The sequence below is a fragment of the Nyctereutes procyonoides genome, unplaced genomic scaffold, assembly GCF_905146905.1.
Source record: "Nyctereutes procyonoides isolate TBG_1078 unplaced genomic scaffold, NYPRO_anot_genome, whole genome shotgun sequence".
In the NCBI taxonomy this organism is placed as follows: Eukaryota; Metazoa; Chordata; class Mammalia; order Carnivora; family Canidae; genus Nyctereutes; species Nyctereutes procyonoides.
Window position 1 is genome coordinate 77,932,838 of NW_026575126.1, and position 144,179 is coordinate 78,077,016.

At 43.7% G+C, this 144,179-nt stretch overlaps 2 protein-coding genes across 6 annotated transcripts; both read left to right on the plus strand.

Annotated features, from left to right (window-relative positions):
• The first annotated feature begins 3,868 nt into the window (after positions 1-3,868).
• ZNF713 (zinc finger protein 713) lies at positions 3,869-42,089 on the plus strand. The gene is made up of 5 exons (XM_055340719.1): positions 3,869-4,085; positions 12,938-13,026; positions 30,844-30,970; positions 31,307-31,399; positions 40,699-42,089. The coding sequence occupies exons 1-5, from the start codon at positions 3,869-3,871 to the stop codon at positions 41,754-41,756; spliced, it is 1,584 nt and encodes a 527-aa protein (XP_055196694.1). The 3' UTR covers positions 41,757-42,089.
• Positions 42,090-56,825: 14,736 nt separating this feature from the next.
• LOC129519503 (ral-GDS-related protein-like) lies at positions 56,826-72,594 on the plus strand. 5 transcript variants are annotated; one of them, XR_008666413.1, is made up of 4 exons: positions 56,826-56,842; positions 63,376-63,473; positions 68,249-68,444; positions 69,660-72,594. XR_008666413.1 is itself a non-coding variant. In XM_055340055.1 (4 exons), the coding sequence occupies exons 1-4, from the start codon at positions 69,690-69,692 to the stop codon at positions 71,373-71,375; spliced, it is 273 nt and encodes a 90-aa protein (XP_055196030.1). In that variant the 5' UTR covers positions 68,509-69,689; the 3' UTR covers positions 71,376-72,594. The 5 variants fall into 5 exon arrangements, 2 of the variants coding, with proteins under 2 accessions (XP_055196030.1, XP_055196029.1); XR_008666412.1 differs by lacking the exon at positions 56,826-56,842 and having other exon boundaries at positions 63,421-68,444; positions 69,660-69,728; positions 70,144-70,218; positions 70,844-72,594; XR_008666414.1 differs by lacking the exon at positions 56,826-56,842 and having other exon boundaries at positions 63,421-68,444; positions 69,660-69,728; positions 70,144-70,218; positions 71,250-72,594.
• The last annotated feature ends 71,585 nt before the right edge of the window (positions 72,595-144,179 follow it).

Below are 144,179 nucleotides of genomic sequence, written 5' to 3' on the forward strand. Positions count from 1 at the left end.
ACAAAGGATTTTAAGAGATTATGAAAAATTATATGTCAACAAATTGGACAATCTAGAAGAAATGGATAAATTCCTAGAAACATATAACCTACCAAAACTAATGAAGGAACGCAAAATTTGGGCAGATCAATTACTAGCAATGAAATTAAATCAGTAATCAAAAAACTCTCAACAAACAAAAGTCCAGGACCAGACAGTGACACAGGTGAATTCTGTCAAAGATTTAAAGATGACTTAATACCTTTTCTTCTCAAACTATTCTAAAAAATAAAGAGGATGGAAAACTTCCAAATTCATTCTATGAGACCAGCATTAGCCTGACACCAAAACAGAAAAGAACACTACATCTCTGATAAAAATAGATAAAAAATCCTTCACAAAACACTTGCAAATAAAACCCAACGATAAATTAAAAAAAATCACTAGCCACAATTAAGTGGGATTTACTCCCAGTGGGGGAAAAAAAAGAGTGGTTTAATGTTTGCAAATCAGTCAACATGCTACATCACATCAAGAGAAAGGATAGGGCAGCCTGGGTGGCTCAGTGATTTATTGCCGCCTTCAGCCCAGGGTGTGATCCTGGAGACCCAGGATCGAATCCCACGTCGGGCTCCTGCATGGAGCCTGCTTTTCCCTCTGCCTGTGTTTCTGCGCCTCTCTCTCTCTCTGTCTCTCATGAATAAATAAATAAAATCTTAAAAAAAGGAGAAAGGATAAAAACCATTAGATCATTTTAATAGACACAGAAAAAGCATTTGACAAATTACAACACCCATTGATGATAAAAGCCCTCAACAAAGTAGGTTTAGAACGAACATACCTCAATATAATAAAGGCCATGTGTGACAAACCTACAGTGAATATCATACTCAATGGTAAAAAACTGAGAGTTTTTCCCCTAAGGTCAGGAAGAAGACAAGGATATCCACTCTCACCAGTTTTATTCAACACAGTACGTAATGTCCTCACCACAGCAACTAGACAACAAAAAGAAATATATGGCACCCAAACTGGTAAGGAAGAAGTAAAACTTCCCTGTTTGCAGAAAGCCTGAAAGACTCCACCAAAAAACTACTAGAACTGACAAATGAATTCAGCAATGTCCCAGGATACAAAGCCAATATAAAGCATTCTATATGCTAATAATAAAGCTGCAGAAAGAGAAATTAAGAAAACTATCCATTCACAATTGCACCAAAAATAATAAAATATCTAGGAATAGACTTAACCAAAGAAGTAAAAGATCTGTTCTCTGAAAACTATAAAACACTGATGAAAGAAACTGAAGACATTCCATCCTTATGAATTGGAAGAACAAATATTTTTTAAAAAGATTTTGTTTATTTATTCATGAGAGACACAGACAGAGGCAGAGACATAGGCAGAGGGAGAAGCAGGCCCCCTGCAGGGAGTCTGATGCAGGACTCAATCCCAGGATCCTTGGATCACCACCTGAGCATTAGGCAGACGTTCAACCTTTGAGCCAAACCACATGTCCTGGAAGAACAAATGTTGTTTAAATGTCTATAAAACCTAAAGCAATCTACACATTTAATGCAATACCTATCAAAACACCAACAGCATTTTTCACAGAGCTAGAACAAACAATCCGACAATTTTAATGGAACCACAAAAGCCCCTGAATAGCCAAAGCAATTTTGAGAAAGAAAACCAAAGTTGGAGGTATCACAATTCCACATTTCTTTTTTTTTTTATTTTTTATTTATTTTTATTTTTTTCCACATTTCAAGTTATATTACAAAGCTATCATAATCAAAACAGTATAATACTGGCATAAACATAGATCAGTCTATGGAACAGATTAGAAAACCTAGGAATAGACCTACAATTGTATGGTCAACTTATTTATGAGAAAGCAGGAAAGAATATCCAATAGGAAAAAGTCTCTTCAACAAATGGTGTTGGGAAAACTGGAAAACATGCAAAAAAAAAAAAAACTGGACATCTTTCTTACATCAATGACAAAAATAAGTTCAACATTGATGAAAGACCTAAAACATAAAATACCTAGAAGAGAGCACAGGCAGTAATTTCTCTGACATTGGCTATAGCAACATTTTTCTAGGTATGTCTCTTGGGGTAAGGGAAGCAAAACCAAAAATAAGCTATTGGGACTACCTCAAAATAAAAAGCTTCAGCACAGTGAAAGTAACAATCAACAAAAACTAGAAAGTAACCTACTGAATAGAAGAAAATATTTGCAATAACATATCTGATTAAAGGTTGGCATCAAAAATATACAAAGAATTTATAAAACTCAAAACCCAAAAAACAAATAATCCAATTTCAAAATGGGCAAAAGACATGAATAGACATTTTTCCAAACAAGACATCCAGATAGCCAAGAGACACATGAAAAGTTGCTCAACATCACTCATCATCAGGGAAATGCAAATCAAAATTACAATAAGCTATCACCTTACACCTGGCAGAATGGCTAAAATAAAAAACACAATAAACAAGTGTTGGTGAGGATGAGGAGAAAAAGGAACCCTCATGCACTATTGGTGGGGATGCAAACTGGTGCAGCCACTCTGGTAAGTGTGGAGGTTCCTCAAATAGTTAAAAATAGAACTGCCCTACAATTCAGCAATGGCACCATCAGGTATTTACACAAATAATGAAAAACAAACACTAATTCAAATTGAGATATGCACTCCCATGTTTATAGCAGCTTTATCTATAATAGGCAAATCTGGAAACAGCCCACACGGCCATTAACTGATGAATGTACAAAGAAGTAGTATATATACACAACATATGACTCAGCCATCCAAAAGAATGAAGTCTTGCCATTTGCAACAACATGGAAAGACCTAGAGTGTATCATGCTAAGTGAAATAAGTCAGTCAGAGAAAGACAAATACCATGTGATTTCACTCATATGTGGAATTTAAGAAACAAAACAAGCAAAGGGGAGAAAAAAAGAGAGAAGCCAAGAAACTGACTCTTAAGTGTAGATAACAAACATGATTACCAGAGGGGAGATGAAAAGAGATGAAGAGGATAAGAATTCATTTATCATGATAAGCACCGAGTAATATATTGTACACCCGAATTACTATATTGCACACCTGAAACTAATATAACACTATTAGCTACACTGGATTAAACTAATTTAATTTTAAAAATCTCTATGTAAATACAAATATCCCTTCTGTATTTCCCAATCCCTTTAACTATGCAGTTGAAGAGCTGGCATCTAACCTTCATCTAGAAGTGATTTACCTTCCATTTGACATGATCAAAAACAAATAGAAGAAATGTCTTCCCAGCAATGAATGTGCTCCATTTAAATGATAGGCTTGTGGATGTCAGTATGTGACCGTTTCTATTTGAAAAGTCTCCAAAGATGAAATAAGATATTTTAGAGTAAACTTAAGGGATCAACCATTGTGATGGAATTTGGTGATGGAGAACATTTTGAATTCCAGCTCAACAAAATATTCCCCTACTTAAAGAATTTTATAAAAAAAAAAAAATGAAAAAGTAGGAGAATTTTATTCTCCTCAGTAGACCTGCAGCACAACAAAGCAAGCTATTCATTCATCACAGTTTGAGCATCTAACTACAAATGGGGAGGGGACTGGCACTCAGGGCCGCGGGGGCGCCTCGCCCAGCAGCTCCTCTGCCGGGGACCGGCCACGGAAGGGTCCTGGGCCGCGTCGCCGCCCCGAGCTCCCAAACCTCCTCTACCTGCCACCGCCTCCCAGCAGGGGCGCTCCGCTAAGCCCGGGCGGGGGGCCACGCCGCGCCCCCACCGCCCCTCCCCCGCCGCTGCGCTCTGCTCCGACCCCGCACGCTGGGGGCCGCACGCTGGAGGCCTGCCGCCGGAGCGCCCCAGCGCATGCGCAGTCGGAGCCCCAGCCGGCACGGCGCGGCCGCCACGGCGGGGGAGCACGTCAGAGCCCGCCGGCGTCGGGGGGGCCCGTCCGGCAGCAGGGGCCTCGCCTTGGGCGTCTCTGGCCGAGGCGGGAGGGTCCTCGTCACCCTGTTCCCCGGAGTTAGGACGGCGGCGGCGGCAGGGGGCGGAGTCGCCCCGCGCCCTTTGTCGGTGGAGGCCGGTGAGTGAGGCGCGGGCCCAGGGGGTGGGGGTGGGGAGTGGGGACGGCGGAGGTGCCGGGTGGCCCCCTGCGCTCCGCCCCGGGCAGCGCCCTCTGTCCGCTCGGAGGGCCTCCCCATCCGGAGACTGTACGCAGAGTTTCCTCTGGGCTCTTCCGCAGTGGGGGTTTCTGTAGAAGAAGGTGGGATCATTTGTTGGAAAGTTTATCGCCTTCTCAACATTATTAAAACATTCACCTTTACTTTTTCTCTAATGGTTTTAAAGGATTTTTAAAGTATCTTTGTTTACATTTCTACCTATATGTTGTTAGGTATTCATTTTGTGTTAGGAATCTACGTTTACCCCACTTGTCCTGCCGTTAGATATTGAATCATTTTCCCACCGAATTGAAGTGACACTTTTATTATATTCTGCAGGCGTGTCTACTTTGTGACCTTGAGTCTGTTTCCAGACGATTTCTCACAGCTCTGACAGTTTTGCCCATAAATGTTTTGCCTTTCATTACATGGGTCTTAGTCTTGGTGTAGATTAACCCAAGTGGTAACTGTTTCCAAAGCAGCAACCATATTGAATTCCTGTAACTTAGAGAATCTTCCTATAGTTGACATTTTTTTTTTATTTATTTACGATAGTCACACACACACACACACACACAGAGAGAGAGAGAGAGAGAGAGGCAGAGACACAGGCAGAGGGAGAAGCAGGCTCCATGCACCGGGAGCCCGACGTGGGATTCGATCCCGGGTCTCCAGGATCGCGCCCTGGGCCAAAGGCAGGCGCCAAACCGCTGCGCCACCCAGGGATCCCCATATAGTTGACATTAATTGCCATAAGTAACTATATACTACTTTGAGAAGAAAACATGTCAAAAACAAAGTTCTGATATGGGATGAAACTGAAAAATCCAGTGTTTGTAAACCTGAGTGAAGAGAGTTACAGACCAACTGAAAAATCAATTTATTTCAATAAACTGACTTTCTAGGGGTATTGATCATTGTTTTGTATTTCCAAAGTATTGAGTTTAGAAATCAGTTGGATAATAATGCTTTTATATGTTTGTCTTTTCCCTTGTATTTTTTAAACCAGTAATCTAGGGATCCCTGGGTGGCGCAGCGGTTTGGCGCCTGCCTTTGGCCCAGGGCGCGATCCTGGAGACCCGGGATCGAATCCCACGTCAGGCTCCCGGTGGATGGAGCCTGCTTCTCCCTCTGCCTGTGTCTCTGCCTCTCTCTCTCTCTCTGTGACTATCATAAATAAATAAATTGAAAAAAAAATTTAAAAAAAAAATAAACCAGTAATCTATACTTGAATAAAATTTTTCTTTCATGTAAAAAAAAAAACTACCGTTTTTAGTGTAAAATATATTTTAATATGTGGCAGAGCAAATCCTCCTTAAATATGTCCTTGGATATAATGGTCAGTTTCTTTTGATGGATTCGAAATAGTGGAAAATGTAAAGATACAAACATGATAATTCTCTAAGAGACAGATTTGATCATGGTAGCAGCTAGTTATTAAATGAGGGAATGTTTGTTGAAAGTCACCGTGTTGAGATCTTTTACATGTTTCCCTATTGCCATCAGGATAATGCTTGCTTTCTTAGAAGTGCCCTCAAAGCCCTTTATGATTTTACTATTGCAGACTGTTTTGTCTTCCTCCCTTGCACATCATGCTGTAGCCATACCAAACTACTTAAACATGATACACAACCCTCTGGGAAAAATTCATTAATTTGATTATGTCAAAATTTTAAATTTCTGTATTCAGAGCAAAGACCTAAAAGTCAACACATGAAAATATTTGCAGCATGTGTAAGAGACAAAGGGTTAATGTCCATTATATGTAAAGAGCCTCTGATAATAGCAAAAAAAAAAAAAAAAAAGGGAAATGGGCAAAGGATATGCATAGGCAATTTATAGTAGAAATATAAGTAACCAAAAAACAACAACAACAAAATTTTAATGCTTAACCTCATAAATAACCATTCGATGCAAATGAAGACAGATATTTTCACTCAGTACACTGGAAATATATAAAAATACTGATGATAAAAGGTGTTGAGGAAAGTGCTGCAGAAAAAAAGTGCTGGGGAAAAGGTTACCAGTTGTAAAATAGAATAAGGTAGTTTATTTTGAAGTTAACAAAGATTTCTTTTTTTTTCATTTTTTTTAATGAATTAATTTTTATTGGTGTTCAATTTACCAACATACAGAATAACACCCAGTGCTCATCCCGTCAAGTGTCCCCCTCAGTGCCCGTCACCCATTCACTCCCACCCCCCGCCCTCCTCCCCTTCTACCACCCCTAGTTCATTTCCCAGAGTTAGGAGTCTTTATGTTCTGTCTCCCATTCTGATATTTCCCACACATTTCTTCTCCCTTCCCTTATATTCCCTTTCACTATTATTCATATTCCCCAAATGAATGAGAACATACACTGAACAAAGATTTCTAATACTGAGTAAAGGATGCTGTAGAACCATGGCACATATTATGGTGTGCGTTAAGTAGGGATGTGGTAATATTATATATGTTCATAAATGCCCAAAAAAGGATGTACACCGAATGACAGTGAAGTACTTCCAGGGAGGGAAGTAGAAGAGTGATTGAACATCACTCAGTGTTACTCATAGACTCCCATGTTTTGTGTCCTTATGTTTTCATGTAACATGTATAAAAAAAACTTGTGTATATCTATAACTTGTGTAAGGAAAAAAAGATGCAGAAAAATTTAAAATTAACTTAAGGAAAGCAGTAAAGAATAAACGACAAATGATAACATGGAGACTACATTTGTTATTTATGTTATCACAAGAGAGTTGCTGTTTACTGTGTTTGTGTTTGGGGACCCCAAAACCATCTGTAGGTTCAGTTATTTGCTAAACAGACTCCTAGAACTCAGTAAAGTTGTTATACTTACAGTAGCATGAGTAGTACAGTGAAAAGATACAGATTAAAACCAGCAACAAAAAAAACAAGAGACCAGGTACAAGCTTCCAGTTGTCTCCTCTCAATAAGAGTAATGCAGATAGTGTTTAATTCTCCCAGAAGTGATATGTAATAACACATATGCAGTGTTACCAATCAGGATTCTCATCCAAACTTTGGCATCCAGAGTGTTGATTAGAAGTCGGTCATGTAGGCATAGCTGACCACCTGTGTAACTGACCTTCAGTCTCCAGTCCTTCCAGAAGTCAAGCTGATACCACATGGCCCAAGAATCCTACCATAAATCCTATTTTAGCATAGCATATCTGACCTCTGGAAGCCTGAGGTAAACAGACACTCATAACAGGCAGGATATTGCAAGGTATTACAGGTTCTCTCTCAGGAACTAGGCCAGGGCCAAACTTTTTCTTAAAATGTGCAGAGTTTGGACACCCAGACCCACTCAGTTAATCCCTTCCTGCACACTATACTCTGTAATAAAGATTTCTTACAAATCAATAAGTAAAAGGCAAAGTGGTAGAAAGGTGGACAAATGACACAAGGGTAAGAGTTCAAAACATGAAATAGGAAAGCTAAAAATAGAGAAGTTCTGCTTCCCATGTTATCTATGAGTTACATACTAAAGTAGCAATAATATACTATTTAAATACTATATGTAAAAAGAATGTTTACTATTCTTGGCTAATGTTCACTGTCATATATTGTTGATGAATTAGTTAATTCTTCAGTGCATTTTACCTTTGTTTTGATCCAGCAGTTCCAATTCTAGGAATTTATCCTAAAGAAATAATCAGACAAGATTATGTCAAAACTGTATGTTTGGTGTTGTCTATAACAGCAAAAGAAAGAAAGGCTCCCAGAAATGTTTATTAATAATGAAGTTGTTAAATAAATTTTGGGCATTGCATGCAATTGATTATATACTATGACACTAATATTTAAATTTTTTTATTATTTTTTATTTGTTTATATATCTTCATATAGATGTTTATTATCATTTTTAAATTGAGTATACTTAACATAATAGTGTTATATTAACTTCAGGTATACAATAAGTGATTAATCAATTCTACATATTGCTCCATAAGTATACTCTTTAATCCTCATCACCTATTTCATCTATTCCCCCCCCCTTCATCCCCCCTACCCACCTCCCCTCTGGTAACTATCAGTTCTTTATAGTTAAGAGTCTTTTTCTTGGCTTGTCTCTCTTCTTTTTTTTTTCCTTTTTTTTAATTTCTTTTGTTAAATACCACATATGAATAAAAATGTAGAATACTAAATAAGGCAGAACAAATTCCTGCCTTCATGGAGGTTAACATCACACAATGGTGAGGTATAAATAAAAATGGCGACTATACAAATAATGACAATGATAAAGGTGCTAGCAAAACCAGGAGGGTATAAATGAGGGACCTCCCTAGGTTTGTATATCAAAACCTTCATTGATTTAAGCTAAGACCTGAAGGGAGAGTAGGTATTGTCTGGGGAGGAGGTAGGGAGATAAAGCACACATGGCACACTTAAGGACGTAAAAGCACAACAGTGTAGATGAAGACTCTGAAGCAAATGGGAGTAGCTCGAGAGGTCAGGAAGCAGGTCATAGGATTTTTTATGGCTTTGTACTGCAGCCTAAGGACTGTAGAGAGCCACTAAAAAATTTCAAAGTGAGGTACTGTTTCAAAGTCAGGTTTGTATACTTTATAAGTAAAGATGCCTTTACCTCACCTGTGGAGGATGCAAAAATAGTTATTGGAAAATCCTAAGGAACAACAATATGTAGATGGTAAGCAGAGGAAAAGGGACTAGTGCATAGTCCACTGAGAAGGACTGTGGACATAAAGCAAAACACAGTTGTCAGCAGCGTCAGATACCCATCAGAGCTCAAGAAGTAATGAACTCCATTGCTTGAACAACATAAGGGTTTTGGATATTCCTAACCAGAGCAATTTCAGTAGTGTGCTGATGGCAGAACAGCAGAAAGATCATACATAGATAATTTAAAAATAAATGGGTAATGAAGTAGAGAAAAGTATTGACAATCCTTTGCAGAGTTGTAGCCTTGAAAAAAGAATGGATGCCAGTTACAAATGGGCACATAGCCAGGGAAAATTTTTAATGTTGAGAGAGATATTAAAAAATTTTAAGGGGCAGCCCCGGTGGCGCAGCGGTTTAGCGCCGCCTGCAGCCCAGGGCATGATCCTGGAGACCCTGGATGGAGTCCCACGTCAGGCTCTCTGTGTGGTGCCTGCTTCTCCCTCTGCCTGTGTCTCTGCCTCTCTCTCTCTCTCTCTCTCTCTCTCTGTCTCTATGAATAAATAAAATAAAAATCTTTAAAAAAAAATTTAAATTGGGCCACCTGGGTGGCTCCAGTCAGTTAAGTGTCTGCCTCCAGCTCAGGTCATGATCTTGGGGTCCTGGGATGAGCCCTGCATGGGACTCTTGACTCCGCAGGGGGCCTGCTCTCTCTCCCTTTGTCCCTCATGTGCGCGCTCTCTCTCTCAAGTAAATAAATAAATCTTTTAAAAAAAAGATTTTAAATTAGGAAGGAGTCAATAAATGTGACAGATAAAGTTGAAGATAGGAATGAGAAGGTACATGCTAGATTCAGGCTTATAGGGAACCTGGAGAAAATGGTCTGATTCCAGGGAAGGAATACTTTTAATGCAAATCTCTGGGCCAAGAATACCCACCTAGAGATGCCATTTCATTACATCTGGGACAGGACCAGTGGATCTGCTTCTCAGCAAATGGCATGATACCAAGGATCTTCAGACCACACTTTGAGGAGCACTGCTGCTTTTTCTATTTTTCCCTTACATGAAGCTACTCCTGTCTTTACTTCCTTTCCCATCCAGTCTAGAATCTAAGGTCTCCTGATTCACAGTTTAATGTTTTGTAAGGTAAGGAAGACTTCAGAAGTGCTGTGGTACTAGATGTGGTGACTGAAGTAGAATGACGATGAAAATCATTGGCATGGAGGAAGTGAAGGAAATGAGAGACTCCAATAGTTGTTCTGAATTTCTGCATCAGAATCACTTGTGAGACATTTAAAAAATGAGTAGATGCCAGACTTCACCTCAACAGATTCTGGTTTAGTAGCTCTTGGGTGGAGCCTGGACATGTATACATTTACATATGTATAGTTTAGAATCTGGGCTTTGTCTAATACACAGCCCAGATTGAGAAAACATGAGTTTTCTACATGATCCATGAAGTTCACTCAGATTTTTAGAAGAGCCTTGAGGGAAAAAGATGTTATCCCTAAAGTCATTCTTCATCTGAATTGATTATAATTCTTGTATTCCTTAGACAGTCAAGGAAATTTGTTACCTTCCAAGCTATCATGGCTACTTATTTGAAAAAGTCTGTGGGATTACTAGAAAAGTCTGGAAAAGTCTTTGTGTGTGTTGTATGAAAAAATTACAATTTGGGGGTGGGGAGTGGTTGGTTTAGAGGGGTTTTATGTGTGTATCTTTCCAATACAGGAATTGAAAGGGAAATTATGAGAAGAAAGATCAGATACCAACAATGAAAAGGTACAGAACAAGTACTAAGGAGAACTTCAGTGTATCCTAGAAGGAGCCTAGAGCTGTGAACCAGGGATCTTCAGTTTCAGATCCCTCATTAAACCAAAACACTGAGAACTAAATCAGCATTTCCAAGTGTGTGTTCTCTGGAGACTTAGTCTTATCAGATGCCATAAAAAATTCTCAACTAAATTTGCATAGACTATATCATATATTTGACACTCCCCATCCCCTTGGGGTCACACATATGACGAAGAAACATGTTCTGCCTCACTTGGTAAATGTTTTTATTGTTGTGAATAGTTGGTTTTGAAGTGATTGGGTTTGAAATGTCAAGCATTCTCAGAAGATTGCTGGTGGCTCTTCAGAGAGTAGGACCCTTGTAGAGCTTTTGCTTGGACCAATAGGACCTGCTTTTTAAAGTGCTTTTAAATTATGCCTGAAAGGTCTGCCTCTTAGTTGACTGGTTGTAAAACTGTGGATTTGTGCCATATCTTGAGTGGTGGGTGGCTACCTCATCTAATAGACCATTCCACTGGAACTGTGATTTTCTTTGTTTAAAAAACTTGCTTCTCAGGAAATGACTTCATTCTTCAGTTCCATCACTAACTTTTGAGAGAAATTTTCAGGCTAACCTTTGTGAACAGAAAAAGAATGTATCCTTCCACATTTCTAAGCCATTCAAAGTATTTTACCCTGTTGTTAATGTTGATGAAAGTCTTTCTGAAAATCTTTCACTAAGCAAGGACCACGTGTTTTCTAGTCTGAGAAGAGGGTGGGTAGGAACTGAGGCCAAAGTTTGTTGTAGCTGATGGATATGTATATCTCTGCTTTTTGTAATATGTGAATCTAAGAAATTTTAAAAATGCTTTTTGAATGTTTTTAAAGAATCCCACACTGTAGTATGTCCTATCTTTATGAATGGTAGTTTATATGTTTCTTTACAGACTCTCTAGGTCCCTAGTTGACTCAGACTGCTGGATTTTTGTTGACTGGTGCATCTCATTACAGGTGCTCAACCTGATATTGTGTCTTACAAGATCCCTGCCAGGAGAGAGATTTGAATGTCATAGTGAAGTCCATACATGAAGAATTGATGCCTTTAGTGGAAAAAAAAGTAATAGCCATCTTCAGGAATTCCCACATCTCAATTCTGCATGACAAAGCAAGATTCTAAGAGTGGCTGCCCCTGAGAAGCTGAAATCTTGTGGATAGCTTTTGGCTCCTGAGGCTCTCATCAGAGATGAGGCACCTTTAATACCTGGGAGTGACTATTCTCCATAAGGCACTGGAAAATCAACTTGCAGGGACTGACAAGGACACTGAGACTGTTAGTCCTAGTGTGTCTCCTGACGGTCCTTCTAGAAGAGAGCAGATCTTTGGTGACATTACAACTTACGAACTGTACAGAGGTGTAGGAATCGTGGTGGTGCACTGAATCCGGCACTCAGAAAAGAAGGTGAACACTCTTAAAACTGAGAAGAGTGAAATCTCCTTTGTATATGAGAAAGATCATGTTAAAAAGAGCAAAAGAGGGATGCCTGGGTAGCTCAGCGGTTGAGCGCCTGCCTTTGGCTCAGGGCATGATCCCAGTGTCCTGGGATCAAGTCCCACATTGGGCTCCCTGTGAGGAGCCTGCTTCTCCCTCTGCCTGTGTCTCTGCCTCTCTCTGTGTGTCTCCCATGAATAAATAAATAAAATCTTAAAAAAAAAATGAGTAAAGGAGAGAAGATCTTTGGAGTTTGAGTTTGGGAATGAATTTATCACCTTAAAGAATAAGATTAGGCCCTTAACATAGGTTTTTTTTGTATCAGCTCATCTCAGTGGATCTCATCTCCTACTTCCTACTTAAAATCACTGGGTGACTTTAGATTTAAGATGCTGTTTCCTAGGCCCACCCCAGACCATTTTGGATAATCCTGGATTTATCCAAATCTCTGGACTGGATGGGTGATGGGCATTAAGTGGGGGTATGTGTTATGATAAGCACTGGGTATTGTATGTAAGTGATGATTCACTGAATTCCACTCCTAAAACCAATATTGCACTGTATGTTAAACTAACTAGAATTTAAATAAAATTAAAAGAAACAAAAACGAAAAAACATCTCTGGGAATAGGGGCTGAACATTGGCATTTAAAAAAAATCCCTGAAATGTGTAGTCAGGACTAAAATCCACTGAGCTTTCTATATGCTACAATAAGAGAAAGAGAAGATCCTACACTGAATTCCTCAATAAGTTATTCAACTTTTAAGCTTTTGTCTTAGAGGGCTTCTCTCTAAACTGCCATCCTGACAGGAAGTAAACATTCCAAAGGTTAGTTTCAGCATTAACGTCATGTGTTTACCAAATGCTTCTTTTTTCTTTTTCCCAGTTATGCCCTCTTACAATGCTATACTTTCCCAAGGGGAGAACATGGAGGAAAAGGAATTGAATGATGGATCACAGATAGTCAGGTCTCAGGTAAGTTCAGTTTTACTCTTTTCTGAAATGCTGTTATAATTCTAAGAACATGGGCACTTTTATTTTTCAATTCTCAGAAGTGAATCCAGAGCCCTTTAGACTGTTAGGACAGATGATAATCTCTACAGGATGTTTCCCATTCACTTTATATACCCTTTATAGCTCTTCTCTCCTTCCCAGCATTTTTAGTAGATCATGGGCTCAGGTCTGTGCTGGATATTGTAAAAGAAAAAGAACCCATAGACTATCTTTTAATCACCCATCACTTAAGCATTTCAGCAGACTTTAAACAACACTTGCCATTCTCTGCAAACAATGACTGCCATTCACTCTGTAAAGGATGATGTCCAGGTCACAATGACTACTTGGGACTAATGACATTATTTAATATGCCTGAGGACATCTGCCAGGAGTTAATGTTTATCAAGAGTCTGTTGTACCTCTTGCAAAAGCTGTCTAAGCCTGTTGCTAACTATTTTAGAATTCGATTATGTATTATGTAAACTGATGAGGTGTAACTATGACAAGGATTTGTTTCAAATGCTTTGGAAAGACCTTATAAACGTCAGTCACTTTTTAAAAAATTGCTATCAAATTATGTGTGCGCAAACTGTAACACACTGAAGGAAAATCATAAAAATCTTAGAGGATTCTACACCTATATTATTTCCAAACTGTCACTTGCTTGTTGCATTTTAATGAAACAGAAACTGATGCGTTAGGAGTATGGACATTTCATTATTAAAATCACTCTCATAGAAAAGGCTTGGTTTCACATCAACAGATGAGCAAATGAATATGAAGTTATATATTTGAAATGAAAGTGTTAAGATATCTTCTGTGGATCTCAACTTTAACCAATTTTTACCTTAACACACCAGATACTAGTATCAAATGCTTTAGATTATATGAGATAAACATTGTCTATAGGTACCCAATAAACTCATCAGAGGAGATTTTACCCAGCGAAACCTACAATATTCATAAAAGTCTAATGTTGGATGCTGCTAAGCATGCAAAATACAACAAATACAAGAGGTAATCAGAGAAGGGAGAAATCTTTTTTTTTTAATAATAAATTTATTTTTTATTGGTATTCAGTTTGCCAACATACAGAATAACACCCAGTGCTCATCCCATCAAGTGCCCCCCTCAGTGCCCATCACCCATTCACCCCAACCCCCGCCCTCCTCCCCTTCCACCACCCCTAGTTCATTTCCCAGAGTTAGGAGTCTTTATGTTCTGTCACCCTTTCTGATATTTCCCACACATTTCTTCTCCCTTCCCTTCTATTCCCTTTCACTATTATTTATATTCGAGAAGGGAGAAATCTGATTTGAGACTAGAGGAATGAGAGTAGACTTCATAAAGAAGGTGGAGTTTGAATTTTTGCTAATATCGGTAATTTGAAGATTAAAGAAGACAGGACCATTGCAGACAGGAAATAAAATTTGTGCAAGAGCAGGGACAATAAGGAAGAGGGAGATTGTCCGCTGCAGCTGAGCATTATTTGGTACATTGCTGCTTTGGGATCTTTGGATTGCAGGGAATAGACTTATATTCAGTTCACTCTTAATTATAAGGTTCCTCACAGACAGTACTAGGAAGACATCAAAAACTCAAGTGATACAGTGAACTGCTTCTTGGCATTCCAGCCAAAGGGGTTTGTTTTAATTCTCCAGAACCCCTTGTTATGTTAAGAAACAAGGTAGTTCATTCAACAAGTATTTTTTGAGCAATACAATGTGCCAGAAATTGTGCTTGGTGTGAGAAATACATCAGTGGGCAAAAGAGATATTTTCTTTTTTTCTTAATAAATTTATTTTTTATTGGTGTTCAATTTGTCAACATACAGAATAACACCCAGTGCTCATCCCGTCAAGTGCCCCCCTCAGTGCCCGGCACCCATTCACCCCCAGCTCCGCCCTCCTCCCCTTCCACCACCCCTAGTTCATTTCCCAGAGTCAGGAGTCTTTATGTTCTGTCTCCCTTTCTGATATTTCCCACTTATTTATTCTCCTTTCCCCTTTATTCCCTTTCACTATTTTTTATATTCCCCAAATAAATGAGACAATATAATGTTTGTCCTTCTTTCACTCAGCATAATACCCTCCAGTTCCATCCACGTTGAAGCAAATGGTGGGTATTTGTCGTTTCTAATGGCTGAGTAATATTCCATTGTATACATAAACCACATCTTCTTTATCCATTCATCTTTCAATGGACACCGAGGCTCCTACCACAGTTTGACTATTGTGGACATTGCTGCTAGAAACATCGGGGTGCAGGTGTCCCGGCGTTTCATTGCATCTGTATCTTTGGGGTAAATCCCAGCAGTGCAATTGCTGGGTCGTAGGGCAGATCTATTTTTAACTCTTTGAGGAACCTCCACACAGTTTTCCAGAGTGGCTGCACCAGTTCACATTCCCACCAACAGTGCAGGAGGGTTCCCTTTTCTCCGCATCCTCTCCAACATTTGTGGTTTCCTGCCTTGTTAATGTTCCCCATCTCACTGGTGTGAGGTGGTATCTCATTGTGGTTTTGATTTGTATTTCCCTGATGGCAAGTGATGCAGAGCATTTTCTCATGTGCATGTTGGCCATGTCTATGTCTTCCTCTGTGAGATTTCTCTTCATGTGTTTTGCCCATTTCATGATTGGATTGTTTGTTTCTTTGGTGTTGAGTTTAAGAAGTCTTTATAGATCTTGGAAACTAGCCCTTTATCTGATATGTCATTTGCAAATATCTTCTCCCATTCTGTAGGTTGTCTTTGTCTTTTAGTTTTGTTGACTGTATCCTTTGCTGTGCAAAAGCTTCTTATCTTGACGAAGTCCCAGTAGTTCATTTTTGCTTTTCTTTCTTTTGCCTTCGTGGATGTATCTTGCAAGAAGTTACTGTGGCTGAGTTCATAAAGGGTGTTGCCTGTGTTCTCCTCTAGGATTTTGATGGAATCTTTTCTCACATTTAGATCTTTCATCCATTTTGAGTTTATCTTTGTGTATGGTGAAAGAGAGTGGTTTAGTTTCATTGTTTTGCATGTGGATGTCTAATTTTCCCAGCACCATTTATTGAAGAGACTGTCTTTTTCCAGTGGATAGTCTTTCCTCCTTTTCGAGTATTAGTTGACCATAAAGTTGAGGGTCCACTTCTGGTTTCTCTATTCTGTTCCATTGATCTATGTGTCTGTTTTTGTGCCAGTACCACACTGTCTTGATGACCACAGCTTTGTAGTACAACCTGAAATCTGGCATTGTGATGCCCCCAGCTCTGGTTTTCTTTTTTAAAATTCCCCTGGCTATTCGGGGTCTTTTCTGATTCCACACAAATCTTAAAATAATTTGTTCTAACTCTCTAAAGAAAGTCCATGGTATTTTGATAGGGATTGCATTAAACGTGTACATTGCCCTGGGTAACATTGACATTTTCACAATATTAATTCTGCCAATCCAGGAGCATGGAATATTTTTCCATCTCTTTGTGTCTTCCTCAATTTCTTTCAGATGTGTTCTATAGTTTTTAGGGAATAGATCCTTTAACTCTTTGGTTAGGTTTATTCCTAGGCATCTTATGCTTTTGGGTGCAATTGTAAATGGGATTGACTCCTTAATTTCTCTTTCTTCAGTCTCATTGTTAGTGTATAGAAATGCCACTGACTTCTGGGCATTGATTTTGTATCCTGCCACGCTACCAAATTGCTGTATGAGTTCTAGCAATCTTGGGGTGGACGCTTTTGGGTTTTCTATGTAGAGTATCATGTCATCAGGGAAGAGGGAGAGTTTGACTTCTTTTTTGCCAATTTGAATGCCTTTAATGTCTTTTTGATGTCTGATTGCTGAGGCTAGGACTTCCAGTACTATGTTGAATAGCAGTGGTGAGAGTGGACATCCCTGTCTTGTTCCTGATCTTAGGGGAAAGGCTCCCAGTGTTTCCCCATTGAGAATGATATTTGCTGTGGGCTTTTTGTAGATGGCTTTTAAGATGTCGAGGAAAGTTCCCTCTATCCCTACACTCTGAAGAGTTTTGATCAGGAATGGATGCTGTGTTTTGTCAAATGCTTTCTCTGCATCTAATGAGAGGATCATTTGGTTCTTGGTTTTTCTCTTGCTGATATGATGAATCACATTGATTAATTTACGAGTGTTGAACCAGCCTTGTGTCCCGGGGATAAATCCTACTTGGTCATGGTGAATAATTTTCTTAATGTGTTGTTGGATCCTATTGGCTAGTATCTTGTTGAGAATTTTTGCATCCATGTTCATCAGGGATAGTGGTCTGTAATTCTCCTTTTTGGTGGGGTCTTTGTCTGCTTTTGGAATTAAGGTGATGCTAGTCTTATAGAATGAATTTGGAAGTACTCCGTCTCTTTCTATCTTTCCAAACAGCTTTAGTACGATAGGTATGGTTTCTTCTTTTAAACGTTTGATAGAATTCCCCTGGGAAGCCATCTGGCCCTGGACTCTTGTGTCTTGGGAGGTTTGTGATGACTGCTTCAATTTCCTCCCTGGTTATTGGCCTGTTCAGGTTTTCTATTTCTTCCTGTTCCAGTTTTGGTAGTTTGTGGCTTTCCAGGAATGCGTCCATTTCTTCTAGGCGGCCTAATTTATTGGCGTAGAGCTGTTCATAATATGTTTTTAAAATCGTTTGTATTTCCTTGGTGTTGGTAGTGATCTCTCATTTCTCATTCACAATTTTATTAATTTGAGTCCTCTCTCTTCTTTTTACTAAGGCTGGCTAATGGTTTATGTATCTTATTAATTCTTTCAAAGAACCAACTCCTGGTTCTGTTGATCTGTTCCACAGTTCTTCTGGTCTCGATTTTGTTGAGTTCTGCTCGAATCTTAATTAACTCTCTTCTGCTGGGTGTAGGATCTATCTGCTGTTTTTTCTCTAGCTCCTTTATGTGTATGGTTAGCTTTTGTATTTGAGTTCTTTCCAGTTTTTGAATGGATGCTTGTATTGCGATGTATTTCCCCCTTATGACTGCTTTTGCTGCATCCCAAAGATTTTCTTTGAATGGTTGTATCTTCATTCTCATTAGTTTCCATGAATCTTTTTAATTCGTCCTTAATTTCCTGGTTGACCCTTTTATTTTTTAGCAGGATGGTCCTTAACCTCCACGTGTTTGAGGTCCTTCCAAACTTCTTGTTGTGGTTTAGTTCTAATTTCAAGGCGTTATGGTCTGAGAATATGCAGGGGACGATCCCAATCTTTTGGTATCGGTTCAGACCCGATTTGTGACCTAGTATGTGGTCTATTCTGGAGAAAGTTCCATGTGCACTTGAGAAGAATGTGTATTCAGTTGAGTTTGGATGCAAAGTTCTGTAGATATCTGTGAAATCCATCTGGTCCAGTGTATCATTTAAAGCTCTCGTTTCTTTGGAGATGTTGTGCTTAGAAGACCTATCGAGGATAGAAAGAGCTAGATTGAAGTCACCAAGTATAAGTGTATTATTATCTAAGTAATTCTTCACTTTGGTTATTAATTGGTTTAAATATTTGGCAGCTCCCACATTCGGGGCATATATATTGAGGATTGTTAAGTCCTCTTGTTGGATAGATCCTTTAAGTATGAGATAGTGTCCCTCTTCATCTCTCACTGCAGTCTTCGGGGTAAATTTTAGTTTATCTGATATAAGGATGGCTACCCCTGCTTTCTTTTGAGGACCATTTGAATGGTAAATGGTTCTCCAACCTTTTATTTTCAGGCTGTAGGTGTCCTTCTGTCTAAAATGAGTCTCTTGTAGACAATAAATAGATGGGTCCTGCTTTTTTTATCCAGCCTGAAACCCTGCGCCTTTTGATGGGGTCATTAAGCCCGTTCACATTCAGAGTTACTATTAACAGATATGAGTTTAGTGTCATCATGATATCTATTCAGTCCTTGTTTTTGTGGATTGTTCCACTGAATTTTTTTTTGTTTTAATTTTTATTTATTTATGATAGTCACATGGAGAGAGAGAGAGAGAGGCAGAGACATAGGCAGAGGGAGAAGCAGGCTCCATGCACCGGGAGCCCGACGTGGGATTCGATCCCGGGTCTCCAGGATCGCGCCCTGGGCCAAAGGCAGGCGCCAAACCGCTGTGCCACCCAGGGATCCCTGAACTTCTTCTTAAAGGGGAATTTTAAGAGTTCCCCTTAAAATTTCTTGCAGAGCTGGTTTGGTGGTCACATATTCTTTCAGTTCCTGCCTGTCTTGGAAGCTCTTTATCTCTCCTTCCATTTTGAATGAGAGCCTTGCTGGAGAAAGTATTCTTGGTTGCATGTTCTTCTCATTTAGGACCCTGAATATAACCTGCCAGCCCTTTCTGGCCTGCCAGGTCTCTGTGGAGAGGTCTGCTGTTACCCTAATACTCCTCCCCATAAAAGTCAGGGATTACTTGTCTCTTGCTGCTTTAAGGATCTTCTCGTTATCTTTGGAATTTGCAATCTTCACTATTAAATGTCGAGGTGTTGAACGGTTTTTATTGATTGTAGAGGGGGGATCTCTCTATTTCCTGGATCCGAATGCCTGTTTCCCCTGCCAGATTAGAAAGTTTTCAGCTATGATTTGTTCAAATACATATTCTGGATCTCTGTCCTTTTCGATGCCCTCGGGAACCCCAATTAAACGTAGGTTTTTCTTCCTCAGGCTGTCGTTTATTTCCCTTAATCTATCCTCATGGTCTTTTAATTGTTTGTCTCTTTTTTCCTCAGTTTCCCTCTTTGCCATCAACTTGTCTTCTGTGTGACTCAGTCGTTCTTCCACCTCGTTAACCCTTGTCCTTAGGACTTCTAGTTTGGATTGCATCTCATTCGATTGATTTTTAATTTCTGCCTGATTGGATCTAAATTATGCAGTCATGAAGTCTCTTGAATCCTTTATGCTTTTTCTAGAGCCACCAGTAGCTGTATAATGGTGCTTCTGAATTGGCTTTCTGACATTGAATTGTAATCCAGATTTCGTAACTCTGTGGGAGAGAGGTCTGTTTCTTTCTTTTGAGGTGAGGTTTTCCTTCTAGTCATTTTGCTCAGTGCAGAGTGTCCAAAAACAAGTTGTAATGGGAAAAGGAGAAAAAGAGAGAGAAAGAAGGAAAGAAAAGAGAAAAAAAAAAGGACGAAAAAAAGAAAAAAGAGAAGAAAAAGAAAGAAAAAGAAAGGAAAAAAAAGGATGGGTGAAACAAACAGAAATCGAAAAGAAAAGAAAAAAGAAAAGAAAGGAAAGGAAAAGAAAAAAGAAAAGAAAAGAAAAGAAAAGAAAAGACCACGGGGGAGTATCTTCAGATTCTGTATACTTTAAGTCCCTTGACTTCCCCTGGATCTGGTCTGTCTAGCTGGTCTTCTGGGGGAGTGGCCTGTTGTGCTGATTTTCAGGTGTTAGCACTTGGGGGAGCTGCTCTGCTCCCTGCCTGGTGCAGGGCTCAGTGGGGGTTGTTTAACCCGTGAGGCCCCAGGAGGAATAATCCCAGTGGCGGCGGCAGCTCTGGAGCCCTGGATTCAGCTCCCACAGTAATACTGAGCTCTCTGTCTGCAGGGCCTGGAGGCTCCGGGGTGGGGCCGCTGATCTGCTCAGCTTGGGGCAGGAGCGTCCTTGCTGTCCTGGGCCCTCCTGTCCTCTGCCTGTCCTGGGGGGAGGCCGGATCCTGGGCTGTGTCCTGGGGCCCTGTGCTGTGGGGCCTGCGCTGTTGGATTCGCGCTCCCGGCCGCGCAGCCCCCTCCGCAGAGCCGCTGCCCGAGCCCCTCCGATCTGCTCCTGGGTCATTGTGTGCGCGCTGCAGCCCGTAGGGAGCTTGGCGCATTCTCCTAGGGCGCAGGTGTCTGTTAGTGTTCCAGGGAGCCCGAGGGCATCCCCGCCCTCCTGGGGTCCTGCTATGACTCCCTGCGGGTGCCTTTCCACCAGGGGAGATTGGTGAAGCTCCTGCTTCTCCGGGACGGGGCTCTCCTGTCCTGGGGACACTCGCCCCAGCCTCAGCCCGGCTCCTCGCGGGGCCCATCCCCCTTGGATGCCTTTTGTTTCTTTATTTCTTTTTCCGCGTCTTCCTACCTTGATAGAAGCACGAACTCTTCTCACTGTAGCATCTCAGCTGGTCTCTCTTTAAATCTCAGGCCGAATTCGTAGATTTTCAGGATGTTTTGAAGGTTATCTAGTAATTTGGTGGGGACAGGTGATTTGGGGACTCTACTCTTCCACCATCTTGCCCCTCCCCCTCCTTCAATGCAATCCTGATGAAAATACCGCAAGCATTTTTTTCACAGAGCTAGAACAATCCTAAGATTTTTATGGAACCAGAAAAGACTCTAAATAGCCAAAGTAATGTTGAAAAAGAAACCAAAGCAGGAGGTATCAGAATCCTGGACTTTAAGCTGTATTACAAAGCTGTGATCATCAAGATAGTGTGGTACTGGCACGAAAACAAACACATAGATCAATGGAACAGAATAGAGAACGCAGAAATGGACCCAGAACTATATGGCCAGTTAATTTTTGACAAACCAGGAAAAAATATCCAGTGGAAAAAGGACAATCTCTTCAACAAATGGTACTGGGAAAACTGGACAGTCCCATGCAGAAGAATGAGACTAAACTACATCCTTACACAATGCACAAAAATGTATTCAAAATGGATGAAAGACTTAAATGTGAGACAGCAATCCATCAAAATCCTAGGGGAGAACACAGGCAGCAACCTCTGTGACATCAGCTGTAGCAACTTTTTTACTGGGCACATCACCACAGGAAAGGGAAACAAAAAATGAAGTAATGGAACTTCATCAAGATAAAAAGCCTTCTGCACAGCAAAGGAAACAATCATCAAACTAAAAGGCAGCCTATGGAATGGGAGAAGATATTTGCAAATGACATATCTGAAAAAGGGTTAGTATTCAAAATCTATAAAGAACTTATCAAACTCAACACTCAAACAAACAAACAAACAAACAAATAATCCAGTTAAGAAATGGGCAGAAGATTTTCCCAGCACCATTTGTTGAAGAGACTGTCCTTTTTCCAGTGGATAGTCTTTCCTGCTTTGTCAAATATTAATTGACCATAGAGTTGAGGGCCCATTTCTGGGTTCTCTATTGAGCCACGTGCAGAAGAATGAAACTGGACCATTCTCTTACAGCATACACAAAGGTAAACTCAAAATGCATGAGAGATCTAAATGTGAGACAATAATCCATCAAAATCTTAGAGGAGAACACAGGCAACACCATTTTTGAACTTGGCCACAATGACTTCTTGCAAGATACATACATGAAGGCAAGGGAAACAAAAGCAAAAATGAACTATTGGGACTTAAGATAAAAAGCTTCTGCACAGCAAAAGAAACAGTCAATGAAACTAAAAGACGACCTACAGAATGGGAGAAGATATTTGCAAATGACCTATCAGATAAAGGCTAGTTTCCAAGATCTATAAAGAACCTATTAAACTCAACAGTAAAGAAACAATCCAATCATGAAATGGACAAAAGACATGAACAGAAATTGAACAGACATGTTCAATTGTTCAAACATGAACAGACATGTTCATTGTTCAGACATGAACACCAAAGAAGGCATACACATGGCCAACAAGCACATGAGAAAATGCTCTGCATCACTTGCTATCAAGGAAACCACAATGAGATACCACCTCATACCAGTGAGAATGGTAAAAATAACAAGACAGGAAACAATAAATGTTGGAGAGGATGTGTAGAAAAGGGAACCCTCTTGCACTGTTGGTGGGAATGTGAACTGGTGCAGCCACTCTGGAAAACTGTGTGGAGGTTCCTCAAAGAGTTAAAAATAGAGCTACCTTACAACCTAGCAATTGCACTGCTGGGGATTTACCCCAAAGAATACAGATGCAGTGAAAATCCAAAACACCTGCACCCCAATGTTTATGGCAGCAATGTCCACAATATCCAAACTGTGGGAGGAGTCTTGGTGTCCATTGAAAGATGAATAGATAAAGAAGATGTCGTCTATATATGCAATGGAATATATAGACCCAGCCATTAGAAATGACGAATACCCACCATTTGCTTCTATGTGGATAAAAATGGAGGGTATTATGCCAAGTGAAGAAGTCCGTCAGTTAACTACCTAAAATTTAAATAAAAGAAACTGCAAAAATAAATTAATAAATAGAATTAAGACATGGGGATGTAATGTATAGCAGGGGGACTATTGTCAATAATATTGTATTGTAGATTAGGAAGTTGCTAAGAAAGTAAATCTTAAAAGTTTTGACCATCAGAAAAAAAATTTGGTAACTTCGTATGGTAAGAGATGATAAATAGACAATATGGTTATCATTTGGCAATGTATGTAAATGTGGAATCATTATGTTGTACACCTGAAACTAACACAATTTATCTCCATTATACTTCAATAAGAAATGGGAGAATTACTTTATAACCTTCACTGGGGAAAGACTTTATAATTACTGGGAATCTAGATGCCATAAAAGAAAAGACTGATGGGTTCCACTCCTTAAAAAAATGTCCAGAAATCTGCATGACAAAAGAAACTATTAGCAAAATAAAAAGACATTGGCAAATGAAGAAAAATATTTTGCCAGTCAGATAACTGTGGGCTAATCTTTTTTTTTAATAAGTTTATTTTTTATTGGTGTTCAGTTTGTCAACATACAGAATAACACCCAGTGCTCATCCTGTCAAGTGGTGGGCTAATCTTTGAAATATATAAAACACTCCTCTAAGTCAGTAAGAAATTAGGATCCAATTAAAATGTGGACAAATAGCATAAAAAGAGAATTTACAGGAAAAAAATTAGAACTTAAACGCAAGGAAAATGTTCCTCTATACTCATAACAAGAGGAAATTTAAAAGTAGAGAAAGCTTGATATTTTATCAAGCTTCATATATACCATGAGTTTGATATTTTCCATAAGCTTAATAACATAGTCTTTTGACTAAGCTTCTGGAGAAACTGGCATTCTCTTCACTCCTGGCATGAGTGTGTAACAAATTGAATTTTCAGAAAAATGACAAAAACGGGATGCCTGTGTGGCTCAGTGGTTGAGCGTCTGCCTTTGGCCCAGGGCATGATCCTGGAGTCCTGGGATTGAGTTCCGCATCGGGCTGTCTGCATGGAGCTTGCTTCTCCTGCCTCTTCCTGTGTCTCTGCGTCTCTCTCTCTCTGTCTCTCATGAATAAATAAATAAAATCTTTTAAAAAAAAAAGAACAAAACATCTCCCATTGGAAACACTTTTTTTTTTTTTTTTTTTTTTACAATATGACTTTGATACTCATTGTATCAAGAGACATTGAGTTCTATATTCCTTCCGTTGAATCTGGGCAAGCATGTGATCAGTGGAAGTGAAGCTATATGACTTCCAAGGCAAGTCAAAAAGCAGTAAGACTTTGACCTCATTCTCTTTGGATGCTTGCTCTAAGTCCAGCTACCTTGTCATGAAGAAAGCCAAACAGCCCATGGAGAAGCCCACCTGGAGAGGAACTAATGCTCACAGGTCTAGTGGCTCTCAGCTGAAAGCCAGCATCAACTTGCCAGTCATGTGAGTAAGCCATCTTGAAAGTGGTTTCCTCAATCCAAAGTCAAGCCCTCCTAGCTGATCCACATAGATCAGAGGCAAGCTGCCTCCACTGAGTCCTGCCCAGATTTCAGATTTGTAAATAAATGAGATGATAATTGCTGGGGATTTTTTTTTTTTAATTCATGAGAGACACACACACACACACACAGAGAGAGAGAGAGAGAGAGAGAGAGAGAGAGGGGCAGAGACAGGCAGAGGGAGAAGCAGGTTCCATACTGAGAGCCAGATGTGGGACTCGATCCCAGATCTCCAGGATCATGCCCTGGGCTGAAGGAAGTGCTAAACCACTGAGCCACCTGGGCTGCCCTTGCTGGGTATTTTTTAAAAATTTTATTTATTTGAGAGAGAGAGAGCGAGAGAGAGAAAGACTGAGCAAGCACCAGCAGGGGGAGTGGAAGAGGGAGAAGCAGGCTTCCCATTGAACCAGAACCCTGAGATCATGACCTGAACCAAAGGCAGATGCTAAATGGACTGAGGTACCTAGCCATCCTAATAATTGCTGTTTTAGTACCCTACATGTTGGAGTGTTTTTATTATATATCAATAGATAACTATTACCAATTTTGGACCTGTAAGTGGGATACTGCCAAAACAGAGATCTGGAACATATGGCATTGGCTTTGAAACAGAGCCAGTTGAGTAATAGAGGATAGAGAGGAAAAGACTGTTAGTGAAATCATAAAGAGCTTAAAGGAGAGCTAGAAGCTTAAAGGATCTTTGTCAGGGCTTAAAGGCTAGTTAAGAAAATGTTGCTGTAAGTTGGGGGAAAGGAGACCTTCAAAGAAAAAATACTGAGCAATGTTATCACCTTCATAATAAGGACAATAGAAAATATACTTACTGAACTCAGTGATCTATCTAAGATTTTCAGGTAGAAAATTGAAAGCCCCAACTGCTTTGGGCTTCTGACTACCTAAAGTAAAATGTAAAAGAAAAACATAGGCTGAAAAAAGAATGGTTAAATATAAGAAACCAAGAGTTACTAGGTTTGGAAATAAAACTTTCTCATTTACATCTCTCAACATGTGCACAGTGCAGCTGCATTTTAGAATTGCGATGAACTACTGTTCAGTTGATTGGCTGTGTCTCAAGTGACTATTTCTGTGCCTTTCCCACCATTGTATATTGGGGGCAGGGGTTGAGGATGGGCCAAATAACTACTTCTTTACTTCACAGGTCGTGGCATTCAAGGCCCGAAACCTGAGGAACTGCACTCTTAAGATTCTGATCTGTATGTGGACTTAATTTAGATGACAAGATCCTGGACTTCAAGCAGATGCCATAATGGAATGAAATTTGGGGGTCTTGGGGAAGAAGATGGGTGTTTTTTGCACTTGAGAGGGATGTGATTTTTGTTTTAAGTAAGCTCCATGCCCAGCATGGAACTCAACACAGAACTTGAATGCACAACCCTAAGATCAAGACGTGAGTTGAGGTCAAGAGTCAGATACTTAACCAACTGAGCCAACCAAGTGCCCCTGTGTTTTTATATTCTAGAAGGTAGACTATGGCAGATAGTAATTTCCAAAAAATGGCATACATAATTTCTGCCTCCCCACAGACTCCTCTTATAATGTGACTTAAAAACTTCATCAAGAGGTGAGGGACTGTCTCTTCCCTCTGGATCTGGGCAGGCCTGAGTATAGAAGTGAGTAATGTGATCACTGAGGTTGGATCATAAAAAGTGGTTCTCTTGTGAAGTTTGTACTCAAGATCCAACTATCATGCCATGAAGAAGCCAAAGCAGCCTGTCCAAAGGCCCATAGGGAGAGAGACTGAGGCCCCTGGCTGAGCACCCTTCTGACAACCAGTACAAACTTACAGCCATATGAGCAAGCCATCTTAAAAATGAATCTGACAGCCCAACGTTGAGCCACTCCAGCTGAAACCAAATGGGACAAAATTAAGCTTAGTCCCACTGAGTCCTGCCTGTGTTTCAGATTTTGTGAGCAAAATAAATAGTAGTGGTTTTGAGCTGCTAAATTTTGGGGTAGTTTGTTATGCAACAATAGACTGTTATAGGATGTAAATTGATTGAACCCTTAACCCTTATAAGAAATCAGTTTGACAGTATATATCAGAATTACAGATATTCTTTTACTAGATATCTTACTTTGGGAAATTGATTCTTCAGATAGACTTGTTCACAGTTGGAAAATAATATATATACACGATAGTTCACTGTAGCATTATTTATAATAGCAAGAGGCGAAAATGTTCTTTAATAGACTAGTTAAATAAATTGTGTAATGTTCACGCAATAGAGTATCATGCAGCTATAAAAAAAAGAATGACGAAGATATCCATGAACTGATTCCCAGGACAAACTGTTTAGTGAGGAAAGCAAAATGCAAAAGAGTATCTACAGTGCACTACTTTTTGTGTAAGAACGAAAGAAAGGGAAATAAAAGCATACATATATATGTTTTTGGTCATTTGAGCAAAAAGGAACACCAGAAGATTGAGAGTCTGAGATTGGTTGCCAACAGCTCTTGAATGAGAATGGATGAAAAAGATAGGTGGAATGGGGGTGGGGGAGGTTGTTGGTGAGGGGAGGAGAGGGAGGAAGTATGGGAGGAGGGCCTAAAATTGAGTGCAACCAAAATAAATGAACCAAACTGGATTTCCGCTTACTGAATAGCCAACTGAAGGAAACAGGAAAAGGGGTTAATCTTTAAACCTGAATTGTTGGACTTGACCCATTGGCTAAAAACAAAGCAACTGTGAACATTGAACTCTTATTTTAGACTTCTTTTGTGGAGAGATATGAATTAGCATGAAAAGAGAGGAGGATAAAATGAACTCTGCCACACTGGATTAGAATTAGAAGTATCAGTATGAACTCATGGGTCTTTATATAGAATTGGCTGTGGAGTTGTGTGTGTGTTCATGTAAACATACATCATTACATACATACTTCTGTTTCCCTTTTTTTTTTTCAACAACCACTGAAAGGTGCTAGAAGCGATAATCCGATTAGTGTTGAACACAACCAATGCCTGCATCTTAGTTTTTAAATGCCATTCTCCATTAAAAGGAACTAGACCGAACACTCAGTATTTGACCCACAGAACATAAGACACTGCAACTCTGCATATCCTCTAGTTAGAAGTAGAGCTACTCAGTATTTGACCATTAGAAGAAACTACGGATCCTTGGAGAAATGACTAGTTCCAGCCATGAGGCAGAAAAACACAAAATGTACCTTGAAAGAACATTTTTTCTGTCCCCAAAAGTAAAGTGCTCAAAGAATGATAGGGATGTGTCAAAAGGACACAGAAACCAGTTTGAAGGGCTCCTACTGGCTAAATCTAGGACAATCGGAGCATAAAAATAAGTAACAATAATAAATGATTGTAACTTACTGAATAAAATAAGTAAATAAATCCACCTGATATAAATTAATGAATGAATAAGAATGGAAACCTCATCATCACAGTAGAAAGCTAACTGATACAAAGAATGATGGATTTAGAAAAGCACCATTTAGCAACTATCATAATTAAAATTGAATCAGGCAAGAAGTATCAGTGCTAAAACTACTGGGTGAAAGTTTGAGGAAGAACAAGATATTTATACTGTTGCAAAATATGTCCCCCAGAAGATACTTATTATAGGATGAAATAGTAATTTACCAGCCGAAATTACTGGTAAATACCACCTTAACCAAATTATCAAAGTTAACATTGCCAGTAGTGGAACTAGTCAATAATGTGTGTTTCCTGATACAGTTCATTGAGAAGAATCCAGTATCCTTTCCATACTATCCCTACCAAAAGTATTGTGTGAATCTATTCATAAGGAAATATTAGAGAAGTCCAAACTGAGGTTTATTTTCAAAATAACTAGCCTATACTTTTCCAAATATCTGTTACAAAATGCAAAGAAAGACTTAGTAACTGTTGCAGATTAAAGGAGAGAAAAGATGGAAGATAAAGTACTTGGTCTTGAATTTTTTTCTTATAAAGGACATTATTAGGACACTTAGTGAAATCTGAATAAATATATAGTTTAGATAAGAGTACTGTATCTACCGTATCAATGTTAATTTCCTGATTTTGATCATTTTGCTGTTATGTAAGAGAATTCCTTGGTTTTAGAGAATAAACCTCTGAATTTTTTTACCTCTGAATTTTTTTTTTTTACTTCTGAATTTTTTTAGAGGTAAAGGGGCATCATACCTGCAACTTGCTTTTAAACAGTCTAGAAAAATTATAGAAAGAAAAAGGGAGAAGAGAGGAAGGAATTTTTTTATTCCTGCAACTTTTAAGTCAAATTACATCAAAAATTTTTTTAGTTTAAAAACAATAATAAGGAAGCCATATCCTAATATGTCTGAAATGGAAATATTTCCAGCATTAAGTTGTTAAGTTAGAAAACAATGTGTATAATATGTTATCTTTGAGGTTAAAAAAAAGTGGGTAGAAGTAAGAACCCACATTTATATTTGCATAAAGAATTCTGGGGAAATGCACTAAAAACTATAAATAGTGATTAGGAGTAAGAACTGGATAGAGAGGAAAGAAGTCTGGGAGAGATTTTTTTTTCTTTTTTACTAAATACTTTTTTGTGTGTCTTTATATTAACATATTAATATTCTAATTAAAATACAATTTAAAGATTTTTTTAAAGAAGTAAAAAAGAAAATATAAGAAGAAACCAGTAACCTAAGTGTAAGAGCATCATTAGAAGGTATAGAAAGAAAGAGAAAATACTAATTAAAACAGCCAAAAAGGAACTACAAATGCAGAGATTAAAGAATGTAGACTGTAAATTCATAGTTTTCCTCACCCTGGTGCTACCCTCAAGAAACATGGGGAGTGTGAAATGGAAATTATAAGTAAAAGTCACAAGAGGGAAAATATTCATAAAAGCAGAAAAGACATCTTTGTGGTATGATGGAAACCTAGGCTTTAGGATAAGATCGAAGATAAAATCCAGTTCCTGCTAATTAATTAGTTGTATGTCCTTGGATAAATAATTTCTTCCAGCCTTGGTGATTCATCTCTAAATTGCCTATGTCACTTAAGTGAAATATGTTTTCGAGAGATATGTTATCAAAGCATGAAAATTAATTTAAATAAAATGCCAGTCCTGGACTTAGATATTGACTGTTAACTTATGGGGGAAAGAACTTACTCGTAACACCATACTCATTCTGAAGAGTTGAATTATTATATCCAGAAATTGGTGGTATTTTGGAGGGATTAAGTAGTAAGGGAAGAGGGGGAGGTGTATATTTGTTGTATTATGTGCCTGTGTTTATATATCTGTGTCTCTTAAAGCAGAAGGATTTTTTTTTTTATTGATTTATGATAGTCACAGAGAGAGAGAGAGAGGCAGAGACATAGGCAGAGGGAGAAGCAGGCTCCATGCACCGGGAGCCCGACGTGGGATTCGATCCCGGGTCTCCAGGATCGCGCCCTGGGCTAAAGGCAGGCGCCAAACTGCTGTGCCACCCAGGGATCCCCAAAGCAGAAGGATTGTTAAAAATCATGGACAGTGGAGGAAATTTAAAGGTGACACTTTTTTATTTGAATTTCCTACCTGTAACAAGGTAGTCTATTTTTTTAGAAGATTTTATTTATTCATGAGAGACACCAAGGGGCAGAGACATAGGCAGAGGGAGAAGCAGGCTCCCTTTTGGGAACCCCTTATGGGACTTGATTCTGGGCCCTGAGGATCACATCCTGAGCCGAAGGCAAACCCTCAGCCACTGAACCAAACAGGTGCCCCACAAGGTAGACTATTTTACTGATCCCCACATGCATAATGTGTCCTCTAAACATGTTTGCCCTTGTTGCTTGCTTGCTTTTCTTTCTTTCTTTCATCCACTGGAATATCCTTTCTCTCCGGTTCTGTCCAGAGTTTAAAAATATGTTAAGGATCTGTTGAAGATACACAAAATCTACAAACTCTGACACCTCCTTACCATATTTCAACCAATCCTGCATTCCTTATTTTTTTTAAATCTTGTATTCTTTTATTTCTGAAATTTTATAGCATGAATTTCCCATGTTTTTTTTTAATTGTTTAGATGATGAGAGCCTTTCCTTTGCAACAAACTGTAAAAAGCTTAGAAGCAAGCATTGTTTCATGCATGTTTTTGTCTGTCTTGAAAGATGATAGATACTAATTGTTGTTTCAAAAATCTTGACCTAGATTACTCAGCTTACAAGGACTCAGACCTTTTCCACTCTACGCCTTTGTCCCTACCCCTAAGGGACAAAAAAAATGGTTTCTGGCTAAGCAGGGATGTACTTGATATTTTCAGGAATCCCTGACATTCCAGGATGTGGCTGTGAACTTCACCAGCGAGGAGTGGGACCAGCTGTATCCTGCTCAGAAGAACCTTTACCGAGACGTGATGCTAGAGAACTATAGGAATCTGGTAGCACTGGGTAAGGATGTTGTCCCTGTAAAACTAGAAACCATGCTAAATGGGCTTATTTCCTTAATTACTGAAGATTTCCAAATCTTTTGTGAATATGGTTCAGGCCAGGATAGAATGCTAAGCAGTGTTGGAGACAGAGGATCTCTGTTTCCTGCTGTGTCTTCTCAGGTAAAAGATCTTGATTTTATTGAGTGTGAGATGGGTAGCTTCATTTTGCTGCCTCTGAAATTTCCCCTTTCCAAATCCAGAGGCCCTAAAGACTAAAAAGGTTGGAAATGAGTTCTAAGAGAAATTTTTGTCCCAAGTACAAACTTCTGTGACATACATTTTTTTCCATGAATAGGGCATCAACTTTATAAGCCAGAGGTGATCTCTCAGTTGGAGCAAGAGGAGCAGTGGGTGATGGAAAGAGACAGCCCACTGGAGAGTCATGCAGGTGAGAAGCAAGCTTTTGGGTATTGGCTCAGTGAAGAGAAGCAGTCACTCTTGAAATATTCATTGGAATGTAGTCCAAGTCTCTGCCTCTGGGATTTAAAGAATATTGAGGCCTTTTTAAAAATTCAGTTTATGTTTGGCTTTGCCCCAAAATGGAAATGGCCCTCTCATTTTTCCCAATTATTAAATATACTTCTTATTAAAAAACTCACACAAACAAAAGTTAGTTTGAAGGCATTAATTTTAATGTTCATAAATACCTTGATGTTGTAAATCTCCACATGGCACTTTCTGTTTTTCTATTGATATATCCTCAGTATTCTTTAAATCTTTTCCATATCAAAGATCTTCTGCCATTTTGACCTACTTTTCATTCTTTTTCCTTTTAATATCACACTCTTTAAACTAGTCTAAAATCTATAGCCTTAATTTTAATTCTTTTGATTTACCTTTATGATATGACCCCATCCTATCTGCACTATTAAAATTATTTTCTTGGAGATTACCACTAACTTCCTTCAGTCAAATCTAGTGGCTAAAAAAAAGTGATTGTCCCCTCTGATCTTGCATTTGATTGTGTTGACTTGACTTTCTTGAAATTCTCTTCTGTTCTGGCTTGTAACATACACAATTCTTGCCTCTTACAGTCTGTGTCCTTTATCTCTATCTGCTCCTTCACTGCCTTGCCTCCCTTTTAATTCTCCTCCCTTGTATTTTCCTGTAGGAGTACAAGGCTTGATGTTTTGCTCTGTAGTACATTGCTTTAAAGTAGCTCTTTGATGACATTTTCCTATTTCTGTATTTCTAGCCTCAATATTTCCCCCACATTCATTCCCAGATTCTGGATATTTTTTTGTTTATGAATGTCATGCTATCATTTTAATTAAGTATTTCATAACCTGGATCTGTTGACTTTATACCCTCTCTTTAAAGCATTCATTAAATCTGAGAGTTTTTGACCAAAAATATCCAAACCTTAGCTCCCTGTTGTTGACATACCACTACAATGTTCTTTCTGGTTATATTCACAAGTAGTCAGATACTGAGTTAGGTATTTTCCACTTTGGTTTATTAATCCAGACTAACCTACCCCATCTCTATCTAGTTTCTACTCTGATTCTTGGCCCTGGCACCTGGTTTTCCCATTTGGACTTGGTTTTCTGTTATTCAAACTTTTGCATCTTTTTCAAGGTGGCTTTGACTTGGCTACCCTTCTGGCTTTTAGTGTTCTGGGTCATCTTGGGCAGGAAACCTGTTCCTCTTTCAGCCTCAATGAGCCTGAATTTTGGTCCAACCAGTTCTGGCATTCCATGGGTAAAAGCTGATAATTAAACTGTCTTTCCAGGAACCCATGACATTTTCCCCAACAACAGTAGGTAATGTTATTTGTATGAATCTCCACACCCTGAAACCTGGAAAGGAAGAAGCTAAAGGAAGAAAATTAAAAACTCCCTTCCCAGATGAATTGCAGCATAGGCACTTTCAGCAGAAGGCAAAGCTATTCTTTCCCTCAGGTATATATTTTTTCCCCATAGACATATCCATTTGTAGGACCCATGCTATCTCCATTATGTCCCTATCCACAGACCCTCAGCTAGAGAAAATAATTGCTAACTTAAGAAAATTTCCAGAACTTACTTTGTGGATGCCTAAGGCTCTTGGTTCACAGATGTGCTTGAACAAATCATTTCCTTGTACCCTCCTTGTCAGGCACAAGCAGTCTGGCAATCTCCTTCAAGGGGACAACTTGCATTTTTGCATTATCCTGTAAGCCATAGAGATGCAGTGACTGGTTCCGCTTATGAGGATGTGGTAAAACATTTCTGTTGATGGACTCATCTACGTCTGACTTGCCCTCTGGGGTATTGCTTGCCATACTGGCATCTATCTACTGATGCCTATTTACCTAGAAACGTCTTCCTCAGTAAGGTAAGACCTGGAAAATGTCCAATGTATTTAGCAACAAGAAGGTTAGTAATTATATTAATAAGAGAAACAACAGGGGAGTGACTAGAAGAACAATCAGTTATACATCTTTCAGTGAACAGGTGAAAAGGTAGAGCTGGTAAATATGCAGTGTTCTTACAAGAAGCTAGAATGACGGAGACAATAGAGGATATATGGGAGAGAATTGAAGGTAATGTCAAAAGATGTTTGTTCTAAGCAGGAATGGTTTTAGCTTGTTTGTAATACTGAAGGGGAGGGGTTAATAGAGGGGAATAAGTAAAAAATGCATACAAAATATGGAGCAAGGCTCTCAAGAGATGGAAATGGGATTGGAAAGAGATTAGGGTGATTTTGTATATAAATAAGTTTGTTGATGGAAGATTTGGGGGAGTTCACACATGGTTATTTCTATTTTCTTGGTAAAGTAGGAGGCAGGGTCTATTGAATGTAAAGTAATGGTGGGGAATAAGTACAGAACTTGAGGATCACTTGCTTTAGCTTATTTAAGGTCAATGGAAGCTGACTAAAGATGAATCAGGAGATTACCAAGCAGTTTTGAGGGTCCAAATGAGATTTTACCCTATGCATTTGTGGTTTCCATTGTCCATGCATATGCCATTTCTCCTCTTTTACTTGGTACCGGAAAGGCTTTTTAGAGTCCAGGCTGAGGGCCTGTTAGATGGCTAGAACTAAAGAAGGAAAACTGAGAGTTTGTTAATTCAGGTGATTTGACATAGATTCCAGGAAGTGACAAGAAGTGGGCTGGAAACTAGAAAACTACAGAAGAGTTAAAGTGGTGGAGGTCTAGATGAGATCAGAACGATCTCTAGATGAGATCTACATCCCCGTAGAATGTGAACAAGGGCAGGTCTACTCACTAAGCAAGAGAGTGTGACACTGAATGTGAGATTCTTTATATGGATCTAAGTTCAGAGTATAACTGTATAACCAGGTAAATAATTGTTGAAGTGGAGTAAAGATAAAAACACAAACAGCTATCAGAAAATAAGATGGAAGATAAGAACCCATTTAACAGTAACTAGAAAGATAAAACACAAAGAAGTAAACTTTTAACAAGAGATGTGCAACATTGCATGAGGAAAACTTTAAAACACTCTGACAAAAAAAAATAAAATAAAAAAAATAAAACACTCTGACAGACACAAAAATAAACTTGAATAAATGGACATACCAAGATATCAGTGTCCCTAGTATACATATAATGTAATCCCATAAAAAGTGCCTTCAAGATTTTAGAGGGATCTAGATAAGCTCATTCTAAAGTTCATGTTGAGAAACCAAAACCAAAATAATCTGGAAAATCTGAAAGGAAAAACAATAAAAAAGGATTATCTCAACTAGAAATATATAGTAAAAATTTAAGAACAAGGCAGACCAACTGCACAGAGTAGAAAATCCAGAAATAGACCCAGGACTTTAGTATATGATAAAGGCATTATTTCAAATCAGGAAGGAGAAAATAGACATCTTAATAAAATAGTATTGAGACAACTGGTATTTAAAAGTAGACTTTTAAAAAAATTTGTGTATAATTGGCATACTATGTTACATTAGTTTCAGGTGCACAACATAGTGATTCATCTTTATGCTGTGCTCATCACAAGTAGTATTATGAAAGGTAGACCTTTTAATGAATAGTGGGTAGCCATCTGAAAAGAGATAAAATTGGATGCATAACTTACCCCTTAAACCAAGGTACTCCAGGGGCACCTTGGTGGCTCAATGGTTGAGCGTCTGCCTTTGGCTCAGGTCATGATCCCAGAGTCTTGGGATTGAGCCTGCTTCTCCCTCTGCTTATGTCTCTGCCTCTCTCGCTCTGTGTCTCTCATGAATAAAGTCTTTATTTTATTTTTTCTAATAATAAATTTATTTTTTATTGGTGTTCAGTTTGCCAACATACAGAATAACACCCAGTGCTCATCCCGTCAAGTGCCCCCCTCAGTGCCCGTCACCCATTCACCCTCACCACCCACACTCCTCCCCTTCCACCAACCCTAGTTCATTTCCCAGAGTTAGGAGTCTTTATGTTCTGTCTCCCTTTCTGATATTTCCTACCCATTTCTTCTCCCTTCCCTTCTATTCCCTTCCACTATTATTTATATTCCCCAAATGAATGAGACCATATAATGTTTGTCCTTCTCCGATTGACTCATTTCACTCAGCATAATACCCTCCAGTTCCATCCACATTGAAGCAAATGGTGGGTATTTGTCATGGCTGAGTAATATTCCATTGTATACATAAAGCACATCTTCTTTATCCATTCATCTTTCGATGGACACCGAGGCTCCTTCCACAGTTTGGCTATTGTGGACATTGCTGCTAGAAACATCGGGGTGCAGGTGTCCCGGCGTTTCATTGCATCTGCATCTTTGGGGTAAATCCCCAACAGTGCAATTGCTGGGTCGTAGGGCAGGTCTATTTTTAACTCTTTGAGGAACCTCCACACAGTTTTCTAGAGTGGCTGCACCATAAAGTCTTTAGACCAAGATACTCCAAAGGAATCAGAGACTTTATTTCATTTTATTTTTTTTAAAGATTTTATTTATTTATTCATGAGACACACACACACACACACACACACACACACACACACACAGAGGCAGAGACACAGGCAGAGAAGCAGGCTCCATGCAGGGAGCCTGACATGGGACTCCATCCCAGGTCTCCAGGATCAGGCCGTGGCCTGAAGGTGGCACTAAACCACTGAGCCACCCAGAATCAGAGACTTTAAATTTAAAATATGAAACCATAAGAGACATAGGAGAAATCTTTTATAACCTTGAAATGGGGAAGTCATTTCGGACTATGATTCAAAATCTGAAAGTCATAAAACAGAAGATTTCTATATTCAACAGATACAAATCCCCAAACTCTGCATGGTATAGAATAGTAAGATTAAAAAGGCAAATGACATGGAAGGGAAATATTTGCAACTTATACCAAAGGGCTAAGCTCTTATTAATAAAAAGCTGCTGTAAATCAGTAAGAGTCCAACAGCCTAATAGAAGTGTACACATATACGAACAGTTCCTAGATAAAGGAATACAAATATGTTTAATGTAGGAAAAAATATTCAGTCTCACAGTAAGAGAAACACAAATCAAAACTACACCAGATTATCTTTTCTCATCTATCAGTTTAGCAAGTCCAAAAATTTGTCTGCACATTGTTGGTAAGTCTATAGGGGAAAAAGCACTCTCATACATTGCTAGTGTAAGATGAACATAAAGATGTCTTAGATTATCAAAGGGGGCTACCTTTTCAGATAACTCTGTTAGGTGTTGTAGACTCTTTGGATGAACAAAACATTGTCTAGAGTCACATGTTTTTGTAAGCAATTTTAAGGGAATCCAGCCACACTTACTCTGCCACTTGTATTGTGTGTGGCTGTTTTCACACTATAACAGTGGAGTTGAGTAAACAATAAGTCCATATCACCTGCAAAACCTTAAATATTTACTATATGACACTTTAGAGAAAAAACTTACCTCTGCTAAGACAATAGTTTTTACTTATTTATAACCACCACTTTCATTAAGAAATGCATTTTTATTTTTATTTTTTATTATTATTATTTTTAAGAAATGCATTTTTATTGCAACCCATAAGATATATATACAATCTATAAAAGTGAGACAAAGGATTATCTCAAATAGGGGCACCTGGGTGGCTCATTCAGTTGAGTGTCTGCCTTCAGCTCAGGTCCTGAGGTTGAGCCCCAGGTGAGGCTTCTTGCTTAGTGGGGAGTCTGCCTCTCTCTCTCTTCCTCTGCCTTCACCATTGCTTGTTCTCTCTCTCTCTCTCTCTCTCAAATAAGTAAAATCTTAAAAAATTTTACCAATGTTTATCCTACTGATGCTGTGATAGTTTCTAATTGTTTTTAGCCTATTTTGTTTTTTTCCAGCTTTTAATTTATTTTCTACCCACTAAATTAATATTATAACCCACTATAAATCATGGCACTTTTTTTTAATTAACAAAAGAGAACTAGAAATACTATAGTGCTTTGCACATAGAAAGGATAAACTTTAAAATGTTTTCCTCCTTCCCTTTCTCCCTAATTCTTTTTTTAAGATTTTATTTATTTATTCATAGACACACACACACACACACACACACACACACACACACACACAGAAGCAGAGAAACAGGCAGAAGGAGAAGCAGTCTCCATGCAGGGAACCTGACATGAGACTCGATCCTGGGTCTCCAGGATCACACCCCGGGCTGCAGGTGCTACTAAACTGCTGTGCCACCAGGGCTGCCCTCCCTAATTCTTCTCTTTTCTCCCTCCTCTCTCCCATCCTTTTCTCCCTTCCTCTTTTCTTTCTTGTTTCCTTCCTTCCTGCTTCTAAATAATTCAGTTCAAAAGGCATTGAATGAGGCTAAGTAGGCTAAGTTGTCTACTAGGTGAGGTTTGGAGTAGTTCAAAAGGCCCTTCATGATGTTCAAGTTGCCCAGTGGCATCACAATACGCTTATACTAAGATCCTATCTAGAAGGTATCCCTTCTTAGATGCAAAGCAGGTCAGAAGTCTAGGTATCCTAGAAATCTTAATTTTATTGAAGGTTCATAACCCCAACAGTTGATTCGGGGAATATGGAATTGGTGGGGACAAATAGTAACCACATTGAGACTACAGTAGTCTATGCAAATCTCCTATTTTTCTTTATGTAGAACCCTACATAAAGAATAATGAAAGAATAATGAAAGCCTAATAAACTAGAGAGACTTAGTCTGTAGCTGTAACTATGATATTACACTTAATTTAGAACTAGAACACAAAAGAGAATGCATGTCATTCTCACAGTGTAGGCAGGGGAAGATCTTCTGCTCCCATGTCTGAAAACACTTTCTTCCCAAGTAGCACTTTTTCTATAATCTGAGACAACAGAGGGGTAAGCAATGTAAGGTCTGACATGGAAATGTGTTCATGATATGCAGTAATGTAAAAACAAAATGCAGAGGCACCTGGGTGGCTCTATTAAGCTCTGGACTCTTGATTTTAGCTCAGGTCATGATTTCAGGGTTGTGAGATCATGCCCTACATCATCCAGTGGGTGTGGATTCTCTCTCTGCCTGTCCCCCACTCACTCTTTCTTAAAAACAAACCAAAAACAGGGATCCCTGAGTGGCGCAGCAGTTTGGCGCCTGCCTTTGGCCCAGGGCGCGATCCTGGAGACCCGGGATCGAGTCCCACATCGTGCTCCCAGTGCATGGAGCCTGCTTCTCCCTCTGCCTATGTCTCTGCCTCTCTCTCTTTCTCTCTCTGTGACTATCATAAATAAATAAAAATTAAAAAAAAAAACAAAAAAAAAAAAACAAACCAAAAACAAAACAAAAAAAAACAACACAAAATACAAAACAATATTATGGTGTAATTCCACTTTATTTTCCCAGGACAATGCTTGGCATAATTATTAATGGTGCTCCTTTTTGCTGTCAAATGTCCTAATTAGGATAATAATCATATGTGCAAGCCTCAAGGGCAACATTCCTTCAGCTTTTATATACATTATCTATGATTGGAAGACCAAGACTAGTGCATGACCTCCATTTGAGAAAGCTAAAGCAGTCCAAGGGTCAAGAACAGGTGACTGATGAAATAGCTTTTGTAGGTGAGCCAAGAGAAACTGTTGAATTAGGATCATCTGGACTACCCAAGTTTGTCAAGACAAGGTATCATGAGTGTTTATGAGTCAGCCACTGTGATCTTTGATCTTGTCCTGTAGGATTCGTTGCTATAGGGCTGTTCCCAAGGGACTGTCTGAAGTAGAATTTTATCTATCTAGATCATGGAAAATGAGAGGAGAAAAAGAGGCCCAGCTAGGGCCTCCCAAAAGTCATAAAAGTTTCCAAAGTGAGTCCTGTTTAACTTTCTGCCAGGGTAGAATGTGAAGCCACCCAATCCTACAAAAATTGGCCTGTCTCTTAATCCTTCCCTCCACACAGCTTCTATCCTCCATCTCTTGTTAGAAGGGAACTAAACAGGGGCACCTGGGTGGCTCAGCCAGTTAAGTGCCTAACTATTGATTTTGGCTTAGGTCATGATCTCAGGGTCATGAGATCAAGCCCAGCATCAGGCTCTGTGCTGGGTGTGGAGCCTCCTTAAAATTCTCTCTTTCTCCCTCTGCTCCTCCCCACCTAAACAACAACAACAACAAAAGAACAACAATTAGTGAGTGAAGGAAGACATGGGCAGGGAAATAGATAAAATGGGGAAAGAAGTGAGAGCGTAGTCAAGTAAAAAAAATAGGGAGAGAATAGAGTGGGGAAAGAGATAGGTGGTGGGGAAAGAGGAAAAAATGATTCTAACAGCCCAGGGGAAGGAAAGGGGATTAATTTTGGAGTTTTAATTACCAAACAGGTGACAACATTTTAATTACCGAATAGACTGTATTTGTAACTTACTGTAACAGTAAGAATATCTGTTATCTAAGAATTAGGGGGAACCATGAAACCTGCCCAAATCTTCATCCAGAAGCAGAATAATAATGCCCTCCCCAAATTAAGTTTAAAGAAATGGTGGGAGACTGAAATGAAATTTTGTTTTTATCACAATTCATGCTTGTTTAAAATATGATTTACATTTATATTTGTATGAACAGGAAAAAAATCTGATAGGCTCCAAACTATTACCAATAATGACCTCTAAGGGGGTGAAATTCTTCCTTTATGCATATCCACCTTATTTGAATATGTTATTATAAGCAAATATTCATTTTATCATTTTATTTTTTTAAGATTTTATTTATTCATGAGATACACACAGGCCGAGGCAGAGACATAGGCAGAGGGAGAAGCAGGCTCCCTGCAGGAGCCCAATGTGAGAGTCAATCCCAGGACCTGGAATCCTGCCCTGAGCTGAAGGCAGACGCTCAACTGCTGACCCACCCAGGTGTCCCCATTTTATAATTTTAAACAAAAGATTAAAAATAAGAAATACTTTTTAAATAGACAAGTAGCTGGCACTAAAATAGAATAACCCACAGATGAGATTTATAGGGTGATGCGCTCGAACCTGTCTTCTCCAAGTACAATCTTTCCTCAAGTATCTCCCACCTCTAACCGCAGACCTTTCTCTGGTATTTATTATTCTTCTATTTCCTTTCATCCATGGATACTCTTGGATGTCCTCTTATAACTACCATACATGTTTGTCATCCTTTTATAGTCTTATCCCTTGTTACATAGCCATATTTTAAAACTTACACCACATGTGATTTGTCTGCATTAGTATAAGTTTCACTTGGTAATTCATTGTGCAACAATTTCTTTTTCAAAACAGAGAAGGTGGCAAAGTACTTGTATGTTCTGAATTTCTTTTAGATGGGGAGAATAGACCTGAAATCAAAAAATCAACCCCAAACCGGAATATTTCTGATGAAAATCAAAATCATGATATGGTAATGGAAAGACTAACAGGAGACAGTTTCTGGTACTCCATCTTAGGAAGACTCTGGAATTTTGATTACCAGTTAGAGTTTAACCAAGAAATCCAGCAGGGACATTTAGCACAAGTATCTTTGACCCACAAAAAGATCACACAGGAGAGAAACCTTGACTGTGATAGATTTGGAGAAAACTGTAATGTGAACTCAAACCTTATTATGCATCAGGGAATTCCTTCAGTTAAAATACCCCTTAGTTTGGACACACAAGGAAATCGCATCAAACATAATTCAGACTTGATTTACTATCAGGGGAACTATGTAAGAAATAATCCTTATGAATATGAGTGTGGAAAAATCTTCAATCAACATATTCTTCTTACTAATCATATTCATACTGAAGAGAAACTCAGTGAATGTGGAAAGGTCTTCAACCACAACTCATCTCTTACTCAACCTCAGATAGTCCTTACAGGAGAGAAGCCCTATAAGTGTGATGAATGTGGGAAAAGATTCAGCCAGAGGATACATCTTATTCAACATCAGAGAATTCACACAGGAGAAAAACCTTTTGTATGCAATGAATGTGGAAAAGCCTTCCGTCAACATTCATCCTTTACTCAACATCTGAGAATTCATACTGGAGAGAGGCCGTATAAATGTAATCAATGTGGTAAAGCCTTTAGCCGTATCACATCCCTTACTGAACATCATCGACTTCATACTGGAGAGAAACCATATGAATGTAGTTTTTGTGGGAAAGCCTTCAGCCAGAGAACACATCTTAACCAGCATGAGAGAACTCATACAGGAGAAAAACCTTATAAATGTAATGAATGTGACAAAGCCTTTAGCCAGAGTGCACACCTTAATCAACATAGGAAAATCCATACTCGGGAGAAATTATGTGAATACAGTAAATGTGAGAAACCCTTAGGTCCCAGTCCTTCACTTACCCAGCAGCAGCACATAACTTATGGTGGAAAAATCATATGAATATATAAATGTATGAAAACTAAGTCAGATCTTTTTATCCAATTCAATATCATTATTCACAGAGGAAAAAAAAGCTTATAAAAAACTTTTAATGCATTGAAACTAAAATAAATTTAGGTCTTAAATTAGTAGCATATTCCCAGGAGAGGATATAAATAGTGAAAATAATTTATTTTATAAGTAAGATTATATTAAGAATCATGTTCCAAATCTGAAATCAAACTTTTTTTTCAATGCCTAGAAACCTTGTAGGCAATAATCTGTAATTATTCACCTGTAACTTTTATGATACAAAGTTTTTAAAAATTATGTAAGCTTTAAGGCAGTGATGCAGTGTAATGACTCAAATAAACTTGAAATAAACATAAAAGTATTTCTCAAACTCAGTCATTTGTGTGTTTTCTTTACAGTTTTTTTTTATCATACTCAGTATTAATATATTTGCTTAAAGGGAATTAACATTTTTAACCTTGTCCTAGGAAATAGTATTTGTGGAAATTATGAGTTTTATATGTCAGTTACATTTGTCATATAAACATTTATTTATCAAAATGTATATAACTTCTAAGTTAAAAATACTCATTTGCTATAGTACCTAAATTTTCTATACCTTCATTTGAGAAACAATGTGACAGGATATGGCAGTATTTATTTTTGTGTGATTTTTTTTTTAAGCAGCTTTTGCATTTTCATCAAACAAGTCCTAGGATCATCGTAAGAGTCTTGGAGGAGACTGAGAGTCATAGTGATGAACATAAAAAAGTGATGCAGAGAAATCTACTTTTCTATCATGTTGTTCTAGTTTTAAATTTCCTTATAGCAAACAGATGGTTTTAATTAAAATGGGTATTAGAAGTAATGGTTAATTACTACTGGTAAAGGCTTTGGTCAAAGTTTATTTTGCAACCAAAAACAACAACAACAAAAACAACATATCTACAAAGAGTCTTAAGGGCTCCAATACAAGGCAGTGTAATGACACAGGTGACAAGTGAAAACAATGGGATTTTCAGAAGAGTTTCAGCAAAACTTGGATAATCCTAGAAAAGAAGTGTCTGGGCTGAACCAGACCACAGTTGGCCAAGGATTTTCACCAGTTCTTCATAATATAAAGGAATTATAAAATTAGAGGCTTATTAAATAACATTTAGGGTCATAAATGATTATGCTTATCTTAGTTGTACAGTAAACGATGTTATTCTAGGATGAATTTATTTTCATGTCCTTTGACCTCTTCAAAATGTTGCAATTTAAGGAGTGAACCTCAAGTATATTGATTACATAAAAATACTGGTTCTTGGAGTAGACGAACCAGAGGAATACTCCTTCAGAAACCATTAGTTACGACTTATTTCTCTCTAGAAGGGCAAGACAATATCTTTTCACATATATTAGTTCATCTGGTCCATCCAACCAGGTGTTATTGCCTTCTTCTTTTTTTTTCTTTTTTTGTTATTGCCTTCTTTTAAGAAAAAGATATACATAAGGTTATACATAATAATAAATGACTTCTTAAGGATTTCTCACTAGAAATGACAATAGAGGAATACTTGGGTGGCTTGGTGGTGGAGCGTCTGCCTTCGGCTCAGGGTGTGATCCCGGGTCCTGGGATCAAGTCCTGCATTAGGCTCTCTGCAAGGAGGCTGCTTCTCTTCTCTTTGCCTATGACTCTGCCTCTCTATGTCTCCCATGAATAAATAAACTTCAAAAGATGTCACTAGAATATGGATCATCTACTAATTCAGTGGATAAAAACAGTGCCTGGAACAGTGTTTTTATAACACTATGCAAACATTTGTTAGGTACACTAAAATTAATAAAGTTGTGTATTTGAGTTTTTTTCCAGTTTTTTGAGGGAGGCTTGTATTGTGAGGTATTTCCCTCTTAAGACCACTTTTGCTATATCCCAAAGATTTTGAATAGTTGTATCTTCATTTTCATTAGTTTCCATGAATCTTTTTAATTCTCTAATTTTCTGGTTGACCAATTCATCTCTTTGGATGCTCTTTAACCTGCTTATGTTTGAGGTTCTTCCAAATTTCTTCTTGTGGTTGAGTTCTAGTTGCAAAGCATCATGGTCTGAAAATATACAGGAGACAATCCCAATCTTTTGGTATCAGTTGAGACCTGATTTGTGACCCAGTATGTGGTCTGTTCTGGAGAAAATTCCACGTGCACTTGAGAAGAATGTGTATTCAGTTGCATTAGGATGCAATGTTCTGTATATATCTGTGAAATCTATTTGGTCCAGTGTATCACTCAAGGACCTTGTTTCTTTGGTGATGTTCTGCTTAGAAGATCTGTGTTTTCCCGGGATCGAATCCCACGTTGGGCTCCCGGTGCATGGAGCCTGCTTCTCCCTCTGCCTGTGTCTCTGCCTCTCTCTCTCTCTCTCTCTCTCTCTCTCTCTCTCTCTCTCTCTCTCTCTCTGTGACTATCATAAATTAAAAAAAAAAATTAAAAAAAAAGAAGGGATCCCTGGGTGGCGCAGCGGTTTGGCGCCTGCCTTTGGCCCAGGGCGCGATCCTGGAGACCCGGGATCGAATCCCACGTCAGGCTCCCGGTGCATGGAACCTGCTTCTCCCTCTGCCTGTGTCTCTGCCTCTCTCTCTCTCTCTCTCTGTGACTATCATAAATAAATTAAAAAAAATTAAAAAAAAAGAAGATCTGTGTTTTGCTGAGAGCACTATGGTGAAGTCTCGTGTGTTATTATCTAAGTGTTCCTTTCCTTTGGTTATGGATTGATATACTTGGCAGCTCCCACATTATGGGCATAAATATTCAGGATTGTTAGGTCTTCTTGTTGGTTAGACCCTTTAAGTTTGATATAGTGTCCTTCTTCATCTCTTACTAAGTCTTTGGGATAAACTTTAACTTATCTGATATGAGGATTGCTACCCCAGCTTTCTTTTGAGGACCATTTGAATGGTAAATGGTTCTCCACCCCTTCATTTTCAGGCTGGTGGTCTAAAATGAGTCTCTCATAGACAGCATATAGGTGGGTCTTGTTTTTTTATCCATTCCGATACCCTGCATCTTTTGATGGGATCATTTAGCCCATTCACATTCAGAGTAACTATTGAAAGATATTAATTTAGTGTCATCGTACTACCTATTCAGTCCCTGTTTCTGTGGATTGTTTCTCTGGACTCTTTCTTTTACAGGTCCCCGTTAATGTTTCTTGCAGAGCCAGTTTGGTGGTCACATATTCTTTCAGTTTCTCCCTATCCTGTAAGCTCTTTATCTCTCCTTGTATTCTGAATGAGCGCCTTTCTGGATAAAATATTCTTGGCTGCATGTTCTTCTTTAGTACCCTTTATATATCATGCCAGCCCTTTCTGGTCTGCCAAGTCTCTGTGGAGAGGTCTGCTGTTCATCTAATATTTCTCCCCATATAAGTTAAGAATCTCTTGTCTTGCACTGCTTTAAGAATTTTCTCTTTATCTTTAAATTTGCAAGTTTCACTATTAAATGTCGAGGTGTTGAATGGTTTTTATTGAATTTTTTTGGGGGGGTCCTCTCTCTCTCTCTCTTTTGGATCTGAATGCCTGTTTCCTTGCTCATATTTGGGAAGTTCTCAACTATGATTTGTTCAAATATACTTTGTGGTCATCTCTCCCTCTCAGCCTCTTCTGGAACCCCAATTATATGTAAATTCATCCTCAGGCTATCATTTATTTCCCTAAGCCTTTCCTTGTGGGCTCTTAATCGCGTTTCTCTTTTTTCCTCAGCTTCCTTCCTTACCATCAACTTGTCTTCTATGTCACTCACTCTTTCTTCCACCTCAGCAGTTAGAACATCCAGTTTGGATTGCATCTCATTGAATCTATTTAATTTTGGCCTGATTAGATCTCAATTCTGCAGTAACGAAGTCTCTACAGTAATTTATGCTTTTTTGCAGAGCCACCAGTGGTTTTATAATTGTACTTCTGAATTGAATTTCTGACATCATATTGAAATCCATATTCTGTAACTCTGCTGCAGAGAGTACTGTTTCTGGTTCTTCTTTTGTGATGAATTCTTCCTTCTAGTCCTTTTATTCAGTGCAGAGTGGCTGTATGAGTGGGTTGAGTAAAAAATATCAACTACAACCAAAGTAAAACATACCCTAGATGATTCTGAAGAGGTCCAAGACCAGAAAATGAAAAAAAAAAAAAAACACAAAAAACTGAACAAAATAAAATAAAAGGACCACTAAAGTGAAAAAGAAGTATTAAAGTAGTGGGGCAGTCCCAGTAGTGCAGTGGTTTGGCGCCGCCTGCAGCCCGGGGTGTGATCCTTGAGACCCGGGATCAAGTCCCACGTCGGGCTCCCTGCATGGAGCCTGCTTCTCCCTCTGCCTGTGACTCTGCCCCCCCCCCCAGTAAATAAAATCTTTAAAAAAATAAAAAAAATAAAAAGTAGTGAAAATTAAAGGCCAAAAACCACAAAGAAGGGGGAAAAAAGTAAAGAAGAAAACGAAAAAAAAAAAAAAAGGTTGGGAGATGATGGTGGTGAAGAAGTGGTAGTGAAGGGAGAATATAGTCTACCTGAAGGGTCCTAGAGGTTGATTCTCTTGATTCTGAGTGTATTTTGTTCTGTATGTTAGAAGATGCTCAATCCCAAACTTATATAAACCAGCAATACTTGTAGAGAGACACAACATTGACCACCAAAACATAAATGAGATAAAAGAAGGGGACAGAATGGGAATGAAGAGAGAATATAATCTCACAGAATGAACCAGCACAGTATTCCACTTGGTTCTGGGTGCTGTTGGTCATGTTTTAGAAGGTATTAACTTCCACCATTGTAAAACAAAACGAGGCAGAAAAAAACAAAAAAACACAAATCAAATACCCATATCATATATTGAACAAAATGAAATTGAATACGTTGAAGGGAATCCAGAAGTTAAATTTAAGACACATAATTGTAGAAAAAGGAAAGTCAAACAGGAGAAATTTAAAAAGGAAGAGCTAGTAACATATTGTAGTTAAGGTGAGAAAAGAGAAAAAATATTGGGAATTTTTAGTCTGATATAAAAATGAGTGGTAAGAGGGTTCCCTTTTCTCCGCATCCTCTCCAACATTTGTGGTTTCCTGCCTTGTTAATGTTCCCCATTCTCACTGGTGTGAGGTGGTATCTCATTGTGGTTTTGATTTGTATTTCCCTGATGGCAAGTGATGTGGAGCATTTTCTCATGTGTCTGTTGGCCATGTCTATGTCTTCCTCTGTGAGATTTCTGTTCATGTATTTTGCCCATTTCAGGATTGGATTGTTTTGTTTCTTTGGTGTTGAGTTTAATAAGTTCTTTATAGATCTTGGAAACTACCCCTTTATCTGATACGTCATTTGCAAATATCTTCTCCCATTCTGTAGGTTGTCTTTTAGTTTTGTTGACTGTATCCTTTGCTGTGCAAAAGCTTCTTATCTTGATGAAGTCCCAATAGTTCATTTTTGCTTTTGTTTCTTTTGCCTTCGTGGATGTATCTTGCAAGAAGTTACTGTGGCCGAGTTCAAAAAGGGTGTTGCCTGTGTTCTCCTCTAGGATTTTGATGGAATCTTGTCTCACATTTAGATCTTTCATCCATTTTGAGTTTATCTTTGTGTATGGTGCAAGAGAGTGGTCTAGTTTCATTCTTCTGCATGTGGATGTCCAATTTTTCCCAGCACCATTTATTGAAGAGGCTGTCTTTCTTCCAGTGGATAGTCTTTCCTCCTTTATCGAATATTAGTTGACCATAAAGGTCAGGGTCCACTTCTGGGTTCTCTATTCTGTTCCATTGATCTATGTGTCTGTTTTTGTGCCAGTACCACACTGTCTTGATGACCAAAGCTTTGTAGTACAACCTGAAATCCGGCATTGTGATGCCCCCAGCTCTGGTTTTCTTTTTTAAAATTCCCCTGGCTATTCGGGGTCTTTTCTGATTCCACACAAATCTTAAAATAATGTGTTCTAACTCTCTGAAGAAAGTCCATGGTATTTTGATAGGGATTGCATTAAACGTGTAAATTGCCCTGGGTAACACTGACATTTTCACAATATTAATTCTGCCAATCCATGAGCATGGAATATTTTCCCATCTCTTTGTGTCTTCCTCAATTTCTTTCAGAAGTGTTCTGTAGTTTTTAGGGTGTAGATCCTTTACCTCTTTGGTTAGGTTTATTCCTAGGTATCTTCTGCTTTTGGGTGCAATTGTAAATGGGATTGACTCCTTAATTTCTCTTTCTTTAGTCTCATTGTTAGTGTATAGAAATGCCATTGATTTCTGCGCATTGATTTTGTATCCTGGCATGCTAAGAAATTGCTGTATGAGTTCTAGCAATCTTGGTGTGGAGGCTTTTGGGTTTTCTATGTAGAGTATCATGTCATCGGCGAAGAGGGAGAGTTTGACTTCTTCTTTGCCAATTTGAATGCCTTTAATGTCTTTTTGTTGTCTGATTGCTGAGGCTAGGACTTCCAATACTATGTTGAATAGCAGTGGTGAGAGTGGACATCCCTGTCTTGTTCCTGATCTTAGGGGAAAGGCTCCCAGTGTTTCCCCATTGAGAATGATATTTTCTGTGGACTTTTTGTAGATGGCTTTTAAGATGTCGAGGAATGTTCCCTCTATCCCTATCTGAAGAGTTGATCAGGAATGGACGCTGTATTTTGTCAAATGCTTTCTCTGCATCTAAGGAGAGGATCCTATGGTTCCTCAAAGAGTTAAAAATAGACCTGCCCTATGACCCAGCAATTGCACTGTTGGGGATTTACCCCAAAGATTCAGATGCAATGAAACGCCGGGACACCTGCACCCCGATGTTTATAGCAGCAATGTCCACAGTAGCCAAACTGTGGAAGGAGCCTCGATGTCCATCGAAAGATGAATGGATAAAGAAGATGTGGTTTATGTATGCAATGGAATATTCCTCAGCCGTTAGAAATGACAAATACCCACCATTTGCTTCAACGTGGAAGGAACTGGAGGGTATTATGCTGAGTGAAGTAAGTCAATCGGAGAAGGAGAAACAGTGTATGTTCTCATTCATTTGGGCCTCACTGGGGCTCAGGCTGAGGGCCCCCAGGACAGCGGCAGACGTGGGCGACAGAGCCATGGCCGAGGTCTCCCCTGAGAACTTCTCAGGCATCTGAGTGATGGCCGTGACAGGCTGATGAGGCAGCCCCAAGGAGAGGCTCACAGGGCGAGGCTGGGGGGGCTCTGGTGCTGGGAAAGTTTGGGCAGCCTCGGCAGGTCCATCGCCCACACCTGAGCATGTGACCCTGCTCCTGGCTGGTGCCCATTCTCGATGATGCCAGGGTCCGAGGCCTTCCTGGCATCCGCCTCACCGGCTTCATCCTGGAAATCCACGCTCTGGCCACGGCCGGACAGCGAGAAGGTGGTGTGGCTGGCGAAGCGCGCGGAGCCCAGGCGGGGCGCGCGGCCGGGGGGCTGTGCGAACCGGGCGAGCCTGCGGCGGGGGCCTGCCCGGTCCCCAAGCCCAGCGCCTCCCCCTGCTGCGTCAAGCGCTCGAGCTGCGACTGCAGCCGCTGGTTGTCGAGCTACAGCTTGGCCACCGTGCGTGCCAGCGGGCCGGCCAGGCGCACCGCCTTGGCCACGCGCCTCTCCACGCCGCGCTGCAGCCCCTGCATGTCATCGTGCAGTGCGCGCACCATGCCCTCCAGCGCCGCCTCGTAGCGGCCCAGCGCCTCTCGCACGGTGCGTGCCTCCTCGGCGTCGGGGCCGGGCTCCAAGGCCCCGCGGGGCACGCGGGCTGAGTGCGGGTCTGCGGGGAGAGGACACCAGCACCTTCGCTGCTCCAGGCTGCGAGTGGCCGCCCCCGGCTGGGTTCGCGGGAGGGGCTCATTTGGGGAATATAAATAATAGTGAAAGGGAATATAAGGGAAGGGAGAAGAAATGTGAGGGAAATATCAGAAAGGGAGCACTGGGTGTTATTCTGTATGTTGGTAAACTGAACACCAATAAAAAATAAATTTATTGTTTAAAAAAAATGAGTTGTAATGGAAAAAGAAAAAAAAAGGATCCTCTACGTCTACATACTATTTTCCCTCAGTCCTGAAGCTTTCCAGCACTGCTTGGTCAAGAACTTGATATTTTATTTTCTTTCTTTTCTTCTTTCTTTTCTTTTCTTTTCTTTTCTTTTCTTTTCTTTTCTTTTCTTTTCTTTTCTTTTCTTTTTCTCTTCTCTTCTCTTTTCTTTTCTTTCTTTCTTTCTTTCGTATATTTTTTTTATTGGAGTTTGATTAGCCAACATGTAGTGAAAGACCCAGTGCTCATCCCATCAAGTGCCCTGCTCAGTGCCCATCACCCAGTCACCCCGTCCCCCTGCCCACCTCCCCTTCCACTACCCCTTGTTCGTTTCCCAGAGTTAGGAGTCTCTCATGTTCTGTCACCCTCTCTGATATTTCCCGGATTTCTCTCCTTTCCCCCTTACTCCCTTTCACTACTTTTTATATTCCCCAAATGAATTAAACCATACAATGTTTGTCCTTCTCCGATTGACTTACTTCACTCAACGTAATACCCTCCAGTTCCATCCATGTCGAAGCAAATGCTGGGTTGTCATCGATTTCTAATGGCTGAGTAATATTCCATTGCATATATAGACCACATCTTCTTTATTTGTCTTTCAGTGGACACTGAGGCTCCTTCCACAGTTTGGCTATTGTGGACATTGCTGCTATAAATATTGGGGTGCAGGTGTCTTGAATTTCACTGCATCTGTATCTTTGGGGTAAATCCCCAGTAGTGCAATTGGTGGATCATAGTGTAGCTCTATTTTTAACTCTTTAAGGAACCTCCACACAGTTTTCCAGAGTGGCTATCCAGTTCATGTTCCCACCAAGAGTGCAAGAGGGTTCTCCTTTCTCCACATCCTCTCCAAAATTTGTTGTTTCCCGTCTTGTTAATTTTCACCATTCTCACTGGTGTGAGGTGGTATCTGGTATCTCATTGTGGTTTTGATTTGTATTTCCCTGATGGCAAATAATGGGGAGCATATTCTCATATGCTTGTTGGCCACGTTTATGTCTTTGGTGAAATTTCTGTTCATGTCTTTTGCCCATTTCATGATTGGATTGTTTGTTTCTTTGCTGTTGAATTTAATAAGTTCTTTATAGATCTTGGATACTAGCCCTTTATCTGATATGTCATTTGCAAATTCTCCCATTCTGTAGGTTGTCTTTTAGTTTTATTGACTGTTTCTTTTGCAGAAGCTTTTTATCTTGATGAAGTCCCAATAGTTCATTTTTACTTTTGTTTTCCTTACCTTCTTAGATGTATCTTGCAAAAAGTTGCTGTTGTCAAGCTCAAAAATGGTGTTGCCTGTGTTCTCTAGGATTTTGATGGAATCTTGTCTCACATAGAGATCTTTCATCCATTTTGAGTTTATCTTTATGTATGGTACAAGAGAGTGGTCTAGTTTCTTTCTTTTGCATGTGGATGTCTAATTTTCCCTGCACCATTTATTGAAGAGACTGTCTTTTAACCAGTGGATGGTCTTTCCTGCTTTTTTGAATATTAATTGACCATTGAGTTGAGGGCCCATTTCTGGATTCTCTATTGTGTTCCACTGATCTATGTGTCTAATTTTTGCCAGTACCACATTGTCTTGATGGTCACAGCTTTATAGTACGAGTTGAAATCCACATTGTGATGCCCCTGGCTCTGGTTTTCCTTTTCTTTCTTTTTTTTATTTTTTTATTTTTTATTTATTTATGATAGTCACACACACAGAGAGAGAGAGAGAGAGGCAGAGACACAGGCAGAGGGAGAAGCAGGCTCCATGCACTGGGAGCCCGATGTGGGATTCGATCCCAGGTCTCCAGGATCGCACCCTGGGCCAAAGGCAGGCGCCAAACCGCTGCGCCACCCAGGGATCCCTTTTATTTTTATTTTTTATTTTTTTATTTTTTGGTTTTCCTTTTCAATATTCCCTTGGCTATTTGGGGTCTTTTCTGATTCCACACAAATATTAAGATTACTTGTTCAAACTCTCTGTGGAAAGTCCATGGTATTTTGATAGGGATTGCATTGAATGTGTAAATTGTCCTGGGTAGAATAGACATTTTCACTATATTAATTCTTCTAATCCATAAGCATGGGATATTTTTCCATCTCTTTGTGTCTTCCTCAATTTCTTTCAGAAGTGTTCTGTAGTTTTTAGGGTATAGATCCTTTACCTCTTTGGTTAGGTTTATTTCTAGGTACTTCTGCTTTTGGGTGCAATTGTAAATGGGATTGATTTCTCTTTCTTCAGTCTCATTGTTAGCATATAGGAATGCCACTGAATTCTGGGTATTGGTATTTTATCCTGCCATACTGCCGAATTGCTGTATGAGTTCTAGAAATCTTGGGGTGAAGTCTTTTGGGTTTTCTACTTACAGTAGCATGTCATCTGCAAAGAGGGAGAGTTTGACTTCCTCTGCCAATTTGAATGTCTTTTATTTCTTTTTGTTGTCTGATTGCTGAGGCTAGGAGTTCCAGTATTGTGTTGAATATCAGAAGTGAGAGTGCACATCCCTTTTTTATTCCTGATATTAGAGGTAAGGCTCCAAGTGCTTCCCCATTGAGAATGATATTTGCTGTGGGCTTTTCGTAGATGGCTTTTTAGATGCTGAGGAATGTTTCCTCTATCCCTACACTCTGAAGAGTTTTGATCAGGAATGGATGCTGTATTTTGTCAAATGCTTTCTCTGCCTCTATTGAGAGGATCATATGGTTCTTGTTTTTTCTCTTGTTGATATGACCTATTATGTTGATTGTTTTATGAGTGTTGAACCAACCTTGCATGCCGTGGATAAATCCCTCTTGGTCATGGTGAATCATCTTCTTAAAGTATTGTTGGATCCTATTGGCTAGTATCTTGTTGAGAATTTTTGCATCTGTGTTTATAAGGGATATTGGTCTATACTTCTCCTTTTTGGTGGTGTCTTTGACTGGTTTTGGAATTAAGGTGATGATGGCCTCATAAAACAAGTTTGGAAGTATTCTCTTTCTATCTTTCAAAACAGCTTTAGTAGGATAGGTATTGATTCTTCTTTAAACATTTGATAGAATTCCTCCTGGGAAGTCATCTGGCCCTGGACTTTTGTTCTTGGGAGTTTTCTGATGACTGCTTCAATTTCCTCTCCGGTTTTTGGCCTGTTCAGGTTTTTTTGTTTCTTCCTGTTCCAGTTTTGGTAGTTTGTGGTTTTCCAGAAATGCGTCCATTTCTTCGAGATTCTCTAGTTTATTGGCGTATAGCTGCTCATAATACGTTTTTACAATCATTTATATTTCCTTGTTATTGAATGTGATTTCTCCTCTTTCATTCGTTACTTTATCAATTTCAGTCTTTCCTCTTTTCCTTGTAATAAAGCTGACTAATGGTTTATCTATCTTATTAATTCTTCCAAAGAACCAACTCCTGTTTTTGTTGATCTGTTCTACAGTTCTTGACTCTATTTCATTGAGTTTTGCTTGAATATTTAATAACTATCTTCTGCTTGGTGTAGTTTTATTTGCTGTTTGTTCTCCAGCTCCTTTGGGTGAAAAGTTAGCTTGTGTATTTGACTTTTTTTCCAATTTTTTGAGGGAGGCTTGTATTGCGATATATTTCCCTCTTATGACTGCATTTGCTGTATCCCAATATTTTGAATGGTTATATCTTCATTCTCATTTTTTTCCATTAATCTTTTTAATTCTTCTCTAATTTCCTGGTGGCCCTTTCATCTTTTAGCAGGATGGTCCTTAACCTCCACGTGTTTGAAATCCTTCCAAACTTCTTCTTGTGATTTAGTTCTAATTTCAAAGCATTATCGTCTGAAAATATGCAGGGGACGATCCCATTCCTTTGGTATTGGTTAAGACCTGATCTGTGACCCAGTATGTGGTCTATTCTGGACAGAGTTCCATGTGCACTTGAGAAGAATATGTATTCAGTTGCATTTGGATGTATAGTTCTGTAGATATCTGTGAGATCCATCTGGTCCAGTGTATCATTTAAAGCTCTTGTTTCTTTGGAGATGTTTAGAAAACCTATTTTAGAAAGCGCTACATTCAAGTCACCAAGTATATGTGTATTATTATCTAAGTATGTCTTAACTTTGGTTATTAATTGATATATTTGGCATCTCCCATATTCGGGGCAAAAATATTGACGACTGTTAGGTCCTCTTCTTGGATAGATCCTTTAAGTATGAGAGAGTGTCGCTCTTCATCTCTCACTACAGTCTTCAGGATAAACTTTAGTGTACCTGATATAAGGATGGCTACCCCTGCTTTCTTTTGAGGGCTATTTGAATGGTACATGGTTCTCCAACCTTTTATTTTCAGGCTGTAGGTGTCCTTCTGTCTAAAATGAGTCTCTTGTAGACAGCAAGTAGATGGGTCTTGCTTTTTTATCCAGTCTGAAACCCTGTGCCTTTTGATGGGGGTCATTAAACCCATTCATGTTCAGAGTTACTATTGAATGATATGAATTTAGTGTCATTATGATACCCATTCAGTCCCTGTTTTTGTGGATTGTTCCCTTGGATATCCTCTATTACAGAATCCCCTTTAGTATTTCTTATAGAGCTGGCTTCGTGGTCACATATTCTTTCAGTTTCTGCCTATATTGGAAGCTCTTTATCTCTCCTTCTATTCTGAATGAGTGCCTTGCTGGAGAAAGTATTCTTGGTTGGATGTTCTTCTCATTTAGGACCCTGAATATATCCTGCCAGCCCTTTCTCGCCTGCCAGGTCTCTGTGGAGAGGTCTGCTGTTAATCTAATATTTCTCACCATAAAAGAGATTCCTTGTCTCTTGCTGCTTTGAGGATCTTCTCTTTATCTTTGGAATTTGCAAGCTTCACTATTAAATGTCGAGGTGTTGAACGGTTTTTATTGTTTTTAGGGGGGGGTCTCTCGATCTCCTGGATCTGAATGCCTGTTTCCCTTCCCAGATTAGGAAAGTTTTCAGGTATGATTTGTTCAAATACATATTCTGGACCCGTGTCCCTTTCAGCGCCCTCGGGAACCCCAATTAAACGTAGATTTTTCTTTCTGAGGCTGTCATTTATTTCTCTTAATCTATCCTCATGATCTTTTAATTGTTTTTATCTTTTTCCCAATTTTCCCTTTTGTCATCAACTTGTCTTGTATGTCACTCACTCGTTCTTCTACCTCATTAACCCTCGTCGTTAGGACCTCTAGTTTGGATTGTATCTCATTTAATTAATTTTTAATTTCTGCCTTATTAGATCTAACTTCTGCAGTCATGAAGTATCTTTAGTCCTTTATGCTTTTTTCTAGAGCCACCAGTAGCTTTATAATTGTGCTTCTGAATCGCCTTTCTGACATTGAATTATAATCCAAATTTTGTAACTCTGTGGGAGAGAGGACTGTCTGATTCTTTCTTTTGAGGTGAGTTTTTCCATCTTGTCATTTTGCTCAGTGCAGAGTGGCCAAAAACAAGTTGTATTGGGAAAAGGAGAAAAAGAGAGAAGAGAAAAAGAAAAGAAAAAAGAAGAGTAAAAAAAGGAGGGGGAAAGGAAACAGAAAAAAAGCAAGGGGGAGTATCCTCTGATTCTATATACTGTAAATCCCTTGACTTCCCCTGGAATTTTCCAGTGCAGCTTGGTCAATAACTTGCTTTTCCTCCTGTCCATCTAGCTGGTCTTCTAGGGGAGGGGCCTGCTGTGCTGATTTTCAGGTGTTAGCACTTGGGGGAGTTGCTCAGCCCCCTCCCTGGTGCTCACCGCAGTGGGAGTTGTTTATCCTGTGAGGCCACTGTGAGGCTCAGTGGGGGTTGTTTATCCTGTGAGGCCTCAGGAGGAACAACAACAGTGGTAGTGGCCAGCTCTCCAGCCTTGGAGTCTTCTCCCGCAGTAACTACCGCAGCTCTCAGTCTGCAGGGGCCTGGATGCCCCGGGGGCGGGGTCGCTGATCTGCACAGCTCGGGGCTCCCCAGCGGCAGGAGCGTCCTCGCTGTCCTGTGCCCTCCTGGCTTCCGCCTGTCCTGGGGGGAGCTCCGGATCCTGGGCTGTGTCCCCTGGCGCCCTGGGCTCCGGGGCCTGTGCTGCTGGAATCACGCTCCCGGGGCTGCGCAGCCCCCTCCGTGCGGAGCCACGCCCGAGCCACTGCCTGAGCTGCTCCGGGGGCCCCGCCGGGCATGCGCTGCAGCCCTTTAGGGAGCTCAGCCGGGTTGTGTGCCGCGCTCTTCCCCGGGGCACAGGTCCTCTGTTAGTGCCCCTCGTGGGATCCTGCCCAAGCCTGAGGGCATCCCCGTCCCTCCTGGGATCCTGCCCGGGCTCCCTGTGATCGCCTTTCCTTCAGGGAAGATTGGTGAAGCTCCTGCTTCTCCGGGACGGGGCTTTCCTGTCCTGGGGGCACTCGCCTTGCGGCCTTAGCCTGGCTCCTCGCGGGGCCCCTCCCCCTTGGATTCTTTTTATTTCTTTCTTTTTTTCTTTTTTTTATGTCTTCGAACCTTGATAGAAGCACAAACTCTTCTCACTGTAGCATTCCAGCTGTTCTCTTTAAATCTCAGGCCGAATTCATAGGTTTTCAGGATGATTTGAAAGTTATGTAGGTAATTTGGTGGTGACAGGTGACTTGGGGACCTTACTCTTCTGCTATCTTGCCCCGCCCCCCCAAGATGAGCCATTTCTCATGGCATTCTCCCTTTTTTATTTTAGCCCTAAAAAATGCTTTTAGTTCTAATTCTCTTGCCCTTCTAGTCCATTCTGAGTACCGGAGGGCAAATTTTTTTTTCTTCAAGATGAGTCACCTCAGGTGGGTGACATCAGTACTTGCTACGAGAGTTACTTCGATGTGCACCCTCTCATAAGTTTTCCACACAGGTGGCATGAATACTGGGGAGTTATGGGTTTTTTAAATTTTTAAAAAAATTTTTGCTTTGTGTGGAGTGATGGTTTTATCTTTAGTGACATTGACTACTTTTTCACTTGCAGGGTGACTGGGTCAGAGTCTCCATGTTATTCATGGAGGTCATATAGCACTCCAGCTCACCTTCAAACATGTCCATCTCCTGTCTCCCATGTAGGAACATGCAGAACTTAGTGACCATGAACTGCAGACAGACAGCAAATATACAGAGGTCTTACCTGAGTTCAGCTCAGCATGTGAGTAACCTACTGTTCTCTCTTTGGTTTTTTAGTACAGTGTCCTTTAGTCATTCTAAACTTCTTTGCAATTGATTCCAGAAAATGGCTCACCAAGATGAGAGGGATTGGAAGTTCCTTGGAGACAGGTGTTACCCATACCATATTATTCATCACCCTATAGCATGTAAGACTTGGTGTCTCATCTGATTACAAAACTCTTCAAACATCAGTGGATCAGAGTGAGATAAAAAGCTAACTTAGACGAAAGGCTGAGCTTCAGGACACATCCATTCATATGTCCCACTCCTCCCATCATCCTCAGAGACAGTGAACAAAATTGGACAAGGTATTGTTTCCAGTGCACATCTCATGCTGGCCACCACACATATTTCTGTCATCATGCCATAATATGTCATCATGATACCATCATCATGCCTCTGTTCCTTCAGTTCATGTTGTTGTCTTGCTCCACCAATAAACCTTTTTCACCTATGAAGTTGGAGGTCAATGGTAATCATCTTCATTAGCTTCACAAAATAGGATTGGGTGATGATTTAATTGGATATAACATGCAAAGCACAGGATATAAGAGAAAAATAAATCCACACACTGGACATTAGGAATACTTAATATCTTTGTGACTTAAAAGACATTTTCAACAAAATAAAGTCCATAAGATGGGAACTATATTTGCAAACCATGTATCTGACAGGGGCTTAATATCAAGAATATATTAAAAAAACACATAAACAACAAAAAACAAACCAAATGGGATATGTGAATGTGCAAAAACTGAATAGACCTATCCTCATGAAAAGAAATTGTAAATGATAACATCACTAATCATTAGGAAATGAAAATTACAAAACAATGAAATAACATCTTAGATCCATTAAGATGACTAAAAAAACAGAAGAAAAGATGAGAACAATTGTTTGCAAAGATATGGAGAATTTGGAAACTTTGTTCACTGTGTGTGGTAGTAATGCATAACGGTTTTAGTTGCTGTGAAGTCAGTATGGGAGTTCTTTAAAAAAATTAAATTTACTGTGTTCTGGTAATTTCTGCTTCTGGGGAATTAATTGACAACACCGTCTTGAAGCCATATCTGAACACACATTTTCATTAGCATCATTGTACATAATAGCTAAACCATAAAAGCAATCCCAAGTATCTGTCCAGAGAGTAACAGATGTTGTATATGTACACACAATTAAGAATTGTTCATTTTTTAAAGATTTCCTTTTTTTAAAGGATTGAATTTTTTATTGATAATTGTTTTTATTTTTTTATTATTTTTTAAATAAATTTATTTTTTATTGGTGTTCAATTTACCAACATTCAGAATAACACCCAGTGCTCATCCCATCAAGTGCCCCCCTCAGTGCCCATCACCCATTCACCCCCACTCCCCACCCTCCTCCCCTTCCACCACCCCCAGGTCATTTCCCAGAGTTAGGAGTCTTTATGTTCTGTCTCCCTTTCTGATATTTCCCACACATTTCTTCTCCCTTCCCTTATATTCCCTTTCACTATTATTTATATTCCCCAAATGATTGAGAACATACACTGTTTGTCCTTCTCCGATTGACTTACTTCACTCAGCATAATACCCTCCAGTTCCATCCACGTTGAAGCAAATGGTGGGTATTTGTCGTTTCTAATGGCTGAGTAATATTCCATTGTATACATAAACCACATCTTCTTTATCCATTCATCTTTCGACGGACACCGAGGCTCCTGCCACAGTTTGGCTATTGTGGACATTGCTGCTATAAACAACGGGGTGCATGTGTCCCTGCGTTTCATTGCATCTGTATCTTGGGGGTAAATCCCCAACAGTGCAATTGCTGGGTCGTAGGGCAGGTCTATTTTTAACTCTTTGAGGAACCTCCACACAGTTGTCCAGAGTGGCTGCACCAGTTCACATTCCCACCAACAGTGTAAGAGGGTTCCCTTTTCTCCGCATCCTCTCCAACATTTGTTATTTCCTGCCTTGTTAATTTTCCCCAATCTCACTGGTGTGAGGTGGTATCTCATTGTGGTTTCGATTTGTATTTCCCTGATGGCAAGTGATGTGGAGCATTTTCTCATGTGCATGTTGGCCATGTCTATGTCTTTGTGAGATTTCTGTTCATGTCTTTTGCCCATTTCATGATTGGATTGTTTGTTTCTTTGGTGTTGAGTTTAATAAGTTCTTTATAGATCTTGGAAACTAGCCCTTTATCTGATATGAAATTTGCAAATATCTTCTCCCATTCTGTAGGCTGTCTTTTAGTTTTGTTGACTGTATCCTTTGCTGTGCAAAAGCTTCTTATCTTGATGAAGTCCCAATAGTTCATTTTTGCTTTTGTTTCTTTTGCCTTGGTGGATGTAACTTGCAAGAAGTTACTGTGGCTGAGTTCAAAAAGGGTGTTGTCTGTGTTCTCCTCTAGGATAAAGATTTCATTTATTTATTTATGAGAGACACACAGAGAGAGGCAGAGACATGGGCGAAGGAGAAGTAGGCTCTGTGTGGGGAGCCTGATGTGGGACTTGGTCTCAGGACCCCAGGATCATGCCCTGAGCCACTGAGCCACCCAGAGGCCCTTGTTTTACTTTCTATGAATATGTTCCCAGAAGTTGAACTGCTGGATCATAAGATAGTTCTATTTTTAATATTTTGAGGAACCTCTAAGTGTTTTGCATAATTACTGTAACAATTTGCAATCTCACCAACAGTGGACAAGGATTCCCATTTCTCTACATCCTCACTAGCATTTGTTATCTCTTTTTTATGATAGCTCTTCCAAATGATGTGATGTGATATTTCATTGTGTTCTTGGTTTGCATTTTTCTGATGGTTAGTCATGTTGAGCACCTTTTTATTTATCTGTTTGTCATTTGTTTATGTTCTCTGGGAAAATCCCAGAGCACTGTACACTGTGTCTGGGATTGAGGGACAAGTCCACTCTCCATTAGACTTTCAAGGTCCTCATTTGGATGTACAGGAGTGGGTGCAGAATCACTCTTCTGGCTGCTTGAGAGTACTGTGTTAGTAAAGAGGACACCATGGGAGTGAACAGAAAAGGGAGTAAAAGGAAGCTTTTGAGGTCCTTTAATATGCCTCTAGAGGAAGATCCTGCTCCTTTGCCCCTGTGATTCTGGAAAGCCACTGCTTTGAGGACACCCAAATAAAGGCATCCCTTTCTTTGGTAGTGTGCCTGCCTGAGACTGGACAACACGATGCAGGAAGCCTCCTTGTCCATGGCACCTAGAGTGTTCTGGTGGAGGAACTGGAGCAGGAACAGTCATGCAGAGGCCATTTTGGTTGGTTGTCTCCCTTGCCCAGAAACAGCTTGAAACAGTTAGTAGCATTTTCCCCTGCAGTCTAGGTGGTTAGAAGGAGAGGTGGGCTCTAAGACCTTCTCATTCAGTAACTATGTCCTCAGCACCCTCTGCCAGGTACCTTGGTGGGCCCATGTGTGGAGCTGAAAATACTAAGGTCTCCCTGCCGTTAGGAACTCACAGTCTGGAGATGGATAAAAGCACAAAAGCAAAGGCACGTGATAGAAGACAGCAAGTAATATGTACTACAAATGAAGTGTGCTATGAAAGAAGGCTGGGAGTCATTGGATAGGAAGGTATGAAAGGCCTTACTGAGGATGATGTTGCTGGGAACAGAATGACAAAAGTGAGCTAGACTAGACGTTCATGAGTCTGGGTGTAGAGTGTCAGAAAGAAGGGATCACTGCTGCAGACACTCACTACAGAAGCCAATTTGGCAGATGAGGTGAAAGAGATGGCCAATGCGGCTGCAGGGAAACTAGGAGAGCAGTGAGGAAGGAGGAGGGCAGGAAGAGATGCTGAGACCTGGTAGACTGTTAGTTATCTGTTGTTACATTGCCCCAATACCTTCATCTTAAAATGCATATATTTAATTTCTCACAGGTTTTTTGGATGAAGAATCCAAAATGGATATATTTAATTTCTCACAGGTTTTTTGGATGAAGAATCCAGGTAATTAGCTTGGTTCCTCAGCCTCAAAGTATGTCAGAGGCTGTGACTGTGACTGAGGCCAGACTGGCAGGGGATTTTCTCCCAAGTTTGCTCACATGATTCCAGATGCCATTTGGACTCAGAGCCTGAGTTTCTGTGTGTCTTTTGGCCTTGGCACTGCCTCAGTTCTCTGCCATGTGAGCTCTATATGGCAGCTGAAAACATCTGTACTTGAATTTAGGTTCAGGGATAGAGAAAGTAAAAGGGAAAGGGAGGAAAAGAGAAGGGAAACATGAGAGGAAGTAACTAGGAAGTCAGAAACTCCTTGCAACTGAAACTAAGACATGACGTTACATCACATTGGCTGTATCTTATTCATCAGAAGCCAGTACCCAACCACTAGTGGTTACAGAGTGATGCCTATACCGCAGGTCAGGATCGCTGGGAGCCATTGTAAAGACTGCTGCCCTCAGAGACCAAAACAAGGCAACTGGGTCTCATTCTAAATATAACAGGAAACAACTTAACAGCTTTACTACAGAAGATGACAATGTCTGCATCTTTGTGCATTTCCAGCCTATCATGGTGCCTACATTAAAATGAGGCCAAGAGGGAAAATGACTTTTCCAAAATAAAATTGCTGGAACCCAGGCCTCTTTTGAATGATACTTCATGCCAGCTTGCACCCCTTCTTGAAATTCTTCCATCCTTATTTTTAAAAGATTTTATTTATTTATTCATGAGAGACAGAGAGAGAGGCAGAGACACAGGCAGAGAGAGAAGCTCCCATGCAGGGAGCTCGATGTGGGACTGGATCCTGGGATGCCAGGATCATGCCCTGGCCTGGGCTGAAAGTAGGTGCTAAACTGCTGAGCCACCCAGGGATCCCTCTTCCATCCTTAAATTTGTGCCGCAGATACACAAGATACCAGCCCACACGTTATAAATATTATCCTTGATGATGTCCCTAAGAAGTAGATTCCAGCCTGATCCCACTATGCAGGTTGGGACACTGGGGAATACATGAAAGACACAATGAATAAGAACACAATTGGGAATACAAACAGACAAGAAAAGGTCTGAATTCAATTCTGTCTCCTGAAAATTAGGACTCTAACTACATTTCCAGAGAGTTGTGGCTAGGGCATGTTTAACTCATTGTGTACAGTTGTTAAGGAGTTGACATGGGTGAGAAAGGTAAGCTAGTCAACTGCCAAGAAGGGACTTTGGATAGGTATGACTGAACAAAGGGGACCAGGTACTGGAATCTTGAAAAAGTGACCTCACCTCCTTGGTCTTTTGCTCCCTGCATGGAGCCTGCTTCTCCCTCTCCCTATGTCTCTGTCTCTGTCTCTTTCTCTCTCTCTCTGTCTCTCATGAATAAATAAAATCTTTAAAAAAAGGAATCCCTCATGATTTGTCTCCCTCTTTAATTTTTCCCACTCATTTTCTCTCCTTTCCCCTTTAATCCCTTTCACTATTTTTATATTCCCTGAACCAATGAAACCATACAATGTTTGTCCTCCAATTGACTTACTTCACTCAGCATAATACCCTCCAGTTCCATCCACATTGAAGCAAATGGTGGGTATTCATCCTTTCTGATGGCTGATTAATATTCCATTGTATACATAGACCACATCTTCTTTATCCATTCATCTTTCGATGGACACCGAGGCTCCTTCCACAGTTTGGCTATTGTGGACATTGCTGCTAGAAACATTGGGGTGCAGGTGTTCTCTGGCATTTCACTGCATCTGTATCTTGGGGGTAAATTCTCAGCAGTGCAATTGCTGGGTCGTAGGGCAGGTCTATTTTTAACTCTTTGAGGAACCTCCACACAGTTTTCCAGAGTGGCTGTACCAGTTCACATTCCCATCAACAATGCAAGAGGGTTCCCCTTTCCACATCCTCTCCAGCATTTGTTTCCTGTCTTGTTATTTTTCACCATTTTCACTGTTGTGAGATGATATCTCATTGTGGTTTTGATTTATATTTCCCTGATGGCAAGTGATGCGGAGAGGCCAACACCTTTTCCCTCTCATTTGTGTGTGTATGTGTGTATGTGTGTATGTGTCAGAAAAGGGGACAGAGGGAAACCCGAGTGTCTCAGCGGTTTACCTCCTGCCTTCAGCCCAGGGCATGATCCTGGCGTCCGGGATCGAGTCCTACATCGGGCTCCTTGCATGCAGCCTGCTTCTCCCTCTGCTTGTGTCTCTGTCCCTCTCTCTGTGTCTCTCATGAAAAAATAAAATCTTTAAAAAAAGGGAAGAGGGGACAGAAAATGAGGGACATGCCCTTCCTGGGCAGAAGCAAGGTGCCATGTGTTGAAAGCCTGGTACATCTTTCATGCTCATACCCCAGGTCATAGCAGGATAAGACAGGTGCTAGGGATGAAGTTCAGCTACCTATATGGTATTCATGAGCGCTTGAGTTTCATCTGGCTTCCTCCTTGCTGAATGTCTTTTCAGCTGCCCCCTTGACCTGAACTGGAGAACATGATTTCTAATGGGGGTGTCCCCTTGTGGTGATGTCCAGGGAAGGCCCTAATGTCTCTTGGCCTGTATTTGCAGAGCTGCACCCAGGAGATCTTTGAGGAGCTAGTCTGCAGCTTCAACTACTCCGGATCCCTAGACAAGTGTCAGGTGCACCAGGTCCCTGCTGCTCTGAGGTGAGAAGGGAAGAGGGTTCTCCACACCTAGGGTTCCCACACAAATATGGGGACAAACCTGGGTCCCCCCAGAGTATTTTTACAAGAGTGCTCCACAGGCCCAAAGTAATCTGAATCTCCACATCTCTGCCACCAGCTATGTGAAGATACCTTTCACATTATGTTGGAATGGTAGAGAACATATTTAATGTTTTGGGAGATTTTTTGGTCTGTTTTACTTTTTACTTTTCACAAGGCCAAGTGTATCTTTGCACTTTACTACTGTTTTTATTATTTCACCTATTCGCCCCAGATATCCTGTGTAGAACTCAGCTCCATTGTCCTTGCAGAACTTCTCCAAGCCCTTACAAACCATCACACTAAAAAGAGTGATTTAACACAAGAGAAAGTGTGGGACGAAGCCATTCTATATTTTTCTCTGCAACATGTCATCTCTCAGAATACATCAAATCATTGTAGGACCAACAGGTCACAAGCTCTGTCCCTATATGTCTTCATAATATTCCATAAAGGAGGTCATCTGCCTACTGTAATTTAGCATTTCAAGGCAGTTGGAACTTAACATGATTCAATTCTGTTACCATTTCAGCAGTGCTTCAAGGAACACCTTAAGTGTCCTGTTTTAATTCAAGATCTAACATAACATAGAACCACAGATTGGGTGGAAGGCCACTGATGCCTCCTGGCCCAGGCCACTGGTTCTGTTTTTTCAGAGTTCCACCCAGGAAATCCATGATGAGCTGCTCCAAAGGTTCAGCAGCTCAGTCTCCCTTGACAAGTAGCAGGTGCATCAGGCCACCAACAACAAGTGCTGGTCTGGAGTGAGAACAGGTTCAGATTCATTTGTAATCTCAGGACCCAGAGAGAATTAGGGCAAGCCCAGTACCCAGACTAGAAACAACTGGCTCTCTTAGGGCCTGCTGAAGAAGGTGGTTCCCCCCAGAACCTTTCTCCCCATGTCAGGAACAGACCAACCCTCATAAGCTTAGAGGAAATTCCATGCAGCTCTTCTTTAGACTATTCTCAGGCCCAACATACATAATCTTAAGCAGCATTTGAGATTCTAACCCTCTGTTTGTCCCAACTACACTGGAGATGTTTACTGATGATGACTTACTGGCATACTGCCCTTAATAGAGGCTATTAATAGAAGTGCTACTGTTGCTCAGTTAACAGAATGCCTTGGTTACCTTTTTTTTTTTTTTAATTTTTTACCCCTAAAGCCAACTATACTTTTAAGCCTAGAACCTCTTTCTGTGTGGGCACTCAAGTTCCTTCTCTTGTACAAGTTCCCAAAAGGATGGGAGTCTCTGGTCAGAGTGCCTGATCCTGATCTTCCCAGTGGTTCATTGTGTTGAAGCTGATTACATTGCCCCCCTCTTGTTTACTTGGTGTGAAAAGGAATCAACTCTGTCCATGGGTGAGGCCTGCATGACGCTGATTTCAAGGAAGGAATAGAGAATCTCATACAGTCCCTAGCACCATCCTTCTAAGATAGAAATACCTCAAACATCACAACCATTTTCTGCATATACCAGGTTTTCACTTCAGCCCAGCAGGCCCTAGTCCAGCAGTTCAATAGGTGAATGCTCACACCATAGCACAGGGGTGATCCTCCCATCTACTAGTTGTATGTCTTGGGAATATCACTGCACCTCTCTGAGCCCCACTTTCCTCTTCTGAAAAGTGGTGTGGTAAGAGGATGAACTTCATAGGGCTACTGTGGGAAATCATAGGAGAAAATGTGGCATGGGCTTAGCTGGTGCCTGGCTCTGTAGAAAGGGCTCCTGGACATGTTGAGCACTTTCATGTTTAATAGTTCTCGCTCTCCAGTGAAGAAGCTCTCAAACTCCACCCTCATGGCCTTTGGCCCTGAAGGATTTATAAAAGTGAATGGAAATCAGGCAGTTTTCCTGTTTGCAAAGGACTTCTAAGATTCCATCTAGCTTTTCCTGGTACTTGTCATTTACATGGCCAGATTAGGGGTCACTGGGGGCAGGCAGAGAAGCCCAAGTTCCACACAGTATCTGGAAAGTACTGGTTAGGATTCCTTCATTCAACAATATATATTAAGCACTTGATAATGTGGGCACTTTTCTAGTCACTATGATAATTCAGTGAATAAATAAGACACAATGCCTGGATCTCAATTCTAGTCAGAGGGTCAGACAGCACTCATGTCCATCATCATTAGATGTGACATCTTCATAGCCTCCTCTAGGTATGAATGGATCCACCCATATTTGCAACTTTGTGATGGACTATAAGACCAAATAAAAACATGATTTTAGTTTGGGCCCAGAAAGAGGGCCTCCTGCCTCCACAAAGCAGGGTGGGTATCTACAAGGGTTGTGGCTGGGGAGGGACTTTCAGAACCATGGATCTCACAATCTCTTGATTTCCATGGGAGGGCTTAAGTTTGGGAGGTTTCTGGGAAGAAGAAAATGAGTCAAAGAGAGCTATGGATGGGGTCCCAAGCCATCTGGGAGCAGAGCACAGTCTGGGCTGAGTTAGTGCCTCAAAGACCCATCCTTTCCACTGTCCCATCTTGGTATCCCTGCCCCTCTCCATACCACCTCTGCTGACCACCACAACTGGGGCCAAGAACAGAAGTTGTGGTAAGCAGAGTGCTCACAAATCTGCCTCAAACCTAAGCCCTGATACTGGTCTGCATGGAGTAACGAGTACCCTAGGCCCATGACCATGGAGAGAAGAGGTAAAGTAGAAAAACCAGAATCATACAGGTTTTCTGGATGACCAGACCTTCCACTTCAAGGGCAGCTACAGTGGGGTTGGAAGTGGGCTAGGTCATCCTCTGGGACCCACATAGAAAGAATGATGCTGTGCGAATACCATGTGGAATGAAAGGCCAGGCCTCTGCCTCTACTTCTCATATGACTCTCCTCAGCATCCTCTCTCCATCTTGAGTACCTGGCTTGACCAGTAATTGCAGGCTACCTGGCAGTCCCTGCACTGTGCCCATTTTGAGGTGAAGGTGGCCTATGTGCATGTGAAGGGAATGACTGGGATCTGAAGAACCATGGCACACTTATCCTGCTGCAGTGGGAACTTTTGGAGCCCACTGAGGCAGAGGCAGACGGTGAGTGGGATTGAAAGCTGGCAACAATATTGGGTTGGGGTCATGGGCTGGGTATTCCTTTGAAGGCCATGGGTTCTGTCTTGTTTTTGGAAAGGCACATGGAAAGTCAGTTATGTGGATGAACCTTGCTATTTATCCTGCTCTAGTGTCAGCTCCAGGGCTCCTTCCAGCTGCTAATCCAGAAAAAGGGCCTACTATGGAGCTAGAGACAAACCCACCTCTGCTTCAACCATCACCTCAAGCATCAGAGCCAGCATCATCTCCATCAGCCATTCCAGAACTGGAACAGGGCTCACATTTTCTGCATGCATGCCATATCCTGAGTTGCAGTCAGCTCAACCATCATCATTACATGGAATTTAAACCCCAGTTCTAAAAACAGAGACAGAGCCAACTCCAGCCCCATATGCTTTCTGCCCTAAAGAACCAGCTGAATGCGGAGAATGGACTTTCCTCCCAAGTCAGTGGTAGAGCAACTGATGTACACAGATGTGGTGAGCAGCTCGGCTGTCAGGGTGGGTCAGGGGCACATGTTACCTCTGCCAGCAGCTGCCCCAAACCTGGCTTTCCCTGATGCATACTCCTATAGTCTGGGTCCAAATCTCAGCTCCACCATTTACCAACCATGTCAACCCATCAAGATCCTTAAGCTCAAGCCTTCACTGTCCAGCTGTGGTCTCTAGAGATAGACACTGATAAGAACTGATGCAAATTGTGTAGATTAAATGAGCCAGAGCAGAAGTTGGAAGGCCCTGGTCCTTGGGGGGGGGGGCAGCTCACTGTGTGCAGCCAAATGCATGGGTCACCCCCCCATTTGCCTTGGAGGCTAAGCAACCTCCACACTTATTAGGGAACTGATGGATACTTAAGCATGGGGGCAAACAAAACTGGTTATAGCTACCATGTAAGAATGCATGGCCCAGCTGAAAGGGGAGTAGGACCAGAGGGATGAACAGTTGGAGGTGAAGATGTCCCCTTGTGAGGAGTTGCCTTGAACTGTCACCTGGAGCTTGAAGTTTGTGAAGATGATCAGGGTGCAAATGCCCTCCATTCCCTCCCTGCCAGTATTCCCTCCTGGGTCATCCTGTACTGAGTTCTCACAGTAAAAAAGAATGGAATGAAATCCAGAGAGTCTAATCAGGCTCAGGCCACATTCTTGGCTTCCTGAACTCCAGCTCTAACCTGTGACCCCTCCCTAGGACATTAGTTTTGCATGTGAAGTGGCTGGGTGAACAAAACACTGCCTGTTCACTAGGAGCTTTTCAAGAGGTGCTGCCCCATCAGTGCCTGGACTCCATCTAGTCCAAGTGGAATAAGCCTGGCAATGAGCACCTGGCACCAACAGTCCATGCCACCATCATCCAGTTCAGTGGTGTGGCCAAATGTGTCATCACCATGTACTGTGGCAACCCAAGCATGACAGCCCAGGACAGGCTGTACAGACAGTGGTGGATCACTGGATAAAGTGGCCAAGGTATGCTATAGGAGGCCCAACTGAGTTTCTCTACAACTCTACAGTCCCTAGGTTCTTCCTTCCAGAGACATGCTGACCTTCACTTGCATGGCCCAATGTTGAGATGCTCAGTTCCTACCTGGCTCCTTCCTTGAAGTGAGGTAAAATTCTCCCTCTCCCCAGAAGTGTTACTTTTTGGCTCTTACATGTGCCCTTCTGCAGGTCCCTGGACTTCATCCAGGAGGGGAGATTTAAACTGAGGGAGACTGAAGGTCCTGCTACCCACCTGACAGCTCATTCTCCTCCCTCTCCCAGCCTGTAAAATCTTGTAGAAATATTCTTCACTTCATGCCATCCTCTCTGCTCTTCAGAGTGCCTCAATTCACTGCCTGAAGAAGACATGGGAGAAAGTTTCCAGGTGAGTAGGCCTCTCTCTATAGAAAGACCAGGATGGATGAGGGATCTCCTACATGCCTGTCCCCCACCCCCACCCCCCCACAGTCAGCTGGGACCTCATGAGAGCAAACCTTGATAACAGGACCCGAGCTGGTGGGTGGGTCACTCAGCCCTCTGGAGAACAGGCCATCATGCCTCCTGCTTTAGAAATCAGTTTTCCTAAATGTCCCACATTGAGCTGAGCCAAATTAAATATCTTCACATGTTTACTTTACAGCATAAAGGACTAGCCCTGTCGAATTGAAACCAAAATTGACCAAAGCAGAGCTACTCAATTAATATAGGAATGGAGGCACTGGATGACCAACATGAGAGTTCCCTCCCATGTCCTACAAAGACCTGAGTGCTCAGAGGAACCCAGAGAAAACTCATCCAGGCAGCTGGACTGTTTTGGGTTCTCAAAAGGGACTTGCACTCAAATTTACCACATTATTCATATATTGATCCTGCCTTCTCTCCCCCTATTCCAGAAGAGCTTTCAAAAATTTAAAAAGCTGTGCACTGAATACAACCCACATAGCAGGAAACTGCTTGTCCAGGTAGCATAGAAGGTACAGCAGGTCTGGGAGGAGAGGAAGGATGTGAGGGAACAGGGTCCTGAGTGGATGAAGAAAGACTGCTGTGTAGGAAAATGGCCTGAAGCATTCCATGGGGAGGTGAAGCCTTTGGCATGTATGTGATTACAGCCTGGGGTGAAGACTCCACTGGAGGTGGGACAAGCAATGTCATTCAACTAGAATCCCTAGTCTAGATATCCTATCATTCTTTGTCAATAGCTGGTCCAGGTGGGGGCCTGTACCAACCTTGAGAGCCCAGAGTACAGGCCTCTGCTCAGTGATGGGGTTGGGATGGGTTGAGGGCCACAACAGTGATGGTAGTAATAGGACACTGGGTCCTCAGGAGACCATGGGAGATAGCTGGAGTTCTCACTTTTCCCGATGAGGAACCAGGCTCAGGGAGGCCAGGCTGCAAGCTTAAGGTCACACATGGACTGAATGTTGGAGCTGAGATTGTTCTAGAGTCACTCATGGCATGCTTAAGGATAATGTAGCATTGGCATTGCTCTCCGCTGACTCTGGGTCCTGAGTCAGATGTCCAGGTTCTAAACTCAAAGATGGTGGAGGGAATTTGACTGAAGATATTATGGTCTCAATGACCTTATCCTTGGCCCTTGCAGGAGTAGCCATCTAAATTTGTCACCTTGGTGATGGACTTCTGGAGAGCCCAGAAAAGGCTGCAGATGAAGGTGGGTGTGCCTGAGTTACAGGGCCCCCAGAATCAAAGAAGGGCTCCTCTCTCACAGCTGGAGGCCTCCAAATCAAGACAGGTGGTCCTTCTGACTCCAGCTCTGCCTCCTATTGCCACACCTTCTAAAATTCTTATTTAGAAGTACCTAGGAGAAGGGTCTATAAAAACTGGATACAGAATGGATTTGTTGGTGGGGAGAGCCACAGGGCTACATACCCTGTGATTTTCTAAAAGCAGGCCTGGAGGTGATGTTCTTGGAGGGTGGGGGAAAGAGAATTGACAGGAGGCTGCTAAGGATCCTAGGCTGCTCCACGTGGGAAGCTGGGGGCCAGGAAGCTGAAGTATTTTCAGGGGAGAGTCTCTATGGGCACCAAAGAGCAGAGACTCATCTCATCCCCACCCCCATGACACAGGGTGTTGTCTCCTTCCTTGCCACTTTCTTCACTGATCTGATGATGCTGGACATGGCAATGGAGAAGTACCTGGAGGTGGGTGAGCCTGGGGATTATGGAGGAGGGACCAGGATCCTGAGGTTTGAGAACAGAGAGCCCCCGGACTGAGCCTTGAGCTCTCTTACTTGGCAAACCTCCCTGCACGAAAACCTCACAGCTGCCCCTGTGAGCTTGAGTTTCTTGCCCATGTCAATGATGAGTGAAGGAAGACTGCACTTAATTCACTGGTTCCAGTGCCCGAGACTAGTGAAGCAGCAAAAATTTCTGCATGCAAAGCTGCATGAGTTTTGTCGTTTGTCTGAGTTGACCTCAGCCTCCCGCTGTGAGGCTGCCTATTGTGGGTGGGGAGTGAAGTCAGGACCCTCCACATCAGCGAGCACTTAAGTAGCCTAGCAGCCCCTTCCTTCCTGAGGCTTCAGTCTCCCCTTCTGTCATCAGAGAGGGTTGTGCTATAGGGTCCAGACCTATAGCCAGATCATCTACCCCCTGTCCTTCTTTCTCTGGACCCCAGAGCCTGGCCTAGATCCCAGTCCTTTTATCTGTGTTTGCATGGCCCCCTCATGTGTCCTGGCCTTAGTGCTGCATGAGAAAAGTATGGATATAATGAGCTAGTAGTAACCAGAGGGCTTTTTCTGATGGACTTTGGTTGGCTGCTTTCCAGGGGAATGAGATCAACCACCAGAAAAAGAATAAGGTGAGCATCTGTGTCACTTCTATAGGGAAAGGTAGAGGAGCAGGTATCAGAGATGTCCCTGGGAAGAACATTCCTTGGCTTTCTATCCCTTCCACCTCACATATACTGGGGTAGTTTGATAATAAATAAGTGGAAGACCCATTCAGTGAGTAAGTGCGGATAGAGGAATGGCATCAAGGATAACTTCCTGGAGGAGGGGCCATATTTACTCTACCTGAGAACAGGTAGGAACTGGATGAATTTTCAGGAAGGAGGGTTGGCATGTGTGCAAAGACCCGAGACTGATCCTCTGGCCCACTGCTCAATCCTCACAAAGCCCTGCAGCTTTCCTACCCAGGCTCTATATGCATCCTGTCCTTCTCTCTTGGCCCAGGAATACAAAGTAATGACAGAGATCATGCTGCTCCAGGTGGCTGCAGGTAATTACAACCTACAGCCCAAGGATCCATGTAGGGCCTCATTCAAGTCTATGGAGTGGCTCAACAAGGATGAGAAGTGAGACCCATCAGGAGCCGGGTGAGGGTAGAGGTGGACTCTTTCTGGTGGCCACTCTGGGGATCCATCTTCCTTGGCTCCCTGAGCAACCTCAAGCCCTCTTGCTTGGGCAGCAGACTCTGGCTGCTGGGAAAACACTGGGAAGGACTCCTGAATTGAAGTTCCTGGTCAACTCACACATGTCACTCTGTCCTTAGCTACCTCCTGTCCTGCCAGCTGAAGCCCCAGTCCTGGCTGGCCAGCAGAACTCAAGAACAAAAAGAACTGGCCACAGTCAAGCACAGGGCTGAGTGAGTGTCCAGTGGTAATGCAATGTTTCCTCAACAGCTGGAGCACTTGTGGTACTTGGGCCCCATCTGCTCAACATCCCTTCCTCCCATCTATTCAATTACTTTGAGGGGCAATATTTAATTTTCTTAAATAGTAAGTGGCAGCTTTGAATATTATATTAAATCCCTCTTTCTTTTACAGCCCAGGTGTGTGGTTTGGTTCTTTTACTTCCTACAATAATTTAAATGATGCACAGTCTCTCATATTCTTTCTTGAACTCAGAAATCTTACAGATTCAATAGTTATTGTATATGGGAGAAAGGAGAAGAGCCAGCTCTCTTCACTAGCTACTGGGTATCACCCTCAAGTCCCCTTTACTCAGAGGCCAGGTTCATTTCAGTATTGAAACGAATTTGGGCAAACAGCAGAGAAAGCCTCTCAGAACTCCTGAGACTTAGAATTTGAAGGTACTTTCACAGGAATAGCAACAACCCCTGAAATTGGGTGTCTTTAAGGGTAACACATGCCAGAACTACTTCCTGCCACAGGACAGTGGTTGCCTTTCTTCACACTAAAGAAAAGAGGAGTATTTTCTGATTCTTTTGTTGATGTGGTTTGGTTTAGTTTGGTTTGTTTTTTTTTTTTTGACCCAATATTTGGAAATTGCAGTTTTCTAGTTCAATTTCTGGAATTGTATCAGCGCTAAATGGTGAAAACATGTAAAGGGATCAAATCCTGCATGTGGAGGGGACAAGGCCAGAGGAAGATAATTTGCAAATAGACTAAGGGCAGACAGGACTTTCCATCCTCTGTCTTGCTCTAGGGGCTCCAGGTTCACCCTTTACCTAGATTGAAATCCTCCTGGGATCCTGTCAATGATCTCTGAATTTCTCTTTCTGCTTGCTTTGTATTTGGGGAAGAGGTGTGTGGTGGACCTTTAAGGCCACAGCTGGGCCAGGTGCAATAAATATCTGCTTATTGTAAATTTTTTTTAATTAATTTTTTTGGAGTTCAATTTGCCAACATATAGAATAACACCCAGTGCTCATCCCATCAAGTGTCCCCCTCAGTGCCCATCACCCAGTCACCCCAACCCCCGCCCACCTCCCCTTCCACTACCCCTTGTTCATTTCCCAGAGTTAGGTGTTTCTCATGTTTTGTCACCTTCACTGATATAATATCTGTGTTTAGCTGTGAGCTAAGTTTTCTAGCATTCTTGCATTTCCTTATGCAATTCTCTTTTTTAAAATTAAATAATTTATTTTTACATTTTTAACATTTAAATTCATTTTGCCAACATATAGACCACCAGTGCTCATCCTATCAAGTGCTCTCATTGCCCAGCTCCCAGTTACCACATCCTGTCACCCACCTCCCCTTCCAAAATCCTTTGTTTCCCAGAGTTAAGAGTCTCTCATGGTTTGTCACCCTCTATATTTTAAGGCAGAAATTCCCTAAAGGCCCAAGACTCTTGGTCAGATACATAGTAGACACTCTTCCCCAACTAGGACCTGATGGATCAAGGATTGGTTCTTTTTTTTTATTTATTTATGATAAATAAATATATAGAGAGAGGCAGGGACACAGGCAGAGGGAGAAGCAGGCTCCATGCACCAGGAGCCCGACGTGGGACTCGATCCCAGGTCCCCAGGATCGCGCCCTGGGCCAAAGGCAGGCGCTAAACTGCTGCGCCACCCAGGGATCCCAAGGATTGGTTCTCTCTTGCCAGGATAATGGTCCATATACTTGACCAGAGAAAACCCTACACTCTTTTTGCTGGCCAAGTTTGACTTTTAGGTCCACGTTGTTCCAAGTCAATGGTCTCAGACATTTACCAGTTACACACTCAGTCTCAGTTTACACACTTACAGTGACTTGTCCTAAATTGTCTGAGCTTGACCTCATAGGTCTTGTAGCCCCCAAGATGGCTCTGCTCCTCTCCATAGTCTTGTGCTTAGGTTATGTCATGGGGTGCATGAACCTTTTGTGTCAGGAGCTTTGAACGATAATGATTGAGGGGGAAGCATTCAGGGGGCTCCATCAGGGGAATGCCACCAAACTGATGGCCAGAGTAATACAATGGTAATAAATACATTCCTATCAATAATTACTTTGAATGTAAATGGGCTAAACCCTCTGATTAAAAGACACAGGGTGACAGAGTGTATTTAAAAACAAGACTCATTAACAACAGTAATAACAAAACAAGACTCATTTATATGCTGCCTAATAGAGACTCATTTCAGACCTACACACACATGCAGATAGAAAGTGAACAGAGGAAGAAACGTTTATCATGAAAATGGATGCCCAAATAAAGCAGGAGTAGGAACTTATATGAGACAAAACAGACTTTAAAACAGAGAGAGTGTAATAAGAGAAAAGGATACTACATCGTAATAATGGAGGCAATGCAACAAGAAGATATAACAAATTTAAATACCTATACACTCAACATGGGAGCCCCCAAATACATAGTTATTAACAAATATAAAGGAACTAAACTACAGTGATGCAATAAGCATAGGGGACTTTAATACTCCACTTACATCAATGGAGAGATGACCCAAACTGAAAATCAACAAGGAAAGAATAGTTTCAAATGATGCACTGCTTTTAACAGATATGTTCAGAACATTCCATCCTAAACAGAATACTCATTATTTTACAGTACACAGGAACACTCTCCAAATGAAATTACATATTATTAAGCCACAAATATCAACAAATCCAAAAAGATTGAAGTCATACAATGCATCTTTTCTGACCACAACTAGAAATCAACCACAAGAAAAAAACTGAAAAGAACACAAATTCGTTGAGGTTAAAAACATGCTATTGGACTCCAATATGGTAGAGGACTAGGAAACCTTAGTTCTGTCTCATCCCAGGAATTCAGCTAGATAGCTATTAAATCATTCTTAATATATGTGACCTCAACCTGAGATCTCAGAAGAGAATTGCTGCAACTTTACAATAGGAAAGTGACTACTTTCTGCAAGGTAGGAGGTACAGAGAAGTGAATCCAAGGTGATATATGGGAAGGTAAACCACAGTGGAAGAGAGCCAACTACCAGAAGGTGATACCAGCGGCAGAGTGCACAATCAAACCTTCTAGAAGTCTGGTTGGGTGAGGGAACTTCTGGCTTGAAAGATGTTCTGGTGGTGAAGTGGGGGCAGAATCCTAGGTGGGACAGTGTGGCCTCAGGATCCTTGGGGTCTTAGGAAGACCAGGGGTGCCTTAATGTGGCCGAGCTCCCAGGCCTTAGAGCAAGGATGCTGGCTGCAAACACTGAGTCTGGATGTGGGCTTTCTGCTCTGTGTTGCCATAAACCTTGGCCACAGTTGGCATGACTGCTCTCTGAGTAGGGGCCCAACAGACAGCAGAACGGGCAAGACCCCCTTCCTCCCCTTGGAGGAGTAGTGCAAGAGCAGGGCCCAGGAATCTGCAGGAGCTCACTGAGTGGGGCGTGAACTTTTGAGCTTTCAGCTCTGGGGCTGGAAGGCTGGGAGGCTTCCATTTCCATTCTCATCTTCTAAATCAGTGTGAAAGCTGGGCATCAGGGAAATACACATCAAACCCACAATGAGATACTACCTCACACCAGTGAGAATGGGGAAAATTAAAAGGTAGGAAACCACAACTGTTGGAGAGGATGTGGAGAAAGGGGAACCCTCTTGCACTGTTGGTGGGAATGTGAACTGGTGCAGTCACTCTGGAAAACTGTGTGGAGGTTCCTCAAAGAGTTAAAAATAGACCTGCCCTATGACCCAGCAATTGCACTGCTGGGGATTTACCTCAAAGATACAGATGCAATGAAATGCCGGGACACCTGCACCCCTATGTTTATAGCAGCAATGTCCACAATAGCTAAACTGTGGAAGGAGCCTCGGTGTCCATCGAAAGATGAATGGATAAGATGTGGTGTATGTATACAATGGAATATTACTCAGCCATTAGAAACGACAAATACCATTTGCTTCAACGTGGATGGAACTGGAGGGTATTATGCTGAGTGAAGTAAGTCAATCGGAGAAGGACAAACATTATATGGTCTCATTTATTTGGGGAATATAAATAATAGTGAAAGGGAATAAAGGGGAAAGGAGAAAAAATGAGTGGGAAATATCAGGGAGGGAGACAGAACATGAGAGACTCCTAAGTCTGGGAAACGAACTAGGGGTGGTGGAAGAGGAGGAGGGCGGGGGGTGGGGGTGACTGGGTGACGGTCACTGAGGGGGGCACTTGCTGGGATGAGCACTGGGTGTTATCCTCTATGTTGGCAAATTGAACACCAGTAAAAAATAAATTTATAAAAAATAAATCAGTGTGAAAGCCTTCAGGAACAAAAGCCACACAGAGCAATCAGGAGCCACTTACAGAACCTGGCCCAGGGCAAAGGGAGTGCAGTTTCTCCTGGGCAAAGACACCTGAGATTCAGTGCAACAAGCCCTTCCCCAGAAGACCAGCAAGAACATCCACTGAGACCAAGCTTACACATCACACAGAACTGCAAAACTCCAACCCTAGGGGAACACAGTATATGAAATTAATGGGTTTTCCCTCCATAATTCTTTAGTCTTCCAATTTTAATTGTTTTTCTCTATCCTTTTTCAAACAATTTCTTAACTTTCTAAAAATATTTTTAAATTTTCATTTTTACAGTTACGTTCCATCCTTTATTTTTGTATATATATGTTTTTCTTTCTTTACAATTTTGGGGTGCAGTTTCTTCGAACAGACCAAAATACACCCAGACTCAAGTGTACGGTTCTGTTCTCTTCACCTGTCTGATCATATTTCCTTTTTCCTCCCCCTCTTCTTCCTCTTTCTCCTTCCTCTTCTACTTCTCCTTCTTCTTTTTGTTTTTTTCTGCTTTGTTGAAGTCTTTTAAAATTTTCATCTTTAGGGATCCCTGGGTGGCGCAGCGGTTTGGCTCCTGCCTTTGGCCCAGGGCGCGATCCTGGAGACCCGGGATCGAATCCCACGTCGGGCTCCCGGTGCATGGAGCCTGCTTCTCCCTCTGCCTGTGTCTCTGCCTCTCTCTCTCTCTCTGTGTGTGTGTGACTATCATAAATAAATAAAAATTAAAAAATATATTAAAAAAATAAAAATAAAAATTTCATCTTTAGAGTTACATTCTATCCTTTCAAGGTATTTAATTTTATTTTTGTATATATATGTTTTTCTTTACAATTTTGAGATGTCATTTCTTCTAACAAACCAACCAAAATACACTCAGGATATAGTGTATGACTTTGTTCTGTTCACCTGTTTATATTCCTTCTTTTTTTTGTCATTTGATTTTCATTTTTACAGTTACAGTATGGAATCAGAAAAGATTGCAGAGCAAAGGAATATTGAAAAAGAAAACTGAAACTAGTCACATCACAAAACCAGACTTCAAGCTCTGTGACAAATTTGTAATCATCAGGGACACCTGGTGGCTCAGTGGTTGAACGTCTGCCTTCAGCTCAGGGAGTGATCCCAGGTCCTGGGATTGAGTCAAACATCAGGCTCCCTGCATGGAGCCTGCTTCTCCCTCTGCGTATGTCTCTGCCTCTGTGTGTCTCTCATAATAAATAAATAAATAAATAAATAAATAAATAAATAAATAAATAAATAAACAAACAAACAAATAAATAAATAAATGAATGAATGAATGAATGAATGAATAAATAAATGAATAAATAAATGAAATCTTTAAAACACACACGCACACTCACACACACAAAGATGTAATCATCATGGCAGTATGATACTGGCACAAAAACAGACACATAGATAAATGAGAACAGAGAGTAAAGAACCCAGAAATGGACCCTCAAATCTATGGTCAACTAATATTCAACAGAGCAGGCAAGAATAATAATGTTTAAAATGAGTGGGAAATATTAGAAAGGGAGACAGGAGAGACTCCTAACTCTGGGAAACGAACAAAGGGTGGTAGAAAGGGAGGTGGGCAGGGGGTGGGGTGACTGGGTGATGAGCACTGAGGGGGGCAATTGATGGGATAAGCACTGAGTGTTATTCTATATGTTGGCAAATAGAACACCAATTAAAAAAGGGGCTCGCAGGGAGTTAGAGCAGGACCCAGGAGGGCGGGGATGCCCTTGGGCTCCCTGGGACACTAACAGACACCTGCACCCGGGAGAGTGCGCCGAGCTCCCTAAGGGCTGCAGCGCGCACGGCGGGACCCGGAGTAGCTCGAAGGGGCTCGGGCGCGGCTCCGCTGAGGGGGCTGCGGGGCGGGAGCGCGAATCCCACAGCGCAGGCCCCGGAGCACAGGGCGCCGGGACACAGCCCAGGATCCGCCTCCCCCGGGACAGGCAAGGCCGGGAGGGCCCAGGACAGCAAGGACGCTCCTGCCCCGAGCTGAGCAGATCAGCGGCCCCGCCCCGGAGCCTCCAGGCCCTGCAGACGGAGAGCCCAGTAGTTACTGCGGGGGCTGAATCCAGGTTTCCAGAGCTGCCATCGCCACTGGGATTGTTCCTCCTGGGGCCTCACGGGGTAAACAACCCCCACTGAGCCCTGCACCAGGCAGGGGCAGAGCAGCTCCCCCAAGTGCTAACACCTGAAAATCAGCACAACAGGCCCCTCCCCCAGAAGACCAGCTGGACAGACCAGTTCCAGGGGAAGTCAAGGGACTTAAAGTCTACAGAATCAGAAGATACTCCTCCGTGTTTTTTTTTTTTTCTCTTTTTTTTTGTTTTGATTTCTGATTGCTTCCCCCACCCCCCTTTTTTTCACCTTTCTTTCTTTTCTCTTTTTCCCTTTTTTTCTTCATTTTTTTTTCTTTTTCTCTTTTCTTTCCTGCTCTCTCTCTTTTTCTCCTTTTCCCAATACAACTTGTTTTTGGCCACTCTGCACTGTGCAAAATGACTAGAAGGAAAACCTCACCACAAAAGAAAGAATCAGAAACAGCCCTCTCTCCCACAGAGTTACAAAATCTGGATTACAATTCAATGTCAGAGGGATCCCTGGGTGGCGCAGCGGTTTGGCGCCTGCCTTTGGCCCAGGGCGCTATCCTGGAGATCCGGGATCGAGTCCCACGTTGGGCTTCCGGTGCATGGAGCCTGCTTCTCCCTCTGCCTGTGTCTCTGCCTCTCTCTCTCTCTGTGACTATCATAAATAAATAAAAAAATTTAAAAAACAAAACAAAAACAAACAAACAAAAAAACAATTCAATGTCAGAAAGCCAATTCCGAAGCACTTTTATACAGCTACTGGTGGCTCTAGAAAAAAGCATAAAGGACTCAAGAGACTCATGACTGCAGAATTTAGATCCAATCAGGCAGAAATTAAAAATCAGTTGAATGAGATGCAATCCAAACTAGAAGTCCTAACAACGAGGGTTAACGAGGTGGAAGAACGAGTGAGTGACATAGAAGACAAGTTAATGGCAAAGAGGGAAACTGAGGAAAAAAGAGACAAGCAATTAAAAGACCATGAAGACAGATTAAGGGAAATTAATGACAGCCTAAGGAAGAAAAACCTACATTTAATTGGGGTTCCCGAGGGCGCCGAAAGGGATAGAGGGCCAGAATATGTATTTGAACAAATCATAGCTGAAAACTTTCCCAATCTGGGAAGGGAAACAGGCATTCAGATCCAGGAAATAGAGAGATCCCCCCTAAAATCAATAAAAACCGTTCAACACCTCGACATTTAATAGTGAAGTTTGCAAATTCGAAAGATAAAGAGATCCTTAAAGCAGCAAGAGACAAGAAGTCCCAGACTTTTATGGGGAGGAGTATTAGGGTAACAGCAGACCTCTCCACAGAGACCAGGCAGGCCAGAAAGGGCTGGCAGGATATATTCAGGGTCCTAAATGAGAAGAACATGCAACCAAGAATACTTTATCCAGCAAGGCTCTCATTCAAAATGGAAGGAGAGATAAAGAGCTTCCAAGACAGGCAGGAACTGAAAGAATATGTGACCTCCAAACCAGCTCTGCAAGAAATTTTAAGGGGGACTCTTAAAAATCCCCTTTAAGAAGAAGTTCAGTGGAATAATCCACAAAAGCAAGGACTAAATAGATATCATGATGACACTAAACTCATATCTGTCAATAGTAACTCTGAACGTGAACGGGCTTAATGACTCCATTAAAGGTGCAGGGTTTCAGACTGGATAAAAAAGCAGGACCCATCTATTTGCTGTCTACAAGAGACTCATTTTATTTATTTATTTTTTATTTATGATAGTCACACACACACACACACACACAGAGAGAGAGAGAGAGAGAGAGAGAGAGAGAGAGAGAGGCAGAGACACAGGCAGAGGGAGAAGCAGGCTCCATCCACCGGGAGCCTGACGTGGGATTCAATCCCGGGTCTCCAGGATCGCGCCCTGGGCCAAAGGCAGGCGCCAAACTGCTGCGCCACCCAGGGATCCCGAGACTCATTTTTGACAGAAGGACACCTACAGCCTGAAAATAAAAGGTTGGAGAACCATTTACCATTCAAATGGTTCTCAAAAGAAAGCAGGGGTAGCCATCCTTATATCAGATAAACTAAAATTTACCCCGAAGACTGTAGTGGGAGATGAAGAGGGACACTATATCATACTTAAAGGATCTATCCAACAAGAGGACTTAACAATCCTCAATATATATGCCCCGAATGTGGGAGCTGCCAAATACTTAACCAATTATTAACCAAAGTGAAGAAATACTTAGATAATAATACACTTATACTTGGTGACTTCAATCTACCTCTTTCTACCCTCGATATGTCTTCTAAGCACAACATATCCAAAGAAACGAGAGCTTTAAATGATACACTGGACCAGATGGATTTCACAGATATCTACAGAACTTTACATCCAAACTCAACTGAATACACATTCTTCTCAAGTGCACATGGAACTTTCTCCAGAATAGACCACATACTGGGTCACAAATCAGGTCTGAACCGATACCAAAAGATTGGGATCGTCCCCTGCATATTCTCAGACCATAACGCCTTGAAATTAGAACTAAATCACAACAAGAAGTTTGGAAGGACCTCAAACACGTGCAGGTTAAGGACCATCCTGCTAAAAGATGAAAGGGTCAATCAGGAAATTAAGGAAGAATTAAAACGATTCATGGAAACTAATGAGAATGAAGATACAACTGTTCAAAATCTTTGGGATGCAGCAAAAGCAGTCCTGAGGGAGAAATACATTGCAATACAAGCATCCTTTCAAAAACTGGAAAGAACTCTGTCTCTGGCTCTCTCTCTCTCTCTCTCTCTCTCTCTCTCTCTCTGAATATCGTAAATAAATAAAAAATTAAAAAAATATTAAAAAAAACTGGAAAGAACTCAAATACAAAAGCTAACCTTACACATAAAGGAGCTAGAGAAAAAACAGCAAATGGACCCTACACCCAGCAGAAGAAGAGAGTTAATTAAAATTCAAGCAGAACTCAAAGAAATCGAGACCAGAAGAACTGTGGAACAGATCAACAGAACCAGGAGTTGGTTCTTTGAAAGAATTAATAAGATACATAAACCATTAGCCAGCCTTAGTAAAAAGAAGAGAGAGAAGACTCAAATTAATAAAATCATGAATGAGAAAGGAGAGATCACTACCAACACCAAGGAAATACAAACGATTTTAAAAACATATTATGAACAGCTCTACGCCAATAAATTGGCAATCTAGAAGAAATGGACGCATTCCTGGAAAGCCACAAACTACCAAAACTGGAACAGGAAGGAAATAGAAAACCTGAACAGGCCAATAACCAGGGAGGAAATTGAAGCAGTCATCACAAACCTCCCAAGACACAAGAGTCCAGGGCCAGATGGCTTCCCAGGGGAATTCTATCAAACGCTTAAAGAAGAAACCATACCTATTCTACTGAAGCTGTTTGGAAAGATAGAAAGAGATGGAGTACTTCCAAATTCATTCTATGAGGCCAGCATCACCTTAATTCCAAAACCAGACAAAGACCCCACCAAAAAGGAGAATTACAGACCAATGTCCCTGATGAACATGGATGCAAAAATTCTCAACAAGATCCTAGCCAATAGGATCCAACAACACATTAAGAAAATTATTCACCATGACCAAGTAGGATTTATCCCCGGGACACAAGGCTGGTTCAACACTCGTAAAACAATCAATGTGATTCATCATATCAGCAAGAGAAAAACCAAGAACCATATGATCCTCTCATTAGATGCAGAGAAAGCATTTGACAAAATACAGCATCCATTCCTGATCAAAACTCTTCAGAGTGTAGGGATAGAGGGAACTTTCCTCGACATCTTAAAAGCCATCTACGCAAAGCCCACAGCAAATATCATTCTCAATGGGGAAGCACTGGGAGCCTTTCCCCTAAGATCAGGAACAAGACAGGGATGTCCACTCTCACCACTGCTATTCAAAATAGTATTGGAAGGATCCCTGGATGGCACAGTGGTTTAGCGCCTGCCTTTAGCCCAGGGCGTGATCCTGGAGACCTGGGATCAAATCCCACGTCGGGCTCCCGGTGCATGGAGCCTGTTTATCCCTCTGCCTACGTCTCTGCCTCTCTCTCTCTCTCTCTCTCTCTCTCTCTCTGTGTGTGTGTGTGTGTGTGTGTGTGACTATCATAAATAAATAAAAAATTTTAAAAAAAACTTAAAAAAAACAAAATAGTATTGGAAGTCGTAGCCTCAGCAATCAGACAACAAAAAGACATTAAAGGCATTCAAATTGCCAAAGAAGAAGTCAAACTCTTCCTCTTCGCCGATGACATGATACTCTACATAGAAAACCCAAAAGCCTCCACACCAAGATTGCTAGAACTCATACAGCAATTTGGTAGCATGGCAGGATACAAAATCAATGCCCGAAATCAATGGCATTTCTATACACTAACAATGAGACTGAGGAAAGAGAAATTAAGGAGTCAATCCCATTTACAATTGCACCCAAAAGCATAAGATACCTAGGAATAAACCTAACCAAAGAGGTAAAGGATCTATACCCTAAAAACTACAGAACACTTCTGAAAGAAATTGAGGAAGACACAAAGAGATGGAAAAATATTCCATGCTCATGGATTGGCAGAATTAATATTGTGAAAATGTCAATGTTACCCAGGGCAATGTACACGTTTAATGCAATCCCTATCAAAATACCATGGACTTTCTTCAGAGAGTAGAACAAATTATTTTAAGATTTGTGTGGAATCAGAAAAGACCCCGAATAGCCAGGGGAATTTTAAAAAGAAAACCATAGCTGGGGGCATCACAATGCCAGTTTTCAGGTTGTACTACAAAGCTGTGGTCATCAAGACAGTGTGGTACTGGCACAAAAACAGACACATAGATCAATGGAACAGAATAGAGAACCCAGAAGTGGACCCTGAACTTTATGGTCAACTAATATTCGATAAAGGAGGAAAGACTATCCACTGGAAGAAAGACAGTCCTCTTCAATAAATGGTGCTGGGAAAATTGGACATCCACATGCAGAAGAATGAAACTAGACCACTCTCTTGCACCATACACAAAGATAAACTCAAAATGGATGAAAGATCTAAATGTGAGACAAGATTCCATCAAAATCCTAGAGGAGAACACAGGCAACACCCTTTTTGAACTCGGCCACAGTAACTTCTTGCAAGATACATCCACGAAAGCAAAAGAAACAAAAGCAAAAATGAACTATTGGGCTTCATCAAGATAAGAAGCTTTTGCACAGCAAAGGATACAGTCAACAAAACTAAAAGACAACCTACAGAATGGGAGAAGATATTTGCAAATTTCATATCAGATAAAGGGCTAGTTTCCAAGATCTATAAAGAACTTATTAAACTCAACACCAAAGAAACAAACAATCCAATCATGAAATGGGCAAAAGACATGAAGAGAAATCTCACAGAGGAAGACCTAGACATGGCCAACATGCACATGAGAAAATGCTCTGCATCACTTGCCATCAGGGAAATACAAATCAAAACCACAATGAGATACCACCTCACACCAGTGAGAATGGGGAAAATTAACAAGGCAGGAAACAACAAATGTTGGAGAGGATGCGGAGAAAAGGGAACCCTCTTACACTGTTGGTGGGAATGTGAACTGGTGCAGCCACTCTGGAAAACTGTGTGGAGGTTCCTCAAAGAGTTAAAAATAGACCTGCCCTACGACCCAGCAATTGCACTGTTGGGGATTTACCCCAAAGATTCAGATGCAATGAAACGCCGGGACACCTGCACCCCGATGTTTCTAGCAGCCATGTCCACAATAGCCAAACTGTGGAAGGAGCCTCGGTGTCCATCGAAAGATGAATGGATAAAGAAGATGTGGTCTATGTATACAATGGAATATTACTCAGCCATTAGAAACGACAAATACCCACCATTTGCTTCAACGTGGATGGAACTGGAGGGTATTATGCTGAGTGAAGTAAGTCAATCGGAGAAGGACAAACAGTGTATGTTCTCATTCATTTGGGGAATATGAATAATAGTGAAAGGGAATATAAGGGAAGGGAGAAGAAATGTGTGGGAAATATCAGAAAGGGAGACAGAACATAAAGACTCCTAACTCTGGGAAATTAACTAGGGGTGGTGGAAGGGGAGGAGGGCGGGGGGTGGGGGTGAATGGGTGACGGGCACTGAGGGGGACACTTGACGGGATGAGCACTGGGTGTTATTCTGAATGGTGGTAAATTGAACACTAATAAAAAATTAATTTAATTTAAAAAAGGCAAATATTGACAAAATGGATAAAAACTGATCTCTGTGCTGTCTATGAGACAATCACCTTTTAAATTCAGGACACAAAGAGTTTTAAAGTTAAATGATAGGAGAATACATATCAGCTACTAGTACCCAAAAGAAAACTAGAGTGGCGTTTTTAATGTAAGAAAACTTTGGGGCACCTGGGTGACTCAGTGGGTTAAGCATCTGCCTTTGGCTCAGGTCATGATCTCAGGGTCTTGGGATGGAGACTGGCTCAGTGGGGAGTCTGCTACTCCCCACTTTCCACTCCTCCTCCTGCTTGTGCCCCACCCCTCAAATGAATAAATAAAATCTTTATTTAAAAAAAGGAAAAATATTTATGACATTTTTAAAGCAAACAAAGACATTTTATTTTTTATTTTTTTATTTATTTACAATAGTCACAGAGAGAGATAGAGAGAGAGAGAGAGAGGCAGAGACAGAGGCAGAGGGAGAAGCAGGTTCCATGCACCGGGAGCCTGAGGTGGGATTCGATCCCGGGTCTCCAGGATCGCGCCCTGGGCCAAAGGCACGCGCCAAACCGCTGCGCCACCCAGGGATCCCATTTTTTTAAAAGATTTTATTTATTTATTCATGAGAGACACACAGAGAGAGGCAGAGGCAGAGACACAGGCAGAGGGAGAAGCAGGCTCCATGCAGGGAGCCCGATGCGGGACTCCATCCTGGGTCTCCAGGACCATGCCCTCGGCCGAAGGCAGGAGCTAAACCGCTGAGCCACCCAGGGATCTCCTCAAATAAGGATATTTTATATGGACAAAAGGGTATACTCTTCAAGGAGATAATTATAAACATTTTATTTTACACTTAACAAGATAGCTCCAAAATACATGTCATGAAAGGACAGAATTGAAGAACTTTAGTAATAGTTGGAGGGGCACAATTATAGTTGGTTAAGGATCTGACTGGCTCAGGTCATGATCTTCAGATCCTTGGATCAAGCCCTGTGTCAGGCTCTGCACTGAGCAGGGAGTTTGCTTCTCTTTTCGCTCCCTCTGCCCCTCCTCCTGCTCATGTTCTCTCAAATAAACAAATATTAAAAAAAAAAAACAATAATAGTTGGAGACTTAATACTTCCAATAGTGAATAGAATCTTTTATTTCTTGTGATGCTCAATCAGCATCATGGGGTGGTCAGAGTAGGGGCTGGGGGCCATACTTTATAGTGCAGGGAATGGAAATTAGGAGAGATTAAGTGACTTGCTCAGAGTCACATCACTGATGAGTGATGGTTCTGAGGCAGGGGAGATAGATGATTCTCTGGGGTTAGATTCTTGATAACCTGGATGGGAGATCATGCCCCACACACTTGAACCAAGCCTTTTTCTCACTCCCTTGCCCACAGTCTCCTGCCCAACATTGCTGCAAGGAGGCAGTTAGTGGCCCAAGGAGGTGCAGTCCCAAGAGAATGGCTCAGATCCTAACACATCTCCTGGCTCTACATTCCATCCCTGATACAAAATACAATGCTTTCCTCCAAATGAAGACCCCCTGATGGATTGAGGGGATCCAAACATGTCTCCATATCCCCTTCACTTGCCTCCCCAACCCCAAAACTTAAGTCCATCAGGTGCTCTGCAGTGAGAATTCCTGGCGGTCAGATGACCACTCTGAATGACCAGTAGTCTACCTGATTCCCAACTGATCAGACCACGGACATTCCAAACCAATTGCTCACATAACAGTTGCCCAAAGAATTAGCTTCATCTTCAACTGACTACACTGGTTGTTAAACAGTTAACTAGGAAATAGGCTGGCCAGGTTGGTTCTTCAGTGGCTTAGTGCATGACATCTATAAGCCTCCAGAGTCTCCTTGACTAAAATCTGACCCACCATCTGAGCAGCCTGGACTAAGGCCTGACTGAGAGAGGAAAGTAGCAGCATTGCCTCTGAATGTGTACCTTCCTTACTCTCTCAATCCTCCCAGCATCTTGTCTACCCTGTACAAACTGTACTCTCCCTAAATTTACTTACTGATTTATACCCACAGACCTTCAATGGAACAGTCATTGGGGAGATATTTGTGGCTCTTCCTTGTTGTTTGGCCAGATGGCTATCTGAGTGCTGCACAGCATTTGGAATTTCCTGACCACAGATGGTTTTATTATGACTTCTGTGATCTATTATGATCTTTGTCTTCTTTTAACCTGAGCCATGATGGTAGAAAATATGGTAAAAATAGAACTTTTGATATGCAGCTGGGGAAGACCCTGGTAACACATCATTCATTCCCAGGTCACACTTGTGTTCCTGTTCGCCAGTGCCTGGGGAGTCAACTGAGTCTGAGCTGGTCTTAGAAGAGGGGTATTGGATGTGATACACACCTGACATCCCCACTGACTGACTAGGTGGAGATGTGACCATTTAGATGAGACAATCTAGAAATGCAGCACAGTGCAATGATCAAGAGCACGGGAGCTGATGTTGGGTGTCCAGTATCAAATCATACCAGAAGCTACATGTACCTGGGAAAGTTACTTAGCCCCTCTGCCATTGGTTCCCTGTTCTGTGGCATGGGGCCTATTTACTAGTTTTATGTTATGAAGCTTAATATAAGAAAATCCAGATAACACCTGAAGAAAATGATTAATACCTCATAAGTGCTACATTAAGTGTTCCAGTATGACATACCTGTAAGAATAAGCAAGAAATGTAGAAGTAGCTGCCTCCAGAGAGGAATCTTGGATGACTAAAGGGCAGGGGAGAGTGCAAGGTGACTTTTATGCCTTGTGGCATGGGCATGATGTTTACTACTTATGGAGAATATCTGTTGTCATCTCCTGTCATCCTCAGTCATTCCTGTGGGATGCACACGTCAGGTGTTATGAACCCTATTTTGTGGTTCATAGTACTGAAATGTAGAGAATTTAAATTATTTGGTGCCCAGAGTCACAATGCTGATGACAGATGGGTCAGGAATAGAAAAGTAGTTGGCTCCTGGGGACACAGATTTCTGAATCCCATGAGTCCTCTAGATCTAGATAATGTGCTGGACTTCTGAACTAAGGGCTCCCCTCTCTCCATTCCCCAAATTTCCTGCCTAGAAGTTGCTGCCACAACACGAAAGGTGCCTAAGCCAAGAGAAGGGTAGGTGCTTGACTCAGCCTCCAGCTTTATGTGTCAATCCCTGACTCAAAAGCCATTAAAGTTTCCTGAAAAGAAGCAGCTTGAAGAGCCAAGAGGTCCCTGCTGTGTCACTCCCTTCAGCATTTTATATATCAGCCTCATCAAATTGAACTCCTAAGGGTCTGAGACATGGTCTGCTTGTGACCACCCCCTTGTCTACACTTTCTGGGCACACACTAGAACAGCCCACCAGTTTTTTGGCTGGTTTTCCTGAACTGCCAACAAGTAAGTTAGGGAGGTAATGAAGAACATGTAAATTTGCTTGCTTTACACTTTCATGCCAAGCTCACTGTATTCGTATTTCCTCTTCTTATTCTGACTTCCAAACTGCTTCCTCTGCTGCTTCTCTTAAGTCAGTGGAAGGGAGACTTCTTGAAAACTGAAAGGAAGAGCAGAATCAGACATGACCAGAGCCACTCAGGCAAGAAACACCTGAGTGGAGGTGCTCAGGTGGAGCCCCACCTCCCAAGGCCCTTCCAGCCCTGCTGACTCCCAGCCCTGTTCTCTTCTGGGCCATGTAGGGCTGCTTCCCAAACTCCATGGTGCAGCACCAGGGTCAGGGGCCACAGTGATCCTACCCTAAGAAAGGGGGTACAGAGGACTGCACAGAGATTTCATAGACACTGTAAATACAAGACCTCAGGGCCTGCATGAGACCAGACCCTTCAGGGCGGGCATCATAAAAGGAGGGAATGGGGAAGATTGACAAAGAGATATTATGGAGATCAGAGAAAGGATGTGTAAGAGATGGAGGAGGAAATGAATGACAGGCACAATGTTGCCCCCTATGTCTCAGTCTTCAAAATCCTCAAAGAAATCAAGTGCATGGACAATTGCAGAGGTGGATATGGGGATTGGTGTGGGAAAAGACAGTGTCAGTCTGGGTTGAGGTGAGAGCTTGTGTACCCTGTCACTGGCAGGATAAAGGTTGACCTTTTCATCAGGATGATTCTCTTTGTCTCTGTAGGCCTCCCCAGCCTCAGTCCCTTCACTTCAGCAGGTAGTGAGTGAGTCTCTTATCTCCAACATACCTCTCTGGCCGTCAGATTCCTAACTGTGGCCAGGGGTGAACACCTGTGTCATCTTGTCCTTCCAAGAAAGCAGTCACTCTCTCGGGTCTTCTGTGCATAACATTGCCTTCCTCAGTCCTCATGACTCCCCTTTCTCTTCTCCTTTTTTTAAAATAAATTAATTTTTTATTGGTGTTCAATTTACCAACATACAGAATAACACCCAGTGCTATTGGGTGGTTGTGGAGGCTTTTGGGTTTTCTATGTAGACTATCATGTCATCGGCGAAGAGAAAGAGTTTGACTTCTTCTTTGGCAATTTGAATGCCTTTAATGTCTTTTTGTTGTCTGATTGCTGAGGCTACGACTTCCAATACTATTTTGTTTTTTTTAAGTTTTTTTTAAAATTTTTTATTTATTTATGATAGTCACACACACACACACACACACACAGCAGAGAGAGAGAGAGAGAGAGAGGCAGAGACGTAGGCAGAGGGATAAACAGGCTCCATGCACCGGGAGCCCGACGTGGGATTTGATCCCAGGTCTCCAGGATCACGCCCTGGGCTAAAGGCAGGCGCTAAACCACTGTGCCATCCAGGGATCCTTCCAATACTATTTTGAATAGCAGTGGTGAGAGTGGACATCCCTGTCTTGTTCCTGATCTTAGGGGAAAGGCTCCCAGTGCTTCCCCATTGAGAATGATATTTGCTGTGGGCTTTGCGTAGATGGCTTTTAAGATGTCGAGGAAAGTTCCCTCTATCCCTACACTCTGAAGAGTTTTGATCAGGAATGGATGCTGTATTTTGTCAAATGCTTTCTCTGCATCTAATGAGAGGATCATATGGTTCTTGGTTTTTCTCTTGCTGATATGATGAATCACATTGATTGTTTTACGAGTGTTGAACCAGCCTTGTGTCCCGGGGATAAATCCTACTTGGTCATGGTGAATAATTTTCTTAATGTGTTGTTGGATCCTATTGGCTAGGATCTTGTTGAGAATTTTTGCATCCATGTTCATCAGGGACATTGGTCTGTAATTCTCCTTTTTGGTGGGGTCTTTGTCTGGTTTTGGAATTAAGGTGATGCTGGCCTCATAGAATGAATTTGGAAGTACTCCATCTCTTTCTATCTTTCCAAACAGCTTCAGTAGAATAGGTATGATTTCTTCTTTAAGCGTTTGATAGAATTCCCCTGGGAAGCCATCTGGCCCTGGACTCTTGTGTCTTGGGAGGTTTGTGATGACTGCTTCAATTTCCTCCCTGGTTATTGGCCTGTTCAGGTTTTCTATTCCTTCCTGTTCCAGTTTTGGTAGTTTGTGGCTTTCCAGGAATGCGTCCATTTCTTCTAGATTGCCCAATTTATTGGCGTAGAGCTGTTCATAATATGTTTTTAAAATCGTTTGTATTTCCTTGGTGTTGGTAGTGATCTCTCCTTTCTCATTCATGATTTTATTAATTTGAGTCTTCTCTCTCTTCTTTTTAATAAGGTTGGCTAATGGTTTATCTATCTTATTAATTCTTTCAAAGAACCAACTCCTGGTTCTGTTGATCTGTTCCACAGTTCTTCTGGTCTCGATTTCTTTGAGTTCTGCTCGAATTTTAATTAACTCTCTTCTTCTGCTGGGTGTAGGGTCCATTTGCTGTTTTTCTCTAGCTCCTTTATGTGTAAGGTTAGCTTTTGTATTTGAGTTCTTTCCAGTTTTTATGATATGGATGTCTTTCGTATTGCGATGTTGATTCAATTTTCCCCTCAGGACTGCTTTTGCTGCATCCCAAAGATTTTGAACAGTTGTATCTTCATTCTCATTAGTTTCCATGAATCGTTTTAATTCTTCCTTAATTTCCTGGTTGACCCTTTCATCTTTTAGCAGGATGGTCCTTAACCTCCACGTGTTTGAGGTCCTTCCAAACTTCTTGTTGTGATTTAGTTCTAATTTCAAGGCATTATGGTCTGAGAATATGCAGGGGACGATCCCAATCTTTTGGTATCGGTTCAGACCCGATTTGTGACCCAGTATGTGGTCTATTCTGGAGAAAGTTCCATGTGCACTTGAGAAGAATGTGTATTCAGTTGAGTTTGGATGTAAAGTTCTGTAGATATCTGTGAAATCCATCTGGTCCAGTGTGTCATATTTTCAGTTGTCTTCTTTAGTTGTTTGCTTTGGAGATGTGTTGTGCTTAGAAGACCTATCGAGGGTAGAAAGAGCTAGATTGAAGTCACCAAGTATAAGTGTATCATTATCTAAGTATTTTTTCACTTTGGTTAATAATTGGTTTAAATATTTGGCAACTCCCACATTCGGGGCATATATATTGAGGATTGTTAAGTCCTCTTGTTGGATAGATCCTTTAAGTATGAGATAGTGTCCCTCTTCATCTCTCACTACTAGTCTTCGGGGTAAATTTTAGTTTATCTGATATAAGGATGGCTACCCCTGCTTTCTTTTGAGAACCATTTGAATGGTAAATGGTTCTCCAACCTTTTATTTTCAGGTTGTAGGTGTCCTTCTGTCTAAAATGAGTCTCTTGTAGACAGCAAATAGATGGGTCCTGCTTTTTTATCCAGTCTGAAACCCTGCGCCTTTTGATGGGGTCATTAAGCCCATTCACGTTCAGAGTTACTATTGACAGATATGAGTTTAGTGTCATCATGATATCTATTCAGTCCTTTTTTGTGGATTGTTCCACTGAACTTCTTCTTAAAGGGGAATTTTAAGAGTCCCCCTTAAAATTTCTTGCAGAGCTGGTTTGGAGGTCACATATTCTTTCAGTTCCTGCCTGTCTTGGAAGCTCTTTATCTCTCCTTCCATTTTGAATGAGAGCCTTGCTGGATAAAGTATTCTTGGTTGCATGTTCTTCTCATTTAGGACCCTGAATATATCCTGCCAGCCCTTTCTGGCCTGCCAGGTCTCTGTGGAGAGGTCTGCTGTTACCCTAATATTCCTCCCCATGAAAGTCAGGGACTTCTTGTCTCTTGCTGCTTTAAGGATCTTCTCTTTATCTTTGGAATTTGCAAGCTTCACTATTAGATGTCGAGGTGTTGAACTGTTTTTATTGATTTTAGGGGGGGATCTCTCTATTTCCTGGATCTGAATGCCTGTTTCCCTTCCCAGATTGGAAAGTTTTCAGCTAGGATTTGTTCAAATACATATTCTGGCCCTCTGTCCCTTTCGGCGCCCTCGGGAACCCCAATTAAATGTAGGTTTTTCTTCCTCAGGCTGTCATTTATTTCCCTTAATCTGTCCTCATGGTCTTTTAATTGTTTGTCTCTTTTTTCCTCAGTTTCCCTCTTTGCCATCAACTTGTCTTCTATGTCACTCACTCGTTCTTCCACCTCGTTAACCCTCGTCGTTAGGACTTCTAGTTTGGATTGCATCTCATTCAATTGATTTTTAATTTCTGCCTGATTGGATCTAAATTCTGCAGTCATGAAGTCTCGTGAGTCCTTAATGCTTTTTTCTAGAGCCACCAGTAGCTGTATAATAGTGCTTCTGAATTGGCTTTCTGACATTGAATTGTAATCCAGATTTTGTAACTCTGTGGGAGAGAGGGCTGTTTCTGATTCTTTCTTTTGAGGTGAGGTTTTCCTTCTAGTCATTTTGCTCAGTGCAGAGTGGCCAAAAACAAGTTGTATTGGGAAAAGGAGAAAAGAGAGAGAGAGAAGGAAAGAAAAGAGAAAAAGAAAAAAGAAAAAGAAGAAAAAAAGGAAAAAAAGAGAAAGAAAAAGAAAAAGTTAAAAAAAGGGTTGGGGGAAGCAATCAGAAATGAAAAAGAAAACAAAACAAACAAAACAAAAAACAAAAACAAAAAACACGGGGGAGTATCTTCTGATTCTGTAGACTTTAAGTCCCTTGACTTCCCCTGGAACTGGTCCGTCTAGCTGGTCTTCTGGGGGAGGGGCCTGCTGTGCTGATTTTCAGGTGTTAGCACTTGGGGGAGCTGCTCTGCCCCTGCCTGCAGCAGGGCTCAGTGGGGGTTGTTTACCCCGTGAGGCCCCAGGAGGAACAGTCCCAGTGGTTATGGCAGCTCTGGAAGCCTGGATTCAGCCTCCGCAGCAACTACGGGGTGGGGGGCTCTCCGTTCAGTCCGCAGGGCCTGGAGGCTCCGGGGCGGGGCCGCTGATCTGCTCAGCTCCGGGCAGGAGCGTCCTCGCTGTCCTGGGCCCTCCCGGCCTCTGCCTGTCCCGGGGGAGGCCGGATCCTGGGCTGTGTCCCGCCGTGCCCGGCCTGCCTGTGGATCGCGCTCCGGTCGCGCAGCCGCGCTCTGCGGTGCCGCTGGAGCCCTCGCTGCTCCCGGCCGCGCACCCCTCCGCATGGAGCCTCTCCTCTGCCGAGCCGCGCCGAGCTGCTCCCGAGCCGCGCAGCCCCTCCGCGAAGCCGCCGCCCGAGTCCCTCCAGCTGCTCCGGTCCGCCTGCGCTGCAGCCCTTAGGGAGCTCGGCGCACTCTCCCGGGGCGCAGGTGTCTGTTAGTGTCCCCGGGAGCCCGAGGGCATCCCCGCCCTCCTGGGTCCTGCTCCAACTCCCTGCGAGCCCCTTTCCGCCCGGGAAGGTTGGTGCAGCTCCTGCTCCTCCGGGACGGGGCTCTCCTGTCCTGGGGACCCTCGCCCCGGCCTCAGCCCGGCTCCTCGCGGGGCCCCTCCCCCTCAGAGGCCTTTTGTTTCTTTATTTCTTTCTCCCCCCCGTCTTCCTACCTTAATAGAAGCGCGAACTCTTCTCACTGTAGCGTTCCAGGTGGTCTCTCTTAAAATTTTTTTTAATTTTTTTTTATTTATTTATGATAGTCACAGAGAGATAGAGAGAGAGAGAGAGAGAGAGAGAGAGAGAGAGAGGGAGAAGCAGGCTCAATGCACCGGGAGCCCGATGTGGGACTCGATCCCGGGTCTCCAGGATCGCGCCCTGGGCCAAAGGCAGGCGCCAAACCGCTGCGCCACCCAGGGATCCCCAGGTGGTCTCTCTTTAAATCTCAGGCCGAATTCGTAGATTTTCAGGATGATTTGAAGGTTATCTAGGTAATTTGGTGGGGACAGGTGATTTGGGGACCCTACTCTTCCGCCATCTTGCCCCTCCTCTGGTTTCTTCTTTAAACGTTTGATAGAATTCCCCTGGGAAGCCATCTGGCCCTGGACTCTTGTGTCTTGGGAGGTTTTTGATGACTGCTTCAATTTCCTCCCTGGTTATTGGCCTCTTCAGGTTTTCTATTTCTTCCTGTTCCAGTTCTGGTAGTTTGTGGCTTTCCAGGAATGTATGCATTTCTTCTAGATTGCCTAATTTATTGGCGTAGAGCTGTTCATAATACGTTTTTAAAATCGTTTGTATTTCCTTGGTGTTGGTAGTGATCTCTCCTTTCTCATTCATGATTTTATTAATTTGAGTCTTCTCTCTCTTCTTTTTTACTAAGGCTGGCTAATGGTTTATGTATCTTATTAATTCTTTCAAAGAACCAACTTCTGGTTCTGTTGATCTGTTCCACAGTTCTTCTGGTCTCGATTTCGTTGAGTTCTGCTCGAAATAGTTAACTCTCTTCTTCTGCTGGGTGTAGGGTCTATCTGCTGTTTTTTCCCTAGCTCCTTTATGTGTAAGGTTAGCTTTTGTATTTGAGTTCTTTCCAGCTTTTGAATGGATGCTTGTATTGCGATGTATTTCCCCCTCAGGACTGCTTTTGCTGCATCCCAAAGATTTTGAACGGCCATATCTTCATTCTCATTAGTTTCCATGAATCCTTTTAATTCTTCCTTAATTTCCTGGTTGACCCTTTCATCTTTTAGCAGGATGGTCCTTAATCTCCACGTGTTTGAGTTCCTTCCAAAATTCTTGTTGTTATTTAGTTCTAATTTCAAGGCATTATGGTCTGAGAATATGCAGGGGACGATCCCAATCTTTTGGTATCGGTTCAGACCCATTGTGACCCAGTATGTGGTCTATTCTGGAGAAAGTTCCATGTGCACTAGAGAAGAATGTGTATTCAGTTGAGTTTGGATGTAAAGTTCTGTAGATATCTGTGAAATCCATCTGGTCCAGTGTATCATTTAAAGCTCTCGTTTCTTTGGAGATGTTGTGCTTAGAAACCTATCCAGGTTAGAAAGAGCTAGATTGAAGTCACCAAGTATAAGTGTATTATTATCTAAGTATTTCTTCACTTTGGTTAATAATTGGTTTAAGTATTTGGCAGCTCCCACATTCGGGGCATATATATTGAGGATTGTTAAGTCCTCTTGTTGGATAGGTCCTTTAAGTATGATATAGTGTCCCTCTTCATCTCTCACTACAGTGTTTGGGATAAATTTTAGTTTATCTGATATAGGATGGCTACCCCTGCTTTCTTTTGAGAACCATTTGAATGGTCAATGGTTCTCCAACCTTTTATTTTCAGGCTGTAGGTGTCCTTCTGTCTAAAATGAGTCTCTTGTAGACAGCAAATAGATGGGTTTTTTATCCAATCTGAAACCCTGCACCTTTTGATGGGGTCATTAAGCCCATTCACGTTCAGAGTTACTATGAAAGATATGAGTTTAGGGTCATCATGATCCGTATTCAGTCCCTGTTGTTGTGGATTGTTCCATTGTACTTCCTCTTATACAGGAATTTTAAGAGTCTCCCTTAAAATTTCTTGCAGAGCTCGTTTGGAGGTCACATAATCATTCAGTTCCTGCCTGTCTTGGAAGCTCTTTATCTCTCCGTCTCTTCTGGATGAGAGCCTTGCTGGATAAAGTATTCTTGGATGCATGTTTTTCTCATCTAGGACCCTGAATATATCCTGCCAGCCCTTTCTGGCCTGCCTAGGTCTCTGTGGAGAGGTCTGCTGTTAATCTGGTATTTCTCCCCATATAATTTAGGGATCTCTTGTCTCTTGCTGCTTTAAGGATCTCTTTTTCTTTTTTCTTTTTTTTTCTCTTTTTCTTTTGAATTTGCACGTTTCACTATTAAGTGTTGAGGTGTTGAACCGTTTTTTTTTTTTATTTTAGCGGGAAATCTCTCTATTTCCTGGATCTGAATGCCTGTTTTCCTTCTCAGATTAGGAAAGTTTTCAGCTATGATTTGTTCAAATACATATTCTGGACCTCGGTCCCTTTCGGCACCCTCAAGGATCCCAATTAAATGTAGATTTTTCTTCGTCAGGTTGTCAGTTATTTCCCTTAATCTATTCTCATGATCTTTTAATTGCTTGTCTCTTTTTTCCCACCGTTTCCCTCTTTGCCATCAAGTTGTCTTCTGTGTCAGTCATTCATTCTACGTCATTAACCCTCGTCGTTAGGACCTCTAGTTTGGATTGCATCTCATTTAACTGATTTTTAATTTCTGCCTGATTAGATCTAAATTCTGCAGTCATGAAGTCTCTTGAGTCCTTTATGCTTTTTTCTAGAGCCACCAGTAGCTTTGTAATTGTGCTTCTGAATTGGCTTTCTGAGATTGAATTGTAATCCAAATTTTGTAACTCTGTGGGAGAGAAGACTGTTTCTGATTCTTTCTTTTGAGGTGTGTTTTTATTTCTCCTCATTTTGCCCAGTGAAGAGTGGCCACAAACAAGTTGTATTGAGGGATCCCTGGGTGGCGCAGCGGTTTGGCGCCTGCCTTTGGCCCAGGGCGCGATCCTGGAGACCCGGGATCGAATCCCACATCGGGCTCCCGGTGCATGGGGCCTGCTTCTCCCTCTGCCTGTGTCTCTGCCTCTCTCTCTCTCTGTATGACTATCGTAAATAAAAAAAACATTAAAAACAAGTTGTATTGGGAAAAGGAGAAAGAGAGTTAGAAAGAAGGAAAGAAAAAAAAAAGGAAGGAAAAGAAAAAAAAGAGGGATGAGAAGAAATGAAAAAAGGTGGGGGAAGCAAACAGAAATCAAAAAAGAAAAAACTAGGGGGAGTATCCTTTGATTCTGTATACTGTAAATCCCTCGACTTCCCCTGGGACTGTCCAGTGCTACTTGGTCAATAATTTGTTTTTACCCTGTCCGTCTAGCTGCTCTTCTGGGGGAGAGGCCTGCTGTGCTGATTTTCAGGTGTCAGCACTTGGGGTAGCTGCTCAGCTCCAAGCCTGGTGCAGGGCTCGGTGAAGGTTGTTTAACCTGTTTATCCTATGAGGCCACTGTGAAGCTCATTGGGGGTTTTTTACCGTATGAGGCCCCAGGAGGAACAACAACAGTAGCAGAGGTTAGCTCTCCAGCTCTGGATTCAGCTCCTGCAGTAACTATGGAGCTCTGTCTGCAGGGGCCTGGATGCTCTGGGGGCCGGGGCCGCTGATCTGCTTAGCTCCTGGCCGCCCGGAGGGTGGAGCGTCCTTGCTGTCCTGTGCTTTCCCTGCCTCTGCTTGTCCCGGGGCGGGGGGAGTGCCGGATCTTGGGCTGTGTCCCCGCACCCTGTGGTCCCGGGCCTGCGCTGTTGGATTCACGCTCCCTGCCGCGCAGCCTCTTCTGTGGAGGTTCTGCCGGAGCTGCTTCCGAGCTGCTCCTGGGTCCAGCCATGTGCGCGCTGCAGCCCTTTAGGGAGCTCTGCCACGCGTTGTGGCGCGCTCTCCCCGGAGCACAGGTGCTCTGTTAGTGTCCCAGGGAGCCTGAGGGCATCCCCGCCCCTCCTGGGATCCTGCTCCAACTCCCGGGAAGATTGGTGAAACTCCTGCTTCTCCAGGCAGGGCTCTCTTGTCCTGGGGATACTCTCCTCGGCCGTAGCCCGGCTCCTCGCGGGGCCTCTCCCCCTTGGAGGCCTTTTGTTTCTATATTTCTTTTTTCCCCGTCTTCCTACCTTGAAGTGTGAACTCTTCTCACTGTAGCATTCCAGCTGTTCTCTCTTTAAATCTCAGGCTGAATTCATAGATTTTCAGGATGATTTGAAGGTTATCTAGGTAATTTGGTGGGGACAGGTGACTTGGGGACCCTACTCTTCCGCCATCTTGCCCGGCCTCCCTCCTCATAATTCAACCTTATGATCTCTTCATCACCAGCTACCCACCAGAGCCTCCTAGGTCAAAGTTGGACTTAGGAAAATGTTATAGTTTGGTGTGTACTTAAAACCCCCCACAGACAGGTTTTGTGGACAGATAACCTTTATTTAGTGGAGATATTATAGAAATGCAGCAAAGCACAGTAACCACACCTGATGGCCTGGGTTCACATCCCACTTAGAAGCTCCACATACCTGAGTGAGTTACAGAGAGTCCTCTGTGCCTCCGTTCCCTGTTCTTAGTTGTGGCCATGTTAATATGGTCTACCCATTATTGTTCCATTATGAAGCTGAAAGTGATTTACTACAAGTAAAGCGTTGAGAAAAGTAGAGGACTGGTGCTTCACAATTGCTCTGTACGTGTTCGGGTATGGAATTGCTATAGAATGAGCTAGATACTTGGTAGTGGGTGAATCCGGAGAAGGGAGTTGGGTGGGTCCACAGCAAAGGAGGCTGGAAGGTCACTCTTTAGCCTTTACATGAGAATGATGCTTTCCATCTCACAGAGAATATGTAGTATCTACTCCTCTGGTCCCCACATCAGCACTATTGGGAGTGCAAGCAGGGGCTCTAATCCATATTTGACAGTAGAGGGCAATGAAATTTAGAGAGACAAAGTGACTTGCCCAGAGTGGCCACATTGATGAGTGATGGATCCAGGATAGGAATGTAGTTGGGTCCATGGGGAGAGAGATCCCCGACTACCTGAGACTTGCCCAGGGCCCCTCAGAAAATGTCCTGGACCTATGATCCAAGAGCTGTCCTCATGTTCTCAAATCCTCCTGTCCCAAGGTTTCTGTGAGAGGGAGGTGGTGCTCTGCAGGAGGTATCTGTTCCTAGAGAATAACCTGAATCCTAACTCAGCCTCCTGCCTCTGTTTAGTCCCTGACCCAAAATATGAAGCAGTTTCTTCCAAACAAAGACCCCCTGGAAGACCAGGGGAAGTGCAAATTTAGCCATCCTCCCCAGCATCTGGTGAGGCAGAAACATGTTCATGAAATTATCACAAAAATTAATATAAATTTACATGAGACTTATTATCATTACTTAGTAGGAAAATGGTAAAATAATAATGACATGTTATTTGATTTAATATTAAGATATTTAAATTATTTCAAATAATTGGTAAATGATTACAATAACAGGGTATTTAAAATTTTGGATTTAAAAGCATAGAGTATAATTTCTATTTTCTAAAAACACATTTACCTAAGGATAGGAATGCTGACTACTACCACATTGAACAGTGGTTATCTTGGTGATAAGACAATCAAGTTTTTCCTTTGATCTGTAAAATTTTTCCCCCCAAGAAAGTTTTATTTCTGTTTTGTTACTCATGTAGAAGCCCACTGGGTAAGTTAAGTGAAAGTGTTCTGCTGGACAATGCTGCCAACAACCTGTCCTCCATACCATCTGGGACAAACCCCATTTTGTACCAGGACTGGCCTTGGAGATGAAGCTATTTTTCTTTAAATATTGCATTTATTTATTTGAGAGAAAGAGCACATGAGTGGAGGGGGCACAGAGGAAGACACAGACTCCCGACTGAACAGGGAGTCCAATGTGGTGCTCCATCCCAGGACTCTGGGATCACGACCTGCCAAAGTGTCTAAGCAGACACTTAACTGAGCCACCCAGGTGCCCCAAGATGAGACACTTTTGCATTATGATTCAAGAGCTGAAAAGATCTCCTGTTACTTCCTTAATTACACAATTGACATGTTTTTAAGTCTTTTTTTTATGATAGTCACACACACAGAGAGAGAGAGGCAGAGACATAGGCAGAGGGAGAAGCAGGCTCCATGCACCGGGAGCCGGACGTGGGATTCGATCCCGGGTCTCCAGGATCGCGCCCTGGGCTAAAGTCAGGTGCTAAACTGCTGCGCCACCCAGGGATCCCTGTTTTTAAGTCTTGAAGATTTCATCATGAGTTTCAGTTATAATACAAATGCCTAAGATTGGAAAGCAGCTGTCGCCCAATCTTACCAAGATGTCCTGCCAGCCACCAGCAGGACAGAGCAGAATGACCCAGTAGGTTCATCACTGCTGTGCTTTGGGGAAGAGCTCCCAGCAAGTTGGATTTACCAATGGCTTTCCATGCTGGCCCTGGCTGTGAAATTATTCAGGAAAAAGTACGGCAAAGGCAAAGACATTTGGAACTGGCTATTTACCTGTAGGATTTATTTTTTTTCTCCTTACCAAATGATCTGTCCCATATGTATCTTCCCTTAACTGTCAACCACTGCTTTTTTAAGGGATGTTTGCTGGAAGGAGACTAGTTTTCTACCAAAATGTCTGATACAATTCTATCCTCTTATGTGAAAATGTAGAGCCTGCCACCTCTCAGCCATCCTGTCCACCCTTTCTCAGCCCTTGCCATGCTTCTTGTAAGTATGTTGATCACACTGAGCACACTGAGGAAGAAGCAGTTGAGCCATCTGTAAAATGATTAATTTCCATTTACTAACATATGAGGAAGACATACTCAGAACCCTAGAATACTGATATCTATGATAAACTGTGTTAGATTCAGTCTAGCTGTTTAGCATAACAAGTCCATGACATGAATGATGGAACCAAGCCCTTTTGGCTTCAAGACTTGAGAGGCAGTGCCCTTTTGGGAAGATGCCACTAGGGTTCCTACAATCAGCTGAAGGAGAAGTCATACTCTCTGCTGCATATCAGATGTTCTTTTTGTCATACTCCTGCCTCCTGAGATTGTCGTGATGAGAAACATGCCCTCTTGCTGTGGGAAGGAGTTAGCAAACACTAGCAGTCATCTAGTTCCTTGTACTTCCATGTACCTCAGGTTTGCAGACCTTGAGAAGTTGGAGCATTTATCAAAAATAGCTTTGGTTTTAAAAATGTTTCCTTTCAGTTTTGTTTTCTTTAAAATAAATGTATTTTTTATTGGTGTTCAATTTGCCAACATAGAGGATAACACCCAGTGCTCATCCCATCAAGTACCCCCCTCAGTGCCCATCACAGAGTCACCCCCACCCCCCGCCCACCTCCCCTTCCACCACCCCCACCACCCGCCCTCCTCCCCTTCCACCACTAATTCGTTTCCCAGACTTAGGAGTCTCATGTTCTGTCTCCCTTTCTGATATTTCCTTTTTTTTAATGAATTTATTTTTTATTGTTGTTCAATTTGCCAACATACAGAATAACACCCCGTGCTCATCCCGTCAAGTGCCCCCCTCAGTGCCCGTCACCCATTCACCCCCACCCCCTGCCTCCTCCCCTTCCACCACCCCTAGTTCGTTTCCCAGAATTAGGAGTCTTTATGTTCTGTCTTCCTTTCTGATATTTCCCACTCATTTTTCTCCTTTCCCCTTTATTCCCTTTCACTATTTTTTATATTCCCCAAATGAATGAGACCATTTAATGTTTGTCCTTCTCCGATTGACTTATTTCACTCAGCATAATACCCTCCAGTTCCATCCACGTCAAAGCAAATGGTGGGTATTTGTCGTTTCTAAATACTTATTTTTTTAATTTTTATTAACTTATGATAGTCAGAGAGAGAGAGAGAGAGAGAGAGAGAGAGAGGCAGATACACAGGCAGAGGGAGAAACAGGCTCCATGCACCGGGAGCCCGACGTGGGACTCGATCCAGGGTCTCCAGGATCGCGCCCTGGGCCAAAGACAGGCGCTAAACCGCTGCGCCACCCAGGGATCCCATATTTGTCGTTTCTAATGGCTCAGTAATATTCCATTGTATACATAAAGCACATCTTCTTTATCCATTCATCTTTCGATGGACACTGAGGCTCCTTCCACAGTTTGGCTATTGTGGACATTGCAGCTATAAACATCGGGGTGCAGGTGTTCCGGCATTTAATTGCATCTGAATCTTTGGGGTAAATCCCCAGCAGTGCAATTGCTGGGTCGTAGGGCAGATCTATTTTTAACTCTTTGAGGAACCTCCACATAGTTTTCCAGAGTGGCTGCACCAGTTCACATTCCCACTAACAGTGAAGACACAAAGAGATGAGAAAATATTCCATGCTCATAGATTGGAAGCATTAATACTGTGAAAATGTCAATGTTACCCAGGGCAATTTACATGCTTAATGCAATCCCTATCAAAATACCATGGGCTTTCTTCAGAGAGTTGGAACAAATTATTTTAAGTTTTGTGTGGAATCAGAAAAGACCTCAAATAGCCAGGGGAATCTTAAAAAAGAAAACCATAGCTGGGGGCATCACAATGCCAAATTTCAGTTTGTACTACAAAGCTGTGGTCATCAAGACAGTGTGGTACTGGCACAAAAACAGACACATCGATCAGAATAGAGAATCCAGAAGTGGACCCTCAACTTTATGGTCAACTAATATTCAACAAAGGAGTAAAGACTATCCACTGGGAAAAAGTCCCTTCAATAAATGGTGCTGGGAAAATTGGACATCCACATGCAGAAGAATGAAACTAGACCACTCTCTTGCACCATACACAAAGATAAACTCAAAATGGATGAAAGATCTAAATGTGAGACAAGATTCTATCGAAGTCCTAGTGGAGAACACAGGCAACACCCTTTTTGAACTCGGCCACAGTAACTTCTTGCAAGATACATCCATGAAGGCAAAAGAAACAAGAGAGCAAAAATGAACTATTGGGACTTCATCAAGATAAGAAGCTTTTGCACAGCAAAGGATACAGTCAACAAAACTAAAAGACAACCTACAGAATGGGAGAAGATATTTGCAATTAACATATCAGATAAAGGGCTAGTTTCCAAGATCTATAAAGAACTTATTAAACTCAACACCAAAGAAACAAACAATCCAATCCTGAAATGGGCAAAATACATGAACAGAAATCTCACAGAGGAAGACATAGACATGGCCAACAGACACATGAGAAAATGCTCCACATCACTTGCCATCAGGGAAATACAAATCAAAACCATAATGAGATACCACCTCACACCAGTGAGAATGGGGGAAATTGACAAAGCAGGAAACTACAAATGTTGGAGAGGATGCGGAGAAAGGGGAACCCTCTTACACAGTTTTGGTTTGTTTTTATACTGCCTGGCCACTGCAAATATATACAACATAGCATCTCCTTTGATCCCCTGTGTTTTTTCCTATTTCAGAAGAGAGAGGAAATGCTGACATACTGCATGCCTGAACCCTTTCAGCAAATCTATTTCTAGCTTGAATTTCACAGGAGGAAATTGCCAGCCTGATGCATTATTGGTTTCTTGTTCCCTGGGGCTAAGTGCACCCAAGGGTGTGCTGAGCACTGCCCCTCTGCCATCAGGTGGCAGGGATTTCCAGGATCCCACATGCTTTTCCAACTTCAGCCGCCAGTTTTGAGAGTACTAGGATCATTGGGGTGCTGAGGAGTGGGATCCACAAGAATTTCTGATAGTTGGTCATAGAGTGTATTGACCTTAGCACAGCTCAAGCAACAAGTTCCTAAAGAACAACTATTGGGTAGACTTATTGTAGATACATTTCCAGGCTTTCCATGGAGAACTGTCCACTTGTTTAGGAATTGCCCATTTATGCTTTGATGAAACTCTTTCAATGGTTACTTTTCTTAATCATTAAGTACTATACACAAAAATGAGAGACAAATGACCAAATCTTTGCATTTAATGTGCCAATTAGTATGAAGGTAATGAACATGATAGTAGCAAAATGTCAAGAAGAGATAGCTTAAAAATTAAAAAATCTAATGAAATTATGAACAGATTTTTAAAAAAGATTTATTTATTCATAAGAGACACACTGAGAGAGGCAGAGACACAGGCAGAGAGAGAAGCAGGCTCCATGCTGGGAGCCTGACATGGGACTTGATCCCAGGTCTCCAGAATCATGCCCTAGGCTGAAGGCGGCACTAAAATGCTGAGCCACCGGGGCTGCCCTATGAACAGATTTTAAATGCTACTAATGATTAGAGAAGTGAATATAAAAGCATACACCAAACATCAAATTCGCAGAGATGAAAAACCTCACAACACCCAGTGTCAAGGAAGAATCAGAAAACCACCTCTCACATGCTGTCTCTGGGAGTGTTCATGGGGAGGACGTTTCCGTCAGGGTGTATCACAATATATTGTGAGAGTTTGGAAGACGCACACACATTTTCCTGTCTCCTGCCTCCTGCCTCATCCTAATAAGTGGGGAAAGCCCAAAGAAGAGGGTAGAGCACTGTTCCATGCAGCATCTTTTATTTTGCGTGACTGTCACCAGAGATCTTTCCCTGCCCCTTTCCCTCTGATTGCTCATTTACTGGATACTTGGCCCTTGGGGAGGGCAAGATAACTTGACCTCTGGATGGAAATCTCACAGATTCTAGAGAAGGGCAGAAAGGTTGTTAGGGAGAGCCACTTTCCATTTTCCTCAAGCAAATCATTAACTCAGTGTCCTTAGCCATTGTGGCAACTCTGAGAGGAGGCATCTCACAAGGCTGCTCCCTTAGGGCTCCAAGTAGTTGCTTTGAGGTCCTCCTGGATGTCCTCGTCTAGGACAAAGTTTCCAACACTTTGGCTGCCACCAGCAGGTATAACACTGAATTAGCCTGGGTCTGACCAGACAGTGGCTAGGCTCCCTATTCTCTTTCCTCAACCATCTCTGTTAAGGTTTCGAGTTTTGGGGACAACAAATAGCCTGTCTCCTCTTCTTAGAAACCAGAGGCTGGAGCACTTCAGCCACAAAGGAGGCCCCAAATGAGCACTCACAGCAGCAACATTAATTGTAACCATTGGTGTGTCTCCAAGTGAGAGTGTCACAGAGAGGTCAGAGCAGAACAGTGAGTGGGAGCACAGAAGGGTCTTGGTGTGGATCGTTGCCAAGAAGCAACATTTGGATTTGAAAAGTATATACATAACACTTTGCTTCAATTTACATATCACTGATTCGATATCACTATAATACTCTTCTAAGAATTCAGTTAATTGAAACAGTTATCCACCCTGTAGCCGAACCCTGTGTTCAGGGCATTCCACACATGAAACACTGAATGGATTTGGAAAAACATAAAGTCATAGAAAGCAATTAATGCTACTAAAAAATGCAGCTGGCCAGAGCACCTCAGCCCTGGTCCTTCATGTCACAGCCATGTGTCAAGTAACAAGTTCCAGAGGAACCGTGCCTTTGTAACAGTGGGCTGAGTTAAACCCTAGCCCTGGTAAAAACAAGTTAGGAAACAAATTAACATTTATTTCTCATCTTTTGTTTAATAGGCACTGTGCTAATGCTGCCACAATTATTATTCCACATTTATTCTATTACTTAATAAGAATCTACATAGCTGGCAAAGCTGGGTGATGAAGAGAAGAAACACTTAGGAAGGTCTCATTGTAGGTAATGCAGACAGCCCTAAGGGCAAAAGTGCACAACCACATCACTGCACAGGGCGGCTCTGAGTTGGCTGGGTCCTCCCTTTCTCCTTTCTCACCTTTGATACTCGAGGGACTGACCATAGCCTGCCTCACCTGAGTCTGGGGAGGAGAGACCCCCAAACTGACATGGCTGCTCACTTGTGTGGATGCCCACTTTATGGGGCCCTCTGGGCATGCACATAATTGAAATCACATACTGACTCCTGGTTTGTACATTGACGTGTAGCAGCATTTGGGGAATTTTTACTTCTTCAAGAATCAGGAAGGATCTGTTCTCAAACAGAAAGAGGCCTTGAAACTCATGGTACTCTGCAAGTCACTTTAAAATACCAATTTTAGCAGGTCTTGAACTGCTTGTATACCTTGTATTTTTGTTGCTGTTAAATCAGACATCTGTTTATACTACATTGAAGTGTAGGCCAGTGTGAACTAGTGTCTGCCTTCCCCCAATTGTGGGAGAACCAACAGGGAAGACTCTCTAGCTGTGTTCATTTTTTAAGGATATAGAAAATTATTTTGATTTCACAGGAGACCACTCAATTTCCCTCCCTGTCACTCCTGCCTCCCAATCTGCTCTGGGCACAGCTATTGGAGATGACAGTCCAGAGAATAGTGGTTTAGTCTTGCAGAGCAACCTTGCAGCTCCTTCACCGGCAATGTTATGTCATAGAGGAGTAATAGCTTGAGATTCGAGAGACCCAGGTTCTGGCCAAGATCTGTTTGTGACAGCTCCTGCATGACCATGGGCATTCTCCACATCAATGTCCTAAGAGGATAACTCTAGTCAAATCACACCTCTGAAATATACTCAGTCTACCTCTTTCAATAGTGCAACATTATATTTTTGAACCATCACTGATGGTGGTGTATTTATGTTGTTCTGGTGCCTCCCATTTACCCTGTTGGCTTTCAAGATATTATAGTATGAATGACTTTTGACCCCTTTTTCTAGTCAACATTTTTCACTGTGACCCCAGGGTCTAGAACCTTCCGCCTAGGGATCCCTGGGTGGCGCAGCGGTTTGGTGCCTGCCTTTGGCCCAGGGCGCGATCCTGGAGACTCGGGATCGAATCCCACGTCCGGCTCCCGGTGCATGGAGCCTGCTTCTCCCTCTGCCTGTGTCTCTGCCTCTCTCTCTCTCTCTGTGTGACTATCATAAAAAAAAAAAAAAAAAAAGAACCTTCCGCCTAAACCAGACTGTCAGGAAGAAGCTGACTTCCAATTGATGAGCCCAGTTCTGTGCTAAAGATCTCTTCTTTCCCCACTACTGCCCCACAGACAGGACCTGATAAACCTTCCCAGCCAAATCTTACAGTGGAGGGTGGTGAAACCTACCCTTCTTGGCGTTTTAAAGAGAGGCCATTCCCTGGCTGAAAATTTAGTGGAAAGGAAAATCCCTAGTGCTGCCATCTGGGCTGCAAAGTCAGAACACATCTTTCCAGGAATGTGCTGTTGTACCTGATGGGTAGGTTTTGGGTACTGGAGTGCTGCTTCAGGTACATGGAGACCCATAATTTCCTAAATACTGACATTGTTTTTAATAATAATAGTAATAGTCTTCTATTCAATATGGAGTCTGAGAGGGGGCAAGATGGCTGAAGAGTAGGGTACCCAAGTCACCTGTCCCCACCAAATTACCTAGATAACCTTCAAATCATCCTGAAAATCTATGAATTTGGCCTGAGATTTAAAGATTTAAAGTTGGAATGCTACAGTGAGAAGAGTTCGCGCTTCTATCAAGGTAGGAAGACGGGGGCGGCGGGGGGGGGTGAAGAAATCTAGAAACAAAAGGCATCCAAAGGGGAGGAGCCCCGCGAGGAGCCGGGATAAGGCCCGGGGCGAGTGCCCCCAGGACAGGAAAGGCCCGCCTGGAGAAGCAGGAGCTTCACCAATCTTCCCGGACAAAAAGGTACTTGCAGGGAGTTAGAGCAGGACCCCAGGAGGGGCGGGGATGCCCTCAGGCTCCCTGGGACACTAACAGAGTACTTGTGCCCAGGGGAGAGCGCGCCAGAACGCGCGGCGGAGCTCCCTGCAGCGCGTGCACGGCTGGACCCAGGAGCAGCCCAGAGGCGGCTCAGGCAGAGGCTCTGCGCGGAAGGGGCTGCGCGGCCAGGAGCACGAATCCAACAGTGCAGACCCGGGAGCACAGGGTGCAGGGGACACAACCCAGGATCCGGCCTCCCCCCTGGACAGGCAGAGGCCAGGAGGGCACAGGACAGCAAGGACACTCCTGCCCCAAGCTGAGCAGATTAGCGGCTCCGCCCTGGAGCCTCCAGGCCCTGCAGACGGAGAGCTCCAGAGTTACTGGGGGAGCTGAATCCAGGGCTCCAGAGCTGCCGCCGCCACTGGGGTTATTCCTCCTGGGGCCTCACGGGGTAAACAACCCCCACTGAGCCTCTCAGTGGCCTCATATGATAAACCAGTTAAACAATCTTCACTGAGCCCTGCACCAGGCAGGGGGCTGAGCAGCTCCCCCAAGTGCTAACACCTGAAAATCGGCACAGTAGGCCCCTCCCCCAGAAGACCAGCTAGACGGACAGGGGAAAAACAAATTATTGACCAAGTAGCACTGGAAAGTTCCAGGGGAAGTCAAGGGATTTACAGTATACAAAATCAGAGGATACTCCCCCTTATTTTTTTGTTATTTGATTTCTGTTTGCTTCCCCCCTTTTTATTTTCTTCTCTTTTTTCTCTTTTTTGTCTTTCTTCTTTCTTTCTTTTTCTTTCCTTCTTTCTCTTCTCTCTTTTTCTCCTTTTCCCAATACAACTTGTTTTTGGTCACTCTGCACTGAGCAAAATGACTAGAAGGAAAACCTCGTCTCAAAAGAAAGAATCAGAAACAGTCCTCTCTCCCACAGAGTTACAAAATTTGGATTACAAATCAATCTCAGAAAGCTAATTCAGAAGCACAATTACAAAGCTACTGGTGGCTCTAGAAAAAAGCATAAAGGACTCAAGAGACTTCATAACTGCAGAATTTAGATCTAATCAGGCAGAAATTAAAAATCAATTAAATGAGATGCAATCCAAACTAGAGGTCCTAACGACGAGGGTTAACGAGGTGGAAGAACGAGTGAGTGACCTAGAAGACAAGTTGATAGCAAAGAGGGAAACGGAGGAAAAAAAAGAGACAAACAATTAAAAGATCATGAGGATAGATTAAGAGAAATAAGTGACAGCGTGAGGAAGAAAAATCTAGATTTAATTGGGGTTTTTGAGGGCGCCGAAAGAGACAGAGTTCCAGAATCTGTATTTGAACAAATCATAGCTGAAAACTTTCCTAGTCTGGGAAGGAAAACAGGCATTCAGATTCAGGAAATAGAGAGATTTCCCCCCACCCCTAAAATCAATAAAAATGGTTCAATACCTCGACATTTAATAGTGAAACTTGCAAATTCCAAAGATAAGAAGATCCTTAAAGCAGCAAGAGACAAGATCCCTAACTTATATGGGGAGAAATATCAGATTAACAGCAAACCTCTCCACAGAGACCTGGCAGGCCAGAAAGGGCTGGCAGGATATATTCAGGGTCCTAGATGAGAAAAACATGCAGCCAAGAATACTTTATCCAGCAAGGATCTCATTCAGAATGGAAGGAGAGATAAAGAGCTTCCAAGACAGGCAGGAACTGAAAGAATATGTGACCTCCAAACCAGCTCTGCAAGGAATTTTAAGGGGGACTCTTAAAATTCCCCTTTAAGAAGAAGTCCAGTGGAACAATCCACAAAAACAAGGATTGAATAGATATCATGGTGACACTAAACTCATATCTGTCAATAGTAACTTTGAACATGAACGGGCTTAATGACCCCATCAAAAGGCACAGGGTTTCAGACTGGATAAAAAAGGAGGACCCATCTATTTGCTGTCTATAAAAGACTCATCTTAGACAGAAGGACATCTACAGACATGTTGGCCATGTCTATGTCCTCCTCTGTGAGATTGCTCTTCATGTCTTTTGCCCATTTCATGATTGGATTGCTTGTTTCTTTGGTGTTGAGTTTAATAAGTTCTTTATAGATCTTGGAAACTAGCCCTTTATCTGATACGTCATTTGCGAGTATCTTCTCCCATTCTGTAGGTTGTCTTTTAGTTTTGTTGACTGTATCCTTTGCTGTGCAAAAGCTTCTTATCTTGATGAAGTCCCAGTAGTTCATTTTTGCTTTTGTTTCTTTTGCCTTCATGGATGTATCTTGCAAGAAGTTACTGTGGCTGAGCTCAAAAAGGGTGTTGCCTGTGTTCTCCTCTAGGATTTTGATGGAATCTTGTCTCACATTTAGATCTTTCATCCATTTTGAGTTTATCTTTGTGTATGGTGCAAGAGAGTGGTCTAGTTTCATTCTTCTGCAAGAGAGTGGTCTAGTTTCATTCTTCTGCATGTGGATGTCCAATTTTCCCAGCACCATTTATTGAAGAGGCTGTCTTTTTCCCAGTGGATAGTCTTTACTCCTTTGTCGAGTATTAGTTGGCCATACAGTTGAGGGTCCACTTCTGGATTCTCTATTCTGTTCCATTGATCTATGTGTCTGTTTTTGTGCCAGTACCACACTGTCTAGATGACCACAGCTTTGTAGTACAAACTGAAATTTGGCATTGTGATGCTCCCAGCTATGGTTTTCTTTTTTAAGATTCCCCTGGCTATTCGAGGTCTTTTCTGATTCCACACAAAACTTAAAATAATTTGCTCCAACTCTCTGAAGAAAGTCCATGGTATTTTGATAGGGATTGCATTAAACGTGTACATTGTCCTGGGTAACATTGACATTTTCACAATATTAATTCTTCCAATTCATGAGCATGGAATATTTTCCCAACTCTTTGTGTCTTCCTCAGTTTCTTTCAGAAGTGTTCTGTAGTCTTTAGGGTATAGATCCTTTACCTCTGTGGTTAGGTTTATCCTTAGGTATCTTATGCTTTTGGGTGCAATTGTAAATGGGATTGACTCCTTAATTTCTCTTTCTTCACTCTCATTGTTAGTGTATAGAAATGCCACTGACTTCTGGGCATTGATTTTGTATCCTGCCAGGCTGCCAAATTGCTGTATGAGTTCTAGCAATCTTGGAGTGGACGCTTTTGGGTTTTCTATGTAGAGTATCATGTCATCAGGGAAGAGGGAGAGTTTGACTTCTTTGCCAATTTGAATGCCCTTTATGTCTTTTTGTTCCCTGATTGCTGAGGCTAGGACTTTTCAGTACTATGTTGCATAGCAGTGGTGAGAGTGGACATCCCTGTCTTGTTCCTGATCTTAGGGGAAAGGCTCCCAGTGCTTCCCCACTGAGAATGATATTTTCTGTGGACTTTTTGTAGATGGCTTTTAAGATGTCGAGGAATGTTCCCTCTATCCCTACACTCTGAACAGTTTGATCAGGAATGGATGCTGTATTTTGTCAAATGCTTTCTCTGCATCTATTGAGATGATTCTATGGTTCTTGTTTTTCTCTTGCTGATATGATGAATCACATTGGTTGTTTTATGAGGGTTGAACCAGCCTTGCATCCAGGGGATAAATCCCACTTGGTCATGATGAATAGTCTTCTTAATGTACTGTTGGATCCTATTGGCTAGTATCTTGTTGAGAACTTTTGCATCCATGTTCATCAGGGATATTGGTCTACAATTCTCCTTTTTGGTGGGGTTTTGTCTGGTTTTGGAATTAAGGTCATGCTTGCCTCATAGAACAAGTTTGGAAGTATTTCACACCTTTTATCTTTCCAAACAGCTTTAGTAGAATAGTTATGGTCTCTTCTTTAAACGTGAGAGAAGCCATCTGGCCCTGGACTTTTGTGTCTTGGGAGGTTTTTGTTGACCGCTTCAATTTCCTCCCTGGTTATTGGCCTGTTCAGGTTTTTATTTCTTCCAGTTCCAGTTTTGGTATTTTGTAGTTTTCCAGGAATGCGTCCATTTCTTCTAGATTACCTAATTTATTGGCGTATAGCTGCTCATAATATGTGTTAAAATCGGTTGTATTTCCTTGGTGTTGGTGGTGATCTGTCCTTTCTCATTCATGATTTTATTAATTTGAGTCTTTTCTTTCTTCTTTTTAATAAGCCTGGCTAATGGTTTATCTATCTTACTAATTCTTTCAAAGAACCAACTCCTGGTTTTGTTGATCTGTTCCACAGTTCTGGTCTCTATTTCATTGAGTTCTGCTCGAATCTTTATTGACGCTCTTCTTCTGCTGTAGCATCTATTTGCTGTTTTTTCCTCCAGGTCCTTTAGGTGTAAGGTTAGCTTTTGTATTTGAGGTCTTTCCAGTTTTTGGATGGCTTCTTGTATTGTGATGTATTTCCCCCTCAGGTCTGCTTTTGCTGTATCCCAAAGACTTTTTATATATAATTTTATTTTTTATTGGTGTTCAATTTACCAACATTCAGAATAACACCCAGTGCTCATCCCGTCAAGTGTCCCCCTCAGTGCCCGTCACCCATTCACCCCCACACCCACCCTCCTCCCCTTCCACCACCCCTAGTTCATTTCCCAGAGTTAGGAGTCTTTATGTTCTGTCTCCCTTTCTGATATTTCCCACACATTTCTTCTCCCTTCCCTTATATTCCCTTTCACTATTATTTATATTCCCCAAATGAATGAGAACATACACTGTTTGTCCTTCTCTGATTGACTTACTTCACTCAGCATAATACCCTCCAGTTCCATCCACATTGAAGCAAATGGTGGGTATTTGTCATTTCTAATGGCTGAGTAATATTCCATTGTATACATAAAGCACATCTTCTTTATCCATTCATCTTTCGATGGACACCGAGGCTCCTTCCACAGTTTGGCTATTGTGGACATTGCTGCTATAAACATTGGGGTGCAGGTGTCCCGGTGTTTCATTGCCTTGAATCTTTGGGGTAAATCCCCAGCAGTGCAATTGCTGGGTCATAGGGCAGGTCTATTTTTAACTCTTTGAGGAACCTCCACACAGTTTTCCAGAGCGGCTGGACCAGTTCATATTCCCACCAACAGTGTAAGAGTGTTCCCTTTTCTCTGCATCCTCTCCAACATTTGTTATTTCCTGCCTTGTTAATTTTCCCCATTCTCACTGGTGTGAGGTCGTATCTCATTGTGGTTTTGATTTGTATTTCCCTTATGGCGTTAGAATGTAGCAGCATTCCAGGTGAGGCAGTTCCATGAATACCGCTGTACTGTAATCGGAGGCACAAGCCTTCCAAACCTGCAGCTTGCCACGTTCCTCCCATGACCTTCTGTCAAACATATTTTTTAAATGTAAATTTTATTTTACTATTATTTTTTAATAATAAATTTGATGTTTGAAACTAAATCCGCAGGCAGTGTGGAACTGTAGGGACAGCCAGTGTGCTGAACTCACAGAAGCAAGTTCCTATTGACGAGAGATTTCACGTAGCCTCTCATTTATGGAAGTTCGATTCAAGATTCATTGTAAGGGCAGATGTTCCTCTAAATAGGTGTACTGAGATGGAGACACAAATATTCTGGGCCCGCACCTTCCACTTGCCTTACACAACTTCTGTTATGCATGAAACATATGCCTGTTGGAAGCTAAGGGTAGAGACCATAAGGATGTGGGAGGTACAGGCTCTAAACTCAACTTTTAAAAGTATGTATGCCTCAGAGACAGATTTCAGCTAGCCTCTCATTTATGGGACTAGGAACCTAGGTCCATTCTAAAGATGTTACTAGGAAATCACTATAGTGAACTGGGATACACATGACTTCTGAGCCTGCCATTTCCACATGCTTTTCACACAACCTCTGCCAGCATCTAACATAAGGATGTTAGAAGCTAAGGGTACAGGCACTCAGGATGCTGGAGAGTCCTGCCTTGAGTTGAGCTCTCACCAGTAAGCATCCCTGGAAGCCAACTTTCAACTAGCTTCGTTCTTATTGGAGTTTGAATATAGCAGCATTGTAGGTGAGGGGGTTCCATGAATACCGCTGTACTCTACTCAGAGTCTTTTCCTTTCAAGACTGCAGCTTGCCAAGTGCCTCCCACAAGCTTCTGACAAACATCGAAAGTGTAAGTAAATCCGCAGGCAGTGTGGAACAATGAGGGACAGCAGGTGTGCTCAACTCTCAGAACCAAGTTCCCATTCAGGAGTGCTTTCAACTCGACTCTCATTTATGGGAGTTAGATTCTAGATCCAATGTAAGGGAAGATGTTCCTCTGAAATCATTTCCTGAGGTTGGAGACACATGTCTTCTCGGACGGCACCTTCCACTTGCCTCTCACTCTACTTCTGGCATGCTTGGAACATAAACCTCTTCAATGCTAAGTGTAGAGTCAATCAGGATGTGGGAGGTAGAGTCCATAAGCTCAACCCTCAGATGTCTGGAGGCAGATTTCAGCTAGCCTCACATTTCTGGGAGTAAGAACCTAGCTCCATTCTAAAGAAGATGTTACAAGGAAATCACTATAGTGAACTCGGATACACATGACTCCTGGTCCTGCCACTTCCACATGCTTTTCACACAACCTCTGCCAGCATCTAACCTAAGGAAGTTAGAAGCCAAGTCTACAGGGAGTCAGGACGCTGGAGGGTCTTGTCATGAGCTCAGATCTCACAAGTAAGCATGCCTTGAAACCAGTGTTCAATGAGTTCCATTCTTAGTGGAGTTAGAATGTAGCAGCATTCTAGGTGAGGTGGTTCCATGAATTCTGCTGTACTGTACTCAGAGACACAAGCCTTCCAAACCTGTAGCTTGCCATGTGCCTCCCACGAGCTTGTGACAAACATCTATAATGAGGATGTTTGAAACTAAATCTGTAGGCAGTGTGGAACTGTAGGGACAGCAAGTGTGCTGAACTCAGAGAAGCAAATTCCTATTGAAGACAGATTTCAACTCACCTCTCATTTATGGAAGTCAGATTCTAGATCCAACATAAGGGAAGATGTTCTTCTGAAATTGTTTTACTGAGCTTGGAGACACAAGTCTTCTTGGCCTGCAGCTTCCATTTGCCTCTCACACTAGTTCTATCATGCTTCAACCATAAGCCTGTTAAAAGCCCATAAGAGACAGGCAATCAGGATTGGCAAGTACAGTCCACAAGCTCAACTCTCAGAAGTATGTGTGCGTTGGAGGCAGATTTCAGCTAGCCACTCATTTAATGGAATAAGAACCTAGCTCCAGGGCAGCCCAGGTGGTTAAGCGGTTTAGCGCCGCCTTCAGTCCAGGGCGTGATCCTGGAGACCAAGGATCGAGTCCCATGTTAGGCTACCTGCGTGGAGCCTGCTTCTCCCTCTGCCTGTGTCTCTTCCCCTCTCTGTCTCTCTCTGTGTCTCTCATGAATAAATAAATAAAATCTTAAAAAAAAGAACCTAGCTCCATTCTATTGAAGATGTTCCAAGGAAACTGCTATAGTCACCTTGGATACACATGACTACTGGGCCTGCGTCTTCAACATGATTTTCACCCATCCTCTGCCAGCATCTAAACTAAGGAAGTTAGAAGCCAAGTCTATAGGCAGTCAGGACGCTGGAGGGTCTTGTCATGAGCTCAGATCTCACAAGTAAGCATGTCTTGAAACCAGCGTTCAATGAGTACCATTCTTAGTGGAGTTAGAATGTAGCAGCATTCTAGATGAGGGGGTTCCATGAATTCCGCTGTACTGTACTCAGGGACACAAGCCTTCCAAACCTCCAGCTTGCCATGTGCCTCCCACGAGCTTGTGACAAACATCTATAATGAGGATGTTTGAAACTAAATCCGCAGTCAGTATGGAACTATGAGAGACAGGAAGTGTGTTCAAATCTTAGAAGCAAATTCCTATTGAAGAGAGATTTCACCTAGCCTCTCATTTATGGAAGTTCAATTCAAGATTCACTGTAAGGGCAGATGTTCCTCTGAAATAGGTGTACTGAGCTTGGAGATACAAGTCCAATTGCCTCACAACTTCTGTTATGCATGGAACATATGCCTGTTAGAAGCTAACTGTAGAGTCCATCAGGATGTGGCAGGCACAGGCCGTATGCTCAACATTCAGAAGTATGTATGCCTGGGAGGCAGATTTCAGCTAGCCTCTCACTTATGGGAGTAAGAACCTAGCTCCATTCTAATGAAGATGTTACTAGGAAATTGCTACAGTGAACTCGGATACACATGACCTCTGGGCCTGCCACTTCTACATGCTTTTACACAACCTCTGCCAGCATCTAACCTAAGGAAGTCAGAAGACAAGTCTACAGACAGGATGCGGGAGGGTCCTGCCTTGAGGTCAGCTCTCTCAAGTAAGCATGCCTGGAAAACAGCTCTCCACTAACTTCATTTTTATTGGAGTGAGAATGTAGCAGCATTCTAGGTGAGTACCGCTCTACTGTACTTGGAGTCATAAGCTTTCCAAGCCTGCAGCTTACCACGTGGATACCAAGTTTCTGACAAACATCTAAAATGAGGATATTAGAATCTAAATCGGCAGGCAGTGTGGAACTGTAAGGCCAGGAAGTGTGCTCAACTCACAGAAGCAAGTTCCTATTGAAGACAGCTTTCATCTAATCTCTCATTTATGGAAGTCAGGTTCTAGATCGAACGTAAGGGAAGATGTTTCTCTGAAATCGTTTCCTGAGATTGGAGACACAAGTCTTCTGGGAGGGCACCTTCCACTTGTCTCTCACACTACTGTCATTTTTGGAACATAAGCCTCTTGGAAGCTAAGTGTAGAGTCAATAATGATGTGGGAGGTACAGTCCACAAGCTCAACCCTCAGACGTCTGGAGGCAGATTTCAGCTACCCACACAATTATAGGAATAAGAACCTAGTGCCATTCTAAAGTAGGTGTTACAAGGAAATCACTATAGTGAACTCAGATACAATGAACACGGGCCTGCCACTTCCACATGCTTTTTCCACAACCTCGGCTGGAATCTATCCTAAGATTGTTAGGAGCAAAGTCCACAGGCAGTCAGGATGTGGGAGGGTCCTGCCCTGAGCTCAGCCATCACAAGCAAGCATGCCCAGAAGCAAGCTTTCAACTAGCTGCGTTCTTATTGGAGTGAGAACGTAGCACCATTCTAAATGAGGAGGTGCCATGAGCACCACTCTCCTGGCCTGGAGACACAAGCCCTCCAAGCCTGCAGCTTGCCTCTTGCCTCCCATGATGTTCCGACAAACATCTCTGGTGAGGATGTTGGAAACTCAATCTGCAGGCAGTGTTGAGCTGTGAGGGACAGCGTGTGAGTTCAACTCTCAGAGGGAACTTCCCCTGGGAGACAGCTTTCAACTAGCGTCTCACATAGGAAGTTAGTAGGTAGATCCAATCGAAGGGAGGAATTCCTTGGAAATCACGGGGTTGACCTTGGAGACACAAGTCTTCTGGGCTTGCACATGACACTTGCCTCTGGCACCAATTCTGTCACGCATCGAACATAAGCCTGTTAGAGGTGAAGGGTACTAGCAGTCAGGATGTGGGAGGTACAGGTCATAAGCTCAACTCTCAGGAGTGTGTATGCCTTGGAGGCAGCTGTCTTCTAGGTGCTCAATTATTGGAGTTGGAACCTAGCTCCACTCTAGTTAAAGACAGTGTTTTGAAATCGCTGTACTGAAATCGGATACAGATGACTATGGGACAGCCACTTCCACATGCTTTTAAATAAATTTCTGCCAGCATCGAAACCTAGGATGTTAGGAGCTGAGTCCACCAGCATTCAGGATGTGGGAGGGTCCTGCCCTGAGCTCAGGTCTCACAAGCAAGCATGCCTAGAAGCCAGATTTCAACTAGCTGCATTCCCATTGGAGTGATAATGCAGCAGCATTCTAAGTGAGGTGATTCCGTGAATACCGGTCTCCTGGATCCAGAGACATAAGACTTCCAAGGCTTCAGATTGCCAGTTGCCCCCCACGAACTTCTGACCACATCTCTAGTGAGGATGTACGAAACTCCCCCTGCAAGTAGTGTGGAAATGGCTGGGACCGCCAGTGAGCTCAACTAGAAGAAGGACGTTCCCCTGGCAGACAGCACTCAACTAGCTTCTCAGGTATGGAAGTGAGTATGTCGCTGTAATCGAAGAGAAGAATTCCTGGGAAATCGCTGTATTGAGCTTGGAGACACTAGCCTTTGGGCCTCCACCTTCCCCTTACCACTTCTGTAATGCGTCGACCATAGGCCTGTTAGAAGCGAAGTGTAGTGGCAGTCAGGATGTGAGAGGAACAGGCCATAAGCTCAACTCATAAAGTGTGTATGCCTTGGAGGCAGGTGTCTGCTAGCCACTCATTTACGGGAGTTAGAACCTAGCCACACTCTAATTGAACAAGGCCGTTGGCAATCGCTGTATTGAACTCTGATACACGTGAGTACAGGCCTGACACTTCCACATGCTTTTCATGCAAACTCTTCCAGAACCTCCCATAAACATGTGAGGAGCTATGTCTACAGGTGGTCCGGATGCGGAAGGGTCCTGCCCTGAGCTCAGCTCTCACAAGGAAGGATGCCCAGAATCCAGCTTTCAACTAACTGCGTTCTTATTGGAGTGAGAATGTAGCACCATTCTAAGTGGGAAGGTTCCATGAATACCGGTCTACTGCACCTGGAGACACAAGCCTTCGAAGCCTGCAGTTGGCACTTGCATCCCAAGAGGTTCTGACTATCATCTCTAGTGATCATGTTCGAAACGGGATCTGCAGGCAGTGTGGAACTGGGAGGGACGTCATGTGAGCTCATCTCTCAGAAACAAGTTCCCCTTGGACACTGCTTTCAACGAGCTTCTCATATGTGGAAGTTAGTATGTAGCGCCAATCTAAGAGAGGAATTCCTTGGAAATCACTATATTGAGCTAGGAGACCCCAGCCTTCGGGCCTCCACCTTCCCCTTACCTCTCATACCACTTCTGTCACGCGTCGACCATAGGCCTGTTAGAAGCGAAGTGTACTGGCAGTCAGGATGTGAGAGGTACAGGCCATAAGCTCCACTCATAAAAGTGTGTATGTCTTGGTGGCAGGTGTCTGCTAGCCACTCATTTATGGGAGTTAGAACCTAGCTACAATCTAATTGAACAAGGCCGTTGGCAATCGCTGTATTGAACTCTGATACACATGAGTACAGGCCTGACACCTCCACATGCTTTTCACACAACCTCTCCCAGCACCTAACATAAGGATGTAAACAGCTATGTCTACAGGCAGGCAGGATGCGGGAGGTTCCTGCCCTCAGCTCAGCTCTCAAAAGGAAGCATGCCTCGAAGCCAGCTTTCAACTAGCTGCGTTCCTATTGCAGTGAGAATGTAGCAGCATTCTAAGTGAGGAGTTTCCATGAATAACACTCTACTGCACCTGGGGAAAAAAACTTTAAAGCCTGCAGCTTGCCACTTATGTACAAAGAGCGTCTGACAACATCTCTAGTGAGGGTGCTCGAAACTCAATCTGCAGGCAGTATGGAACTGTGAGGGACTGTGTGTGCGCTCACCTCTCAAAAGAAAGGTCCTCTTTGTCAGTACATTCAACCAGCTTCTCATGTATGGAAGTTAGTATGTAGCGCCAATCTAAGAGAGAATTCCTCCGAAATCACTGGATTGAGCTTGGAGACACTAGTCTTCTGAGCCTGCACCTTCCACTTACCTCTCGCACCACTTCTGTCACGCATCGAACCTAGGCCTGTTAGAAGCGAAGTGTACATGCAGTCAGGAGGTGGGAGGTACAGGCCATAAGCTCAACTCTCAGAACTGTGTATGCCATGGAGGCAGATGTCTGCTCGCCACTCATTTATGGGAGTTAGAAGCTACCTACACTCTAATTGAACAAGGCCGTTGGCAATCGCTGTATTGAACTCTGATACCCGTGAGTATAAGCCTGAAACTTCCACATGCTTTTCAAACAACCTGTTCCAACACCTAACATCAGAATATTAGCAGCTATCTCCACAGGCAGGCAGGATGCAGGAGGGTCATGCCCTCAGCTCAGCTCTCACAAGGAAGCATGCCTTAAAACTAGCTTTCAACTATCTGCGTTCCTTTTGCAGTGAGATCGTAGCAATATCCTAACAGGAGGTTCCATGAATAACATTCCAGTGCACCTGGAGACACACCTTCCAATACTGCATTTTTCCACTTGATTCCCACAAGCTTCTGACAAACATCTCTAGTGAGGATGTTCAAAACTCAAGCTGCAGGCAGTGTGGAACTGTGAGGGACTGCGTGCCAGCTCATCTCTCAGAAGCAAGTTACCCTTGAACACTGCCTTCCCCTGGCTTCTCATGGATGGAAGTTTGTTTGTAGCACCAATCTAAGAGAGAAATTCCTTGGGAATCGCTGGATTGAGCTTGGAGACACTAGGCTTGTGGGCCTGCACCTTCCACTTTCCTCCCACACCACTTCTGTCACTCATCGAACCTAGGCCTGTTAGAAGCGAAGTGTCCATGCAGTCAGGATGTAGGAGGTACAGGCCATAAGCTAGTGTGTAAGCCTTGGAGGCAGATTCTGCTAGCCACTTATTTATGGGAGTTAGAACCTAGCACCACTCTAATTGAACAAGGCTGTTGGACATCGCTGTGTTCAACGCAGATACACATGAGTACAGGCCTGACACTTCCACATGATTTTCACGCAATGTCTTCCAGCTCCTAACATAAGGATGTTAGGAGCAATGTCTACAGGCTGTCAGGATGCGGGAGGGTCCTGCCCTGAGGTCAGTTCTCACAAGGAGGCATCCCTAGAAGCCAGCTTTCAACTAGCTGCGTTCTTAGGACTGTGGTGTCCTTCTAACCTAACCTATTCTTGGTCACTCCAGTCCCCAACTGGGCCTCAGCTGGACCTCGTGCCTCTGGGACTTAGCTTGGCCTCACCTGGACCGGGTGACTGTGTTCCCACCTGGGCCTCAACTGGTCTTATGACTGTTGTCCCCACCTCACATCACCCAGACCAGGTGACTCTGTTCCATCTGGGCCTCACCTGGACCTGGTGAATCTGGTCCTCATGTGCACCTCACCTGGACCTGGTGACTCTTGTACCCACTTGGGTATCATTGGGATATGGTTACTCTGTTTCCCAAGTGAGACTCTGGAACATTTAACTTTGATCCTCACCTGGGCCTCACCTGGACCTGGTGACTCTGGTTCCCACATGAACCTCACCTGGACCTGGTGTCTCTGCTGTTCTTCTAGCCTCACCTGTACCTGGTGACTCCAGTCCCCCCCCCCCGGGCCTCACCTGGATTTGGTGACTCTGGTCCTCAGCTTGGTTTCACCTGGACCTCGTGACTGTTGTCCCCACCTTGGCCTCACCCGGACCTGCTGACTTTGGATCCCACCTGGGCCTCACCTGTACCTGGTGATCTGGTTCTCACATGGACCACACCTAGACCTGGTGACTGTGCTGTCCTTCTAGACTCACCTTTAACTGGTAACTCTGGTCTCCACCTGGGCCTCACCTTCTCAAGTGGACCTGGTGACTCTGGTCCCGAGTTGGGCATCATTGGGACATGGTTATTCTGTTCCCCACTTGGGCCTCACCTGGACCTGGTGATTCTAGTATGCACCTGAGTCTCACCTGGATCTGGTGACTGTGGTCCCCACCTGGGCCTCACTTGGACCTGGTGACTCTAATCCCCATCTGGGCCTCACCTGGCCCTGTTGACTCTGGTCCTCAACTGGGCGTAATTGGGACCCAGTTACTGTGTTTCACAACTGGGCCTCACCTGAACCAGGGGACTCTGGTCCCCCTCTGGGTCTTACCCTGACCTGGTGACTGTGAACCCCACTTTGGACTGATTTGGACCTACTGACTCTGGTTGCCACCTGCGCCTCACCTCGAACTGTTGACTCTGGTTCTTTCAAGGGCCTCACCTGTACCTGGTGATTCAGGCCCCACCTGTGCATCACCTGAACGTGGTGACTGTTGTCCCCACCTGGGTCTCACCTACCTGGTTACTGTGTTCCACACCTGGGCCTCACATAGACCTGGTGACCATGGTCCCCAGCCGGCCTCACACGGACCTGTTGCCTCTGGTCCCTACCTGGGCCTCACGTGTACCTGGTAACTCTGGTCCTCACCTGGGCCTCACTTGGATCTGGTGACTCTGGTCCCCACCTGGGCCTCACCTGGATCTGGTGACTCTGGTTACCACCTGGACCTCTCCTGGACCTGGTGACTCTCTTTCCAACATGGACCTCACCTGGATCTGGTGACTCTGGTCCTTAGTTTGGCCTCATCTGGACCTGGTGACTCTCGTCCCCACTTTGACCTAACTCAGACCTGGTGACTCTTGTCCCCAGCTATGCCCAACTCAACCGAATGAATCTGGTCCCCATGTGGGCCTCACATGGACCTGGGACTCAGCTGGATATAGTGGCTCTGGTTCCCACATGGGGCTCACCTGATACTGGTGACTGTGGTCTCCTTCTATGCCTCACCAGGACCTGGTGATTCTGATCCCCATCTGGGCCTCGCATGGCCCTAGTGACTCCTCACCTAGGCATCATTGGGACCTGGATACTCTATTCCACACCTGGGCCTCACTTTGACTGGGGACCTCTGGTCCCCCTCTGGGTCTCACCCTTACCTGGTGACTCTGGTCCCCACCTTGGTTTCACTTGGACCTGGTGAATCTGGTCCTTACCTGGTCCTCACCCGGACCTGGTGACTCTGGTCATCACCTGGGTCTCACCTGGACTTGGTGAATCTTGTCCCCACCTGGGCCTCACCTGGACCTCATGACTGTAGTCCCCACCTGGGTCTCACCTGGATCTGGTGGCTATGGTTCCCATATGGGGCTCTCCTGGACCTCGTTCCTGTGGTCTCCTTCTTGGCCTCACCTAGAACTCGTGACTCTCATCCATATTTGGGCCTCACCTGGACCTGGTGACTCTGGTCTTACCTGGGCATCACTGGGACCTGGTTACTCTCTTCTACACTTGGGCCTCACCTAGACCTGGTGACTCTGGTCTCCCTCTGGACCTCACCCTGACCTGGTGACTGTGGTCCCACCTGGGCCTCACCTGGACCAGGTGACTGGTTCCCACATGGACCTCACCTGGACCTGGTGAATCTGGTCCTCACATGGGCATCATGGTACCTGATTACTCAGTTTCACATCGGGGCCTCACCTGGACCTAGTGACTCTGGTCCCCGCCTGGATGTCACCTGGACCGGGTGACTCTGGTCCCCCTCTGGGCCTCACCCGGAGCTGGGGACTCTGGTCCTCAACTGGGCCTCAACTGGACCTGGTAAATCTACTCCTCACTTGGGCCTCATCTGGACCTTGTGACTCTGGTCCCACCTGGGCATCATTGGGACATGGTTACTCTATTCCCCAACTGGGACTAACCTGGACCTGATAACTTTGATCCACACTTTGGCCTCACCTGGCCCTGATGCCTCTGGGCCCCACCTGGGCCTCAGTCTGGACCTGGTGACTGTGGTCCCCACCTGGGTCTCACCTGGACCTGGTGACTCTGGTCCTCACTTTGGCCTCTTCTGTACCTGGTGACTGTGGCCCCACCTGGGCCTCACCTGGAACTGGTGACTCTGATCCTCAGCATAGCCTCACCTGATCTGGTGACTGTGGTTCCCACCGGAACCTCACCTGGACCTCATGTCTCTGGTCCCCACCTGGGCCTCACCTGGACCTGGTGTCTCTGGTACCCACCTGGGTAGCAACAGGACATGGTTACACTGTTCCCTAACTGGGACCCACCTGGACCTGTTAACTCTGGTCTTCACCTGGGCCACACCTGGACATGGTGACACTGCTACCCACCTGGGCCCCACCTGTAACTGGTGACTCTCGTTCCCACATGGACCTCATGTGGACCTGGTAGCTGTAGTGTTTCTAGCTTCTCATGTACCTGGTGACTCTGGTCCCCACCAGGGCCTCACCTGGACCTGGTGAGTGTGGTTGCCACCTGTGCCTCACCTGGACCTGGTGATTCTGGTCCCCACCGAAGCCTCACCCATACCTGGTGACTTAGGTCCCCACGTGAGCCTCACTTGGACCTGGTGAATCTGGTCCTTACGTGGTCCTCACCCAGATCTGGTGACTCTGGTCACCATCTGTGCCTCACCTGGCCCGGTGACTCTAGTCCCCACCTGGACCTGGTGACTGTGGTCCCCACCGGGGCCTCACCTGGACCTGATGACTCAGATCCCCACCTGGGCCTCACCTGACTCTTACCGGGACCTGGTGACTCTGGTCCTCAGCTTGGCCTCACCTGGATCTGGTAACTGGTCCCCACCTGGGCCTCACCTGGACCTGGTGTCTCTGGTACCTATCTAGGCATCATCAGGACAGGGTTTCTCTGTTCCCAACCTGGGACACACCTGAATCTGTTATCCTTGGTCCTCACCTGTCCTCACCTGTACCTGGTGACTCTGGTCCCCACCTGGGCCTGACCTGGAACTGGTGACTCTGGTCCTCTGCTTGGACTTACCTGGATGTGGTGACTGTGTTCCCCACCTGTGCCTCACCTGGATCTAGTGAGTGTGTTCCCCACCTGGGCCTCACCCAGACCTGGTGACTCTAGTCCCCAACTGGGTCTCACCTGGGCCTAGTGACTCTGGTCCCCATCTGGGCCTCATGTGAACCTGTCAACTGTAGTCCCCACCTTGGCTTCACCTGGACCTGGTGACTGTGGTCTCCACCTTGACCTCACCTGGACCTGGTGACTCTGGTCCCCACCTGGGCCTCACCTGGACATGGCAGCTGTGGACTTCATTTGGACCTGGTGACTGTGGTCCCCACCTGGGCCTCATCATACCTGGTGACTGGGCTCCTCAGCTACCAATGACTAGGATCCAGGATGGACCCTTAGTTTCTACTGACACCGGGACCAGCCCCAGGGTCTCACTTGTTCCTGGTGACTATGATCCTTGTCTGGGCTGACCTGGCTCATCCTTGGCTTTGATCCTCTCCTGGGCCTCCCCTGCTCTTGCAGGTATGGTCCCCCCTCTCGTGGGTGTGTAGTGTCTATGGTCCCTTCTGGGCCTCACCTGATGGTACTGGGCCACGATATTGGCCCTTTGCAAGGCCAGCAGGGTCTCCGAGTCCTCCTGCATGGTGCTGGAATCAGATCAGTAGCCTTGCTGTGTCCCGATAATGAGCACTCAGAAAGGAAATTCAGGACACTCCCTTATCAGGAGCATCCAAAAGGACAAAATAATTAGACTGAACCAAGGGAGTGCAAGACTTGTACACTGAAAATTACAAGACTTTGGGAGGACATCCTGGGCTCGTGGGGTCAGAGCCTTCATCCTCTTTAAATGTCCACAGTTCCAGAAGCCACCTGCAGTTCCAATGTCATTCCTATCAAAATCATGGTGGCCGAGGTTAGAAATAGAAAAAGCACTTGTAACATTCGTCTGCCCCCACAAATGACCCTGGACACAAATCAGTATAGGAGAAGCTGTACAGAGCTGGACGCAGCACTTTCCTATTTCAAATGATGTCACAGAGACACAGGATAAAGCAGTGTGGTTCTCGGGCCCCCGTCTGGCTCCATTGGTTAAGCATCCGACTCCTGACCTCACCCCTGGTCTTGATCTAGCCCTGGTCATGAGTTCTAGCCCTGTGCTGGGCTGTGGATGAGGCATGGAGCCTACTTAAACAAACCAAACCCACAGGGGTGTGGTTCTGGCATCTGGCATAAGCTGAAGGAGCAGAATAGAGAGCCTGGAAGAAAATGCACTCCGATACAGTCAACTGATTTTTTCCCAGTCAACTGATTTTTTAAACTTAATTTAATTTAAACCCAATTAATGAACAGTATAGTGTATTATACTTTCAGAGGTAGAATTCAGGGATTCACCAGTTGGAGATAACAACAGGGCTCATGACATCACGTGCCCTCCTTCATGCCCATCTACCAGTTACCCTGTCCCTCCACTCCCCTCCCCTCCAGCGACCCTCAGTTTGTTTCCTGTGATTGAGTCTATTTTTCCATCTCTGTTTTCATCTTATTTTTTTTCCTTCCCTTCACAGATGTCCATCTGCTTTGCTTCTTTAATTTCACCTATGAATGAAACCATACGGTAATTTTCTTTCCTGACTGACTTATTTCACTTAACATGATCCCTCTAGTTCTATCCACGTCATTGCAAATGGCAAGATTTCCTTCTCTGAGTACCATTCCTATCATCTATCATCTATCTATCTATCATCTATGACCATCATCTATCTCCCATCCTCTTTATCCATCATCTGACCGAGGGCACCGAGGCTCCTTCCACAGTGTGGCTACTGTGGACCCGGCTGCTGTGGACATTGGGGTGCAGGTGTCCCGAGTCTCACTGCATCTGTATCTTCGGAGTGTGCTCCAGGCCGTGCACCTGCCAGTTGCAGGGCGGCTCTATTTGTAACTTCCTGAGGAGCCTCCACACTGTTTCCAGGGCAGCTGCACCAGCCCATGGTCCCGCCCACAGTGGAAGAGGGTTGAGTGAGTTTTTCAGGACGTGGTAAAAAAGTCTGGTCCACATTTCATTTCGTGTCCGTGGGCTCCATTCATTGTCCTTAAGTATTTCTGGGGAAGCCGGGTGTTGGGCTCCGTTTCAGTGAGACGTTTCTGAAGCTCACAGGCCTCAGCTGGAGCCTGGAAGGAGGCAGGTGCAGCCCGGGGCTCTGGGACGCTGCCTCCTGCACGGCCTCCTGCAGTGCCTGAGCATCCCGCAGGGGCGCCCGAGCCCCGGTCCCGCCCAGGGGCACGCATGGGCAATAGGCCTCGTACTCCTGCAGTAACAGGAGCCCACCTGTGCTGGGGAAGCCTGAGGAGGACGTGGGGCCGCGTCCACGCTGATGAGCCCCAGACTCCTCAGGACCCGCGGTGAGGCTTCGGGGGACATTGGGCCGCGTTCAAGCTGACAGGAGCCCTGGTCTCCTCAGGACCCACGGGGAGGCTTCAGGAAGATGTGGCGCCACATCCACTGTGGCAGGAGCTCTGGGGCCCCTCAGGACCCAAGTTGAGGCTTCTGGATGCTGGGGGCCGCATCCACGGTGAAAGGAGCCCTGGCCTCCTGAGAACTCGCGGTTTCAATTCAGGAGGATGTGGGGCCACGTCCACACAACAGGACGCTGACCTCCTCAGGACCCCGGTGTAGACTTCGGGAAATATGGGGATGCGTCCATGTGGACAGAAGACCCCAGCCTTTTCTGGGCCTGTGGTGAGGCCTAAGAAAGATATGGGGACCGCATCCACACCGACAGGAGTCTCCAGCCTCCTCAGGGCCCACTTTGAAGGTTTGGGAAGATTTCGGCCACGTCCATGCTGACAGGAGCCCCAGCCTCCTCAGGTCTTATGGTGAGGCTTGAGGAAAATGTGGGGCCACAACAACACTGACAGGACCCCCGTCTTCCTCAGGACCTGCACTTTGGCTTCGGGACAAATGGGGCTGTGTCTATGTCCACATCTGGAGAGATGTGACTCTGAGAAAAGGTGCACTAGGAAACATTGTCACAGTTTCAATATTCCCTCCCCACGATTTGTGAGACCCAATTACTTCCAAACTCCTTTTTCCTCCTTTTGGTTTTGGATGGCAGTGCTGCTCTGTGACTGACCTACACAATCAATGACTCAGTAAGTATCACAACAGTTCAACTCTTTGGAGAGAACCCAAGGGTCTGCTGGGGAGTATGAAGGAGAACTGTGGACTTGCTTGTTTTGCTTTCAGAAACCAGCATTAAGGCTCCTGATAGGAAGTTCAAAAGACTGCAGGTAGTACTCTGGGGACATAGATCGAAACCCCGTGGGGACGGAGCCTGTCTCTGTGCCTGCCATATAGAAGGCCGAATAGACGTCTTTTGGGAAAGAATGGGTGTTGAATAAATAGGAGAATCTGTGTATGCTGGGTCTGTTTCAGGTCACTGGTTCATACTTAGGGAGAGACATTAATCCAAGGAATGGTTCTCTGAACAAGTCCTGGGAAAATGTATCTTAAGTTATTTGAAAAGGAGTAGTAAGATAGATAAGGAGTTCAGAATTGAGAAAAATGTTAAAATCGTGTGAGGAAAGTAGAGGTGTTGATCATGGAAGTGGGTTTCTTGCAATTTACTCACTTATAGCTTGTATATTCTGAACAGAAAAAAAGAAAGGGAAGGAACCGCATGTGCTTGAGGTCATCAATTTCATCTGTAAAAAGGATATAATACAGCCTGTCCCGCAACACTGTTGTGAGGACTAGAAGTGATGGCTGTTGATGTAAAGAGTTGCTATTTCCAGTCACCAGAAAATGTAAAAACAACACATTTTATTAATATAGCTACCAATATAGCTGAAATATGCTATTTATTTATTTATTTATTTATTTATTTATTTATTATTTAAGAGAGAGAGAGAGGCAGAGACACAGACAGAGGGAGAAGCAGGCTCCATGTGGGGAGCCTGACGTGGGACTCGATCCTGCGTCTCCAGCATCACACACCGGGCTGAAGGCGGCGCTATATCGCTGAGCCACCGGGGCTGCCTTGCAATATACTTTTAAAAAATATATTTTAATTATTTATTCGAGGGCGGGGGCAGAGACACAGGCAGAGGGAGAGGCAGGCTCCATGCAGGGAGCCCGAAGTGGGACTCCATCCTGGGTCTCCAGGATCACACCCTGGGCAGAAAGCAGTGCTAAATGGCTGAGCCACCCAGGTTGCCCCTTTTCAAGTCTTCTTAAAACACACAATTCGACTTCTTTCTAGCAAAGTTTTATGTGAGTTGGTGTACCTATCAAAAGCTGTAGGGTATGGATCCCAGGCTGCCCCTAAGGTGCATGTTCAGAGCCCTTCCAACTCCTCCAAGTGCAGCCTGGAAACCACCGAGCTGGTCTGAGGCCACATCCACAGCTGTGGGAACCAAGTTCCAGAGGCAGTCACAATTTACTGGATCAGAAACCCAGTTCTCTCCTGAAGCATCTGAGTCAGGGAATTGGTTTCTCTCAGGGCAGGGTGAAAACACCTTACACGATCAGGATTTCTCTCATCCCGAGAAAAATGCTTAGTGTTTTTTTGTTGGTTTCTTTCTTCTCATGTTGCTTGGCTGTTTCTCTTGTCACATTGCCCTACTTCCTTTGGGAATTAGTTTTGGAAAGAAATCGCTCACATAATGAAAATGATCTAGAAACTCAGGTTAACAAAATTTTCTAGCCGGTGTGGATATGTGTGATTCACAGTTGCTTTAAGCTGACAGAAGTTTGTTTGCACAAATTAAGAACAACTTTTAATAAACAGACTTTACTGTTCACTGCTAAAAATATTCCTGTCAGAGGGGCAAGATGGCCGAAGAGTAGGGTCCCCAAGTCACCTGTCCCCACCAAATTACATAGCTAACTTTCAAATCATCCTGAAAACCTATGAATTCGGCGTGATATTTAAAGAGAGAACAGCTAGAGTTCGCATTTCTATCAAGGCGGTTCCAACCTGGGCCTCACTTGGACCTGGTGACTGTGGTTCCCACCTGGGCCTCAGCCAGACCTGGTGACTCTAGTCCCCAACTGGGCCTCACCTGGGCCTAGTGACTCTGGTCCCCATCTGGGCCTCATGTGAACCTGTCAACTGTAGTCCCCACCTTGGCTTCACCTGGACCTGGTGACTGTGGTCTCCACCTTGACCTCACCTGGACCTGGTGACTCTGGTCCCCACCTGGGCCTCACCTGGACATGGTAGCTGTGGACTTCATTTGGACCTGGTGACTGTGGTCCCCACCTGGGCCTCATCATACCTGGTGACTGGGCTCCTCAGCTACCAATGACTAGGATCCAGGATGGACCCTTAGTTTCTACTGACACCGGGACTATCCCCAGGGTCTCACTTGTTCCTGGTGACTATGATCCTTGTCTGGGCTGACCTGGCTCATCCTTGGCTCTGATCCTCTCCTGGGCCTCCCCTGCTCTTGCAGGTATGGTCCCCCCTCTCGTGGGTGTGTAGTGTCTATGGTCCCTTCTGGGCCTCACCTGATGGTACTGGGCCACGATACTGGCCCTTTGCAAGACCAGCTCCTGCATGGTGCTGCAATCCAAACACATCCAAGAATGATGGCGCATGAAAACCTTCCGAGGACACATGCGTCAGGGTGCTCCCCGTGGGCAGGTCCCCCGCCGCCTGAGCAGAGCCAGAGACAACCCCATAGCCTTGAGGGGCACAGGCTGGGCTGGAACATCACACATGGGCCCTCACTGCCTGTCTGTCACTCGCCCACCTACAGTCCACCTTCCCAGCCACTGTCCCAGGACACGCCGTCATGCTGGGATTACAGAGCGCTCCCACCCCGGTATCAGGAGCACACAGCCTGGGGACCCAGGAGGCTCTGGGGAACTGCCGATCTGATGCTCAGGGTGATGTCTCCCAGCCCGGGGGAGATCGAAGGTTTCTCTTAGATTCCACAAGCACAACGACCAAGGGGAGAAAGCAACGGACTGGACTTCATGAAAATTAAAACCTGATGCCAGCAAGAGTGCGACCAAACTCCCCACCCTGAGGGCAACGATGTGTGAATAGTGTGAGGGGGGCCTGGGGGGAGCACAAGGGACTCCGCGTTCCAGTGCATGAAGAGCAAGCCTGCTCACTGGCCAGGGGGACCCAGTAGGCCCTGACCGTCCTTCTCTGACCACAGGGTGGGGCGGGAGGTGTCACCTCTGTCAGGGTCCATGTGTCTAGGATGGGCTAGAAAGGTCATGTATTGGGTCTCCCTGCACAGCACAGGGCTTACAGGGTAATGGGGGTCCTGGGGGAGCTGCCGAACTCCGACTGCAGCCTCCTTCCCTGGACAGGGCCTTAGGGGGCCGCCCTCACCCCGTGGGGCTGTGGAAGGGCTGCAAGAGCTGCTCACGGTCATCTCATTGGGGTCGGGGTGTTTTGGACCCCAGCCCGGGAGGGCAGCGCCCCCACCCAGACCCACAGGTCCCAGAGTGGGCTGCGGAGAGCAGGCATCAGTGGCCACTCACCTGCGACCTGTCGCTGTGTGAGCACCTCCTCTTTATGCACCGGGGAACAGGGGAGAATGGGAGAGTTGGGGAACTGGGGAGAGTGGGAGTTCTGGGGTACTGGGGAGAGTGGGAGAATTGGGGCACTGGGGAGAGTGAGAGTTCCGGGGTACTGGGGAGAGTGGGAGAGTTGGGGCACTGGGGAGAGTGGGAGTTCTGGGGTACTGGAGAGAGTGGGAGAGTTGGGGTACTGAGGAGAGTGGGAGGACTGAGCTACTGGGGAGAGCGGGAGGATTGGGTTGCTGTGAGCCAGATCCAGAGCACGAGTGCTTCCGAAGGTCTGGGGACACACAGTGAGTGCCAGGCAGCAGTGGAACCTGGGGGTGGCACATTTCTGCCCACAGTGGGGTCCCGCATCATCACTGTGGGCAGGCACAGCACTTAGCCTTTCACCCTGAAGGCTGAGGGTCCCAGAGAGGGTCCTGTCCCCACGCCGGGTGGGACGGGGATGCAGGCACCCTCCCACATCCTCAGTTCCCATCCTAGGGCCCTGCAGGCCTTCTGCCCTTCTAGGCAGACTGAGGGTCACAGATGTCCCCCCGACCCCCAGAGTTCACAGCATGGGGTTGCACTTAAGAACTTTTGAGGGGCTCCTGGGTGGTTCAGTCAGTTCCACATCGACTCTTTAGTTTGGCTCAGGTCAGGATCTCGAGGTTGTGGCGTGGAGCCTCGCGTGGAGCTTGGGCTCCGGTGGGTGAGGAGTCCACTCCAGGTTCCCCCTCTCCCTCCACCCCTCCCCACTGCACCCTCTCTCAAGTAAATCTAAAAATTAACATGAAGACATGTGAGCACCTTTATCCCCTCTGCAGAGGTGCCTTTGTGTGTGTAACGACCGTGTAAATGTGTTTTACCGACCCACGGGGAGTCCTACCAGAAACCCCTTTTCCTTGATATTTATTGAAGTACAGTCGACACACACACAATGTGACAGTAGTTTCAGGGCTACAACTAGTGTCTTGACAATTCTGTGCCTTACTCAGCTCCCCCCACGAGAAGTGGCATCACCGTCTGACCCATACAAAGTTGTCACAACAGTACTGACTCTATTCCCTAGGCTGTACTTTCTAAATTTCTGTGACTTATTTATTTGAGAACCAGACACTTATAGATGCTACTATCGTTCATCTATGTTGCCCATGCCCTACCCACGGCCCCTCTGTCCATCGGTCAGCAGGATCCATCACATTAACCAGAGAAAGGACATGGGGCAGCCCGGATGGTTCAGCAGTTTAGCGCCTGCCTTCGGCCCAGGGCGGGATCCTGGAGTCCCAGGATCGAGTCCCACGTCGGGTTCCCTACATGGAGCCGCCTTCTCCCTCTGCCTGTGTCTCTGCCTCTCTCCCTCTCTGCCTCTCTCTCTCTGTCTCTCAAGGATATATAAATAAATCTTTTAAAAAAAGAAAAACAAGAGAAAGGACAAAAAGCATACGATCCTCTCAAGAGTTGCAGAAAAAGCATTTGACAAAATACAACATCAAAAGCATAGTGGGTTTTCAGGAAATGTCTATCAACAGAATAAAGGCCGCTAGGAAGGCCCGAAGCTGACGTCATCCTCAAGGGTGAAAACCTGAAATCATCTCCCTGGGGCAGGAACAAGCCAAGGAGGTCCCCTCTCAGCGCTGGAAGTCCTAATGTAGTCAACAGATAGGAAACAGCAAAGGTTCCACACCTGGAAGGGGGACGTCAAACTGTCCCTATTTGCTGAAGATGTGGTCCTAGAAACAGGAAACCTGAGAGCCTCCACCAAAACCTGCTAGAACTAAGGAGTGAGTTCAGTAAAGTCACAGGACACAAACTGACCCTACAGAGCTCAGTAGCCTTGCTGTGTCCCGACAATGAGCACTCAGGATGGAAAGGAAGGACGTGACTCCCTTCTCAGGAGCATCACAGAGACTAAATAATGAGACTGAACCAAAGGAGCACAAGACTTGTGCACTGAGCCATACCAGGCTCTGGGAGGCCGTCCCGGGCTCGTGGGGTGGGAGCCTCATCTTGTGAAAATGTCCGCAGTTCCTGAAGCCACCCTCGGTTTCAATGTCGTTCCTATCAAAATCATGGTGGCAGATCTTAGAAATAGGAAAAAACGCCCATAACATCCATCCGCCCCCACAAATGACCCGGACAGCAAATCAGTATTGGAGAAGCAGGACAGAGCGGGTCACAGCAGTTTCCTATTTCAAACGATGTCACAGAGACACAGGAGAAAGCAGTGTGGTTCTCGGGCCCCCGGCTGGCTCCCTCGGTTAAGCATCCGACTCCTGACCTCACCTCCGGTCCTGATCTCGGGGTCATGAGTTCTAGCCCTGGGCTGGGCCATGGACGAGGCGTGGCGCCTACTTAAACAAACCAGACCCACAGGGGGTGGTCCTGGCATAAGCTGAAGGAGCAGAACAGAGAGTCCAGAAGGAAATGTGCTCTGACACAACTAATTTTTTTAACTTAATTTAATTTAAAGCCAATTAATTAACGTATAGTGTATTATACTTTCAGAGGAAGAATTCATGGATTCACCAGTTGGAGATAACAGCAGTGCTCGTGACTTCACGTGCCCTCCTTCATGCCGGTCCCCTGTTCTCCCCTCCCCCTCCCCTCCCCTCCAGCGACTCTCAGTTTGTTTCCTATGATTAAGAGTCTGTATTTGGGAATCCCTGGGTGGCGCAGCGGTTTGGCGCCTGCCTTTGGCCCAGGGCGTGATCCTGGAGACCCGGGATCGAATCCCACGTCGGGCTCCCGGTGCATGGAGCCTGCTTCTCCCTCTTCCTGTGTCTCTGTCTCTCTCTTTCTCTCTGTGACTATCATAAATAAATAAAAAAAAATTTAAAAAAAGAGTCTGTAGTTGGGATCCCTGGGTGGCGCAGCGGTTTGGCGCCTGCCTTTGGCCCAGGGCGCAATCCTGGAGACCGGGGATCAAATCCCATGTCGAGCTCCCGGTGCATGGAGCCTGCTTCTCCCTCTGCCTATGTCTCTGCCTCTCTCTCTCTCTCTGTGACTATCATAAAAAAAGTCTGTATTTCCTGCCTCTGTTTCATCTTATTTGTTTTCCTTCCCTTCACAGATGTTCATCTGCTTTGCTTCTTTAATTCCACCTATGAATGACACCACACAGTCATTCTCTTTCCCGACTGACTTATTTCACTTGACATGATCCCTCTAGTTCTACCCACGTCATTGCAAATGGCAAGATTTCCTTCTCTGAGTACCATTCCTATCATCTATCTATCTATCATCTATGACCATCATCTAACTCCCATCCTCTTTATCCATCATCTGACCGAGGGCACCGAGGCTCCTTCCACAGTGTGGCTACTGTGGACCCGGCTGCCATGGACATTGGGGTGCAGGTGTCCCGGAGTCTCACTGCATCTGTATCTTGGGAGTGAGCTCCAGGCTGTGCACCTGCCAGTTGCAGGGCGGCTCTATTTGTAACTTCCTGAGGAGCCTCCACACTGTTTCCAGGGCGGCTGCACCAGCCCACGGTCCCGCCCACAGTGGAAGAGGGTTGAGTGAGTTTTTCAGGACGTGGTAAAAGTTTGGTCCACATTTTATTTCGCGTCCTGTGGGCTCCATTCATTGTCCTTAAGTATTTCTGGGGAAGCCGGGTGTTGGGCTCCGTTTCAGCGCGACGTTTCTGAAGCTCACAGGTCTCAGCTGGAGCCTGGAAGGAGGCAGGTGCGTCCCTAGCGTGGGGATGCTGCCTCCTGCACGGCCTCCTACAGGGCCTGAGCGTCCCTAGGGGGCGCGCATGTGCAGTAGGCCTCGTCCACCTGCACTAACAGGAGCCCGTCTGTGCTCTGGAGGCCTGAGGAGGACATGGGGCCGCGTCCTTGCTGACAGGAGCTCCGTCCTCCTCAGGACCCGCGGTGAGTTTTCGGGATGACGTGGGGCTGCGTCCACGCTGACAAGAGCCTGGCCTCCTCAGGACCCGCGGGGAGGCTTCTGGAGGATGTGACGCATCTCCACAGTGACAGGACCCCCCCTCGTCCTCAGGACCCGCTGTCTATGACTCAGGAAGACATGGGGCCACGTCTGCCATGACAGGAGTCCGGCTTCCTCAGGACCCGGTGGAGGACCCTGGAGGCGCTGTTCGGAGTCACATCCACCTCAGCAGTGGCTACTCAGAACGACAAGGTAAGTGAATGGGGATAATTGAGAGTAGGGTTAGGATTTAGGGTGAGCAATAGGTGGCTAGAGTTAGGTTAGATGTGGGATCCCTGGGTGGCGCAGCGGTTTGGCGCCTGCCTTTGGCCCAGGGCACGATCACGATCCTGGAGACCCGAGATCGAATCCCACATCGGGCTCCCGGTGCATGGAGCCTGCTTCTCCCTCTGCCTGTGTCTCTGCCTCTCTCTCTGTGTGTGTGACTATCATAAATTAAAAAAAAAGATATTAGGGTACGGGTTAGGGTTAGGGTTAGGGTACGGGTTAGGGTTAGGGTACGTGTTAGGATTAGGGTTAGGATACGGGTTACATGTAGGCTTAGGGTTCCGGTACAGGTGAGGGTTAGGGTATGCGTTAGGTTTAAGGTTAGGGTTAGTGTTAGGGTATGGGTTAGGGATAGGGTTAGGGTTCCGGTTAAGGTACGGCTTAGGGTACCGGTTAGGGTTAGGGTTAAGTTGAGAGTACGAGTCAGGGTTAGGGTTAGGGTTAGGTTATGAGTTAGGGTTAGGGTACGGGTTAGGGTTAGGGAAAGGTTAGGTTTCAGGTTAGGGTACGGGTTAGGGTACAGTTTAGAGTTAGGTTTAGGGTACAGGTTAGGGTATGGTTAGTGTATGGGTTAGGGTACGGGGTAGGGTTAGGGTACGGGTTAGGGTTAGGGTTAGGGTACGGGTACGGGTTAGGGTTAGGGTTAGCATTCTGGTTAGGCTTAGGGTCAAGGTACGCTTTAGGGTACGGGTTAGGGTTAGTGTTAGTGTTAGCATTAGGGTTAGGGTTAGGTTTAGAGTTCGGGATAGGGTACAGTTTAGGGTTAGGGTATGGTTTAGTGTTAGGGACAGGGTTAGGGTTAGATTTAGGGTTAGGGTATGTGTTAGTGTTAGGGTACAGGTTAGGGTTAGGGTTAGGGGACAGGTTAGGGTATGTGTTAGGGTTAGGTTTAGGGTATGGGTAAAGGTTAGTGTAATGGTGAGGGTACGGGTTAGAGTACCGGTTAAGGTTATGGTTAGGTTGAGGGTTCGTGTCAGGGTTAGAGTTAGGGTTAGGGTTAGGGTATGAGTTAGCTTATGGTCTAGGGTTAGGGTATGGGTTAGGGTTAGGTATAGGGTTAGGGTTAGGTTTAGGGGACAGGTTAGGGTAAGGCTTAGGGTACAGGTTAGGCTTAGGCTTAGGGTACGGGTTAGGGTTATGTTTAGGGTTAGTGTTAGGGTACGGTTTAGGGTATGGTTTAGAGTTAGGGTTAGGGTTAGGGTTGGGGTATGGGTTAGGGTGAGGGTTAGGGTTAGAGTTAGGGTTAGTGAACGGGTTAGGGTTAGGGTTAGGGTACGGATCAGGGTTAGGGTTAGGGTACGGGTTAGGATTAGGGTTAACATACGGGTTAGGATTAGGGTTAGCATACGGGTTCGGGTTAGGGTCGGATTAGGGTTAGGGTTAGGGTTAGGGTTAGAGTTAGGGTACAGGTTAAGGTACTGGTTAGGGTTAGGTTACGGTTTAGGGTTAGGGATACAGTTTGGGTTAGGTTTAGGGTTAGGGTATGTGTTAGGTTTAGTGTTAGGGTACGGGTTAGGGTTAGGGTACGGGTTAAGTTACGGGTTAGGGTACGGTTTAGAGGACGGGTTAGGGTAAGGCTTAGGGTTAGGGTTAGGGTTAGGGTTAGGGTTAGGGTACGGGTACGGGTTAGGATTAGGATTAGGGTAGAGGTTAGGGTATGGGTTAGGGTGAGGGTTAGCGTTAGGGTTAGGGTACAGGTTAGGGTTAGGTTTATGGTTAGTGTTACGGTATGGGTTGGTTGAGGGTTAGGGTTAGGGTTAGGGAACGGTTTAGTGAACGGGTTAGGGTTAGGGTACGGGTTAGGGTTAGGGGTAGGGTCATTGTTAGTGTTAGCGTACGGATTAGGGTTAGGTTTAGGGTATGGGTTAGGCTATAGATTAGTGTTAGGGTTAGTGTTAGGTTATGGGTTAGGGTTAGGGATAGGTTTAGGGTTAGTTTTAGGGTTAGGGTATGTGTTAGGATTACTGTTAGGGTACGGGTTTGGGTTAGTGTTAGCATTAGGGTTAGGGGTAGGGTTAGGGTACGGGTTAGGGTATGGTTTAGGGTTAGGGTTAATGATAGGGTTAGGGTTAGGTTTAGGTTTAGGGTATGTGTTAGGGTTAGGGAACATGTTAGGGTTAGGGTTAACGTGATGGTACAGTTTAGAGTACGGGTTAGGGTTAGGGTACGGGTTAGGGGTAGGGTTGGGTACGGGTTAGGGTTCGGTTACGTGTTAGCATTAGGGTTAGGTTTAGAGTACGGGTTAGAGTTAGGGTTAGGGCTAGGGTTAGTGTTAGGATTAGGGTTAGGGTTAGGGTTAGGGTTAGGGTTAGTGTTAGGGTACGGGTAAGGTTTAGGGTTTGGGTAAGGGTTAGGGTTAGGTTACGGTTTAGGGTTAGGGTTAGGTTTAGTGTTATGGTAGGTGTTAGGGTTAGTGTTAGGGTATGGGTTAGGTTTAGGGTTAGGGTACGGGTTAGGGTACGGGTTGGGGTTAGGGTTTGGGTTAGGGTTAGGGTTAGGGTATGTGTTAGGGTTAGTGTTAGGGTTAGTTTTAGGGTTAGTGTTAGGGTACGGGTTAGGGTACGGGTTAGGGTTAGGTTATGGGTTAGGGTTAGAGATAGGGTTAGGGTTAGGTTTAGTTTTAAGGTTCGGGTATGTGTTAGGTTTAGTGTTAGGATACAGGTTAGGGTTAGGGTTAGGGTACGGGTTAGGGTTAGGGTTAGGGTGCAGGTTAGGGTTAGGGTACGGGTTAGGGTACGGGTTAGGGTTAGGTTACGGGTTAGGGTTAGAGATAGGGTTAGGGTTAGGTTTAGGTTTAAGGTTCGGGTGTGTGTTAGGTTACTGTTAGGGTACGGGTTACGGTTAGGGTACGGTTAGGGTTAGGTTTAGGGTACGGGTTAGTGTTCGGGTACAGTTTAGGGTACGGGTTAGGTATGGGTTAGAGTACGGGTTAGGGTAAGGGTTAGCGTTAGGGTTAGGGTTAGGGTTAGGGTAAGGGCTAGGATACGGGTCATGGTTGGAGTTAAGTTTAGGGTTAGGGTATGATTAGGATTAGAGTTAGGGTACGGGTTAGGGTTAGGCTTAGGGTACGGGTTAGTGTTAGGGTACAGTTTAGGATACGGGTTAGGTATGGATTAGAGTACGGGTTAGGGTTAGGGTAAGGGCTAGGATACGGGCCATGGTTGGAGTTAGGTTTAGGGTTAGGGTATGATTAGGATTAGAGTTAGGGTACGGGTTAGGGTTAGGGTTAGGGTACGGATTAGGGTTATTGTTAGGGTACGAGTTAGGGTTAGGGTTAGGATAGGGGTTAGCCTTGGGTTAGGGTTAGGGTACGATTTGGGTTAGGGTTAGCGTACAGGTTAGGGTTAGGGTACGGATTAGGGTTAGTGTTAGGGTTAGTGTTATGGTTAGGGCTAGAGTACGGGTTAGGATTAGGGTTCATGTACGGGATAGGGGTAGGGTACGGATTAGGGTTAGGGTTAGGGTATGGGTTAGGATTAGGTTATGGGTTAGGGCTAGGGATAGGGTTAGGTTTAGGGTTAGGGTATGTTTAGGTTTAGTGTTAGGTTACGGGTTAAGGTACGGGTTTTGGTACGGTTTAGAGTATGGGTTAGGGTGCGGCTTAGGTTTAGGGTACGTGTTAGGGTAAGGGTTAGGGTACGGGTTAGCGTACTGGTTAGGGTTAGGGTTAGCTTTAGGGTTAGGGTTAGGGTACGTTTAGGGTTTGGGTTAGGATACGTTTTAGTGTTTGGATTATGGTTAGGGTACAGGTTAGGGTTAGGGTATGGGTTAGGGTTAAGGTTAGGGTTAGTGTTAGGGTTTGGGTTAGGTTATGGGTTTGGGTTAGGGTTAGGTTATGGGTTTTGGTTAAGGTTAGGGTACAGGGTAAGGTACAGTTTAGTGTTAGGGTTAGCGTTAGGGATAGGGTTAGGGTTAGGGTAAGTGTATGGGTTAGGGTTAGGGTTAGGGTATAGGTAAAGTTTATTGGTAGGGTTAGGATACGGGTTAGGGTACGGGTTAGGTTTAGGGTACGACTTAGTGTTAGGGATAGGGTTAGGGTTAGTTTTAGGGTTAGGGTATGTGTTAGGGTTAGGTTTAGGGTGCGGGTTAGAGTTAGGGTTAGGTTACAGGTTAAATAGGTTTAGGGTTAGCGTACTAGTTAGGGTACGGCTTAGGGTACGGCTTAGGTTTAGGGTACGGGTTAGGGTTAGGTTTAAGGTATGGTTTAGGGTACTGGGTAGGGTTAGGGTACAGGTTAGGTTACGGATTAAGGTTAGTGTTAGCATTAGGGTTAGGGTTAGGGTATGTGTTAAGGTTAGGTTTAGGGTACGGGTTAGGGTTAGGGTACGGGTTAAATAGGGTTAGGGTTAGGGTACTAGTTAGGGTATGGCTTAGGATACGGCTTAGGTTTAGGGTACGGGTTAGGGTTAGGGTTAGGGTTAGGTTTAAGGTATGGGTTAGGGTACTGTTTAGGGTTAGGGTTAGGGTACAGGTTAGGGTACGGGTTAGGTTTAGTGTTAGCATTAGGGTAGGGTTAGGGTTACGGAACGGGTTAGGGTTAGGTTTAAGGTTAGGGTACAGGTTAGGGTTAGGGTATGCGTTAGGGTTAGTGTTAGGGTTCGGGTAATGGTGTGGGTTAGTGTAGGGTTAGGGTACGGGTTAGGGTTAGGGTTAGGGTACGGATTAGGTTTAGAGTATGGTTTAGGGTTAGGGATAGGGTTAGGGTTAGGTTTAAGGTTAGGTTTAGGGTATGTGTAGGGGTTATCGTTAGGGTTACGGTTAGGGTAATGGTGTGGGTTAGTGTAGGGTTAGGGTACGGGTTAGGGTTAGGGTTAGGGTACGGATTAGGTTTAGAGTATGGTTTAGGGTTAGGAATAGGGTTAGGGTTAGGTTTAAGGTTAGGTTTAGGGTATGTGTAGGGGTTATCGTTAGGGTTACGGTTAGGGTAATGGTGTGGGTTAGTGTAGGGTTAGGGTACGGGTTAGGGTTAGGGTTAGGGTACGGATTAGGTTTAGAGTATGGTTTAGGGTTAGGGATAGGGTTAGGTTTAGGGTTAGGTTTAGGGTATGTGTAGGGGTTATCGTTAGGGTTACGGTTAGGGTACAGGTTAGGGTTAAGGTAGGGTTAGGGTTAGGGTACAGGTACGGGTTAGTGGTTAGTGTTAGGGTTAGTGTTAAGGTTAGGTAAGGGATAGGGTACGGTTTAGGGTATGGATTAGGGTCAGGGTACGGGTTTGTGTGAGGGTAAACTTTAGGGTACTGGTGATGGTTCGGATATGGATTATGTTTAGGGTACGGGTACGGGTTAGGGTACGGGGTAGGGTTGGGTTACGTTACAGGTTAGGTTTAGGTTACGGTTTAGGTTACGGTTTAGGGTTAGGGTACGTGTTAGGGTTAGGGAACGGCTTAGGGTTAGGGTTAGGGATAGGGTACGGTTTATGGTTAGGGTTAGTATTAGGGTTAGGGTTAAGATTAGGGTAAGGGCACGGATTTGGGTGCGGGTTAGAGTAAGGGTTAGGGTTAGGGTTAGGGTATTGGTTAGAGTATGGGTTAGGGTACGTATTAAGGTTAGAGTTAGGGTACGGGTCATGGTACGGGTTAGGGTCAGCATTAGGGTTAGGATACGGTTTAGGGTTAGAGTACTGGTTACGGTACAGATTAAGGTATGGGTTATGGTTCGGGTTACGGTACGGGTTAGGGTACGGGTTATGGTTAGGGTTTGGGTACGGGTTAGGTAAGGTACGGGTTAGGGAACATGTCAGGGTTAGGATACGGGTTAGGGTTAGGTTGAGGGTTAGGGTAAAAGTACGGGTTAGGGTATGGGTTAGGGTTAGGGTTCGGGTTAGTGTTAGGATACGGGTTAGGGTTAGGGTTAGGTTTGGGTTAAAGTACGGTTTAGGATTAGGGTATGGATTAGGGTTAGGGTACGGGTTAGGGGTAGTGTATGGGTTAGGTTTAGGGTACGGGTTAGGGTTAGGGTATGGGTTAGGGTACAGGTTAGTGATAGGATACAGGTTAGTGTTCGGGATAGGGTTCAGGTTAGGTTTAGGGTTAGGGTTAGGTTACCGTACAGGTTAGGGTACGGTTACGGTACGGGTTAGGGTTAGGTTTAGGGTTAGGGTTAGGGTACGGGTTAGAGTAAGGGTTAGGATATGGGTTATTTTTAGGGTTAGGTTTAGGTTTTTGGTACACGTGAGGTTAAGGGTGAGGGTTAGGTTACATGTTAGGGTACACGTTGGGTGTTAGGGTTAGTGTTAGGGTTAAGATACGGCATAGGGGACTGGTTAGGGTAAGGGTTAGGGTTAGGGTACGGGTTAGGGTACGCGTTAGTGTACGGATTAGGGTATGGGTTAGTGTACGCATTATGTTTAGGGTACGGGAACGGGTTAGCGTTAGGTTTAGGTTTACGGTTATGGTTGGGCTACTTGTTTGCGTTCAGGTTAGGATTAGTGAACGGGTACGGTACTGGTTAGGGTACAGTTTATGGTACGGTATAGGTTACGGGTTAGGGTAAGGGTTAAGTTTAGGGTTAGGGTTAGAGTACGGGTTAAGTTTAGAGTTAAGGTTAGGGTACAGGATTGGGTAAGGTTTAGTGTACGGGTTAGGGTTAGGGTATGGGTTATTGTATGGGTTAGGGTACGCATTATGTTTAGGTGTATTTTAGGGTTAGGGTTATGGTATGTGTACGGTTTATGGTTAGTGTTAGGTGAAGGTACTTTTTAGGGTTAGGGTATGGCTTAGGGTTAGTGTACGGGTACGGGTTAGCTGTTCCGTTAGGGTTAGTGTTAAGGTCATGTAAAGGATGGGGTACGGGTTAGGTTACGGGTTAGGATTAGGTTACAGGTTATGGTTAGGGTACGGGTTTGGGTTAGTGTCAGGTTTAGGGTACGGGTTAGGGTTAGGGTAAAGGTTAGGGTACGGGTGAGGGTCAGGTACGGGTTGGGTTTAGGGTATGGATACGGGTTAGGGTACGGGTTAGGGTTAGGGTACAGGTTAGGGTATGGATTAGGATTAGGGTACAGGTTAGGTTACAGTTTAGGGTTAGGGTACGGGTTAGGGTTAAGGAACGGGTTAGGGTTAGGGTACGGGTTAGGCTGAGGGTTAGTGTTAGTGTTAGGGTAAGGGTACGGGTTAGGGTGCGGGTTAGGGTAAGCGTTAGTGTTAGGGTTAGGGTACTGGTTAGTGTATGGTTTAGGGTACGGATTAGGCTTAGGGTTAAGGTACCGGTCAGGGTTAGGGTTAGGGTTAGATTTAGGGTAGGGTAAGAGTTATGTTTAGGTTTAGGGTTAGTGTTAGGGTACGGGTTAGGGTACGGGTTAGGTTTAGGTTTAGTTTTAGGGTTAGGGTACGGGTTAGCATTAGGGGTAGTGTAAGGGTACGGGTTAGGGTTAGGGTTACGTTTAGGGTTAGGGTACAGGTATGGGGTAGAATACGGGTTAGGGTTAGGGTACGGGTTAGGGTTAAGGTACGGATACGGGGTAGCGGTTAGCGGTTAGGGTTAGGGTTAGGTTACGGGTTAAGGTTAGGGTACGGTTTAGGGTACCGGTTAGGGTTAGGGTACGGATTAGGGTTAGGGTACAGGTACGGGTACGGGTTAGGGTACGTGTATGGTTTAGGGTTATGGTACAGGTTAGTGTACGGTTTAGGGTACGTGTTAAGGTTCAGGGACAGGATAGGTTTAGGATTAGGGTGAGGGTACGGTTTAGGGTTCGGGTTTGGGTATGGGTTAGGGTACGGGTTTGGTTTAGGTTACGGGTTAGCGTTAGTGTTAGGGTTAGGGTACAGGTAAGGGTACGGGTTATATTTAGGTTTAGGTTTAGGGTACGTGTTAGGTGAGGGTTAGGTTACATGTTAGGGTACGGGTTAGGGTATGGGTTAGGGTACAGGTTAGGGTTAGTGTACGGGTTAGAAAACGGGTTAGGGTAAGTGTACAGGTTAGGGTACGGGTTAGGTTTAGGGTACGGGGACGGGTTAGATAAGCATTACGTTTAGGGTACGGGTTATGGTATGTGTTAGGGTTAAGGGACGAGTTAGGGTACCGTTTAGGGTTAGGGTACAGGATAGGGTGCTGTTGAGGGTTAGGGTACGGGTTATTGTAGGGTATGGGTAACAGTTAGGGTACGGGTTAGGGTTAGGGTACGGGTTAGGGTTATGGTATGGGTAAGGGTTAGGGTATGGGTTAGTGTACGGGATAGGGTTAGGATATCGGTTAGTATTAGGGTACGGGTTAGGGTTGGGGTTAGGGTTAGAGTACGAGTTAGGGTTAGGGTTAGGGTTAGGGTTGTGGTTAAGGTTAGGGTACGGGTAATGGTATGGGTTAGGGTATGAGTTAGTGTACGGGGTTAGAGTTAGTGTTAGGGTAAGGGTTAGGGTACGGGTTGTGTTTAGGGTACGGGTTTAGGTTAGGTTATGGGTTAGGGTTAGTGTACGGCTTAGGGTATGGGTTAGGGTTAAGTTTCAGGTTAGTGTTAGGATACGGGTTAGGGTTAGGGTATAGGTTAGATTTAGGCTACGGGTTTGATTTAGGGTACGGGTTAGGGTATGGGTTAGGGTTAGGGTACGGGTTAGGGTTCGGTTACGGGTTAGGTTTAGGGTACAGGTTAGGGTACGGGTTAGGGTTAGATTACGGGTTAGGGTTAGGGTACGGGTTAGGGTTTAGTGTACGGGTTAGGTTCAGTGTACTGTTAGGGTTAGTGTACGGGTTAGTGTTAGGATAAAGGTTAGGGTACAGGTTAGGGCTAGGGTTAGGGTTAGGTTTAGAGTACAGGTTAGGGTATGGGTTAGTGTACAGGTTAGGTTCAGGGTATGGGTTAGGGTACAGGTTAGTGTACGGGTTAGTGTTAGGGTTTGGGTTAGGGTACGGGTTAGGGTTAGAGTTAGGGTTAGGTTAGGTTACCATAAAGGTTAGGGTACGGTTAGGGTACGGGTTAGGGCTAGGTTTAGGGTTAGGGTTAGGTTTAGGGTACGGGTTAGGGTACGGGGTAGCTTTAGGGTTATTGTTAATTTAGGATATGGGTTAGGGTAAGGTTAAGGGTTAGGGTAAAGGTACGGGTTAGTGTACGGGTTAGTGTTATGGTTCGGGTTAGGGTTAGGTTACGGGCTAGGGTTGGGTACGGGTAAAGGTAAGGCTTAGGGTTTAGGGTTAGACTTAGGGAACAGGTTAGGGTTAGGGTTGGCTGTTATGGTTAGGGTACAAGTTAGGGTTAGCATTAGGATTAAGGTAAGGGTGAGGGTACGGGTTAGGGTTAGGTTTAGTGTTATGGTTAGGTTATGGTTTAGGGTGCGGTTTTGGGTATGGGTTAGGGTACGGGTTAGGGTAAGGTTTAGGGTTAGGGTACGTGTTAGGGGAAGAGTTAGGGTACGGGGTAGGGTTAGGGTTAGGGTACGGGTTAGGGTACCCTAACCCTAAACCTAACCATAAACCGTACCCTATCCTGTACCCTAAACGTAACCCGTGCCCTAACCCAAACCCGTACCCTCACCCTAACCCGTACGCTAACCCTAATCCGTACCCTATCCCGTACCCTATCCCATACGCTAACCTGTTCCCTAATCCGTACCCTAAACCTAACCCGTACCCTATCCTGTCACCTAACCCGTACCCAAACCCGTAACCTAACCCTAACCCATACCCTAAAACTAACCCTAACCCTAATCCGTACCCTAACCCGTACCCTAACACATACCCTAACCCGTAACCTAACCTGAACCCTAACCCTAACCACTAACCCTAACCCTCACCATAACCCATAAAACCTAACCCTAACCTGTACCCAAACCAGCACCCTAACCCATACCCTCTCACCTGTACACTAAACCTAACCCATACCCTATCCAGTACACTATCCCGTACCCTAAACCGTACCGTAACCCCAAACTTAACAATAACCCATACCCTATCCCTAACATGTACACTAACCCTACCCTAACCCTAACCCGTACCCTAACCCATACCCTAAACCTTATCCGTACCCTAACCAGTAACCTAAACTGTACCCTAACCAGTACCATAACCCGGACCCAACTCGTACCCTAACCCTATCCCGTACCCAAACCCTTACCATAATCAATACCCTAAACAGTACCCTAACCCTAACCCGTACCCTAACCCATACCCTAAACCATACCCTGACCCTAACCAATAACCTCACCTGTACCCTAACCCGTACCATAACCCGGACCCAACTCGTATCCTAACCCTATCCCGTACCCAAACCCTTACCATAATCAATACCCTAAACAGTACCCTAACCCTAACCCATACACTAACCCGTACTGTAACCCGGACCCTAACCCGTACCCTAACCCAAACCCATACACTAACCCTTATGCTAACCCATACACTAAA

Coding starts and splice junctions, on each gene's coding strand:
- LOC129519503 (XM_055340054.1), top strand. CDS start 69,979: ATGTTCTTGGAGGGTGGGGGAAAGAGAATTGACAGGAGGCTGCTAAGG. Junction 70,219..70,843: donor CAATGGAGAAGTACCTGGAG/GTGGGTGAGCCT, acceptor GCTGCTTTCCAG/GGGAATGAGATCAACCACCA. Junction 70,877..71,249: donor ACCACCAGAAAAAGAATAAG/GTGAGCATCTGT, acceptor CTCTTGGCCCAG/GAATACAAAGTAATGACAGA.
- ZNF713 (XM_055340719.1), top strand. CDS start 3,869: ATGCGCAGTCGGAGCCCCAGCCGGCACGGCGCGGCCGCCACGGCGGGG. Junction 13,027..30,843: donor CACAGATAGTCAGGTCTCAG/GTAAGTTCAGTT, acceptor TGATATTTTCAG/GAATCCCTGACATTCCAGGA. Junction 31,400..40,698: donor CCCACTGGAGAGTCATGCAG/GTGAGAAGCAAG, acceptor AATTTCTTTTAG/ATGGGGAGAATAGACCTGAA.